The 134309-nt window shown below is 37.9% G+C and overlaps 1 protein-coding gene across 6 annotated transcripts; it reads left to right on the plus strand.

The window, feature by feature from the left end:
* Positions 1 to 5564: 5564 nt before the first annotated feature.
* ZBTB44 (zinc finger and BTB domain containing 44) lies at positions 5565 to 121110 on the plus strand. Of its 6 annotated transcripts, XM_027877671.1 has the most exons (9): positions 5565 to 5623; positions 43072 to 43201; positions 52727 to 52810; positions 53419 to 53667; positions 95281 to 96354; positions 106350 to 106434; positions 107697 to 107860; positions 109363 to 109663; positions 113170 to 121110. In XM_027877671.1, exons 5-9 carry the CDS (start codon positions 95337 to 95339, stop codon positions 113450 to 113452), a joined length of 1851 nt encoding a protein of 616 aa, XP_027733472.1. In that variant the 5' UTR covers positions 5565 to 5623; positions 43072 to 43201; positions 52727 to 52810; positions 53419 to 53667; positions 95281 to 95336; the 3' UTR covers positions 113453 to 121110. The 6 variants fall into 6 exon arrangements, with proteins under 6 accessions (XP_027733472.1, XP_027733471.1, XP_027733474.1 ...); XM_027877670.1 differs by lacking the exons at positions 5565 to 5623; positions 43072 to 43201; positions 52727 to 52810; positions 53419 to 53667 and adding an exon at positions 54754 to 54836; XM_027877673.1 differs by lacking the exons at positions 5565 to 5623; positions 43072 to 43201; positions 52727 to 52810; positions 53419 to 53667 and adding an exon at positions 54754 to 54836 and having other exon boundaries at positions 107748 to 107860.
* The last annotated feature ends 13199 nt before the right edge of the window (positions 121111 to 134309 follow it).

Genomic DNA, 134309 nt, shown 5'->3' on the forward strand with positions numbered 1-134309 from the left:
ATTCATATTCTTCCAGATGAAGAGCATCACTGATAACATTGCCTTTCTAAATAGGGCCCAGTTGGCCTCCGCTGTTATTAAACCTTCCCAACCCCACAAAATAACAGCATCAGAGCTTCTAATAGATATTGCTAACCATGTTTCTCTTTGGGGAAGAAAGTGAAAAAGAAAAGAGAAACAATATAAACCATAGCCAAGCATATACAATCTGGTACCAATGCAGGAAGGGTGAAGGAAACCCACAAATCCCTGAACTCCCCTCATCTTGAAGCTGTCACTCTTAAAATCTATTCTCCCTGCAGGCCCTGAGATCACTGAAATGAGACAGGAAGGTTCTAGCTATCCTTCCAGCACTCCTAGCCTGCCAAGTCTATCTCTGGCAAGTGCACAATTATCCCGGAAACAGAGTGTGCTGGGTTGAGCAGGGATTGTAGAGCAATGCTATAAAACCTCCTTAGACCTCAAGGGTTCCGCGTTCCAAACAACTCATAAGGCTCTGGAGGATCGGGAAGAGTTTACACTTAGCCAAACACAACTTCCTGCTTCTAAGAAAGGGAAGAAAAAAATAGTTAAAAGGCTTTTTGGACATCAGAGATTTCAAGTTAGAGTAAACAGAAATGAATCAGACACATGTGGAATGAATTTCTCCGGAAGTAAGGAAAGACACTGTGTGTTCCACATGTAGGACCAGAATGCAGGAAAAGGGGAGCTGAGATGAGGGGATGAGAGAGGAGAGAAAGAATGTGGAGACTTATATTGGAAATGAGTCAGAGGTGAGAGAGGGTTCAGGAGCTAGTACCATGTTTTGGGTGATTTTCAAAATAATAACAACTCGAACAAGAGGTGATCTAGAACATATTGAAAAACCACCAGCAGTGCTATTGATGCCAGGTAAGCGCTCCTGCTTCTGAGTTCTTTTGTACATGTCTGTAACGGGGAGGGTGGAAGGAGAAAGGGAACATTCCCAATGGGACTGAAGGCAGAACATTCTTGGAGGTTGTCTCAGATGTAGCTGAGCCTAAACCACATCTCTCAATCAAATATTCGGCAAACTCAATGGCAGGGGAACGTGAAGAGAGTTTCAGTGAAGCCTTAAGTCACCTTGGTTTTGGGGGCTGATACGAAAAGATTGCAGAAACAAGGGAAGACCTGGGGATATCAGGAAGAAGTGAGGGAAACAGGGTTGTTTAGTGAAAATAGTGATTAAGGGGCAGCTAGGTGGTGCAGTGGATAGAGCACCAGCTTTGAAGTCAGGAGGACCTGAGTTCAAATCCCAGACTCAGACACTTGACACTTACTAGCTTCTTGACCCTGGGCAAGTCACTTAATCCCAATTGCCTAAAAATAAAAAAATTTAAAAATGGGAAAAAAAGAAAATAGTGATTAAAATATACATATGTATATATAAACTAAAATATATAATGTAATATATAATATACACATATATATATAAAATTAATCCAGAATTGAGTCTCCAGTTTTGACACCCATTACCCTCACTGTCTATACATTAGAATCTCTTTCCATTCTGACAGCCGCCTTCAGGTCCTGGCTTTTCCCCCTGCAGCTGTTGACCTTTCCAGCATGGATGCTGCAATGTGCTTAACACACTCATCCTGATGGTCCCATCTTTCCATTATGCCTCTGGTGATATTTTTATAAGTCTGCCTGTGTGGTTGGGGAGGCTGGGACTAATGTCAAATTCCTATTCCATGGAAAGGGAACTGACCTTTCCACCCTCAGAACACATCTAAGCACACTGAGAAAGGCCACCCTAGATCATTTGGACTCCAGAAAGGTTAAGGTATGCCTGGTGATCATGCCAGATCTAACAAGAAACCAGACAAAAAGGAGTAGCACCATTTCCCAGGATGGGACCACCGCAGAACAGGAGCTAGTGGGATAATGCTCAGTGGCCTCCATAAGAACCAGAACGTCTCCTAAATTAAGACTCTTCCCTGGTAATATACCATGAGAAATTACAAGTCCCCAGAATCCCACCCTAAAATCCTATTCCCTGGAGGAGCAGTCCTATCTTACTAACACTAACACCATCAATACAAACATTTTAGTGAGTTAAGAAACTTTTACCATCTTCATACCTATGTCCACTCCATTTTCTACATCCGGCATCTTAAGCATTGGTAAGTCAGAGGGAGAACAGAAGTAGCCATAAGAAGCCTGGAAGGAGGTCACTATGAATGTGAAACATACCTCCAGGTAGATTAAGTATACCTACAGTGCCTTCCAGGTTGGAAGGTATGTTTCAAGGTTGTGAGGCATCCAGTCTAATTATGCCCCTACACGGTCTGCCAGAAATTCCAATTAGATCATATGCTTGGTATTTTTCTTCTCTGTCCTCTACAGCCCCTGTGAACCTCATTTATTTAGGCTTGGTGTTCCTGCTGATAAATTGAAAGCTTCAGTGGAAGCTGCTAGTGCTTCAGAGGACAGTTGGTGGCACAATAGATAAGAGTACCGGGCCTGGAGTCAGGAAGACCCTAATTCAAGTCCAGCCTCAGACACCAGCAGTGTGAACTTGGGCAAGTTACTTCATCCTGTTTGCCTCAGTTTCCTCATCTGTAAAATGAGCTGGAGAAGGAAATGGTAAACCACTCCAGTATCTTTGTCAAGAAAACCCCATAGGATGTCATGAAGAGTAGGACAGGACTGAAATGACTGAACAACAATGTGCTTCAGAAACATTCCATGCCTAACCAAATCCCCAATGTTAAGTATGTGTCTCAAAGGTTAAGTGTAACAGCTAAAAGGGACTTAAGAGGATAGAAGGTATTTATGATGTCACATAGAATCATAGATTTAGACCAAGAAAGGCCCTTATAGGTCATATAATGAAACTCCCTTCATGTTACAAATAAGGAAACTGAGGTCCAATGAGATAAGGTGTCTTACCTAAGTAAGATAGTAAACAGTAGAGGATTCAAACCCACAGCTCTTTCCACCATATCACACTTACTGGATCTGCACTTCACATACAAGTAAATGTCTGAGATTTATCCACCTCATTCTAATCCAAGTGGCTCCCACAGAATGTATGTGTGTGTGCATGTGCAGCCATTTTTGGCATTTTGTTTTTGTTTTGTTTCTTGGAATAAAGAAAAGGGATCAGCTGAGGCATTCAAGGTTAGGGAGTATGATAAGCAAAGGTTAGAACTGGAAATAGTTGACTGAATACTGAGTACCAGGGACTTAGTTCAACTGCAAGATGGGCAAAGAGATTGTACCAGAGAAATTGGTAGAGTAAAGATGGTGGAAAGATGGCTGAGATGTGTGGGCGGGAGGAGTGGGAAGGTAGGGAGGAAGATATAAAAGAAAAGGAGTTGGTGACAGAAAGATTATAGCAGGACAGAGGTGGAGGTGAGATTGTGCCAGGTGGTGGTGTGTGAGTGACAGTGTAGAGAGGTAAGAAAGTGCTATGGAGGCCTTTTCTCACATTTTTGGGTGGAGTCTCAATGTATAAATAGATGCCACTGAATAGGAAACCACATGGGACAGAAAAATAAAGAGTATTGAATCTTTATTAGTGGGTGATAAGTGAAGATGAAGCCACAGTGAGAGATATATAGACCTTCACCACAAACATCATTCAGTCCTCTTTGGGGGAACTGCCAGACTTCTCCCCCTCCCCTTTTCTTCCCACCTCCATTTGGAGTGATTTGATTTCATAGGATGTTCCAATGCTCTGTTTTGCATTTGGTCCTATGGAACAGCCACCCCTGGCCTTCCAGCTCCTGCTCAGGAACTGAAGTGCCAACTGCACAAAGAGAGAACAGGGCCTGGGCAAGATCACAAATGCCAAAGATTTTGCCACCAAGCCTCATCTACTAAGACTGCCAGGAGAATTTTGCAAACAGAATTAATCTGAATGTAGTTGATGAAAAACATCTGAACAAAAGAAGCCAGTACAAACAGAAGAGTTGAGTTAGTTTCCCACTGCAATTACCTCAAGTGAGTTTTCCAAAGTTTCTGTGATGGCAGCTTTTTCCCTTGTATCCCAGAGAGGGACACTGGTCTCCTAAGAGAAACCTTTCCTGATTATCCCTTTGACTGAGAAATATGTCCTTAAGTCTCTCTAGAACTTGGAATTATAGAATCTTAGCACAAAAGGGAACTTAGTGGTCATCTAATACAGCCCCAAACTGAGAGCATGAATTCCCCTTACAACATCCCTAATAAATCATGATTGCAGCCCCTACTTATAGACCTCTAGTAACAGGAAACTTGCCATGGCCCAAGGAGAGCTGGATTGTTTTTGAACAGCTCTAATTATCAGGAGGTTCTTCCTTCCTTGTATTGAGACTGAACCAGCTTGCTTATGACTTCTGCCTATCTGCCCAGGTTCTACTCTTACCTCTTCCATATGACACCACCAACAGGACAGATGGATTAGTATAACTAAAACAGCAAGGCACCCTGAGACAGACAGGAGGGTCAAACTACCACCACCACCTCAGCCACCATCTCCACTCAGACCCCAGCAAGTACAGCCGCATACCCTGAGCCCAAGAGCTCCCGGCACAGCAGTGCCCCTCAGATCAACAACCCTGCTTCCACACCAGTCCCTGCAGCCAATATTGAGAGGGGCAGCCCCTCTGCAGATGTGACTTAGCAAGAAAGTTCTTGCCCCCAAAGTCCTTAGCACTGTCAAATGATTCAATGTGAGACAGATATGGTTTTATCAATAGAACTGGCATTTAAAAATATACATTACTATATTCTGTAATATATCTAAGGATCATGGGGCCTTTTCATCTGACTTACAGCTGAAATGTCTTATACATGTTGTCTCCTCTCTTTTGGGAAGTAGATGTTATTATTCCCCTGGTTACAGTTGAGGAAACTGAGGCAAACAGAGATTTGAGTCACAGAGCTAGTAATAATAGTAATACTATTACTAATAGCAATATAAATAATAATAGCAATAAATAGTAATAAATAGCTAATAATAATAGCAATAAATAGCATTTATATGTGCTAGCTATTATTACCTTTATTACCTCTCTATGTAGTTGATTGTTTCACCTGTATATATTCCGTCTTGTTAGGGATGCTATACAGGGAATTCCTTCATCAAGCAAGGAGTGGAAATAGATGCCCCCTGACATAACTTTAAGTTCTGGAATATGCTTTGTTTCTTGCCCATTCTCCATGATGCTTTGTTCCAAATGGGCACAAAGTCATTGCTGACTGACTGAGAACTGAGAAGGCCTTGAGCTACCTTGTCCACTCAATGTGATGGCCCAAGCTGGGTGTACAGCAGCTGCCCTTGCTTCTCTGTTCTTTGGCAAAAACTTAGCTGTGTGTTACGCTGTGCATAAACAGTGTGCTGACCTTGATCCAGGAATCTAAACAGTGTCGCTAAATGTAAACACTGACAAATACTTTCTTGCTTAAGTCACCAGAGTTCAGGATAGGCTAGGGCAGCTTTTCTTCAATCCAGAAGTACATAGGGACACTTGTGCTTTTAAACGAGTCAGGTTTGCATTTCTTCTCTGGAGGAAGAGACAGTCCTCAAGATTGCTTGGCTTTTATATTACCAGCTTGCAAGGTGAAGGGAGCCCTCTGCTGATGACTCAGATAAAAGTTCACAGTTCCAGGCAAGGTAAGCTAGATAAAGATTTTGAAATTGTGGATTCTTAGAATTAAGGTCTAGCTCTAACTTGGTCTTTCCAGTTTCCAGAGATACCCTTAGAGTTTCATTAGGTGCTCATGTACTGAGTGCTCATATAATTTCTTCATCTTTTCCTTCAACCACTGGAACAGAAAGGCTCTTGAAAAGGTTCTCTCTGTATAAAATTGCTCAGGCATTCTTGAGCAATGGACTGCACACACTTATGCACTCCCACACATCCTGCAGTGGCAGTATCTTAGTCCATTGAATTCTATGCTGTGCGTGTGCATGAATATATATATATATATATACACACACACACATATACACATATGTATTTGTATATGTATATAAATATATATGTATATGTTTATATATGGATGAGTATACATGTACACACACACACACAAATAGAGAGAGAGAGAGAATCCCAGGACTGGAAGGAATATTTAGAGACCATCAGATCCACCTCCTGTATGTGTATCCAGATAAAGAACTCCTATGATGCCACAGCTTGAAAAAGGAATTCTTCCTAGCAGCTGGTGCCTTGATACTGGAGGTTAGCAGCTTAACACCAGGGTGTGGTGCCCAATTTTGAACTCCGAAAATTACTGCCGATAAGGGCAGGATGGCTGCCAAGGCCCGTGGTGTGAATCCCAGGAGAAGCACCCTCTATTTTAAGCACTGTCTCAATCCATTGCACTGTCATGTGTGTTCGCTCATGCTGTGCTCTTCCTCTCTGTCTGTTCTTCTCTGTCTCTTTTTCTCTCTCTCTTCTTTTTCCCTCCCTCTCTCTCTCTCCCTCACCCCCCACCCAATTCCTTCCCAGGTTTCAATTCGCTGCACAACGATGACAGCCAACTCTCTGACTGTCCTACTCTTAGAAATGTCTCACTCTGTAGTTATATACATGACATGCATCAAATAAGCCTGGAGGTCATTATGGTCCTAGAGGACATTACAAAGAACAAATTATATTATCATGGCATTCCTTTAAAAAAGATAGAAGAAATAGGAGGAAAAAATGGAGAAAAAGAAAATGTAGAGGAAGATTTTTCAAATGGTGCTATTTAAAGTACAAACTTGTGCATATGGTAGGGGAGATGAGTCCCTGGCGAGAGAAAGTCTTATTTTGGAGAAGGCTTCACAGGGAGATACAAATGAAACATTGTTCTTCATACAGTAGGACTGACACATCTACCAATTCACATGCTTTCTGCAGACAAAAAAACAAAAGCCCCTTTAGATTTACCTTTTAAGAATAAGAAAGATCAGAAGGAAAGGCAGCTCACTCTAAAGCCAGGAATGAACAAGACCATGTGGATGGGAACACAGGAGAATAAACAAGAACTTGGGACTTAGAGATCAACTAGTCCAACTATTCATTTTACAGAAAGAAACTGAGGTCCAGATACATGACTTGCCCAAGGTCATATTGCTAGTTAATAATAGAACTGGAAAGGTGGAACCAAGATGCCACAGTCCTCCAATACAACCACTTCACAAAGATCTAGAAAATGCACCGAAACAAGTCCTGATGGGGAAATCCAAGAAAAAGTCACAGTGAGTCATTTTTCCAGCCCAATCCAACATAAGGAGACAGAGATTTCTATGGACTTTAGAGATAGCCAGGGGTACAAAAGGGGAGGCCTACAGGGACTGAAAGAGGACTGAGGTCTCAGGGTATCGCAAGGATACAAGAACAGGTGCCAGTTGTAAGCTCTGTCATTCATTACTCAGTTCTGGGTTACTGAGGAAGGGACCTGAGCCTAGGGGTGGTGATTCAAAGTGAGAAGCAGTCACTACTGTTCACTGTTTTAGGAACAAATTCAGAAGCAAACAGTTTCTGTGTGGCAGATCTCAGGAGCAGAGCAGGGACTCAGTTCTAGCTTCCAGCATAGTCTGAAGCCTTCAGTGGAATAGTCAGGGCAGAAAGCCTTCAATTCTATCACTCTAAACCAGCAGAGTTTTCTAGCTAACTGATAGAAGCTGAGTTTGGGAGTAGTCTACTGGAACTTCTAACCAGGGATGAACCCACAGGAGTGTTCCTCAGACACAAACCTAAGGGAGAAACTTTCAGAGTTAGAACAGGAAGGTAGTACTCAGACTTCACCCTGGAACAGACCACTAGTGGAGCACTAGAAGCTTGCAGGTCCACAGCTTAAGCTGAACTTGAGATCCTGAAATGACACAACACTCAATACCCCAAGAAAGCAGCAGAAGGACCCACAAGGACAAATGCTCAGTTCAGACATTCCTCCCAAACTAACTTAAATTGCAAACTCCCTAACTTAATTAACTTAAATTACAAACTCTTTAACTTAAATTCCAAAGTCAAAAAGTAGGATGGAAGGATGAACAAAGAAAAAGAAAATAATTCCACCATAAAGAACTATTATGAGGATAAGGATGCTCAAGACACAAAGCAAGAAAAGAATGACTCCAAAAACATATACAAGCAAAACCTCAAAGTAAAACACAGCTTGGGAACAAGTCCAACCTCAATTCCTGGAAGAGATGAAGCAAGAGGTTTTTTTTTTTTAATAAGTAAAAATGATTTTTAAAACCAAATAAGAAGGCTGGTGGAAAAAATGGGGAAAAAATGAGAGCTGTGGAAGAAAGATTTGGAAAGAGAATTATCAGTTTTAGAACAAGAGGCACAAAACCTTACCCAAGAAAAAGACTTCCTAAAAGTTAGAATTGACCAAATAACAGCTAATTACTCCATGAGACAACAAGAAATATTAAAACAAAGTCAAAAGATAAAACAAAGTAGAAAACGTAAGCTATCTCATAGCAAAAACAACTGACCTGGAAAACAGATCAAGGAGAGAGATGATGTGAGAATCAATGGACTATCTGATAGCCATGACCAAAAGAAGAACCTAAACATCATATTTCAAGAAATGATAGAAGAAGGCTGCCAGATCTCTAAGAACCAGAGGACAAAGTAGAAATAGAAAGAATCCACCATCACTTTCTGAAAGAAAACCCAAAATGAAAACTCCCAGGACCATTCTAGCAGAAATCCAGAGCTTCCAGGTCAAAGAAAAAATACTTCAAATAGCCAAAAAGAAAGAATTCAAGTACCAAGGAGCTAGTCAGGATCACACAGATTTAGTAGCCACCACTAACAGGAGTAAAATGCTTGGAATATATTCCAAAAGGCAAAAGATATAGGCTTAGAACAAAGAATAACTTACCTAACAAAACTAAGTATAATCTTATGAGGGAAAAATGGATCTTTGACAAAATAGAAGACTCCTCATTATTCTTGATGAAAGAAGAGCTGCATAGCCACTCTGAAATAAAAACATAGGAGTCAAGAGATGCATGAAAAGTTAAACATGAGCAAGCCATCATAAGGCACTAAACAAGGATAAACTGTTTACATTCTTATAATAGGAGATAATACATGTAGGTAGGTATGTAATACATGTTATATATAATATGTATTCATGTGATAACATGTATTGTGCAATACATATAGAGATATATATCTCAGAACACTATCACCATCAGGGGACATAGAGGAGTGTAATCAGACAGGGGAAATGGGAGTGTTATGTTTTGATGATCTTAAAAAAAGAATGGAAAGGAAGGGGAAGAGAAATACACAGAGTAGTAAAGAGGAAAATGGGGAAAATTATCTCAAAATTAGTGTGCAACTAGAAATCTATACAAACAAAGAGAAAGGAGTGGGAGGTGGAGCAGCAACACTTCAACTGCACTCTCATCTGAACTGGTCAAAGGGGGAAAGAATGTACACACACACACACACACACACACACACACACACACACACACGAGTTCAGTATAAAAATACATTTTACCCAACCAGGAAACAGGAGTTAAAAGGGCAAAGGGAAAGAGAATAATAAAAAGAAGGGTAATTAAGGGAAGGATTAGTCTTGGGCAAAATAAACGAGTTAGCTGGAGGCATGGAACAAAGAGAAGGAAAAATATAAAAGAATACAATGGAGGAATACACAATAATTATAACTGTGACTGTGAATGAAATTAACTCATGCATAAAATGGAAAAGGCTAGTAGAATGGACTGGACAGGTGACTTCAAAAATATGTTGCTTACAAGAAACACACCTGAAACAGAAAGATGCACACAGAATTAAAATAAGATGCTGAAACAAAATCTATTATGCTTTAGGTAAAATGAAAAAGGCAGGAGTAGCAATTATGACCTCTGACAAAACAAATAGATATACTTAAAACAGATAAACAGTGAGAATGTGTTTTGCCAGAAGGCATCATAGTCAATGAATTAATATCAATATTAAATATACATACACTAAATGGTATAGCATCTAACTCTTAAAGGAAAAGTCAAATGAACTATAAGAAGAAATAGATTGTAAAACCATAATAGTGAAGCAATTTCAATTTACCTCTCTTAGATCCAGATAAATCTAACCAAAAAGTAAACAAAAAGTAAATAAAGGATCTGAATAAAATTTTGGAAAAGTTAGGTATAATAAAACTCTAGAGATTGTTGAATAAGACTTGAAGGAACTGTAAATATTTCTGAGCTATACACGGTACCTTCACAAAAACTGACAATGCAGAGTAGGCCTACACAACATATGGCCCATGGGCTGCTTGTGGCCCACTAAAGGATTTCAGGTGTCCCACAAAAAAATGTAGGGTTGCCAATTTGGGGCACTCTCCTGTTTGTCACATGACCCATGGCAACCAACCATCATTGGTCTGTTCCTAATCTAACCTATCTGTGGCCTGAAGAAGTTTAATCTATTTTAAGTTTGGCCCCTACCCATTGCCAAGTTGTGTAGGTCTGATGTAGAGCATAAAAATCTCACAGAAAATTGCAGAAAAACAGAAATATTAAGCACATCTTTTACACACCATTAAGGATTTGTAAAGAAAAGATTAAAAATTAAGTGGAGACTACATAACTTAATCCTAAAAAATGAGTGGCTCCAAGAACAAACCATAGAAACAATCCATAATTTCATTAAAGATAATGCAACAATGAGATATCATACCAAAATTTTGGGGATTAGCCAAAGTGGCCCTTACGTTATATCTCTAAATATTTTCATTAGTAAAAAAAAAAAAGAAAGAAAGAAAGAAAGAGTAAATCAATGAAATAGGCATGCATCTAAAAAGACTTGAAAAACCAACAAATTTTAAAACCCCAATTAAACACCAAAATGGAAGTCTTGAAGATCTAGGAAGAAATTAACAAAATGAAAAGCAAACAATTCTTTCAATTAATAAATAGAACTAGAAACTTTTTAAAAATCAATTAAATAGATAAACCATTAGCTAATTTGATATTAAAAAAGAAAGAAAACCAAATTACTAGTATCAAAAATTTAGAAGGTGAAATCTAAACTAATAAAAAAGAAATAAAGTAAATTATTAGGAATTCTTTCACCTAATTATATGCCAATAAAACTGACCATCTAAATGAAATAGATGAATATTTATAAAAATATTTAAAATGCCCAGATCAACAGAACAGGAAATAGAAAACTTACATAATCTAATCTTATTTAAAAAAAAAAAAAGATATTGAACAAACCGTAAATGAACTCCCAAAGAAAAAACTCTAGGACCAGATGGGTTTACAAGCAAATTCTATCAAACATTTCGGGAACAATTAACTGCATTACTACATAAACTGTTTGAAAAAATGGGAAAGAAAGAGATCCTGGCAAATTTCTTCTATGATACAAATGTGTCTTGATACTTAAACCAGAGAGAATCAAAGCAGAGAAAGAAAATTATAGACCAATATCCCTAATGAATATTAATGCAAATTTTTTAAACAAAATAGTAGCAAGAAGACTATAGCAATGTATCATAAGGATTATATACTATGGCCAGGCTAGATTTATCAAGTGAATTTATTACCAGTCCAGATTTATATCAAGAATGTAAGGCTGGTGAAATACTAGGAAAACCATAAATATAACTGAACATATTGAAAACTAAAATAACAAAAATCACATGATTATATCATAGATGCAGGAAAAGTTTTTGAGAAGATACAACAACATTCTTATTTAAAACAAAAAAACACTAGAAAGCACAGGAAAACAGATCCTTTCTTAATATGATAAATTGTATATACCTAAAATTAAGAGTTAGCATTATCTGCAATGGGGATAAACTAGAAAGCTTTCCAATAAGATCAGGGGTAAAGCAAGTATGTCCATTATAATCATTACCATTCAATATAATGCTAGAAATGCTAGCTATAGCAATAAGACAAGAAAAAGAAACTGAAGGAACAATAGACAAAATGACCACTTTTTGCAGATGATATGATAGCTTACTTAGAGAGCCTTAGAGAGTCTACTAAAATCTAATTGAAACAATTATCAACTTCAATAAAGTAACAGGATATAAGATAAAAACACACAAATCATTAGCATGCCTGTATATTATTTTAAAAAAAATCATCAGGAAGAGATAGAAAGAGAAATTCCATGTAAAATAACTACAGAATAATGGCTATGCTATTCCTTTCTTTTTCAATGAGTAGGGGAAAGGCTGGAGAGAGGAAGAGAATTTGGAACTTAAAATTTTAAAATGAATGTTAAAATAAATAGGTGAAATAAAGTAACTATAGAAAATATTGTCAAAAGACACACAAGACCTTTATGAACATAAGTACAAAACATTCTTTACATGTATAAAAACAGATCTAAACAATTAGAGAAATATTAATTGCTCATGTGTAGCATAAGCAAATAATGAAAATTACAATATTACCTAAACTAATGTACCTATTCAGTGCCACACCAAACTACCAAAAGATAACTTCATAGAGTCAGAAAAAATAATAACAAAATTCATCTGGAAAAATAAAAGGTCAATAATATCAAGGGAATTAATGGAGGCGGGAATAGGAAGGAAGGGGGCCTAGCAGTGCCAGATCTTAAACTATACTATAAAGCAGTGATAATTAAAATAACTTCATACTGAGCAAGAAACAGGTTAATCAGTGGAACAAATTAGGTACACTATATATAGAAACATACAAGTACAGTAGCCTAGAATCTGATAAATCCCCAAAACCCAACTATTGGGGCAAGAAATCACTATTTGATAAAAAAAAAAAAAACCATTGAGAAAACTAGAAAGAGGTATGGCAGGAACTAGATATAAACCAGCATCTTACACAGTATACCAAGACAAACTCCAAATGGGTAAATTGCTTAAACATAAAGGATGACATCATAAACAAATTAGAGGAGCAAGGAAGAAATTACCTGTCAGATCTATGAATAGAGGAAGAGTTCATGGTCAAACAAGAAATAAAGAAGACCATGGGCGGTACAGTGTACAATTTTGATAGTATAAAATTTGAAAGGCTTTGAACAAGCAAAAACACTGCATTTAAAATTAGAAAAGAAGTAGGAAACTGGTGGAGATGGAAGGGTAGATCTTTGCAGTAAGTTTCTCTTATAGAAATCTCATTTCTAAGATATATAGAGTACTAAGTCAAATTTATAAGAATAATATCCTTTCCCCAATTGATTTTACCAACAGCCTTTCCAGAATTTGTCATTTTCTTTTTTTGTGAACTTTGCCAATCTGATGGGTGTAAGGTTGTACCTCAGAGTTGTTTTAATTTGTATTTCTCTAATTATTATTGATTTAAAACATCTCATAGCATATGCCAAGATAAGCTCAAAATGGGCATATGATTTAGACATAAAGGGTAATATGCATAGATCTAACAGGTAATTTTTCCTATGACTCCTAATTTGCTTATGTTATCACTCTTCATGTCTAAACCATGTACTCATTTTGAATTTATCTTGGCATACAGTATGTGATGTTGGTCTATGCCTAGTTTCTACCAGACTACTTTCCATTTTTCCAACAGTTTTTGTTAAATAGTGAGTTCTTGCCTGAATAACTGGGATCTTTGTGTTTATCAAACACTAGGCTAACTACTGTGCTCATTTGCAATGTATATTGTGTACCAATGTATTCCACTGATCAACCACTCTATTTCTTAACCGAGACTAAATTGTTTTGATGATTACTGCTTTGTAACATAGTTTGAAATCTGGTACTGCTAGGCCCCCTTCCTTCACATTTTTTTTTTCATTGATTCACTTGATGGTCTTGACCTTCTGTTCCTCCAGATAAATTTTATAATTTTCTGTCTCTGTGCAGTAATTTTTGGGTAATTTATTTGGTATGGCACTTTTAGGTGGTATTGTCATTTTTATTATATTGGTTCAGCCTAACCATGAGCAATGAATATTTCTCCAATTATTTAGTTCTGTCTTTATTTGTGTAAAGAGTGTTTTGTAATTCTGTTCATATAGTTCCCATGCAAGTCTTGGCAAGTAGACTCCCAAGCATTTTATAGTGCTTGCAGTTATTTTAAATGGAATTACTCTTTCTATCTCTTCCTACTGAGTTTTTTGGTAATATCACCACAGTTTCTCTTGGGCAGGAACTGTCCTTCACAAATGACTCTCAAGAAATGAGGCTATTTTAATCAATCGGAACTTACACATCTAAGTGAGTCTTTAGCTTCCATGCATTTACCTTAAGCCATTATGAACTTCCTCCAAAATTACCTTTGCTCAAAATACTTATAGAATTCCTCTTTAGGAATTTGCCTTCAAAGCTAGTTTAGGAGCCATACCAGAAAATCAGTCATTACTTTACAGTTATACCTTGTTTTGTTTTTAATCCAATTCAATAAACAGTTATTAAAAGGCTACTATATAGGTGAGGCACCATGGTAAGTGTTGGAGTTATAAAAAGAAAACAAAATTTTTCCTTGCCTTTGTGGAGCCTGCATTCTGCTGGTAGATACATGTACATAACAGCAAATACAAAGTAATTTGAGAAGGGGTACTAACTAGGGTAGGGGTTCTTAATCCTGGGTCTGTGGATTGATTACAGAGGGTCCATGAAATTTAATGGACAAAAAAAATCTCTATTTTCACTAACATTTGGTTTCCTATATAATCCTCTGTATTTTATTTTATGCATTTAAAAATATTTGGAGGAAGGGTCCATAGGTTTCACTGCCAAAGTGGTCAGAAAAGGTTTATAACTTCTGAACTGGGGGATTAGAGGAGGCTTATTCAATAGGCGCCTCCTTCACAGCTGCACCTGAGTGGAGGTTTAAAGGAAACGAAGGATTCTAAGAGATGGAGGTGAGAGGGGAGTGCATTCCAGGCATAAGGGACAGACTGTGCAAAGGCAAAGACGGAAGATGGAATGCTGAGTTCAGGAAACAACAAGTGGGCCAGTTTGTCTGGAACATAGAGTAAATATAGGAAAATAACATGAAGTGAAGTCTGGAGAGGCAGACTGTCCCCAGATTATAAAGGGTTTCAGATGCCAAGCTGAGGAGTTTGTATTTTATTCCAAAAGCAATACAGAGATGCTGAAGAAACCAAAGATTTTTTAACAGACTTATAACATGGTAAGACCCATGCCTTGGAAAGATGATTTTGGCAGATCTGTGGACGATGGTTTGGAAAAGGAAAAGCCTGGAACCTGGGAGATTGTTTCACCAGTTCAGTCACAAAGTGATGAGGCCAATGTGAGTGGAGAGAAGGGAACTGATGTGAGAGATGCTAGAAAGGCAGAATCAACAAGATTTGGCAACTGATTATATGTGGAAGATGAGAAATGTAGATGTGAAGGATGACTCAAAGGTAGTAAACCAGGATGACAAGAAGGATGATAATGCCATCATTATTCATCAGAGATACATTAAAGGGCACTTAGCCCATATAACCCAACACCCTATCCCATGGTTGTACTCCTTCTACAACACCCTGCAAAAGTGGTTGATCAAATAATTCCTGTTCAAACATTCCCAGGAATGGGGAACTTATTATGTCACAAAGAAATGTATTGCACTTTTTTGGATAACTCAATTTATCCAGCTTGGTAATTCCATTTATTCATCTGAAATGACTCCAGGTTACTTTTTGGCTATATCCAAATATCACATCTACTTGAAACATTTGCTCTGACAGAGGTATGTAAAAGAATGAATAATTCCAAAAGAGAAACTCTAAAAATACATTGAGCAGTGGTAGCATCTTTGGAATAGGTATATAGCCTCCCAAGGCAACTACTTTGAAAGGGGAAACATTCATTTAGATGTGTTGGTTCTGGAACGCTTATTTAGAATCATTTACTCTGTGTTCATATCTTGGTAATATTATCATTCATTCATCCATTCATTCATGCACACGCATACGGTCTCTTAACAGTGTCAGAGAGGTGAGATCAAACAATCTCAGTGTTGGAAGGGAATTCATTATTGATCTCGTCCAGAGGTTCCCAAACTTATTTGGCCTACCACCTCCTTTTCAAAAAAAAATTACTCAATGTCCCCCTGGAAATGTACTTTCTTTAATCCTTTAACAGTTTTTTAAAATTTGTGTCATTTCGAAAAATACATAATTTTAATGATGCATCTTAAATTTAATAATTTATTGTAAATTTGTGAAGTTTTTTCCTACATTGAAAATTTTGATGACACAATATTACATCATTACCTGTGCAGTATTGTATTATAAACAAGTCATTACACGCACATATTCCAGCCAATGTATGCTGGACTTCCTGGCGGGTGACACACTGGCCTGCCAACACTTGCTTGTTAAGACCTGTGGGTGGACTTGACCACTGATCAGTTATAACTTGCATTCTGTGTGTTTATTTGGAAAATAATGTAATCACTATGACTTTAGCTCATTATATAATAAATGAAACATGTACAAACAGTTTTTCAAATTTTTCTTCTCTTCTTTCCTTATGCTTCTACCACCCCCTTATTTCTATTCAATACCCCCCAATTGCACCCAAACTAGTCCCACCTCCCTGGATCATTGCAGTGCCCTCCAGGGGGTGGTATCGCCCACTTTGGGAATCTATGACTAGCCCAACCCACACCTGACGTAGAAGGAACCCTATCACACCCACACTAAGTGTTCTTTGCTCAAAGATCTCAAAGAAAAGGCTCTCACTCGTTCTCCAATCAGACCATTCTTTTTTCTAAGTCCTAATTCTTAGTATTGTTTTCTCCTTATATCAAAATGAAAGCTTCCTTTTTCAAACTTCCCACCATTGTTCCTAGATCTGCCCTCTGGAGGCAAGCAGAACAAGTCTAACCCCTCTTCTATGCTGGTAGTACCGCAGATATAGTGCTGGACCTAGAAGCAGAAAGACCTGAGTTCAAATTCCATCTCAGACATTTATGATCTAGGCAAGTCACTTAATTTCTGTCTGCCTCAGTTTCTTCAACTGTAAAATAGGGATAATGATAGTACCTACCTTCCAGAATTATTGTGAGGATTAAATGAGCTAATATTTGTAACATGCTTAGCACAGGGACTGGCACATACTTAGGCACTTAATAAATGTTTGTTTCTTTCCTTCCTTCTACTTGACAATCATTCAAATGCCTTAAGACAGCTATTATGCTCCCCCAAAATCTTTTCTTCTCCAGTCTAACTATCACTAGTTCTTTCAACCAATCTTCCTATGGCATGATTTCAAGTCATCTATATATCCTGGTCTCTTTCCTCTGGAAAAGGTCTAATTTTTCAATTTCATTCCTAAAATATGGCACCCAGAAACTAAACACAGTAATCCATATATGTTCTAATTAAATGAAGAGTGCAACAAGACTATGGTCCCCTTTATCTGGAATACTACAGTTCCATTTATACAGACAAACTCTGCAAAGTTTTTGTCCAGAATGTTGTACTTTTGTCCATTCACTAAAATCCTCATGTCTCTTTCACATAAATTGCTGTATATCCAATACTTGTGCAGTTGATTTTTTTGAACCTGAGTAAAAAATGTTACACTTACTAAATTTTACTTTAATCTGGACCAATCTGCCTAGCCTGATGAGATCTTTTTAGATCCTGATTCTGTCATCTAATATACTAACTATTCCTCCCATTTTAATGTCATTATCACATTTGATATGTATGCCATCTATGTTTTCATCCAAATCAAACATAAAAAATGTTGAATAGCACCAGCCCAAGGATAAAGCACTCTGGCACTCCACATAGTAGAAGTTCAACAAATATTTACTGATTGACTACTTCAGGAGACAGGGGAGCAGTGCATAGAATAAAAAATAAGATAGCAATATTCATCAGACTCACATCAAAACCTAAAAATAACTTTAAGATGTTACCAAAACCTGATTGTTAACAGTACAACTTGTAGATCCAAGTAGTCTTACCCCATAACCCACTTGATCTCAATATCATTCCGGAGCTTAATGGAATGATATTCTCCAAGACAGACCTAGAGATTGTCCTTAACTATTTCTAAATATTTTCATGTTACAGAGCTAAACCAGAGAAAAATCTACCCTGACACTAGCATCTCTTCAAATCAGTTTTATCTCTCCTATCTTCTTCTCTTCACAGACAAACTTTCAGAATGAATACTTGCCCCCTTCACTTCCATACCATGTACTCCTTAACCCCTTGTAGTTTGGCTTCTGTCCTCACCACTCTACTGAAACTCCCCCTATTCCATGAGGCCTCTTTTTAAGTGCCAGATCTAATCATCTTTTTTCAGTCCTCATCCTCCTTCATTTTTCTTTAGCACTTGAAATGGTTGAACACCTCCCCCACAATACTCACTCTTCCACTGGTTTCTATGACACCAGTCTTTTCTGGTTCAATCTCTTAGGCTCAAACTCATCCTTCTCAATCTCTCTTTCTAGTTTCTCTTCTTTCGTCTTCATTCTTTAAATGTAAGCATCCCCCTAAAGCCCTGTTCTCAGCCCTCTTTTCTTCTCTCCCTATAATTTCTCCCATGACAGTAACATCTCCCATAGCATCAATTATTGATTGGAACATAGAAAGTACCTAATAAATAAATGCTCATTGATTGATTGGCCACTTCTATTTATATGATTTCCAAATATGTATCTCCATAGATGACTTCTCTCCTCAATTCTGATAGGGAAGAGGAAGGGGAGGAAGTAATTATTAATATAGTACCTTTTACCCCACACTTACCAGATTGGCTAATATGACCAAAAAGGAAAATGACCAATATCGAAGGGGATATAGAAAAATTGAGACACTAATGCACTGTTGGTGAAGTTGTATACTGATTCAACCATTCTACAAAACAATTTGGAACTATGCCCAAAGGCCTACGAAACCATGCATACGCTTTGACCCAGCAATATCACTACTAGATCCATATCCCAAACAAAAAGTAAAAGGACCTATATGCACAAAAAATATTTATAGCTGTTCTTTTAGTGGTGGCAAAGAATTGGAAATTGAGGGGATGCCCATCCATTGGGGAATGGCTGAACAAAGTGTTATATATGATTATGATGGAATACTATTGTGCTATAGGAAATGATGAGTAGGATGCTCTCAGAAAAACCTGGAAAGACTTACATGAACTGATGCAAAGTGAAATCAGCAGACCCAGGAGAATACTGTATACAGTAACAACAATATTGTCTGACAGTCAACTGTGACTAACTTAGCTATTCTCAGCAATACAATGATCCAAGATAATTCTGAAGGACTTATGAAAAAAATGCTCTCCATCTCTAGAGAAAGAACTGATGGAGTCTGAATGAAGATTAAAGCATGCTTTTTCTTTATTTTTCTTGGGATTTTTTTTTGCCTGTGTTTTCTTTCACAGCGTGACAAACATGGAAATGTTTTGCATGACTGTACATGTATAACCTATATCAAATTGCTTGCCTTCTCAATAAGAAGGGAAGGAAAGAAAGAATTTGGAACTCAAAATTTTTAATGAACGTTAAAAATTGCTTTTACATATAATTGGGGGAAAATAAGATTTTAATTTTTTTAAAAAATAAAGTACTAGTATCCCTTTAAAAAATATAGCACCTATTATGTACCAGGCACTTTATAAGCACTTTACAAATGTTATCCCATTTGATCCTCACAACAACCCAGCAAGGTAGTTGCTATTATTATCTCCATTTTATAGTTGAGGAAACTGAGGAAAACAAAGATTAAATGACTTGCCCAGGGTCACACAGCTAGGAAGTATGTGAGGCCAGATTTTAATTCAGGTCTTCTTGACTCAAGGCCCAGAGCCCTATTCACTTGTGCCATCAGCTGCACCTATGTGATACCGCATGTCCATTTGCCTACTGAATATAGTCATTTCTGATATAACAAATGTTTTGAAAATATGAATTTGTTCCAAAACTATGTTAGGGAAGAGCATATAACACAAATTTTGTATTATCTTATGTGAGATTTTATCCACAAGAAACAGAGAAAACACAGAAAACCATACCACTTTACAATAACAAATAAGCTGTAACCCTTCTGATACTCAGTTCCAAAAGCAAACTTCAAGTCTTTTTTTCAAAGTAAAGTGCCATATTTCTTGTCTATTTTCTAATGCAGTAGGAGCTGTGGGGTGAGGAGGGCTGGTCCATCCTTACCCTCTCCCCAACCTTCCACCATGGCTGAGACCCCAAGCCCCAGAGTTGTGGCCCACTGAAGCTGTCCTCTCACCAGCAGCAACTTGACTTTGCTATTCTAGGCCCTTTGGAGAAAAGCCACAAGCTAAACAGCAACCCAAGGCCACAGACGGTGTTATTATTGTAGTATTTGTTAACCATTTAACGTGGTTAAAATCATGCTATCATTTCTACTGGGTTCCTATCTTTTTTTAATGTGCTGCTGATGAAGTTTTTGAGTGTTGTACCCTTAACTCTACCCTATCAGCCCTGTGATTTTTATTGTACCATTTTGCATAGAGAGGTGATTTTTAGAAACACCTATGTTTCGAGCAGTTAGGTGGCACAGTGGGTAGAGCACCGGCCCTGGAGTCAGGAGGACCTCAGTTCAAATCCAGCCTCAGATACATAACACTTACTAGCTGTGTGACCCTGGGCAAGTCACTTAACCCCATTGCCTAGCAAAAAAAAAAAGAAAAGAAAAGAAACACCTATGTTTCTACAGCAGAACTGATTGCATCTGCACAAAAGTAACCTTAAAACTGATCTATTTTTTTTCTCCAAAACCTTCCCCTCTCCTAACTTCCCTATCCATTTCTGTTGATGGTAGCATCATTCTCCCAGACACCTAGCCTCAAAACATCAGAGTTGTTTATGACTCTTCCAGTCTCCTCATACCATCCAATCAGTTGCCAAGTCCCATTGACTCTATCTCTACAGTACCCCTTAAATCCATCCTCTCCTTTCTACTTCCCCTGCCACCACCCTAGTACAGGCCTTTATCACTTCTTTCTTGGACTATTTTAACAATCTCCTAATTTTTGGAGTCCTTTCTTCCTATGATCCATCTTTCCGATTGCTACCTAAATCCTAATGCAGAGGACTGATGCATGAACACTCCCTCTGCTCCTGTCTCCAGTGGCTCCTCATTGCCTACTAAATAAAACACAGACTCTTTAGTCTAACATTCAAGAGCCTCCACAATCTGACCCAATCTATCTTTCCAGCCTCATTTCATAATAATCGCCTTTGGACACTGCATGCTCCAATTAAATTGTTCCCTGATCTCATCTTTCCCTCTACCTTTCCTTCATATACATTATCCCTCCCTACCTGAAATGTTACCCCCACTAATTTCTAACTATTAAAATCCTTGCCCTCCTTCAAGGCCCAGATTAGATACTATCTCCTATGATGTCTTTTCTAATGATAATGCTAAAAATGATCACTCCTTCTTTGTCTAATCTCTCAGATCTCCCTTTTACCTCTTCTATGCATTTAATCATTTTCTAACTTACATTATAGTTAGAAATATAGTTAGAAATTTCCCATTTCCCTCCTGAAGGTCCTTGTAAGGTCCTTGAGAGGGAGTCTACACCATTTTTCATCTTTATATACTCAGTGTCTAGCACTGAGCCTTACAGATAGTAGGGGCTTAATGAATGTTGAATTTGATTTCTTTGGAAACTTCATTATGTACTTTCCAGTACTGACAACTATCCATTATTATTCTTTCATCCAACTTAGTATTGAGTACTTAAATGTATTGTTTTAGGTATTGTAAAAGTTACAAAGAAGATAATAGTGATTCTGTCCTCTAGGGGCTTACAATCTAGATAGAGACAAAACATACACAAAAGTGAAGTTAAATAATCATATGAGAGTTAAATAACAATATAAAACAAGAACACAAAAGATATCTTATAATAGTCTGTGATGTTAAATGAATAGTACAGAAAACATGTCCCATGAACTCCAAAACGGAGAGATCACTGAGGACTAGAGTAAGAATAGTTGAATTTTTTTAGTGGTGGGACTTGAGCTAGGTCTTGAAACACAGGCAGAATTTTTATGGTTAGAGAAGATGATGAGAAAGGGGAAGGAAGGGTGAGAGAAAGGGAGGCAGGTGTTTCCAGATCATAGGTTCATTTATAGATTTAGAGCTGGAAAGAACCTTAGAGGTTTCCAAATCCAACTCTTTCATTTTATAAATGAAGAAACTGAAATACAGAGAAGTTAGATGACTTGCATAGGGTCACACAGGCAAGATTCGAACCCAGTTCTTCCTGATTCAAGTTGAATGCCCTAACCATTATTCCATGCTGCCTCTCATGCATGAATGGAATGGTATAACAAAAAATACAGGATGTGTTTGAGCAATAGAACTGACTGATTGGAGTAGGATTTTCATATGGAACAGTGGGAAATAAGATTAACAAGTAGTCTGGAAATAGATTAAATGACATAATAAAGAGTGTGGACTTTATCCTATAGATAACTGGAAGCCATCAAAGGTAAGGAACTCTCTTCTGCTATACCCCTACAGGAGACATCAAAGGAGCTGACACATTCATTTAAGCCTGTTTTCTTTTGTTAAACTCTCTGGTCAAGGTTTAGTAAATTGGGGGAGTGGGGTGGGGAAGGAGTTAAAATTTTTGGCTTAAAGTGAGGGATTGGGGTTAACTGTACACCTCAGTTTCTATGTTCCCCCTGCCTCCTCTGACCATGGATAATCTATAATGGGTAGTAAAAGTAAGAAAAGCAGTTAGGACCTGGAGCTGCTGGTGGCAGGATGAGAAGGGATTGTACCTGGCATTGAAACCTACCTAAACTATGTCTGAGATAAGGCTCTGGGATTAGGTGACTGACTTGCTGGATCCACAGCAAAGTCTGTGGTGCCGTTGGAGACCTTTAATCAAAAGAGAGCAGTGGAGTACTTAGGGTTGGCTGTTTTATGTTCTGGATTTTAATGCAGGCTTACGTGTTCCTCTATTTATACATGCACCCTCGATGGCTGGGATGATTGACATTCCACTGAGGGGAGGTAAAATAAAACCCTTCCTTGTAGCACCCCCACTGAACACACCACACATTCCTGGAAGCAAGATAGGAGGCAAAGTCTGACCTCTCTCCACTAAGGAAAGGGAATTCTGTGAAGCAAACCACAGAATAGCCTAGCAAACAACACAGAGAAATCCAATCTCAGAGCACAGAAAGCCTAGAGAAGCTGGTCCTTTGAACTTGGGTTTAAGTTCTGCCCCTGATACATAATGGCTGTGTGGCCCTGAGCAAATGATTTAATTTTTCCATTCTCCAGGCAACCCTCTATGACTATCAATGATAGAAGAGTGCCTACCTGCTTTAGTAGAGCTTGTTTGTGACTGGAAGTTTTATATTGTAATGAAATCACATCAGGTAAAAATAATGTTAGTAATAATAAAAGGTTAGTACTTGATAATGATAGTTCTCTACGTACACTGAATGTTCAATTAATGTTGTTGACTATTTAGGGCTAAAAAGGACTGACTGCCAAGAAGAGACTTATTCTTCACCATAAAAGTAGGGGAACAATGAACAAAGTTGGCCAACCAACCTCAGTCATATTATGTAGAGGCAGTTAGGGTCCTGAAGAAAATGTGCTTCACTAGCAAGCATTAAAATGCCATGCAGGTCCAACTGAAATAAGTTGTCAACACATAAGAAAAGAAGTCTAAACATGTCATTCATTTCCAGTTCCACAACTTACGGTTCAGGGAATGGGGCAGATCGTTGAATTATAAATGTTCAAACAGGAAAAGATCTTAAGAGGTCATCTGGTCCAGCCCCTAGCTGTCATGCAAATACATTATTACTCCCACTTTAAAAATAAAATAACAAAGGTCCAGTCCTTTATCCTAAGGTTCATAGAATATTAGTTTAGAGCTTGAAGGGACCTTAGAAGTCATGTAGTGCAACCCCATTATTTTACTGTTGAGGAAACTAAAGCCTAGAGATATTAAGTTATTTACCCAAGGTCACAGAAGCAAGAAGCAGCAAAACTGAGAGGTGAACCCAGGTGATCTGACTCCAAAGTCAATGATCTTCTTACTGTTAGCACACTACCATACAATTCATGGGAGGATGGGCACTAGCACCATGTTTCTTGTCTCCTGGCATCGTGCTCTTTCTGTTCCATTCCCGTTTCTTTTCAGTCCATGGTATTGTGTTAATGTGACCACTTCCAATGGCGTTTGCAGAGGACACCTAATCACTATCCTTGTCTCCTGGTGAGTCCCATCTTATCTTCATAATGGAAGGTCTACTTTAACCTCCAAAAATGGATCATAGTCCCTCCCCACCCCAAAGCCAACTACCAGTAAGACAGAACTTTCCTAAGCACATAAACAAACAAAAACTCCCTCCAGGGTCAGGAATTCCCTGTAGACTGTAGGGAAAAACCAGAATTATCACCGGAAATAGCCCAGGTGTGGGGAGTGTGCTGCCCTGAGAAGATTCAATCAATTGCAGATCCCCAAACACTCCTATCTCCCCTAGGGCTGTCACCAGGATAGATAAGGGAGTCCATGAATACAGAATTTCCAAGGATAGGTTTGGCTCCCTTGCTGCTAGTAAACTGCCATGGAAACTTCCATGCCTCTCTGAAGAACTGTACCACCCTCTTAGGTCCCTGAAGAGGAGGAGGAAGCAGGACACCATCCACCACCCAAGCAGCTTCCAGGCATGGAAGGAATGCTGTGTTTGTGAATGGCCCCAATCCACAAGCAGCCCTGACCCCAGACAAACAGAATTACTGATACAACAGGAAGAGCTAAGCCTGCTCTAGGGAAATCACTGACAAATGTTCTCACAGTTTGATTTGTGAGAACAGCAGCTCCTGATAAAGGCTCTGAAAAAAGCCAGAAACTATTAGCACTTCTCAGTCTGTGTCTGTGGGAGGGGGGTCCGAGGCAGAGGAGGAGGCTGTGTCTGTGTGTGTGTGTGTGTGTAAAAAAGCATAGTTTGCCAGTTCTTCAGACTGAATGGAGGTGCAACAAGCAATCCTAGACATTTATGGGCAGGGCACAGATAGAATATTGACCTATGAATCTGGACATCAATTTTGCTGCCCAAAAAGAGGCCAAATTGTTTTGGTTGCCTCAGTTTCCCTTTCTGTAAAACAGGAGTGATCTTTTATATGGTTCTTGCGTTTGTAGCAAATGGTTGCTCCTCTACTCCTTTAGTAGAGATACCTGGGCTGAGCACCCTTGCTCTTCCACCCTGAGTTCCTTCTCCCTCTTTTCTCCCAGTACTTTCTCACAGCATTTCTTGGCAAATTTGCAACGGCCCAGTGAGCAATACCATGCATTACACTAAGCACTGAGGTCGCAAAGGAAAAAAAAATAATGATGCATTTATATGGTGTTTTTAAAAGGTTTAAGGGGCAGCTAGGTGGCACAGTGGATACAGCACCAGCCCTGGAGTCAGGAGGACCTGAGTTCAAATCTGGCCTTGGACACTTGACACTAGCTGTGTGAATCTAGGCAAGTCACTTAACCCCAATTGCCTCACCAAAAAAAAAAATAATAACAAAAACAATAAAAGGTTTATAATACACTTTACTCACAATTCTCCTATTAGTATTGTTGTCCCCATTTTATTTATGACTAAACTGAGGCTCATAGATGTCAAGTGATTTGTCAATGAGTCACTTAGTTATACACTATGTCGTGGGGTTAGGGTTCCAGGCTCTAAGTCCAGCCCTCTTTCATTTATACCACAAGGCCCACCTCTGCCCTTGAAAACCCTACAGTCTAGTGACGGTGAATAAGACATGTAAACAAGTAACAGTAATACAAGTAACACTTTAGGGAATTTTTTAAAAGGTCTAAATGGCATAGGAGTTTCAAGGTGGGAGAGCACGTAGCCCAGTACTTTGTCAACTGTAAGTGCTCGATAATTCTTGAATTGAATTGTTGAGGGAAAATGCTGAAACCTCATTCTCTTGGGATTATAGGACTCAAATCCTTTCACTCTAAGTGGATTCTTTTCTTTCAGTATTGGAAGGAAATTATATTGAGATAGAACTCCATTTCTCAAACTCCAGTTTTCTCAGAAAAGCTGGCATTAAGGGGCTTCGGGACAAGTGAAAGCTGTTGGATATGATCGTGACAAGCTTGGCTGGTATACTCACTGTGCAGCTGAAATGTTTATTCACAATTAATGGGCAAGCATCACACAATTGTCTCTTTCAAATACAGCATGCTGGTGTATAATACACAATCAGAGGGCATTGTATATTGGAATATAACTCATTAGCCACTTCCAACTCTGTACCTCCTAGAAACAAGAAAGTCTGTGGACTATTAAAGCTTTAACTTTGGTCTTTCAAAATCTGAGCTCCAGACCAGGTGGGAAATTTCAGATTTAGAAAAATGGAAAAGGAAATGAGAATGGGCTTCTGCTGAAATGAATTACAGTAGGAGAAACCAAAGACTTGATAGGATAGGGGAAGATGAGAGTAAGGTAGAAGAAAGCTTGTAGGTTGACCTCCTATGCCTCAAGCCAAGAGTCTCACTCAAGGACTTTAGGCAAATCTGGCAACAGCTGACCCTGTTGAAGGACAGCCCAGAATGGACTTGTCCCTATGTGACTGCACAGTGAATACCAAATGTCTTGTGTCATGCTTCTCAAACCTAGAGGATTTGGCTACCAAGGCACATGCTCTGAGGATGAACTCATTCACTTTGGGCCCCAAACAGCTGCCAAAGTCTGAGTAGCTCAGCAAGCAAGGGATAGGGGAGACCACAGGGCGGGAGATCTGAAAAATCAAAGGGAAAGGAATTGGATTACTGTCAAACCTGAGAGGGTGGGAGGCTCTGGGACAGATTGATAAGCTATTCTAATGGGTTTGGCAGTCAGGAGAGACCTGTCATTATTCACTTCGTTAAGCCAGCTGCCTCACATACATGTAGAGTGAAAGTAAATGGCCAGGAAGAAATCTTATATTGTAAAACCTAGTAGTAGATCTGTCCACCCAAACATACCAGAAAACAAAGCTCTCCTCCTGTAGCCTAATCCCTGCAAATACCTAACAGATGAAACCATAATGTCATCTTATGTCAGCATCCTTCCAGTCATTTAAAAAGACCCTCAAATACTCCTCCATGACACTCTTAGGTTGACCAGAGAAGAGCTAACAATTTTCTCTCACCCAGTTCAGTCTGAAGATGGAACTCCCAAGGCAATTCTATCTGAACTTCAACCAATGGTGAATTTATCCTTTCTTTAACTAAAACGTGCTTATTCTCAACCAGTAAATGTTGCAAATATCTTCTCTCAGTCACCAAGCTTTTATAAAGCACCTGCTATGTACCAGGCACTGTACTAAGTGCTAAGAATATATATACAAGCAGAAAAAAAGATCCTGTCCTCAGGGAGCTTACATTTTAGTGAGGGAAGACAACACATAAGAGGAACTGAAAAGGAGATTGAGGAGACATGAAGGTGCATGGCATGAGGCATGGTAGAGAAAGACTACTGAGTGAGAAATATAGCCTGGAGACACAGCTGGCCTGGACTTCTTCCTTAAAATGGAGGTTCTGGGAGAAATCAGCCAATCAGAGGGAAAGGCCCCAGAGGCCTTTCAGGAGTAGAGTGATCTTCCAGGGTAAAGAGTTTTCTGTGGCATAGTAGAGAAAGTCTGAAGTCAGGAATGAAGTTTGGAGATCTAGGTGGAGACTACACATAGATTTATTTTTTTGGTTGTCTTGTTGTCTATTTTGTTTAATTTGTTTGGATTAAAGCAGGATGCTTTAAAAAAAATGGAATGGGTCACAGATTCAATGAATAGAGCTAATTGGCTTCCTGGGGGGAGATTTTTTTTTTAACCTTCTAAGGTTAGAGGCCTAACCCCAGGGAAAGGAGAAAGGGAAAAAATATTTCTACAGCACCTACTATGTGCGAGGTACTAAGTTAAGTGTTTTGCAAATACTATCTCATTCGATCCTTATGACAATCCCAGGCACTTGTCTACCAAGAATCAAAAGAATCAATGCTCTGGATCAGGGAAGAAAGGAGTAAGTGGTGATAGAATGCTACCTTGTAATGGAGTTACATGAACATATACATGAATCCTTCCCTAATCTCCCCAGATACTAGTGTCTTTCCTCCCAAAAGTAACTTTGTACTTATTTTGTATGTAATAATACATGGACATTTGGTCTCCCCGAACAGAATGTAAGCTCTCTGAGGGCAGGGACTGTTTCATTTTTGTCTTTGTATCCTTAGCACTTGCCAGGCATGTAGTAGGTATTAAAAGAATACTTCTTGGTTGATATAAATCTATCTCTACTACCAGTAGGAAAAAAGGCCAGACCTGGAGTCAGGAGACCTGGGTTCATATTTGACACTTCAGTCTCCCCTCCAAAATGAGAATAACTCTACCCTCTCACGGGGCTACTGTTAGGAAAGCTTAAAATCTTAAAATGCTATAGAAAAGTCACAAATTATTGTCATCACCAAGAAGAAAAACCAGCCTATTAGAGTCCTATTGGTGGTAGCAATTTTACCAATTGCTAAAATAAATAAAAAGCAATTTTAAAGATACATCTTTGCCTTACATTTTGTAATCTCTAGAGCGGGGTTTGATTATATTTGTCTAGTTCTCTGTTACCCACTGAGCCAAATGCAATTAGGCACTTTCTGATGATGCCAATGATGTTTTGTTGCTGCTGCTTACGATGATGCCGACTATGACAATGATATTGATGCATGCTCCCCACTGGTTGCTCATTTTGTTCTACCCATCATTCTAGGTCCCATTTAATGAATAGTAGCTCTTCACCTCAGAGAGCAGCATCCCAGGGAAGCCTCTTTGCTAAAGGCTGAGAAGAAAGCTCAAGACTAAGGTTCAGGACTGCTAGGGATCTGCCTAGCAATGAAGAATTTAAATTAGATCTGCCCCATGACTGTGCACTAGCCTTTCCCCCAGCTCCAAAAGGGAAAATCTCTCTCTGTTGCTGCTTCTTCCATAAGCTCAAAGCCTCAGTCTTAGTCTCAGCTTTTCTGGCTAGGGCAGGGGTGGGGAAAGTTAGAGGAGATGACCATTCCGTGAAGTAACAGACCCACTTTTAGAATCTATCCTCTGTTGGGGGAATCGCCTCAAAGTCTCGTTTTGTTTTTCCCCCACTGGAAATGAAAGCCTCTTTTATAGCTCCTTTGCCTGCATCTTGGGTATCTCCCTTTGTCATTATCTAAATAACGGCTACAAACAGAAGACATTCTGACTTTGCATAGCATCCTACGTTACTAGTGAAACACAAAGTTTCTGAAACAGGAGATAAGTAGGGCACTGCTAACTGATAGCTCTTTGCTTAGCATTCAAGGCCCTCTAGGACAGCTGTCACCCCCTTTACAGCTTCATTTCATGTCATTCACCCCCCTCACATTATTCTCTGTTCCCAGAACATATCACTCTCTTTCCCACCTCCATACCTTTGCCTGACACATAGTAAGTGCTTAATAATTGCCAGTTGACTGACTGAATGATTGACACTATGCCTAGACTTACCCACTCTTTTCCTGTTGAATACTTATCCATCCTTTAAAGCCCAACTCAATTTCCACTTCTTCCAGGAAGCATTCCCTACTCACCACCCTGCCTGTATTTGGTTCCAACTTTTCCCTTCAAATACCAAGTAATGCTTTGTTTTGTTTCTTTCTAATGAACTCATTGTGTAATGTTGTGAATTATCATTACCTATGTTGTTGTTCAGTCATTTTCAGTCATGTCCAACTGTTCGTGACACCCATTTGGGATTTTCTTGGCAAAGATACTAGAGTACTTTGCCATTTCCTTCTCCAGCTTATTTTATGGATGAGGAAACTGAGGTAAGCAGGGTTAAGTGACTTGCCCAGGGTCACAGAGCTAGTAAGTGTCTGAGGTCTGATCTGAACTCAGGTCTTCCTGAGATAGAGCTCAGTGCTCTATCCGCTGCACCATCTAGCAGCCGCCATAATTAGGTTTTGACATTCAGTCTCAGCCTCCTTTAGCATTCATCTCCAGTGAGTTTTAGGAATGTTAGGCGATAATAGGGTCTGCCCAGGAAGGATGCCTATGGCCTTGGTCAGAGATACTGCCTGGATTTGTTAGACGGCAAAAATCCACACCTACGTCTTCATGTACATTTCTAAGCAAAGGCTCTGACATGGAATTATAACCAAGGCTCTGCCTAAAATGTAGACAGTGAGGCTCCCTGCCTGGGAGGAGCAGCTGGTTTGTATCACAGAGAACAGCAATGTGAGCCATGAATTTTAAGTGGGAGACAAGGAGCCAGGCAGCAGACTTGCTGTTGGAAGTCTCTCTCCCAGCTTGGTGCCTCTTGCAACATATCCTCTACGGTGGGCTCCACCCAAAGCCTGCCATGTACGAGCAATCACCCACATCCCAGGGTACAGTATTTAGAACTAGAAAAGAGCCTTAGAGAGAGAAAGCATCTAACCCAACGCCCTCATTTTACTCAAAAAGTAACTGAGGCCCAAACAGGCTAAATAACTCTCCTAAAGTCACACAGGGACTCAACAGCAGAACCAGGCTTGGAACCTGGGTCCTCTGCCTTCTCATCCACTGCTCTTTCTCCTGTATGATGCTGCCCCCCTCCCCCACATCTTAGCTCATCAAAGACTGAGTTCCCCTAGAAACAGCCTTAGGCCTGTTTTAATCGCCCTCCTTAGGAATAAAAATACCAATATCACCAGGGTCTTGCTTCCTACTTTAACCCCTATTTCCTTCCCAACCCTGAGAAAATGTTGAGAAGCCCTAGTGTACTACAATAGTCACATCAACCTCTTGTTCAAAAACCTTCAATGGCTTCCCATTGCCTTAGCCTGGTACTCAAGGCCCTTTGCAATCTGGCTCTACCCTACCTTTCTAGGCTTAATTCTCACTACTCCTAAAGAGATGGTTCCTACCTTCCAACCACAACTACTCGTGTTCTGAAAACATACTTCTTGGGGGTCTTCTTTGTTCAGACCACTACCTACACTTAGATGTTCCCCCACTTTTGCCCCTCTCCTCTACTCAGTGCCACAATGCCAGTGTCTTATCCACTAACCCAATTTGTAAACTCCATGAATATTAACTTTGTACTCCCCTCGGGCCTGGCACAGTTCCATTTTTGATAAATGGTTCCATTTTATAAATACTATTGAATTGACCCCTAAACAACAATTAAGTATAGTCAGTGAATGATTTAGGATTGACTTGTTTTGAAGGTTAAAAACAGTCAAGCCTGTCTTTACTCTGAAAGGTAAATCAATCTCACTTGAGCTTTTAGGGATTCTGCTGGTCACCTTTTCTGTCCCATCCTGAGGGATCTAAGAATTTGCTGACGGAAAAGAATGGAGTGAGGATCTAACAGAGTCAGGACTTTTAAGCACCAGTCCTAGTAACAGAAAGAAAGTCAGGAACTAAGAAAGATCAGGTATAACTACACTCATATGCCTAAGAAAAGCAGAGCTAATTATCTAGAAGCAAATTGACCTCATGGATAAAGTACAGGACCACAAAGTCCAAAGACCTGAGTTTGAATCCTGCATTAGATACTCAGTGTTACCATGGATAAGTCATTTAACCTCTCACTGCATCAGTTTTCTCATCTGTAAAGGGGGAATAATGATAATAATAATGATGATATTTGTACTACGTCCCTCATAGGGCTGCTGTGTGGAAGAAATGTAAGTAATTATCATTTCGTCTGGCACATGACAAACTGGTCATTACCAGATAGTAGTACATGCCAAAAGTTAAACACCTTTTGATTTTGAGGTTTAAATATGTCTTAGCAAGTTCAGGACAAAAGTAAGAAGTCAGGGAGCTTAGTATTACCTGTATTAAAACAATATTACAGAGTAACAATTATCAGAAATATCTGAAGATGAGACAGGCGTTTCACCTCAAATGAGAGAAGTAGTAGAACATAGATGCACAATGATGGTACACATTACCAAACAAGGCCAATGTTTTGCTTAACTATCCTGGGGTGTATAGTAGTGAGCTAGGGGTTCTCAACCTTTTCTCAGGGTTGGGAAGGAAATAGGGGTTAAGGCAAGAAACAAGACCCAGCCCCTGGTGATATTGGTATTTTTATTCCTAAAGAGGTCAATTAAAACAGGGCTAAGGCTATTTATAGGAAAACTTGGTCTTTGATGAGCTAAGATGGTGGGGTGGGGCAGCACTGCATTGGAGAAAGAGCAGTGGATGAGAAGGCAGAGGACCCAAGTTCCAAGCCTGGTTCTGTGGAAGAGGGGGCAGGGCCACACTTACTCTGGAGTTAGGGAAGTGACAGTTATTTTTTAAATAATATCAATAAATATTTAAATAATATCAATAAAACATTGTTTAAATAAATTGTTTGCTCCTAGATTTAAAAAAAAACACACAAAAGTATATCAGAGGAATCCAGCATTTCTTAAACTGTGGGTCGTGACCCCATCATGACCCACAGTTTAAGAAGCCCTGGACTAGATAAGCAAGGACTAGAAATAAATAAATAAGCATAATAGTCTGGTGTTTGACAAATCGGGGAAGAGACTCGATTTGATAAGAACTGCTAGAGAAACTGGAAAGCAAATTGTCAAAAATTCATTAGACCTACATCTTTTATCATATATCACCAAAAAAACTCCAAATAAGTAAATAATGATCTAAATATAAAAAGTCACATCACTGAAAAAAAACTAGGAGAATATAAGGTTATATCTTTTACGACTGTAGACAAAGGAAAAAATCATAACTAGATAAAGAATAGAAGAAATTACATAAAAGAATAGATGATTTCTATTATATAAAATTGAAAAGGTGCTGTACAAATAAAAATTCATCCAGAATGGGTGAGGGGGCCAGATATAAATGGGGGGGAAGTCACTTAACCCCAATTTCCTCACACGCACACGCACACACACAAAATAAATAAATAAATATATATATATATATGAAATTCACACAAATCTTATAAGATTAAAGGTCATTCCCCCAAATGATTAATGGATATGAACAAAGAGTTTTCAAAAAAAGAAATAGAAGCTATCAATTGTTAACTGAAAAAAATGTTCAAAATCACTAATAATCAGATAAATGTAAATTAAAACAATATTCAGGTATTACTTCATACCAAAAGATAGGAAAAGCTATCAAAGATGGGGAAAAAATTAGAAAACTAATTATTAGATGGGATGTGGGAAAACAAACAAGCATTCATTCCTGTTGAACCTATGAATTGATTCAACTATTCTAGAAAACAATTTGGAATTATGCAAGAAAAATTACTAAATTGCTCATATTCTTTGACACAGATATTCTACTACTGGGAATATACCCCAAGTAGGTTAAAACTACCAAGAAAATATCAACTTGTAAAAATAATATCCATAACTACCACATTATTTATGATAACAGAAATGGCGGGGAGCAGGGGGGAAGGGGGCTAGAGGGGAAAGGAGAGAGATGACTAAACTGTGCATATTCTTTGAGTCCCAGGGGTGGAAAACCTGCGGCCTTGAGGCCACATGTGGACCTCTAGGTCCTCACTTCATTTGGATTCAGTTAAAGGGCCTCACCTGAGGACCTAGAGGGCCACATGTAGCCTCAAGCCCACAGGTGCCCTGGACAGTTTAGTAAATTTGGAGGCATAGTTCCAAGTTGGCTAAGATTCCTGTACCATAAGACATTATGAAAGGGACAGTTTTAGAGAAACACAGGAGGACTTGTATGAACTGATACTGAGTGAAGTGAGCAAAACCAGGACGACAATTTACACAATACCGACAGTATAAAGACAAACGGCTTTGAAAGACATAGGAATTCTGTTCAATGCAATGACCAGCCATGATTCCAGAAGACTGATGAATAAACATATTACCCACTTCCCAAAAGAGATGTGATAGACTCAAGATGCAGAATGTGACATATTTTGGAATGTGGCCGATTCAGGAATTTATTTTGCTTGACTATGCTTATTTGTTACAAAGATTTTCTTTTTTCTTTTCTGTTTCTTTTCTGTTACAAGGGGTGGAGTGGCAGGGAGAAAAATAAATGCTTGGTAATAGAAAAAGATAAAATTATTTTTAAAAAAGAAAGAGAAGAAAAGAAAAATGTGTACCCAAAAATCTGGGAATAGCTGAACAATACAAATCAAAAAATGACATAATAAGGAATGACAAATATGAACAACTTGAAAAATGTAAGAAGACTTGTATGGAGTAACGCAGAGTGAGGAAAGCAGAATCAAAAGAACATACACAATAATTACAACAATGTAAGTAAAGTTCATACTGAGAGGTATTGGGGCAATTAGGTGGCTCAATGGATAGAGGACTGGGCCTGGAGTGAGGAAGACTGAAGGTCAGATCCCTCACCTGAAACTATCAAAGCTGAAAGATAAACTTTTTTTGTTACTGATTTTGGGGGGAAGGAATATACTTTCTAGGATTGAGGTTATTTAAATATTTCCTAGGCAGGGCTTGTTGTGTTTTTTAAATATATTTTAAGAAATTTTAAATAAAAAAAAAGTTAAGTTCAGAACACTTTTTCTCCCTTTGTCTCTTTATAAAATGAATCTCTCACCTCTCCCCCTGCCACCCATTCCTTTCAGTTGTGTCACAGTGAAAGTTTGAAGTTTAGGGAGATTCTATGGTGGCACAGTGGACCTGGAGTCAGGAAGATATTTACTAGCTGTGTGACCCTGGGCAAGTCACTTAACACTGTTTGCCTCAGTTTCCTCATCTGTAAAATGAGCTGGAGAAGGAAATGGCCCATCCGGGGAGGGGGGTTCCTAGGGGGGAGTGGGAGGTAGTAGCTTCAGGTGAAATTGAGGGGCATTGAATAAAAATAAGGGGATGGTTGAAAGATAAGGAGAGAAGATAAGAAAATTTTGAAAAACTGTTCATACATGTTTCATCTATTGTGTAACACAATTAAAGTTGTAGTAATTACATTATTTTCCAAATAAACACACAAAATGCAAGTCATAATCAATCAGTGGTCAAGTCTTCCCACAGGTCTTAACAAGCAAGTGTTGGCAGGCCAGTGTGTGCACATTGTCAGTAAGTCCAGCATGCATTGGCAGGAGTATGTGCATTTAATGACTTGTTTACAACATAATACTATAAGGATTATGATGCAATATTGCATCATCGAAATTTCAATGCAGGAAAAAACCCACAAGTTTATAATAAATTATTAAACTTAAGATGTCATTCAAAAAAAAATTTATATATTTTTGAAATGATGCAAATTCAAAAAAAAAACATTAAAGGGTTAGAAAGTAGACATCCAGAGGGGCACTGAGTAATTTTTTTTAAAAAGGGGGCAGTAGGCCAAATAAGTTTGGGAACCTCTGTTCTAGTCCATGGCTTCTGACCTACTCCAGTTCCTTTCCAGTACCCTATGGTTCTTCTCTAGTTGAGTATAAGGAGCAAAGTAAAGAACAAGATCACTAGGGGATATTGCAGCTGTTTTAGGCATAACAGATAGAGGTATGAAATGAATTGGGGAGCCTCTTTGGATATTATTAGAGACTTGGAGAACTCTGGTGCCAGTGAGCCCATGCTTCTCACTGATATACTCTTCTACCTGGCTATTCTGACTTTGTTCAAGACCCTGACAACAGCTGGAAATTATTCCCAAGTAAATAGCAAAAACAAGCCCCTTCCAGCATCTAAGTACAGCTATCCCATGATGTCAGGGACAGCTACTGATATAATTTACTACTTGGACTCAACCTCTTTTCATAACCTCATCTGTCTACTATCATCCAGCAGCTTCAGGGATTTCTGAGTTCCTCAATAATAGAATGTTATTCTTTCCAATCAAGTTAATTTAAAAATGGGACCAATCTCATAGCAATTTCTAGGTGCTTTATAGTGCGAAGTTATTTTGCTCCTGTGATTCTCCATCAATGGACAAATATCACTATTCAGTGCATATGCTAAGTTCTACAAACCCTTGTCTTCAGTGCCAAGCCCAGCCCAAACTGCAAACTAGGTGAAATTTGTCTTAAGTGCCCTTCATTTCTCCCTCTCAATGTCCATATTGTACCACACTACCCAGCTGCAGTTCAGTAACCTCATACTGACCCCCTGGCTGCCCAGAGCCCTTCACTATGGCACCAAAACCATTCTTTGTGATCTACCACCAATTCTCTACTTTGTTCCATCAGAGCCTACCCAAAGCTAACCATGGTTAGAAAAGACCAATAAAAGAGCTCACTATAAAACATTTATGTATTACTTATCCCTACTAGAGGGCTTGCACTGACTCAAAAGAATGTTTCCAGGTCTAAATCCATGGCCCTATGATCACCATAGAATTTCAGGCATCAGAAGCAGACCTGTGAAAGAAGCATTTTAGGGCAAAGCAGTCTTTCCTAATGCCCTACAAATCATACCACTCATGTGCCTATCTAAGAGTAATAACTTGTGCATACAGTAATTTATGGTTACTAAGTTTGTGACACATTTGATACTCATGGCCTGTAAGCAGTCCAAAGCAGCTGCTTCCCTTAAACCTAAAAAAAGACAATATGTCATTGTACTAATTTCTAGTAAGGGCGTACGTTATCTGAGTTACTCACCAGGCGGTACTCAACTTGAGCCACCAGCCCAGTAGTAAGCAGTGTCATCAGAGAGTGTGGGATGCATGTGTGGGATGACATTCCTGAACAAAAAAAAAAAAATGTAATATCCCCACTGGCCACCAGAGGACACTCAGCCTAAAGATGCCCAGACTGCTCACCCCACTACCGTGTCCTACACGTCTTATACTTCGGATTTAGAATTATGCTAAGGAAGAAAATGGATTATTCAGAATGTAAAGATATATAATCTATGGTCAAGAGATAGCTCTAGAGACCTCAAAGTCTCCTCTCTCTGGTCATGATTCCCCTCACATCTACTGAACTCAGATACTAGGCTGATTGGTTGGTTGTTGTCGTTTGCTTTCCAAGAGGACCAAAATGACATCACTGAGCTAGAGTCAAGTTTCAGTGTGTCCCACTGTGGCTGATCAGATCAATACGAGATCAGAATGTTCCACCACAGGTCAGGCACAAATAGTCCATGTTCACATTTTGGATAGACTCTCTAAATTTGCACATCTTGCATTTCTTTTGAGCTTCAATTCTGCTTTGCTCATACAGCACCTTTTCTGATGTGGGCACGCCACGCTGAGCAGCCCTGTGCCAGTGTCTCCCATGTCACACAATCAATTCCAAAGTTCTTAAGAGAGACCTTGAGAGTATCCTTGTATCACTTCTTCTGACCACCAGATGAATGCTTGCCCTGTGTGAGTTCTCCATAAAATAGTCTTTTTGGCAAGCATACATTTTGCATTTGAACAATGTGGCCATCCCATTGGAGTTTCGCTCTCTGAAATAAAGTTTGAATGGTTGGCAGATTAGTTCGAGAAAGGACCTCAGTGTCTGTTATCTTATCCTGCCAGGTGATCTTCAGAATCTTCCTAAAACAATTCAAATAGAAGCAATTTAGTTTCCTGGAATGGCTCTGGTATACTGTCCAGGTTTCACAGGCATACAACAATGAGGTCAGCACAACGGCTCTCATATAGTATATTGAGTATAACAAAAATAGAAAGAAAATAGGTTAAATGCTCCTATATGGAACCATCTTCCTATAACCATCTCATAAACCTCCTCCCACTTGCCCTCCTTGATCTCAGATGGCAGGATAAAATTCCCAAATCTTGTACCCACAGCTTATGGAAAGAAATAAGAGAGAACTTTGTGCACATCCAGATCCCATTTCTAGATAACAGACAATGGCAATGAAAATCAGGAGGGGATGAACATTGGAAATCAGTCTACCTAGAATCATAATAGCCAGCAGTCTTGGCATTCAGGATCCCCTCTTGCCCTAGCTTACACTTCCATACTAGCTCTAGGCTCAGAAGGAACCTCGTCGGCCCTGGTCTCCATCAGGCACAATCACCACATGATAGGTTGCAACAGTCAGTCTCTGTTGTCTGGTCTTTGTCATAGAATATAAGCAGTCCCGATCCAACAGCAGCTGCTGCTAGCCTACAGATATCCTCAGGGTTGTCAGAGAGTCCGACTAGCAGAATAAAGGAAAAGCAGCCAACCCTAAAGGCCAGGGCACAGATTTCATGCCCCTTTACCCTGTCTTATGGCTCCTTACCTGTCACAAGCTAGAAAGTAGATCCAAAAATAAGGGGGGGAGGGGTTGCAGGTTAGACTAATATCTCATACCATATGCCACAATAAATTTCAAATAATACTCTTTAAAGAAAGTCACATCACAAAAAAAAAAATCAAGGAAATGGAAGGCTATATTAGCACTTCCTGATACTCCTGGTGACAGAAGAAAAGAAGGGCAATCAGTTTCTCTTGCATGACAAGATTATTGGAAATTGCTTTGTCAATCTCTCCCCAAATCACCATTTCCCCAGTTGCAAAGGAATATAATAATTTAGGCAGATAAAATGACAAGGTTTGAGGGTAAGTTATAAGTACTTTTCATATACATGTCCAACCAATGACACATTTAGTCAGTCAATAAACAGTTATTAAATACCTACTATGTACCAGGCACTGTGCTAAGCACTGGTGATACAAAGAATGGCAAAAGATAGTCCCTGCCCTCAAGGAGCCTAAAATCTAATGGGAGAAGATAACACATAAAAAGAAACCAAAAAAAAAGGAGCGAAAGGGAGGGTAGCAGACAGGGACATGATGAAGTCCTACAGTCTAATGGAAAGATGCCCATTTACCACCCTGTCCAATCAGCAGGAGGGAGGGGCACTAGGGGCAGAGGATACCAAGGTGTGAGTTTCAGAGTTGATGTGATCTTGCAGGATGATGGGTTTCTGGAGATCATAACAAGTCCAGGAGAGCATTCAGTTGGGAAATGATGAGATAACTGTCTTCAGTGCCCTTCTTAATTGGCGGATCTGGGAGGAGCTCTCATTTATTAAAAGCCTTCCCTCTGACATTGCCACCACTCCAGTACAGGCCTTCATCACCTCATACCTTGATTACTGCAATAGCCTGGCACATAGACCCACTACTGGTGGATCTGCCTGCCTCAAGTCTCTCCCCATGCCAATCCATCTTCCATTCTGCTGCCATGGTGATTTTCCTAAAATGCAGGTCTAACCATGTCACCCTCCTATTCAATAAACTCCAGTGGCTCCCTATTGCCTCCAAGAGCAAATACAAAATGCCTTGTTTGGCATTCAAAGACCTTCATAAATATCCTAGCGCCCTCCTACCTGTCCAGTCCTCTAACACCTTACTCCCCAACACATACTCCTCCATCCAGTGATACTAGCCTCCTGGCTACTCCACAAATAAGACACCCTATCTCTTTGCTCCTAGCATTCTTTCTGGCATCCCCCCATACCTGAAACTCTCTCCCTGCTCCACTTGGACTACTGATCTCCCCAGCTTCTTTTAAGTCCTAAGCAAAATCCCACCTTCTACAGGAAGCCTTCTCTAACCCCTCTTAATGCCAGTGCTTTCCCCCCTTTTAATTATTTCTTATTTATCCTGTACATAGCTTGCTTTATATATATTTGTTGGTATGCTGCCTCCCCCATTAGATTGTAAGCTCCATGAGAGCAGTGACTGTCTTTTGCTTCTTTCTGTATCTCCAAAACTTATCACAGTGCCCAGCACATAGTAGGCACTTAATGTTTATTAAATTGAGTTGAATTTTCAAATGAGGAAAGAAAGGTTAAGAGACTTGATCAAGGTCACACAGATAGTGATACCAAATAAAATTCATAGATCGACTTCAGATCTTCTGACTCAAAGTCCATTGTTCTTTCTCAAGCATCACACTCCTCTCTGCCTACCATAAACTTAGCCCTGTTAGCTCTGTGGACTCGTGGTTCAACATGGCCACAATGAAAAGAATAGGCTTTCCTAATTGGTTTCATTTTATAGCAGAGAAAAGAATTCTTGGGTCTAGAGCTATTTTTCTCAGCTCTTTTTAGAAATTATTTCTCCTTCTTCAACCCTTTATTTTTGCCTTTTATGAAGTGTAATATTCAATTTTTGTTTCAGGGTATAGTGGAACATGTACTGTACTTGAAGCTAGAAGTTGCTGTTGTTACATTGTTTCAGCCACGTCCAACTCTTTGTGACCCTTTTTGGGATTTTCTTGGCAATGATACCAGAGTGGTTTGCCATTTTCTTCTCCAGTTCATTTGACAGATGAGATAACTGAGGCAAACAGGGTCAAGCAGGTGCCCACAGCTAGTAAGTGTCTGAGGCTGGATTTGAATTCAGGTCTTTCTGACTCCAGACCTGGTGCTGTATCTACTTTACCATCTAGCTGTCCTTGAAGCTAGAAGACATGGCTATAAAGTGAAACTCTTCTATTTATTTTGCAATCTTGGGAAAATCACTTCCCTTCTATGCCTTGGTTTCCTCAACTGTAAAATGGGAATGATAATACTTGTAGTACCTACTTTGAATAGCTGCTGTCAAGATCAAATAAGTTAATTGATTTAGTTTGATTATACTCATTTGTTATAGGGAGGGCTTTTATTTGGGCAGGGAAGTAGTAATAATGACATTTTTACAAAGGAGAAAAGTGTCAATGAAATACTTTTGAAATACAAAAAAAAAAATCAAAAAGCAGTTCAGAAGGGGAAACAAACATGTAAAGGCCATGTTAGCACTATGTTATTGAACTGAATACATACTTAAAAAGAAAGCTGTCCACATTAGAGATTCATAATTTAATTTATAATCTACTATGAGCAAGGCACATTGCTAGGAACCAAAGAGGTAAATACAAGGAAGGACACGATCCCTATAAAATGTCCTTGATTGTTGCTTGTTAAGTTCATAATAAAAAAAAAAGAAAAAATTTTTTAAAAGATCAAATACAATTATGTGTATGAAAGTGCTTTAAATTATAACATGCAATATAAAGGTCAACTATTGTTAGTTATATACTTAAGTACATATGTTATCTAACTACTAGACTACAGGCACCCCAAAAGCAGGACTGTGTCTTATTTACCCTGGTCATTCCTTCAGTGACTCTCATGCTGTGTATATATGTTGATATTTGGATGAATCCTCAATCTCACTGATATGTATATTCCCTTCAGCAATGCAGATCATAATCCTTCCACACTTTATCTTTCTGTACAATCTTTGCTCATGTCTTTGTTCATGTCATGTTCATGTCACCCAATTCCCAATCAAAGGTCGGGTTCGGCAAATTTCATTTAAATGGCAGGTGCTTGAAAATTATTTGATGAATCAATAAATTAATGTTAATTATTGCCTAATGCTCATTGTCCTTCCTATTGCTAAAGAAATTCATTAATCTGGTCTACTTTTACTCCTTATTTCTTCTTATTCTTGGATTAACGATTTCTTCTTACAATATAAAGTAGACTTTTCTCTCTCCTACCACTAATGACATGGATTCATTATTCTGGAAAGTTTGGCTCCATCTAGAGAGTCCCTAAGGTACTGGGTCAGATCATCTGAAGAAAAGGGAAAGTTAAGGGTCTAGTTGACTTATGGCATTCCCTCTCAGAACCTCAATAAAAGATGCTCAGTTGGTAATTTACTCCCACAACTAACCTCATATTTAGACTCCAGATCTTCTGATACCTTATTTGAAATGGATGTAAATATGGCTTCCTTTCAATAATCTAAATGAATAGAAATTCTTGGAGGGCAGGAACTGGTTTTTTGGGTTTTGTTTTTTTGGGAGGTTTTTTGGTCTTTATAACTTCAGTGCCCAGCACAGTGCTTACCACATAATAGGTGCTTAATAAATGCTTGCTGCTTGCTTAATTAAATTAATTGATTCAGTATTCAGACGATATGCATTTAAGTGCCTACTGTGAGCAATGCATTATGCTAAACACTAGAGGGTTTACAAAGATGAGTAAATTACTGGTTATATATTCCCTCAAGAAACCTATAATCTAGTAGAAGTGGTGATATACACAATAAATATAATACTGCTTCTCATAACACAAAATAGAGTATGATAACTAAATGAGAGGTATAAATAAACAATGCAAGAGGAAAAAGGAATGATGGATGGAGTAAGTTCCTAGAAAAGAAAAATCAAACCAAGGACGAAAGTGGAAAGCACTGGACATCTTCCCCTGTCATTGGAGGAAAGGAGGATAAGTGAAGGGGTAAAGAGAGACATTTCGGGGTGAGGAAGAGGGAAATTGAGAGAGCTTACAGCTTCTCAGTAAAGTTTCTGCCTTAGTGTGTAGGCAAAAAATATCTTGTTATTTCTTTCTAGATACACAAGTACCATACTTCCTTTTTCAGAAAGTTTTCCTTGAACCAACCCAACTCAACAAATCTTTATTAATAGCACCTACCTCATAGTGTTGTTGTGAGGATCAAACAAAGTAATATCTATAGAGTGCTCAGCACAGTGCCTGGCACATTGTAGGCACTCTTTAAATGCTTATTCCTGTCTCTTCCCTTCAAAAGAACTTACATCTACTAGAGAAATACAGCGTGTACACAGTAAGGACATATAGTGTAAGTTGGGGAGGTCAGAAGCACTAAGAGAATCAGCAAAGGTGTCTCTTAGGCAGCTATCCATGGGCAAAATAGCAGAAATTGTCCTTGGAACTTTCTGTCACCCAGGAACTGGTCCCTTCTTACCACAATCAGTCCCTTCTTTTTCTCTTTTCCGCTGGGTATTAGCTGATAATGATGAATGGTCCAGACAAATTGGACTAGTTTAGGGTCTACCTAAACTGGTCTTATTATTCCTCACACGTGACCCTCCATCACCTACCTCTGTAGTTTTTCACAAGTTATTCCCAACCCTGGTATGCATTCCCTTTTCACCTCTACCTCTTAGAATACCTAGTTTCCTTCAAGATTCAGCTCAAAAAACACTTTCTTCAGGAAGACTTTAGATATTATCATAGTTGCTGTATCTTCCTCAAAAATTAAAAAAAACAACCCACCTTCTCTCCATTTTATATACTTATATATGAACATATTGTCTCACATATGAACATATTAGGCACCAAAACAACACAGGCTTCTTGAAGGTAGGGTGGGTCACTTATGTCTTTGTATCTCCAATGCCTAGCCTACTGCCTAGCACATATAATGAACACTTACTAATTGATTGACTGAATGTCTCCTGCTTCCTAGGTGCATTTGTATTTCAGTGGGGACTCATGCACTGGAAAAGCTTTCCAAAATTAAAGAATGAGTTTCTGATGGAGGAATTTCAGACACAATGAGTGAATGATAACGAGTGGGGGAGATATATCAATGCAAGGTAAGTTTCCAGGCATTCCTCAGTAGCGTAGTGGAAAGAGGACTGAATTTGGAATAAAAGAACCTGAGTTCAAATTCAGACTCTGCTATATCCTTATTACCTGTGTAAGGCACTTAATGATAATTGATTGATATGACTTTGAGTACAATCAATAATGATAATCATCAATAAACATCTATTAAGCACCCACTATGTGCCAAGCATTGTGCTTGGGATGCAAAAGGGGAGGGGGGAGAGGGAATTCAAAAACCGTGAAGCCAGAGAAGCCAAGGCTGCTTCCAGCAGCCAAGTGAAAATGAGATGTGGTCTTGCCCCCTTCCTTAAATGGAGGTACAGGAGTTTATGGCTCCACCTTCCAATCAGAGCGTCAGAGAGCACTGATAAGGATCTGCAAGATGATCAGATTTTCCATTGGGGAACACCATTTAACTTCTTTGAATTTCAGTCTCCTTTGTCTTCGGGAGTTAGACCAGATGAGTAAGGCAGCTAGGTGGCACAGTGGCTAGAGTACAGGGCCTGGAGTTAGGAAGACTCATCTTTCTGAGTTCAAATAGCTGTGTGACCCTGGGCAAGTCACTTAACCCTGTTTGCTTCAACTTTCTCATCTGTAAAAATGAGCTGGAGAAGGAAATGTCAAACCACTCCAGTATCATTGCCAAGACATGACTGAAAAACAACTAAAAAAATAGGAGAAAGTACACCAGACCTGAAAATTAAGCTAGACTTGAATTGAAACATACCTCTGACACTAGCTGTGTGGCCCTAGGTAAGTCCCACTTCTCTGATCCTCAGTTTCCTCATTTATAAAACAGATATATTTCAACTACTCACACTTCACAAGGTTGTTTTGAGGGAAGTATTAAAGAAATATGAGCTTTACTATTAATGTTGTCCCTAATCAAAATGTACGGTTTTTTTCTATAGCTCCTTGCCTTTTCTGCTTAAATTTTGTCTGCCGAACAATTTTATCTTGTTCCTGTTCTAAAGCTGAAACAAAACTTCCTGCCTACAATCTGAATTACCCTTGGAATCATCCCCACTGAGTTAATAATTAAAGTTTCCATCATAGAGTCGCTATGGGAACATTTGCTTATTTTACCTATGTATTGGATTATAGTGACACAAAAGCCTTTGGGTACAGATAGTTAAGTGCCTGGCAAAGAAAGGCATATGTATTGTAATGGCCCAAAGACAGGTCACAACTAGTCTGTGAAGGAAGAGTTGAGGCAGGAGAAATGAAAGAAACTTACCCTGCCCCATGCCAAGTACAAACAAGACAAGCTCAAGGCTCACAGTCATTTGTCGTTATATCCCCCAGGCTACGGTGCTTTGCACATATTAAGGGCCCAACAAATATTGGTTGATTGCTTGACTAAGTTAGAAGTAGAGAATAGGAAGACCGGACTAAAGGGTAAGGGAGATAAATAGGAAATGCGTACTTTAAAATTGCAATGGGAAGAAAAGAAAGAATGTAGTAAAAGGATAATTAAGAAAGAAAAAGCCGGGAGGGGAGGAAGAGAGAACTACTCATTTTACCTTTATTTTTATTCGGGGTCACTGTTATCAGTCTTGAATTGTAAAATCTCTGGGAGTAAAGAAATTTTGTCTGCATTTCAATTAGCACAGTACAATGCATATAAATAATAAGTAGCATTTGTATAGTGCTTTACTGCATATTAAAAGTGAAGAAATCAAAATGGAAAGAGGTTAAGTGACCTGCCAGGATTACACAGCTAATAAGTGTCTTGGGAAGGATTTGAACTCAGGTCTTCCTGACTCTAATTCTATCACTCTACCCACTGCCACCTAGCTGCCCCTACAATTCAATTAAATTCACTTCAACAAATATTTACTGAGAACATAATAAGGATGGGATCTAGACTTCAAAAAGGAAAAACCCTGGACTTTCCCTTGTGGTCAAATCTCTGGCTGGGGGTCTGAGGCTATAATCTCATCAACTGGCCTTTTGTTATTGCCTTCACCCAACCTCCCAACTCTTTGTTACCCTTAACTTATCCTAGCCCTCCATTGTTTTACCTCCCTATGGCCCCAGGCCACTTCCCACCCTTAATCCCACTGCTCAGATTCTTACAATCTAGCTAATGCTCAGATTCTTAAAATCAAGCCAATAGCTCACTAATGTTCAGACTCCTTAAGAGTCTAAGGATCCATGCACTTATCAATATAGATATTCCCATCATTGATATAGATTAAAACTCATCCTATGCAAGTTTCATCCTATCTCTCCAGAGGCCCTCCTCTGGATTTCTTTATGTTTCATGGGTGGGGAGTACAATATATAGGCTGCCTGTCAGTTATCCCTCACTCTAGATACATGAGTAACCTACAACTCCTTTTCATTAATTAGATATTTCCTTGATCCAACTAAATCCAAGAAGGTACGGCCCTAAGTGCTGGGGTCCCAAAGCCAAACCCAAAAAAAAGTTGTCCTCAACCTCCGGGGAACTAAAGTTCTACTGGAGAGATGTGGTCTGTATACAGTAAATATAGTCAACAACTAGGAATCAGTGAAGGGGAGCTTCCTGCTTTCAAGTTATCCTTAGTAACATGAAATGGGCTATTTACACCCATCAGGGTCTCTTACAAAGATGTAAATGACAGTTGCCTTCTGCATGCCGCCTCCCTGGTGAGAAGACCTTAGATCACTCGGGAGGGCTTTGTGCCTTCCATCTCTGGCTAGGTATAGTGATTCTGTGCCCTGAGGGAAGGCTTCAAGAGGCGAGGTGAACTGTTTTCACTTCCTGTAGTTGCCTTATAACCAGTCTCTTCCTCAGGTGAGATGACCTCAGACTGCAGGGCAGGAGAGGGTCCTGTGCCTTCCACCTTCTGCTGGGCTCAGCATGTGTCCTGAGAGAAGACTATAATCTCCTCTTTCATGACTTTCACAGAATGGAGGGAAATACACAATTAAAGATCATAATTGTAAATGTGAATGGGATGAACTCACTCATAAAAAGAACAGGATATCATAAGGGATTAGAAAGCAGAATCTTACAATATCATACTTAGAAACAAATTTGAAATATAAAGATTTATGTAGGGTTAAAAATGAAGGGCTAAAGAAGAATCCATTATGTTTCAGGTGAACTCAAAAAGTCAGGGGCAGCAAATTATGATTTTAGGCAAGGCTACAGTAAAGGAAGTCATGATAAAAACTGATAAGCAGGGAAACCATTGAGGTTCAGGAGTGCTGGGACCCCAAAATCACAATACGCAGGTCCTGCCCAAAAAAATTCGACACAAGCCTTCTTTCAGTCAAAGACAAGGTTTATTAGAACATCCATCATTTTAGGCAGACTCTTAAGAACATTAGTGAGCTATTGGCTAGATTTTAGGAATCTGAGGATTTTAATGGAGACAAGATGGACCTTATATACAGAAAGACTAGGGGAGGGATCTAGAAGTGGCCAAGTAGTCTATGAGGTAATAGAACTCCAGGGGTGGTCAAAGGAGAATGGAGCCTAGATAGGATTAAGGGTGGGAAGTGGCTGGGGGACATAGGGAGCTCTAGGTAGGTTAAGGGTAACAGAGAATTGGGAGATTGGGTGTAGCCACAATGAAAGGCCAGTTGAAGGATTATAGCCTCAGGGGAATGCCAGAGATTTGGCCACTTGGAAAAGTCCAGGGTTTTTCCTTTTTGGGTTCTAGACCCCATCCTCATCAAAACCACATTATGTTTCAAGGCATCATAGATCAGTGGTATCAAACTCAAATAGAAACTGAGGACACTAATCCATGCTTTGAAGATCCCTGTAGGCTACATATTGATTTAGTTTTTAAATGTAATTATTATCTATGTTTTAATGTATTTTCATTTTTATTTATTTTGTTAAATATTTCTCAATTACATTTTAATCTGGTTTGGGCTATACTTAGGAGTATTGTAGACCCCATGCAGCCTGAGGGCCATGTGTTTAACACCCTTGCCATAGATATAAATCAACATCAATATTTTATATGTATGTACTAAAAAGCATAGCATCTAAATACTTAAAAGAAAAATGAATCAGATTTCAAGAAGAAATAGTCAGTTAAACTATAACAGTAGAAGACTTCTAGGCATGTCTTTCAGACTCACACATATCTAATAACAAAAAAGGTAGGGACCTAAATAGAACTTTTTTAAAATTAGAGATGATAAATCTCTAGGGATCACTAAATAGAAAGAAGTTTACATATTTCTCAGTCATGCATGATACCTTTGCAAAAACTGCCCATATATATTTGTGAGGTATAAAAACTTCATAAATAAATGCAGGAAAGCATAAATATTAAACATATCTTGTACTGACCACAACGCAATAAAAAATATCCTTAATAATGGGCCTTTGAAAAATGAATTGAAATTTAATTAAGGAGTAAATAGCTTAATACTAAAGAATTGCTAAGTCAAAGAATAAATTATAGAAACACTAAAAAATTTCATCAAAGAAAATGACTATGAGACAACATACCAACATAACAAAAATAGCAATACTACTTAAATTAATTTACTTATTCAGTGTCATACCAATCAAACTAGCAAAGATCCATTTTACGGAGGTGGCAAAAATAATAATGAAATTCACTTGGAGGAACAAAAGGTCAAGAATATCAAGGGAAATAATGGGAAAAAAAAGTGGAAAAAAAGACCTACAAGTATCAGATCTCAAATTATATTACAAAGCAGTAATCTTCATAATTATTTTGTATTGGCTAAAAAATAGAGCTTGATCTATTATCTGTCTATAATCTTGAACAGATTAGGCATACAACATACCAAAGCAAATAAAACTGGCAGCAAAGACCCTGGCTACTTGGGCTGGAATCCACGATTTGACAAAAATTACTGAAAAAACTGGAAAACATTCTGGCAGAAATGAAGTAGAGACCACCATCTCACACAATGTAGCAAGATTAGCTCCAAATGGATATGTGACTTTGTCATAAAGGAAACATTAAAAAAAATTTGAGGAGTAAGGAAGAAATTACCTTTCAGACTGTTGGATATGGGAAGAATTTGTGAGTAAATAAGGGGTAGAAAGAATCAGGACAAAATAGATAATTTTGGACATACAAAATTTAAATTTTTTGCACAAACAAAACCAAAGTAGTCCAAATTAGAAGGAAAACAAGTAACTGGAAGGGGGGAAAAAGTTTCTCATTTCCATGATTTATACATAACTGATTCAAATTTATAAGAATAAAAGCCATCCCTCAATTGATAAATTAGCAAAAGAAATGGACAGGTAGTTTTCTAAGAAAAAAATCAAAGCTATCAGTAACCATATGAAAAAATTTTCCAAATCACTAAGAATTAGAAAAATAAAAATTAAAGCAACTCTGAGGATCTACCTCACACTCATCAGATTTGCAAAGTGGACAAAAAACAGAAAATAATAAATGTTGGAAGAGCGTAAGGAAAACAGGCACATTAATACATTGTTGTGAATTGGTCCAACCATTCTGCAAAGTAATTTGAAGTTATACTCCAAAATTTACCAAAATGTGCATACCCTTTGACCAAACAATATATTACTAGGCATATATCTCAAATAAGTTAAAAAAAAGAGGAAAAAAATACCTGTGTATAAAAAATATTTGTAGCAGTTCTTTTTATGCTTGTAAAGAACTGGAAATTAAGGGGGTAGCCATCAATTGGGGAATGTCTAAAAATACCATGGTATATAAATGTAATGGGATACTACTGTGCTGTAAAACATGATGAAAGGGATCATTTCAGATTTCAAACATAAGGAGACTTACATGAACTGACATAAAATGATGTGAACAGAACTAGGAGAACAATTTATAGAATAACAATATTGTACAGGCATACCTCAGAGATATTGCAGGTTGGGTTCCAGACCACCACAATAAGTAAATATCTCAATAAAGCAAGTCATATGAATTTTTTGGTTTCCCAGTGTATATGAAAGTTATGTTTATACCACACAGTATTCTATTAAGTGCGCAACAATAGTTAAACAATAGCTAAAAAAGTATATACTTTCATTAAAAAAATACTTTACTCCTAATAAATGCTAACCATCATCTAAGCCTTCATCAAGTCATAATCTTTTTGCTGGTGGAAGGTCTTGCCTCAATACTGATGGCTGCTGAGAAAAAAAAGAAAAGAAAGAGAGTTATTGAGGTATCCATTTTTAGAATGCAGAGAAGAGAATAGATATAACATCAGAAAGAAGCATAGACAAGCAGGACAAATTTGAAAGCTATAGGTTGGATTTATAATATCTTGTCAGGTTGAAATTAATGTGGAGATAATCCTTTAAAATAATAGAGTTTAGGGGCAGCTAGATGGCACAGTGGATAGAATACCAGCCTTGGAGTCAGGAGGACCTGAGTTCAAATATGACCTCAGACATATAACACTTACTATCCATGAGACTGGGGGCAAGTCACTTAACCCCAATTACCTCACCAAAAATAATAATAATAATGATAAAATAAAATAATTGAGTTTAGAGGAAAATAGGAACTTCCAGAATACATATATACACATATAGGTAATCTGCTTAAGACTACAAAGGAGACACAGTATAACAGATTTTACCTAGTCAAGACTATTCATTTACCTTATACTATTCTAAATAAAGCTTGTAGAATCAGAGGAATTTATTGGCAATATCATTCATAACACAGAGAATAATAAGAATTTGTATATAACACCACTGAAGCTTGAAGAATAGTGGAAACTTGTACATCACCTGCAGAGTAATAGGAATTTATACACAATGTCCTTCCAAAGATGTACTTCATTCCCCCAAAATGTTTTCAGTATGTCTCCGAAAGTATTATGAATATTGTTAACCCTTTATCATGTTTCTCTCACAACTTAAAATTTAAAGCAAATTGCACATAATAGAGATCTGCAGTTTTATGTACAATCCTCTTTTTCTGTTCTACTATCTATATGGAAACACTCATTTTATTTGACATTTCTTTCCAATAAAAATAAAATTTTTAAAAATAAGCATCAATTAAGTGCTTACTATTGTACTGTGGACTCACAGGCAAAAATAGATGAACAGACTATGATGTTTTTAAGTACAAGGAATACATTTTGCATTTTGTATTAATATGCTCTCTCACAGCCTAATGTCTACAAAGTCAACTAATTTAAATTCAACATTTTACTAGGCACCTTTCTTATCATGTAATGTTCCTTTCCATCTACTTTATAACGTGTCTGGTTTGCACATATTTATTCACACATTGCCTCCTCAATTAAAATGTAAGTTTCTGGAGGGAGTCAAGTGAATGTTCTTTACCTTTCTTTATATTCCAACACTTAGCACAGTACCTGGCATATTAAACGCTTAATAAATACTTATAAATTGATATTCTTCTGGATTGAGACTCAAGGGAGGGGGTCTTGAGCAGTCAGTAACACATCACAAAACAGGAATTACTCAGATCAAGGAGCATAAAGAATGTGCTTAGAGAAATATATGATGGGGAAAAAAAGAAAGGTTGGTCACACAGCTCATCTTTTATTTTGTACATGCTGAGTCTGAGATACTGGCATGAAGATCTGATGCAAAGATTTGAGTCACCTGCCAATCTCTCTACTCACAGAGTTGGTCATTGAATTGATGAGACTACCAAGAGTAGAGTGATAAAAGAAAGCACTCAATATCACATAGGCACAAATCCTAGAGTTGAAAGGGACCTCGGTGTCCATCTAATCTAATCTAATATAAATGAAAGGAATCCCCATTGTAACACACCCAACAAGGAGCGGTCTTACATCTTCTTGAAGACCTCCAAGAACACAAAATCCACTGCCTTTTGGACGGCTCTAGACATCCATCTTTAACTGATCAGCTTTAATTTCCACCCCAGTGCTCCTGGTACAGCCCCCGAGGCCAAACAGAACACTTTAATGCCTCCTACACAGGGTAAGTCCTTTAAATACAGGAAGTAACTATCTTGTCCACCCTAGATCTTCTCCAGGCTAAACATCCCCTTTCCTTATGTGATGTGAACTCAAGGCCCTTTACCACCCTGGTGCTCCCTCCTGCTTATTCACTTGTGTCTTTATTTAATTGTGGCACCCAGGAACATAATACTCCAGATGAGGTCTGACAAGGATAGAATACAGAGAGGAACTTATCATCTCCTTATTCCTAGAAACTATGTTCCCCTTAATGCCACCCAAGATTATATTAACTATCTTGGTTGCTGCATCACACTGATGACTAGTACTCTGAGCTTCAGTGCACTGAAACCCTTAGGTTTGTTTTTTTTTGTTTTTTGTTTTTTCTAGAACTTCTATCTTACCATCTTATACTTGTGAAGTTTTTTTTTTGTCCAAGTGCATGGCTTTATATTTGTGCCTACAGAATTTCATCTTATTAGATTCAGCCCAAAGATATAGAATCAAGATCATTCTGGATCCTGACTGTCATTCCTTGTGTTCGTTAGCTATCCCTTCTAGCTTTGTGTTAAGCACTGGAGATACAAAAAGAGGCAAAAGGCATTTCCTACCCTCAAGGAGTTTACAATCTAATGGTGTCTTCTACATATTTGAAGTGCATACCATCTAAGTCTTTAAATTACTGATAAAAATATTAAATAGCACAGAGGTAAGCATAGATCCCTGGGATATTTCACTGGAGACCTTTGACCCAGGCAACTGAACTACTACTAACTACTCTTTTAGTCCTGACCATCCAACCGGTTCTGAATCCATAAGATTGTATATTTCTCTTCTTCTCCACAAGAACAATATAAGATACTTCATGAAAAGTTTTCCTACAATCTAGGTAAATTATATCACAGCACCTTCTAGTTTAGTCATTCTGTGGGAAAAGGAAGTGGTAAATATTAAGGACTGGTAAAAGTAGGCAACATTGCTGAGGCACACTTCCTCTTCCAAAGGAGGATTATTGAGAAGACAACAGATGGACAGGCTGTGATATTAAAAAGAACCAGAGGAAGTATCTCAGGTTGCTGAGATATCTTCTTTGGAGAATTTATGGGAAAAAATTGCCCAGGATAATAGGGATGTGGTTTGGGGTTGCTGGGAACCTCAAAATGTCAGGGTACAGGGCAGCATTCGCCTGGAATGAATTTACACACTCAAATCTTCTTCCAGTCAAGGGTAGTTTATTGTAAATGTCAATAGAAGTAAATGCCTACTGAACCTGTAACTTAACAGATGAGACTGATATTTATATACAAAAAGGACAGTGAAAGGATCTGGATGGGATTCAGCAGTGGTAAGTAGTCTGGGGTGGGCCAGATGCAATTGTGAAAGGACATCAAGTAAGCTAATTAGATGATCAAGATGGAAATAAAGAATGATCGATATTTGTTTGTAGTCTGGGGCAAGATAAGAACAACAATGAAAGAAATGTTAAGTAAGCTAATTAGGTGGTGGAAGTGAGCTGGGGTGGGCCAGTTGCCTGGGCCAGAGGCACCAGTGATCTGGGTTGCTGAAATGTATATGAAAATTCAGAGACTGGGTTGCTTTCAAAGATATGGTCTTATTCTTTTTAGGGGTCCAGGTCCCATTGCCCCATTAATAGTGGCTGGAAAGCTGCATGGAGAGGGAAGAAATCTGGGATCCACCAGACTGCCCAGGTAAATTTGCTAAATGCCTAGAGCAGTTAAGATCAGATGACCTGTGGGAGAATCAACCCAAATATTTTCAAGGTAAAGACACCAATTCACAGACACAAAGCCCTTTTGAGAAGCCAAACTCAGAGTAGGATGTAGACAGTACAGAAGAGCACCTGGGCCTCTCCCTGAACAATGGCAGCCAAAGATTTGTAGTTTAGGGAAAGAACACCAATCCCACCCCACTCTAAAACTAAGGTGTCCTTTCCAGTATCAGTTCAGGGGAAAGTTAAAACATGTTTAAAACAAATTTTTACTGTCATCTGATTTAAGTCGGGGGAAAAATGTTTATCTTCATTTCAAGGGAGCTATTAAACTAACTAGATTCAATTCAGTTTAACAAGCATTTATTGACAATCTGAGAGAGACAGACAGACAGACAGACAGAGAGAGAGAGAAAAGGAAGGTAGGAAGTCCCTACCCTTAATGAGCTTACAGAATAGTTTGTTTTTGTTTTTAATTCAAAGGCAGGCTCAGGGAATAAGTTCATAGGAGAATGGATGTGACCCTGGATCTGGAGGAGTGCAAACAAAAATTAAAGGTATAATTTCTCTTTTGTTATTTGGGAGCAGCACATCCTGCTAATTAACAGCAATGTCAAGCAAGAAAAAACGAAAGCTACGTTCGAGGAACTCAGGCAGCCCAGTACTGTAGACGTCTCTAGGACACCCCAGCAAAGTGCTAAGGCTTCCGGGCGTACTCCAGTGCAACCACCCTACCTCGAGACGCACTTGATATGCGAATAAGTGGATTGGGTCTTCAGACCACCAGAATCGTGCAGGGGCGCGGAAGACTACCGCGCTTGGCAGCTCCAAAGACCGGTAAGAAATATCTCTGTAGAAAATAGCTTCTTTTCGCTTGTAATGGAAAGTCAAGCTTGCATTTGGCCGCGGGAAATCCCTCCTTGGGACATCACAAAGTAAAAACCGGGTCTCCCTCCCGGTTGTGGGGCCAAGTTAGCGCATGTTTATGTGTGTAAATACATTCCCCGGGGTGCACATCAGTAAATACCTGGAAGCACACACACGTTCATCTACATAGAGCAATTGTAAGCGTGCTTCCCAGACGACTAAGCTGCGAGGTTCATTTCACGTGTTTGTCCCTATTTTACCAGTGAGGAGGCAGAGGCATGGAGAAGTTAACTAGCTTGCACAAGGTCATGCTAAAGTTAGCAAGCGTCAGAACCAGTCAGTCTAACTCCGGGCTCACGAGCCCAGTACTTGGCTGCTGAGAACAGGCGGGCAGCTCCACGCTCAAGCCGACTACAGACCAGCTTTCAGCCCCGGAGAGCGAGCGGACCCAAGAGTACGCCTGCGCGCTCCCTCCGCCCCGCCCTCCAGCGGGCTCCTCCCAACCCCTCCACTTCTACCACTCTTCCCCGGCCCAGTCTCCAGCGCAAGGCATTGTGGGACACAAACAAAGTGCCCCCAAACAGGCTGGAGTGAGCGGAGCAGCGACAGCGGCGGCGGCGCCCGGGCCCCGCACGCGCCGCGACCGCCTCCCCCCTCCCCCCAACCTCCCCCTCCCCCTCCCCTCATTCCCCCCCCCTTCCCCCTCCCCACCCCGCCGGGAGAACGCGAGCTGCCTACACGCTCCCCCAACCGCCAACCGCCCCCCAACGGCCGCCCGCGCGAGCGCGCCGCTCCCCTGCTCCCTCTCCCACCGCCCCTTGCTGCCGCCGCCGCCGCCGCCGTCGTGAGGGGGTGGCTCGCTCGCCGCCTTTCCGCCCACCTCCGAGACAGCTCGGCCGCCGCCGCCATGCCCGAGCCTCAGGCTCTCCACGGGCCTAGGCGCGGCGGCCCGAGATAGGGTCCCCTCCGCCGCCGCCCGGGGGAGGAGAGAGGGAGAGCGAGCCAACCGTGCGCTCCGCCCCCTCCCCCTGGGGCTGTCGCTGCCGCCGCCGCCGCCGCTTCCGTCGGGCGGGTAGGAGGAGGAGGTGGAGGACCAGGCCGCCGGGCCCCAGCACTGTCGTCGTCACCGTCTCCCACAGGTAACGGGGAGGCCGGGGGGAGGGGGCAGGGTAGCCGCAGCCCGAGCGGTGTAGGGGGGAGAGCGCGAGGACCCCACCACCGTCTCTCCGTCCCCCTCGAGGGACCAGGCAGCACCCCACCCCCTCGCGGGGCGCAGGAGGGAAGGAAACCCCATGCCCTCCCATCCCCGTCTGCCGGGCCGTCGCTGGGATTCCCACCCCCACCCCCATGACATCTAATCACGCATCGAGGTGAAGTCACGAGCCCTTTCCGTCCTGCAAAAATTCTCCCAATTTTTTTTTGTTTTTGGAGGTGGGGAGCATCCCATTCGTTTCCCTTTATAGCCAACATCTTTTTGGCATTGGGAGAGAAGGCGTCCCGTCTTACCTGGATCCGGGGGGACATGGACTGAAGGAGCTTCCCTCCCTTTTCCCTCTTTCTTACCTTTTTTTTTGGTGGTTCCTCAGCAGAGCAGAGGAACAGGATGGCACTTGTTAAAAACAAAAACAGAAAATGCCGAAAAGCCTTCTTCTGCTTTCCCCCTCTACTGAACGATCACAGGGTATCCGTTTTAATTTTAGTGCCGGGCCAGCTATCTAGAAGAAGCTACCTGAAAAAGTGAACGGCAGGTAGTTACGGTTAGAAACTGGTGAAAGAAAATTGAATCTGTGTGGAGGTCCCTCATGCTAGAGATAGATTTTAAGAAGTTGGTTAATTTTGTATTTTGTTTGTTGTGTGTGTGGAAATTAAAACAAGTAAACGATTTTATGCCCCTTTAGTCCTAAGTTGCTGTTAGAGTCAGGGAAGAATTCTATTCCACCTCCCCATGGTTTCTTAGTTTGTCATTCAGATGTTGGCTAACCACGTTCTAGCCACCCAACTTGATTTACACAGGAAATAAGTCTTATTAGTTTCTTCTTTGCAAACTTACTGCACTTATCCTAGAGTGTAGAATATAAGAAAGAGGTGTTTTCCGGGGGGTAGTTCTTGTTTATTATAGGTGGTTGTAAACTTTACAAACGAGGAAGCCGTTAAGGGCCACCCTCCTGAAGTCCCTTAGAGTTGAGACAGAGTAGAGATATATACTCTACCTTTTTTTTTTTAGATGAAGTATTCTGTACGTTTGCAGCTGTCTGTGCCTTCACTCATTTCTGTGGTATTTTTCACACATCTCAACTGCAGAAAGGTTTTTTCAGTGGATGGGGGTAGCTACTTTTATAGAGTAATAGGGAATTGCTTTTAAAAACTCTGCAATGGGCAGAGAGTGATCTCCCAGGGAGGTGGGGAAGAATGTAGATTTTACTAACTTTTGAAAATCAGAAGGTTTTTTTTTTAAATTTCATTAGGTTCAGAAAACTAGACATGCAAATTTAGTCTTCCAAGAAATATTTGTAGTGGTAAAGGTTTTGTGGATTTGTCTACTTATATCATATAAAACTGACAAATGTTTGTTCAGTACAAAAGAGTTGAGTTACATGATTGGTAAATACAGTACAGATGTTTTGATTGTTCAGAACTGAGAAGGAATTCATAAATATGTAGTTCCAGGTATTGCCTTGGATTTGGGTTTAAGAGGGAAATAAGCATTTATTAAGCACCTACTATGTGCCAAGCACTTTACAAATATTGTCTCATTTGATCTTCTCAACCTTGTGAGGTAGGTGCTTTATGTTCAAGGGAATAGAGGTTGACCAAAGCAAGCAAAGCCAGCTTAGGCAGTTCATCTGCCTTCAATTAGCTAGGTGCCAAGAGGCTAAAGGTGTGCCTGTATTCTCCCACTGCTGCTTTAGTTCCTTATATGATGGATGAGGTGCCACAACTTTTTTTGTTTCAGATCCAAAAGTTGCAGAGATAGGGTTGGAGAGAAGAAGCCAGTGAATTAAATACTTATAATTAATGATAGGAAAGCTATAGCAATGGTGGAGATTGTTGTCTACTAAGCTGTAGCTTAAACCCTATCATACCAGACTAAATACCCTAGTGTTGTGCCTTTCTTATGTGCTAGCCTGGAACTACATTTGTAATCATTATTAAGCAAAAGAACTACATTACCACTATCTGCCCATTATAGAATATTCTAATATGAAACTTTGAGGAGGTGCATTTTGCAAACCATAATTCAGATTTATCTTTGGCTTTCCTTGTCACCTGAGTTGTTTGGGAATTGAATGTTTATTTTAGAAGCTGACATACCAGTGCTTACCAAGCTAGGGCAGCTAGGTGGCACAGAGGATAGAGTGCTGGGACTGGAGTCAGGAAGAGTCATCTTCCTGAGTTCAAATCTGGTCTCAGACACTAGCTGTGTAATTGGCACCACTGAACAACAAAAAACAACAAACCAAGCCTATGGAGTCAAGTCTAGAATGTTATAAACATTCTTGTTACCAGCATTGTTTGTTTGTTTTTTCCTTAAAAACATATATCTATTTTGAAAGAAAAAAAAACTTGGAAATTTTGAAAATTTTGAACCATGTTTTAAATTACCTTTGTTGTTGTTTATTCCTTTTTTAGTCATGTCCCACTCTTTGTGGACCCCATTTGGGGTTTTCTTGGCAAAGATACTGGAGTAGTTTGCCATTTCCTTCTCCAGCTCATTTTAGAGATGAGGAAACTGAGGCAAACTGGTTGAGTGACTTGCCTGGGTTACATAGCTGATAAGTGTGTGAAGACAGATTTGTACTCAGGAAGATGAGTCTTCCTCCAGGCCCAGCACTCTATCCACTCCCGTGGCAACCAGCAGAGGGGGAAGCGGGAGGTGATGGCTTCTTCTTAGATAATTCTCAGTGGTTACCTAGAATGGGAAGATCAAACAAAATTTCAGACTTGTGACTTGTCACATCTGACTACTAAACTGGTTGAGAGCTAACTAATCTGCATGGAAATTCATTGGAAATTGGGGACATTTTGTAACAAGGTCACAGAAAGAAGAATGCACATTTGAATTTTTTTGAGACTTAATTTCTCTTATCCTTTATTTGGTTTCTGCCTTGTTATTAGGTAAAGCTGTTAACTGCCAAATGTGTGACGTGGCAAGTTTACTTGTATTGCATTCTTATTGAAAGCTAAGTCATGGGGCAGCTAGGTGTCTAAATGGATAGAATACTGACCCTGGAGTCAGGAGAACCCAGTTCAAATCCAGCCTCAAACATTTCCCAACTCTGTGATCCTAGGCAAGTCACTTAACCCTGATTGCTTCCAAAAGAAAAGAAAGCCAAGTCTTGTAGATTTATTTTACTAGTTGCAAAGTAATAAAAATTATTTTTCCATCATTTAGCACAAGAGTGGGGAACCTTTGGGCCTTGAGCCCACATGTATCCTGCTAGGTCCTAAAGTGCGACAGAATTATGAAGTTGGGATACAGTCAAAGGGCTGAACTTGAGGACGTAGAAGGCCACACTTCAGGACCTAGAGGGCCGCATATGGCCTCAAGGCCACAAGTTCCCCACCCCTGACTTAGCATATTAGAACTGAAAAGGCTCTTAGGTTAGTCCAGGCCTCTTCATTTTGCAGATGAAATTGAGGTCAAGAGAAGTTGAGTGATTTACCCAAGGTCACACAGACTGTGAACTCACATCATCTGACTAAATGCTGGGTGTCCCAAAAGTCTGACTTTTGTATCAGTTAATACTTGTTTGTTAGATGCTCAATGGTTAATGAGGTAGGAGCTTTAGGTGGAAGCTTGGTAAAATAGAGGACCTGGGATCAGAGTTAGCTCAGCTTCTTAATACTTGCCTAACCTTGGACTTGTCATTTAACTTTTCTGGGTTTCATTTCTTTATGTGTAAAATAAGGGGAACTGGATTAGATGATCTTGAGAGTACTTCCAACTCTCCTAAATCTGTGATCCTGATCCTTAGTTTGCAGAGTCAGATTTTGACTCAAGATAAGAAGAAACTTCCTAACAGAGTTATGGAAATGAAATGTGCTGCCTCTGGAAGTATCCTGGGGTCTCTAGAGTTCTTCACACAAAGACTGGATGAGGAGTTGCCAGGGATTGTTTTTTAGAGAAAATTCTTGTTAAAGGTATGGGGATGAGGGTGGGAAAGGGAGTCAGATCCATTGTCCTCTGAGGTTCCTTCCCATTCAGATTCTGTGATTATAGTTAAAGAAACTTGTGATTTGGAAACCTTATGTTCTTTTAAAAATTTCTCATAACTGTGGAAAAGTGGTATAGTTTTATGAAATACTGCAATAAAATTGGCTGTGCTCAAGCAAAACATGAATGGTAATAGATGTTAAATTGAATGGTTACCTGTCAGGAACATTGATAGAAGATACTCCTGCATTAAGTGTGTAAAGCAATACTCTTCCCAGATGAGGAAAAACTATTTTGCTTTTGAAATATTTTATTGATGCTTTTTCTCTTTTTACCTCATGTCACTTCCTACTTGCCCCTCCAATAGAACCCTCCTTTGTAACAATAATTGCAAATCATGCCACAAAAAATCTACACATTGGTTCTATTAGTAATCTCATTCCCACACTTCTAATCCACCACCTTTCTGCTGAAGCTTCAGACATACTTCACTGTGAATCCTCTAAAGTCATTGGATCCCAAACTTAAGATGGAAAGGACCATAGAGGTCATTCTAGTCCAGAACTCTCACTTCAGTGATGTGATTGATCCAAAGAGTTGCCTAGATCACACAGATATTAAGTAGCAGAGGCGAGATCTTTCTACTATGTGAAGCCACAAGCCACTGTGGTTTTTTTTTGTTTTGTTTTTTGCTGTTTTGTTACTGTGTAAATTGTTCTCATGGTCTTGTTTACTTTGATCTGCATCAGTTTCTCTAAATTCTTCATATTTGGCATTTATGGTGCAGTAATATTAAGGAACAATTTAGGCTGCTCATCCTGAAAGCCCTTAACTCAGAAAAACTTTGTGAAAGACTCTTCCAAAAGTCGTGGGCTGCTTCAAAAGATAATGGTATATTCTTTTTTTAATGATATCTTCAAACAGATTGGATGACCACTTGCCATTAGTAAATGAAATTTAATTTTTAGACATAAAATTGGATTAGATGACCTCATCACTCATAAGTTTTTTGTTTGCTTTTTGGTGAGACTGTCGGGGTTAAGTGACTTGCCCAGGGTCACACAGCTAGTAAGTGTCATGTGTCTGAGGCCGGATTTGAACTCAGGTCCTCCTGACTCCAAGGCCTGAGTTCTATCTACTGCCCCACCTGGCTACTCCTTTTTTTTTTTTTTTTCAATTACCTCCCAAGAAGGACCCTTTTTCCTGGGGGCAAGTGTAGCCTTATTCTTTATCTTAGTTTATAGAACAGATTTTCTTATTTGTCTCTGTGAAAGTTTTTTCCTCCCTTGGTTGAAAAAGTCTCTCACAGTGAGTGTTTCATTACAGAGAATGTCTGACCAATATATTCAAGTCTTATTTCCCATGTATCTTTCCTCTTCTCTGTTTGGTTTTAGTCTCAAGGGCCAAGCATTCAATGCACTCATATACATGAGTTTTGGCAAGTTTGCCTGTATCTATTGGAAACAGTTGATGGATACCCTGGGGGGAAGGGAAGGGAGAGAGAAGCTGCTTATTAAAATACTGACAGATACAAAAACAAAAAAAATAAAATTGCCACAACAAATAAAACATTGGAACTACCAAAAGATCTTTCTTGTTGGGAATTATTAATAACATTTTACAGCTTAACAAGAGACTACATTCATTTCTGTAACGCTGGAACTTTGGGGGGGGCACTCCCTCCTTGTATGTGATTATGATTGAACATTCATATGATCTACACTTTAGCTAACCAAGTACTATGCATCAAATTAAGTGCCCTTTCCCTTACCCTCTCACCCCAGTGATTTTCTGTTACAGTCTACCATTTTTAAAGTGCCGGCTATGTGCCAAGCACTATGCGGAGTTCAAGGGGCACAAAGACAAAATGTCCTTGCCTTTACAGGGTTTACATTCTAACAGGGAGAGATGTAAATCTGTAAACATGTATAGAATATATGCAAAATTAATACACAATAGTTTTGGGAGGAAAGGGACTAGGAGTTTTGGGGGATCTGGTAAGACTTCATGTGGAAGATGGTACTTGAACTCAGTTTTGAGGGAAACCAAATTCCAGAGGGTGGCAATGAGGAGAGAAAGCATTCTAGGCATGGAGGCAGGTGTGAGGCTGTGATGATAATAATAATAAGTAGTTTTTATAAAGTGCTTTAAGGTTCATGAAACACTTTTACATAGTTCTCATTTGATCCTCCCAATAATCCCGTGAGATAGAGTCTACTGATATCCCCATTTTACCGATGAGGAGAATGAGACTGCAAAGGTTAAATGATTTGCCCAGGTCATGCATTTACCAAAGTGTCTAAGGCAAGATCTGAACTCAGATCTTCACTCCAAGTGCAGCAGGCTATCTACTGTGACACCTACCTGCCTAGATGAGTACAGAGGGATTGAGAAGGGAGGTGGAGTGCTGTGTGTAAGGAAAAGCAAGTGTGCTAGGATGACTGGATAGAATAACATGTTGTTTGTTTGTTTTTTTTAATTGGAAAGGTAGGAAGGGGCTAGGTTAAGTGCCAGATGGGGGTTGATCCCATAAATAATATGGAGTCATTGGAATTTATTAAGTAGAAGAGATGGCATGGTCAGACCTGCACTTATGAAAAATCCCTGGTGACCTGTGCTTAGTGGAGATTCAAGGTCCAGAGACTAAATGGTCCAGCTGAGATGATTAGGACTTGAAGTAAGATAATAGCTATGTGATTAAAGAGGAGACAATATTGGGGAAATCTTGTGGAGAAAGAAATGAGATTTGGCAAAGATTGGAAATGTGGGGTAAGTGAGAATGAAGAACCTACGATCAATCAACAGGAAACCTGACCTCCTATATGTGAGGCACACTATGTTAGGCAATGGGAATACAAGTTCAAAAAATGAAACAATACTCAAAGTGAGTATAGGTCAGGAACCTGGGTGACTTGGAAGAATGGTGATACCCACAATAGAACTATAAGAGTTTGGAAGAGAGTTGGGACAAGACAAGTTCTGCCTAGCAATGTTGAATTTGAGATGCCTATATTACACATCTAGTTCAAAGTGTCCAGTGTTGGTGATCTGATACTGGACCAATTCAGGAGAAAGATTAGGACTGGATTTGTAAATCTGGAAGTCATCTACATAGAGATGATAATTGAATCAATGGAAGCCAATGAATTCATCAAGTGTGAGAGTGTTGAGAAGGTAGAGCTATGGAATATATCTGTATTGGGCATTTGTGACATGATACTTTAAGGATTGAGAAGGAGCAGTCAAGCAGGAAGAGTATCCAAAGAGTGTAGTATTTTGAAAATGTAGAGATGGGAGAGTTTCTAGGGTGAGAAGATGTTCAAACAGCATCAAATGCTTCTGGAGGTTCAAGGATGAGGATTGAGAAAAAGCCTTTGGAGAGAATAGTTTCAGTTAAGTGATGACTTTGGAAGCAAGTGAGGGGGGAATGCATTCAGAACTGTAAATTAAATTGAAATTTAAAAAAAAAAGTCAGGCAGTCCTTCATTGAACAATTTCTGCCCCATGTTACCCATTTAGAACTCAGAGAGGATCATTGGGCATAGAGAGTTCTCAAATATACTTCTAGTCAACTTCTATCCCTTTGGGGCTTCTAGTTAGTCATGTCTGGAAAAATTGGCTTCTCATTCGTCTGGTATTCTCTGACCAATCCACAACTTGTCTCTTCTTTCTCTATGGTGGTGGATTTTCTGGGGAATGTGTTCACACATTTTTTTTATTCCACCCTACCATCTCCCTTCTTTTACATTGTGTTTCTTTACCAGGTTACTGGGAACTTTTTCCATCTGGACTTTGATCTGAAATACATTTATTCCATTCCCCTACTCCTTTGGATGTTCCTTGCCCTTACCCTGGGCCCCACCACTGGTTGAAGTGTTCTGTCTTATCACCTTGTTCAGGTCATGGCTTTTTTGGTGTTTTTGGTATCTGTAAAGGTTGCCTCGCTGGTCTGTCCATTCTCTATTCCTTCTATTTGCAGAAGATGCAACTGTCTTGTGAATCCCTTTATCAATCACTTTGACAGTTATACCTTTGACAGGTCCCCACCCTTTAGGACCTCACAGATTTGCTACTATTTGATTAAATACTTAATATTGGTTTGGTCTTTTTTTAATACCTTCATTCCTTATTCTCCATGCCTAATTGTCTGGTTCTCCCTTAATATTACCGTGATTCCCACAAAACCTGGAGATAAATTTCACTATACTATTTTTCTCTTCAGAACTTCTCTTTGATGTGATCTTTCTCATGTCAGGCTTAGGACCTGTCATTCTTTTCTGGTTTAAAACTTGGTTATCCTTGTTGTTTCCCCAAGTACACTTTCTGTCCTGGGCGTACTTCCAGGACAGTACATTCAAATTATACCTTAGGGTTAAATTAGTCTTTGGTAACGAAACTTGGGGGCATCTAGGTGGTGCAGTGAGTATAGAGAGCTGAGCCTGGAGCCAGGAAGACTTATCTTCCTAAATTCAAATCTGGCCTCAAATACTTAGTAGCTGTGTGACCCTGGGCAAATCACTTAACCCTGTTTGCCTCATCGGTAGAATGGAGAAGGAAATGACAAACCACTTCATTATCTCTGCCAAGAAAACCCTAAGTGGGGTCACAAAGAGTCAGACACGACTGCAAAATGACTGAACAACCTAAACTTAAGAATTCTTCCTGTTTTTTAATTCATAGGTTTGTGCTGCTATCCATTGGTTTTATCCACAAGAGAGAGTTGCCCATTTTAGTTTTGTAGAATCTCAGTACTTTAAACATACAGTAACAATACAGAAACATTTGATTGCAAGGTTGACAATTGAATTAAGCACTCTAAAGTCTATTTTGACTTGTTAAAAGTGTTGGGGGGGTTTTCTGCTCATATCTTGGCATTCTGTAGACTTTTGAGTGTATGCTTTTCATAATTTGATAGGTTGTTATTCAGGACCAAGCATATTAAACAAGAATATTGCTAGCTCTATGAAATGTCACTTGACATTAAAAATAGCAGTAGCCTGCTCAGGTAGCCTGCTATGATATGGACTACCATTATCAGTAGTTCTGAACTTTATAAACCTGACGTGGACCTGAGAAAATGCAGCTAAAGCCACATCCGCCCTCTGGACTGCTTGTGTTTCTTCCATTTCTATCACAGTGCCTCCCCACCAAAAGAGTACCTCACTGAGAACTGTCTGACTTAACACTTTTTAAGTGATGAGCATGGTCACATTGAAATTTCCAGATTGTTGAATTGACTGTCAGGATACATCACCAATTTTTTTTCCTTCATGTCTTTGTCCTTGAACTCCTTGCCTTTGGCGTTCTAATGAGTTTTGTTTGATCTGAGCTGGAGAACTTGGGATGCCTCAACTTGTACTAAGTGTAGAGCCTGCATATCTAGTCAGAGTATTTTCTAGTCATCTTTGGTTTCTTTTTTGGTTTATTTTATTGATACTGTTTTTTAAATACCACTGTTACTTCCCAGTGATGCTTTATTTTTCACCTTTCTCCCCTATAACAAAAGTGCAATCAAGCAAAACAAATTTGCACATTTACCCATACTTAAAAATGTACACCTCCACATCTATTGCCCACCACTTTTTTTTTTTCTTTTTGGTGAGGCAATCGGAGTTAAGTGTCTTTGCCCAGGGTCACACAGCTAGTAAATATCAAGTGTCTGTGCCCACCACTTCTTTACCAGTAGGGATACTTCATGATCAAGTCTTTTTGAATTGATTTAAGTTCTGAAATTTTTCAATACTTTTTCCTTTACATTATTAATGTAAATTGCTCTTTGGTTCTGCTTATTTTTTTTTTCTGCATAAGTTGATGTAAATCTTCCTAAGTTTCTCGGAATTCTTCTTATTCATCACTTCTTGCCTAGTTCTTGACTATTATTAAAAAAGGCTATTAAATTTTAGATGGGATCTTTAAACTCTCTGACCTCCCGAAATGATAACACCAAAGTGATTGGTCTTTTGTCATTTTTGCCCTTTCCAACAGTGTAAAATTAATATGTATTTCTTGAGGTTTTTTTTTTCTTTTTAAGTGATTTGGAGTGTTCCTTTATATGATTGTTGAGAGCCTGAATTTCCTCTTTTGAAAACTGCATGTTCATTAGTCTTTGACCAAACTTACCCACTAGGAATTGTTTCTGTTCTTATATATTTGTGTCAATTGATTTTTGGAGATCAAAGTTTGTTAAAGAAATTTGCTACAAAAATATTTTCCCAGTGAAACTGGCTCTGTATCTGCATTTATTTTGTTCATGCACAGACTTCAATTTTATGTAATTAAAAGTGTCTGTTTCATCTTTTATATTCATTTATAGTTGTTTAGTTTATTCTTCACAGAGACATCGCTCTGTAAGTTATTTCCTTTAATTTTTTTGTTGTGTAATTTTAAAAAATATTTCGCTCATACAGCGTATCTGTTTGAAGTTTATTGTGGTATATGGAATATGATTGGTGGAAAATCTATCAAACTACTTTATAGTTTTTGTCAGATTAGAGAGTCCTTATTCAAGTTTCATAACTGCAAATAAATATTTCTTTGTTATTTATTGTTGTTCACTTGACTTCTTTTTCTTATCTTGATGATGTAATTTTTTTTCATCAGTGACTGTGTGGCAAAAGTGAAGGATGACAGGTGGACAGTCCGAGTGCCCTACTGTTATGCTTGTGATGTTAGGAGAAAACAAGCAAAGCCTCACTACATATTGGGTAGACCCCAGATCTCCTTTGTGAAACTTTTGGAAGAAACATGTACAAGAGGAAAGGGAATGAAGAAAGGAATGTAAGCATTTATGTAGTACCCAATATGTTCCAGATACTGTGCTAAGTTTTAGCTTTATAAATATTATCCATTTGATCCTCACAACAATCCTGGGAGATAGGTGCTGTTATCTTCATTTTACAGTTGAGGAAACTAAGGCAAATAGAGGTTAAGTGACTTGTCCAAGGTCACATAGCTAGTGTCTGAGTTCAGATTTGAACTCAGGTCTTCCTAACTCCAGGTCTAGTGCTGTCTTCATTGCACCACCTAGCTGCCTCTACATATCCCTATGCACAACTTGCACAGGATGGACAGGTATGGGTAGGTTACAGATTGTACCATTGGAGAGGAGAACTAAATCAGTAAGATCAGATGCATCTGAAAATTGTTTTTTCAGATAATCACAGTGACGGTGGACATCCTTGCTTTGACTCACATCTTTTTCATTACAAATAATTTCAGGTCTTGATTTAAGATAGACAATGATTGTCTTATTAAGGAAAGGTCTATTTATTCATATGCTTTTCAGTGTTTTTTTTAAAATGTGACTGAGTACTGTATTTTTGTCAAAAGTTTTCTTGTATCTGTTGATACAGTCATTTGACTCAGCATTTTTTGTTATTAATATGCTCTCAGGTTTATAATTTTTCTAATGTAGAGCCTGTCCTGCATTCCTGGTATAAATCCATCCTGGTCATAACTAATAATTTTCAAACGTTGCTGTCACCACTTTGCTAATATTTTATTTATCATTTATGCTTTAATATTCCTTAGTGATACTATTTTACAGTTTTTCTTTCTCTCCCTTTTATCTCCCTTAGTCCTTGATTCTTCAGACACTTTACTAGCTATGACAATGAGTAAGTTACTTAGTCTCCCAAAGCCCCAGCTTCCTTACATTTAAAATTTAGTACCTACATCAGGTAGTAATGAGGATCAGGTGGGATAATTTGTAAAGCACTTTGCAAATGCTGTGGAAACTGCATGATACACTGGAGAGAGAGTGCTACATTTGGAGTCAAAGGACTTGCTACCTGTGTGATGTTGCATAAGTCACTTTAGCTGCTGTCATTTATTCCTTGTCTCTAAAATGAGAAGATTGGACTAGATTAGATAATAATAATAATAATAATAATAAAATAATGACAACAAGAGACAAACATTTATATACGTGGCACTGTGCTAAGCACTTTATAATTATTATCTCATTTGGTCCTCCCAACAACCCTGGGAGATAGGTGCGGTTATCCCTATTTTACAAATGTGGAAACTGAGGCAAATAGAGGTTAAGAGACTTGCTCAGGGTCACACAGCTAGTAAGTGTCTGAGGCTAGATTTGAACTCAGGTCTTCCTGACTCCAGGCTGGGCACACTATCCGCTGCATCATCTAGCTGCCCTTAGTTGACTTTTAAGGTCCTTTACAGCTCCAAATCATTGGTTGTATAATCCTGTCATTTGAAAATTTCTCAAATTCACATTTTTCTTAATGACAGGAACACTTCAACTCATTGTAGCTAGAATAAATAAATGATGAATTGCTTGTTCTTTAGAGCTACTGGAAAAGTAAATCTAAAGTATCTTTTTATAGTCTTCAGTAGGAGATTAAACTTAATTGGCCTCTACCTTGAAAGAGCACTCTTGTTATTAATTCAGTTTTATTTAATCACAGATTTATAGTGCAGGAAAACAGCCTATTGGATTTTGATAATAGTTTGTTAACTGCCAGGTGTGGTCAGGAGGCTAGCTCATCTTTATATAAAGTGACCCTTTAATAAAGTACTGAGTTGTGTTACAACAGAAGTGTCATGTTTCACATTGGCTAACCTTGTATGGCTAGAGTAGAAATTGACAGACACTGGCTTTCTATTTTCCTATGAAAGCTGTATTGCATCTTCCTTGCACTGACATTAAAATCTTCAGTTTTCTCCTTTTTAATTGTTTTCTAACAAAGCTGTACTTTTTAAACTTTTTTTTTTTTGGCTAGGCTGTGGGGTTAAGTGACTTGCCCAGGGTGACACAGCTAGTAAGTGTTATGTATCTGAGGTGGCATTTGAACTCAGGTCCTCCAGAATCCAGGACCGGTGCTCTATCCACTGTGCCACCTACCTGCCCCTTAAACTTTTCCTCAGTAATCTTTTGACCCTATTTCCATAAAATAGGATTGTGAATGCCAATCCTTCTGAAGTTTTAGATGCATATTTTATATATAGATTGATAGAAACTTAAAATTTTATGTATAGCCATATGCTCTCCTTTCTGAAAGCATTTTTGTTTTTTGTTTTTTTGTTTTTAAGAAAAGTATTCTAAAATTGGTTAGAAACATGTTATGAGATCATTTGAGATAACCATAGGATGTTATAATAGCAAAATTGCAAGTTACAGAATGTCAGAATTGGAATGGGCATTATTGGCCATACAGTTCAACTCATCCTGAAAAAGGTCCCCTCCATAACTTACTGAACAAGTGTTCAATATTTACTTGAAGACTTCCAGTGAGGGGGAAACTACTACCCCTTGAGAAAGCTCTTTACATTTTTGAGTAGCTCTAATTGTCGTTATGTCTTTTTTAAAATAAAATTTGGTTGCCTCCTGGCAACTCCCACCCCTTGTTCCTAGTTTTACCTTCTGCCAAGAAGAAAGCCCTTTCAAAGTACCTTGAAGACAGCTCTCTTGTCTCCCCTGATATTTCTCTTCTTTGGCTAAACATCTCCAGTTCTTTTACAGAACCCCATTTGACCTAGATCTAGAAGCCCTTCACTGTTTTGTTTACCTTCCTCTGGACACACTCCCGGTCTTCCTAAAATGTGCCGAGAATACCAGGTGTGGTCTGACTAGGACAGAATGTAACTCCTTATACATGTCTTACTCTTGAGCTTGCAGTATACTGAAACTTCAGTTCCTTTTCACATAAACTACCATCTACCCATGTTTTTCCATCTTGTACTTGTAAAGTTGTTACTCAATTTTGCTCAGTGTTATAGCCCAATCCAGATTTTTTTTTTAGTCCTTTTATCCAAGGTTACCTAACTCTGTCTTTTGTGTCATCTATAAATTTTATAAATATGTCATCTATACATTTATCTAATCATTCATTTAAAATGTTAAAACAACATAGAACTTTGGGGCACTGCACTGGAGATTTCCTTCCAAGTCAACATCAAACCATTAATGATTATTATCTGAATCTCTCCTCCCCCACCATAAGGAGGAAAGAAGTGCTTTTCCTCATCCCATCTCCAAAACCAAGATTAGTCATTATTAACTCTTATGATTACTCAACATGCCAGTTTTTTAAATTGGGGGTGGAGGTGGGTCACTAGATAAAACCATTCCGATCCATCTTTTTGACTCTCCCTGAGTGTGTGACCTTGGCCAGACCATTTAACCTCTCTGGACCTGTTTACTCATCTGAAAAAATGAGGGGTTGGACTAGATGGCTTCTGAGATCTCTTCCAGTTTTAAATCTATGATATGATACTCATATTATTATTGTTTTTCTCATTCCCCTTCTAGCCCAACAGGCATGCTAACTTCAGGTAGTTCATTTGACTTGTTCTTTTTTGGGGGGAGGGGGGCTTTTTGGTGAGACAGACGGGGTCAAGTGACTTGCACAGGGTCACACAACTAGTAAGTGTCAATTTCCGAGGCCAGATTTGAACTTGTGTCCTCCTGACTCCAAGGCTAGATCTCTATCCACTGCACCACCTAGCTGCCCCTTGACTTGTCTTTAATGAACACTTATTCTTTTGATATGGAATTTTGTCAGGAACTGAAGTCAGACCCATTTACCTCTCCTGTGGCTTTTAAATAAGGTACTGAGCCATATTCCACTTATGAATCTTATTTCCATGAAGCTGCATGAAGTCAAATTTGACTCTGCATTATACCGTAGTTCATCTTCATAGCATTTTTTCCCAGTTGGCCATATTTTGTTCATTTGTTTACTGAAAGTTGAGGTCATGGGTTTTTTGACTGGCTCCTTCCTTGAATATAGTCCTTTTATTACTCCTTCACCTGATTGTCAAAACTGCACACAGCAGCTGTTTCAAAACTTTGTTCTCAAGCCTTCCATACTATTCCCTTATATATTCTTTTCTTCCTGAGCTTCCTTTTCTTCATATCCTGCTTCTCAAAACCCCCTAACTTCACCTTATTTTCTCTTTTACTTCAGTGTTTGGTGAAGAGGCACTCCTTCCCAAATCTAATCCTTCTACACGTACCCTTGATCCCCATCCCTTTCTCCCATAAATTTCCTCCACAATTCATCCCCTTTCTCTAATCCTTCTCTATCTGTTGGTCCTTTTCCTGATGCATACAAACACTCTTCATTCTTAAAAGTCCCTTATTAGATAGATTTACCGTCCTTCAAGCTGTCATTCTATATCCTTTTTACAGTCAAACTCCTTTAAAAAAAACTGTCGGCATTTATTGCCGGCACTTCTCTCAATTGCTTGACTCCCTGTTTGACTTCCATTCATAATGCCAACCTGAAAATGTTATCTCCCAAGTTACTAATAATTTCTTTTTTTAAAAAATTATTTATATATGTGTGTGTGTCTGTATATATGTGTGTATATATATATATATGTGGTTTTTTTTTTCTTAACAAAAATCCATTGATGGAGTGAGGTTTTTCCTCTGTGTGTGTGTGTGTGTGTGTGTGTGTGTGTGTGTGTGTGTGAGAGAGAGAGAGAGAGAGAGAGAGACGCACAAGTAGAAAATGGGGAACTAGTTAGTAGTTCATGTGAAAAAGAACTGAGGGTCTTAGTGCACTACAAACTCAAGAGTAAGATATGAGTAAGGAATTTCTCGTTCTGTCTTAGACTGCATTGGGAGCATTGTGTTTGATTATGAATGCACCCCAAAGTCCATCACCTCTCAAGAGATGGTTAACATGCTTCATCATGGTTGGTCATTGCATTGACCAAAATTCTTAAGACTTGCAAAGTTTTTTTTTTTAATCAGTGACTTCTTAAAGTACATTGCTTTGTTGAGGAAATGCTCAACTTTTGTTTACTGACTGACCTGACAAATAATCCAGTGAATTTTTCTCAACTTCGTCTTTCATTTGACACTCTTGACTACCCTCTCCTCCTAGGTTTATGTTTTCTTCTTCCGATCTCTCTCTCTCTCTCTCTCTCTCTCCTCGTTAAACCTAGTTCTCAATTCTGTATGACTATTTTCTTAGTCTCCTTTGCTGAATCATCCATGTATCCTGTCCCCTTAATAATGGGTGTGCTCCAAGGCTTTGCTTTGTTCTAGGTCTTCTTTCTACACTGTCTTTCAAGACTTCTCATCTCCAGTAGTTCAACTGTTATCTGTAGGTGCTGATCTATACATTTAACCCTAGTCCTCCATTTATCTCCAGTCTCACATCACCATCTGTCTGCTGGACATTTTCTACTAGATTTCCTGTAGGAATTACAAACTTGCTATCTCTGCCAAAAAAAAAAACAACAAACCCAACTCTTTTTTTCCTCCCCCCAAAATTCATCCCTCTTCTCAATTTCTTTTAAATGTCCAGGATATGACTATCCTTCCATTCACTCAAGTGAATCAGGACACTCTCTCACTCCACCTATCCAGTCAGTTGCCAAGAAACATAATTTTACAGCACAGATGTACTTAGTATTTGCTAGGCACTGTGCTGAGCATGGGGATAAAGAAAACCAAAACCCTGGTCTCTGCCCTCTAAGAGCTCACCTTCTAGTGGGGGAGATAACTATGGACAAACAACCATGTTCATACAAAATAAATACAGTGCAATTGGAAGATGATCTCAAAGAGAAGACACAGTATGTGTTTGGAGAGACCAGAACCAGAAAAGGACACCTGCAGAAGGTAGAGTTCAGTTTTGAAGGAAGTCAGGAGGCAGAGCTGAGGTGAGAGAGCATCCAAGGTATATGGGACAGCTGCTGCTGTCAGTTCTACCTGCAACAACATATTTCACATCCCACATCCAACAACTTCACTCACATAGCTATCACTGTAGTTCAAGCCTTCATCACCTCTCACCTAATATGAAAGCCTCCTGTTAGGTCTTCCAACCTCAAATCTCTACTTTCTCTATTATCAAAAATGATATTCTACAGCATGAGTCTGAACATGTCAGTCTCCCACTCAGTAAACTCCAGTGGTTCCCCATGTCCTCTGGGATCAAATACAAACTCCTGTTTGTTTTTTTAGAAGTTCATTTCATCTTTATTTTTCTAAAAATTAAATTTATTTGTTTGTTTTTAGTTTTCAACAGTCACTTTTATAAGATTTTTAGTTTAAAATTTTCCCCGTCCCTCTTTTCCCCCCTCCGCAAGACGGCATGCAGTCTGATATAAGGTATATATGTACAATCATATTAAACATATTTCCATATTAGTCATGTTGTGAAAGAAAAATCAGAACAAAAGGGAAAAACAAAACAAAAAAAAAATAGAAAACGTTATGCTTCAATCTGCATTCAGACTCCATAGTTCTTTCTCTGGATGTGGGTAGCATTTTCCACTATGAGTTGTCTTAGATCATTGCATTGCTGAGAAGAGTCTATCAAAGCTGGTCATTGCACAGTATTGCTTTTACTGTGCACAACGTTTTCCTGGTTTTGCTCACTTCACTCAGCATCAGTTCATGCAGGTCTTTCCAAGTTTTTCTGAAATCTGCCTGCTCATCATTTCTTATGGAACAAAAGTATTCCATTACATTCATATACCACAGCTTGTTCAATCATTCCCCAATTGAGGCCAATTCTTGTCCTCCACAAAAAGAGCTGTTATAAATATTTTTGTACATGTGGGTCCTTTTCTCTTTTTGATGATCTCTTTGGGATACCGACCTAGTATTGATATTTCTGGATCAAAAGGTATGCATAGTTTGATTGCCCTTTGGGCATAATTCCAAATTGCTCTCCGGAATGGTTAGATCACTTCACAACTCCACCAGCAATGCATTAGCATTCTGATTTTCCCACATCTTCTCCAACATTTATCATTTTCCTGTTTTGTCATGTTAGCCAATCTGATAGGTGTGATGTAGTACCTCAGAGTTCTCTGTTTTACATATATACATAGTACATACATACAGACATTACTGTGTATGCTGCTAAGTTGTTAGCAGCATGCTTGCCAACTACTCAGAATGGAACAGCTGTTAATAGATTCTTGTCCATTACAATCCACAAAAAGCTCCACAAAGATTGCTCTGGACACATGCTTGCCACCCCCTATCTCACTGAAGAAGGTTTTGAAGGAGTCATCATCACTCACCCAAGGTCCTTTTGCTGCCATTGGGTTGGATACTGTGCTCTGAGCAATATAATTTCCGGTAGGCATCGTACATCTGCTTTATAGCCTGGTGGACATGGATAGAGATAACATATACATATGTGTTGTGTACATATACATTCTGATGTGTAGAGATTGGGAGGGTGCTGTTGACTTCAGACAGGTTACAAGTCTGCCAACACAGCAAATCTAGTTTTCTTTTTATACATACTTACATTCATATACTTTATAACATATAAAAGCAAATCGCTTTACAATCTGTATCCAGCCTACCTCAGCTTTTTTTTCCCTCATTTAATTTTAAAAATTCTTACAGGGGGATGATTGGTCCTTCCATAACATTTGTATGCAGAAATTTGTTTAGCCATTCCCTACTCCCCAATGGAATTGTATTATCCTCCTTAGTTTCCAGTTTGGGGCTACCACACAAAGCTACATGAATGTTTGTTTATAGTGTATTTGGTTCAAAGGGTAAGCACAAAGAACCAGGAGAACATTGTACACAGTAATAGCAACATTGTGCAATGACTTAGCTCTTCTCAGCAATACAGTGATCCAAGACAACTCCAAAAAAATGATGGAAAATGCTGTTCACATCCAGAGAAAGAACTGTGGAGTCTGAATGCAGATTGATACGTGCTGTTTTCACTAGAAATAGAGGTGAAAGTTTATACATATATCTTAATGAGCTTTCTAAAGAGAGATACTTGATGAGGCAGTGAGTTGAAGATTAAGTCAGAAGGCATGTTGATGAACCCACACACAGTATCTTCATTTTGTGAGTAGTTTAGAATGAACTGATGCTGGCGAGGAAAGCTAAGAACAAAAGGGGTGGATTTTTTTCTTAGGTATTTCGGAGTAAAGAGAAGAGTCAAAGAAGGACTAATGACTTAGAGTAGCACCGTTCTTATTTTGCTTGTCGTTTCTCCTCTTAGAAGAATAATCTTTGGATTGGAAAGGATAATTCAAAAAATGGCTTATGGGGAATTGACACCTAAGATAAATAAGGGCATATAGTAAGAAAGCACCTATTGCAGTGAGCTCAAGTCATTTAAAAAGTTAATTCTTCCAGAGTATGGTCACTGAGACTGGTAAAATGACATCTGCATTTTAAGGTAGTGAATTTTATGGATAGATTTACATACATATATTAGGAGTTTATGCTCAGAAACTTTTACTGAAAAGGGGTTATCTATGGGAGAAAAAATTTGGAGGCCATTGGTATTTGTAGTTTGAATTTTTGTTTAGCAGTTTACTAGTCAACAATAGTATTTGGAGTATTAACTGGGTTGTTGCAAGGCTTATATGAGATGATATTATTCTTTTATTTGTTTTGTTATATTTTAAGTTATGAATTGTCTCCCTCCCTTCCCACCCCACACTAGAGAAGAACACAGATGTTATGTGTGTACACACACACATAACATGCCTGTAAAACCATAATATGCATACTTTTTATCAGTTCTTTCTCTAGAGGTGGATAGCATCTTCCTTCATAGGTTCTTTGTAGTTGATGTGAATATTTATAATACTCAAAATAGCTTAGACCTTCACAGTTACTCTTCAAACAATATTGCTATTATTTTATACAACATTTTCTTGATTATTTTATGTAAGCTTTCCCATGTTTTTTTCTAAAATCAACCTGCTCAGCATTTCTTGCATTAAACAGTAGTATTCCATCACAATATTGTTATTCTTAAGGTGACCATGGCCAAGCCAATGTCTCTTGGGATCTTGATGATATAATCTAACTTTAAAAGCTGTAACTCCAAACTTTGCGTCATCTGCATATTCAACCAGTGTTCCATCTTTGTCTTCAACTAATTAATGAAAATGTTGACCAGGATCCATGTCACTTCATTTTAACCACAGATAATACCCTGAAACTGCTTTGCCAAAATCTCAGAAATGCTGTTTAGTCTGGTGTATAACCTGTTTTTTATGAGTTCATCATTTAATGATCACTGCTGCTTTTTCTAAATGCTTACAAATCATGCCTTGTGTGTTCCAGGATTTGGCCAGGAATTGAGTTACGGTCCCATGTAGAAGTAGCAGATCAGTCAATCGACAAGCATTTATTAAGGGTCTACTCTGTTATAAGACACTTTGTTGCATTCTACTACTACCTCTTTTGGGCAGAGCAAAGAGAAACGGGACCAAAGTTAGGGAATGAAAATGATGTTTTGTTTGTTTGTTTTTGGTAAACAAGTAGATGAGACCTTTGAAATCATCTGGTCCAACCACTTCATTTTATAGTTGAGGTTAAGTGATTTCAGCCCGTGGTACACAAGTAGACAGTGGTAGAGCCACGTTTTGAAGGAGGGCCTCTGACTCCACATCCAACATTCTGAACCACACTACTTCACTGCTTCACTGAAAGCTGCCAAAGGAGAGGTAAGCCAGCCTAGGTCAGAAGTGGAGGTCAGAGCTCCTGTGCTGTTCAGAGTTGGCCTGTGGGATCTGATCCATCAGTAGCCTCTATACTTAAAGCCTAGGCAGGAAAGGCTTTTTTTCTTAATAACTCCTTTCCTTTGAGATTATTTCCAATGTATCGTGTATATAGGGATGTGCCAGTAAATGTTTAACATCTCACTAGGGGGTTGGGGGAGTGAGAGTGTATGATATGCTTTTAAGTTTAATCAGCATTAACATTTTCTCCATCACTTTCTCAAATATATACAGTCAACAAAACAATAAATCTAGTCCTGATTTGTAGTTTATTATTTTTGATATATAAAGGCATAAAATGGGCTAAGAGCTAGGTTGAGTAGGCTCCAACATACCCTACCTGCATTTATTTTGTTCATACGTAATTGTTTTCGTGTCATCATTCCCTTAAACTTGTGAGGTCCCAGAGAGCAGGGACTGGTGTTTTGTTTTGTTTTATTTTGCCTTTCTTTGTAACCTCAACACAGTACAGTGCTTGACACATAGTAGCCACTTAATAAATTGCTTGTTGACTGACCTACCTAACCTTTAAAATAAAAAAAATGAAATGTCTGGGAATGATATGGAATTTACTTTTCTGTTATTTATCAGTTTATCAGTCAAACAAATAAAGATTATGTATATTAATATTAAGTTAGCACCAACATTATGCTTTGTGTTAGCCATTCATTTTCACTGCTTTTTGATGTTACCTTTCTTTGCATAGTTGTAAACAAAGTACATACAGAGAGTTCTTACTTTACTAAGTGGACTGATCTGCAGACTAATACAAATCTCTACATAAAGAGGTTTTTGTGTAATTTGAATTTGCCCCTACCCACCCACTTCATGTAGCATATAACAAAGGCATATATAAAATAATACCTTTACAGAAGTCATAAAATATACAAACAGACGTAAAATATTTGTTGTCTTTCAGTCGTGTCCAACTCTTCTTAACCCCATTTGGGGTTTTCTTGGCCAGGATACTGGATTGGTTTGCCATTTTCTTCTCCAGCTCATTTTACAGATGAGGAACTGAGGCAGACAGGATTAAGTGACTTGCCCAGGATCAATTTGAACTCAGGAATATGAGTCTTTCCGACTTCAGACCTGACATTCTATCCACTGTGTCACCTAGATGTTCACACATAAAATATATGCAATCTTATTTGTTTAGTTTCTCTTCTTTGCCTTTTATATAAGTAGTTTCATTGTACTTAGTATAACAATGATATGAAAAGTATGTTTAGAGATATTTGATTAAAATTGATATCTGTAGTTCTAAAGCAAGAAGTGAAAAGAAATTGAAAAAGGAGAAAGGACATGCATATATTAATGACCTTTAAAATGCAGGTATATTGAATACTATATCACGATAAACAGAATTATGAATGATAAAAATGTTAAAAGTATATACAGTACTGTACAGTAAAGTTAACATGGGTGTGCAGTATGTTGCCCCCTTCTCTGCCCATTGCATGTAACCTTTATAATTGGTGGTTGGCTGCACAACTTTTTTTGTGAAGGTTGAGAAATGTGGGCAGAGGGGCTCTCTTTCCTCATATGTCTAACTATATATATATATATGTATGTATGTATGTATGTATGTATGTATAGCAAGCAATGTTATCCTCTACTAGTCTTTAAATTTTTAAAAATCTTGAAGTATTTGGAGCTGTCTTTTCAATACAAGAAAAAAATCCACTCAAATGATGAAATACTTCTACCAGTTGTTTCATTGTGAACCTCTTTGGTTTGACCTCAGGTTCCAAAGCTTTCCTTTTTTCTGCCATCTTTTCAACTAGCAGCTCAATCAAAACCGCTTTTGACAGTTCTTCACCATGAGACTCAGTCAACTCTATTTCATTCTCATCTACTTCTAGCTCCAGTTCTTGTGTTTATTTTACAGTCTTGTTCCTCACATCTTCAAATGGTTCATCTTTGTTATATGGGGAATGAACTACAGGCATATTTTTCCAAACTCTTCATACATGTTTCTATTACATCTTCCCATGCCTTAGCAGTACTCCAGATTACATGGTAAATATTATAGAATTTAAAATCTCTCAAAATTAGTCCTTATCTGCATCCAAAGCTGCAATTGCGGGGGCAAATGTAGTGTGTAAATAATATGCTTCACAATCACTCCCCCTGATCCACAAGTTGTAATAATTAGATAGTTTTTTTGTTTTTGCTTTTTGGTGAGGGAGTTGGGGTTAAGTGACTTGTCCAGGGTCACACAGCTAGTAAGTGCCAAGTGTCTGAGGCTGGATTTGAACTCAGGTCCTCCTGACTCCAAGGCCACAGCTCTACCCATTGTGCCACCTAGCCGCCCCTAATTATTAGGTAGTGTTAAAGGAGGCCACTTTTACATTTTCATTAAAGTCTTCATGGGGAAGGTGACCTCTGGGGCATTATCCAAAATAAATAGAATCTTGAAAGGAATGCAGTTATCATTACAAAACTTCTCAGGAATGAAGCCCAGTATAAACCATTGTTCGAAGATGATAAGGGTTATCCATGCCTTAAGGTTAGTGATGCTTTGCTGATTCCTTTCTGTGCTCTGGGATGACTGAGTGGTGCACAGATTTTAATTTGCAAGTCCCCGATGCATTCACTCTAAGCAGAAGAGTAACTATTTTTTTAAGCTTTTTGCCCCTGAATAGATTTTTCCTGCACCAAGGTGTATGTTGAAAATGGCATTTTTTGATAAAATAGGCCGGGTTTGTCTACATTAAAGATTTTCTCCAGCAAGTAGGGACCTTCATCTGGTTTTTTGGGTTTTGTTTTTTTTTCCCCAAGAACTTTGGGAACTTATTTGCTACTTCTGATCCGCACTAGCAGACCCTCATGACACTTGCACATCATGAAATCCAGCACGATTTTTAAATTGTGCAAACCTACCACGGCTTGCTGTAAATACCTGTATTCCTTCAGAGTACTTTACATTTAAATCTTCAAAGAGGCATGAACCTTGGCTTAAAATGTCATCAGGCTTCAAGGAATATTCTGAGTCTGATCTTCTAGCTACAGAGTTAATAGTTTCTCCATCTCTAGAATAGTACCTTCTCTATGTTTCAACAGTTAAGTCAACTTCACGCAGGACTGCATTTTGCATGCTACTTTATCAAGGCAGCATCCTTCACTATTGTGTTCACAGGCAACACCACAAGACTAAGTTTTCCTGTTATCAATGACAGTTTTTGCTTTCTTCATATTTTCTAATTATTTTCATTTACACTTACGAGATGGTTCACTTTTCCCCTCGAGCACATTTGCCACCAGCCATGGTGAAAATGTAAGAATCACTATTAAACACAGGGAGAGGGGCAAAGTATTCAATATCTGCAGACACAAGATGGGTCCTCCTGAATGCAGGGCCGGTGCTCTGTCCACTGCGCCACCTAGCTGCCCCTGAGTAAGGATTTTTAATTTTTTTTGGAATGCAGATTTCTTTCAGAATTCTGTATGTAAAGTTGAATTTGCATAAAACAAATTTATGTAAAGCAAGAATGTTTGTATAATTGTTTTGATTTTTTTCCCCCACTCTTTTTGTGTAGTGGGTAATACAGGAGTAGTTTGGTACAATTGAAAAAACATTTGTAGTTAGAGGACTTGGGTTTGAACGCCACTTACTGTGAGTGTGATACTGGGCAAGTCACTTAACCTCTCTGGACGTGTTTTATCATCTCCAAGATGAGGATATTAGACTAGATGACATTGGAGATTCATTCCAGCCCTAAATCTAGATTCCCATGCTTACAGCCATATTTTTAATATTTTAAATATGGCTTACAGCCATATTTTTAATCTTTTTAAGAAGATTATACACAGCAGTTTGCATAAAATGGTTTTGAAGGTAGGATAGAATAGAGATAAGGAGACTTGAGACTTTTGTGATTGTCCAGGCATAAGGTGCTGACCTAGTGCAGTGACAGGGAATGAAATGGAAAGGATATGAGAAACTTGGAGGAGGGAAAGGGAGAAGGAAGGAACTAGTATGGGAAATCTCTAGCTATAAAAACTCCCACTGTTGCCATTGAGAAGTTAAATGATTTCCCGTGGTCTTCAGTTCTGAGCTTCTGACAATGAAGATTCTGTCTTCATTCTCTTGTATGGTTGTTTGTGTATGCTTACATGGGGTGTGCTTGTCTAAGGTGTTTGTCACTGTCACTGAGATGGTCCAATTCATTCTTCAAATTGGGGGTGGGGGCGGGAGTTCCTAACAGATGATAGAATTCTCCAGATATTACTATTTGTGAATGACATTGTGTTGTTTTCATCAATTCCCAAAACATTGCTGAGCTTCCTGAGACCCATAGTCTATCAAAAGAGTTCGGCCTAACAATCTATACGAAAAATAAAGTAGATGAAGAATGCCTCTTCAAAATTAGGAAGTTACGTGCTCTCGCGCTCTCTCTCTCTCTCTCTCTCTCTCTCTCTCTCTTTCTCTCATTATGGAGACCTCTGGAGGTTTTTATCTTTTAAGAAATTTCTCCTTCTGTTTGAATTTTGCACTGGATTATCTCTATGATTAAGAGTTTTGCTCCACCAACTCAGATGCTATTATAATCAATAAACAGTGCACACAATGGGATCTTATATTCTTTGCACCTTTTAGTCTGCATCGCTATAAAAATATTGTCTTTTAATGAAAACATTGTTAAAAGTCTACCTTTTTTCTTCTCATGCCTTCATCAAAGTATAGTTTTTCATATTTGTGTAAACTATCTTCAGAAAGTTTTTTTAAGAAATTAGAAAATGAGCTTAACACTGTGAGGTTGGTCATTCAAGTATTATTTTGCTCATTTTATAGATTCATAAATTGTGGCCTGTACATGCCTAAGGCCTCACAGCTAGTAATTGGGGACAGGAACGTGGGGCCTTGAACTCAGAATTCCTGACTCCAAACTAAGTGTTCAAGCTACAAGTGTAGAGTTATGGGGGGTGTGGGTGGGTTTATTTGTTACCATTGGCTTCTCGTTTTAAAGTGTGATTTGCAATTTTTGTGATCATATGATATGTGATTTTCCCCCCAGCAGATAAAAAATGGGGGGAGAAACCATTTACTAAGCACTAGAGCACTTTACTTGGTATTAAGGAAGATAAAAAGTTCAGATGAGATGCCATACCTACCCTCATAGATCTCTTTGGCAAATACTTACTAAGCATCTTTTGTGTACTTGCCACAAGAACAAATTAGAAGGTTTAGATAAGGAACTCACTGGCACTTCCTAATCTAGTACAGGTATAAGACACATACTTACTAAGTACCCATGGTATGTAGAACTCTTTGTTAAATGCTGAAAGATAGACAAAGTCTAAATAAGCCCCATATTGTTTTTTCAGGGAATCTTAATAAACCTTATAGTCTAATATAAAGCAGATTCCTTTCTTGGTATAGACTTCCCTTTTTTGTTCTGTATGTGTGTTTGTTAGTTTGTTTTTAAGATGTGTTTTCTAAATACAAGAAGTTTTCTGGGTTTTGTTTTCTTATCCACTCTTTCAAAAATTTTACTGGATTGTTTAATGTGTTTATAGTTATAGGTTATGATTGTTAGGACTGTACTTTTCTCCATTTATTTCTTTGGCATTGATCTTTTAAATTTTTACTGATATATTTTGTTTTTATATCACTGTTATTTCCCAAATACATTCCAACTTACTCCTAAAAAATAGCAACAACTAACATTTATATAGTGCTTACTATGTGTCAAGCACTGTGCTAAGCTCTTTACAGTCATTATCTCATTTGATCTTCACAACAACCCTGCAAACTATTATTGTCCTCATTTTACATATGAGGAAACTGAGGCAAATAGAAATTAAATGACTTGCCTAGAGTCATTTTGCCCAAGGTCAAATTTGAACTCAGGTCTTCTGACTCCAAGCCTGATGCTATATACATTGAGCCACCTAGCCGTCAAGAAAAGCTCTACCCAGGAAGGTTTACCTTTTAACAATATTTTTAAGGGGCAGCTAGGTGGCACAGTGGATAGAGCACCAGCCCTGGAGTCAGGAGGACCCAAGTTCAAATGCAGCCTCAGACAAATAACACTTACTAGCTGTGTGACTCTGGGCAAGTCACTTAACCCTATTCCCTAGCCAAAAAAACCAAAACCAATATTTTTTAAATGCAAAGGAGAAAAACCTAGTTCAACAACGATATTAGTCATCTGACAGAATATGAAATATTCCATATTTCTCCCACCCCCCAATAGTTCCTTACTTACTCAAGGACCAGAAGGAAGAGCAAAACATGGGTGGCATTTAGAGGGGGTTTTTTTTTGGTGGTGGTTCTTTCCATTTCTGTTGTCATTGTGTGTATTATTTTTCTACTTTTGCATGCTGTAGTCTGCAATAGTTTATATAAGTCTTCCTGTGCTTCTGGGTTTTTCATGTTCATCATTACTTATGGCACAATAATACTTAAATCCATTCATGCACCACTGTTTTGTTTTGGTTTTTAGCCATTCATCAATTGATGGGTATTCATTGTTTCTACTTATTTCCTACCACGAAAAAGTGCTATGACTATACTGGCACTTTGATGTCTTTGGTGTGTATGTGCTACTACAGGCCCTTTTAATGTACCTACTATTGAACCATCCAACCTCCATTCAAGGAGAACTAATTCTAGAGACAGCCCATTGACTCCATGCACTAAACTAGTTAATAGTTTGAAAACAGAGAGAGAGAGAGCTTATTTTACTGTTGTCAGACAGTTTTCTCATTTTTTGTAATGTGTGGTGCTCCTCTTGTCTGGTACCTTCTGTCTCCTTGAAGAAAATGTATATAGGCATGATGCCTTTGAGTAGTTTACAGTCATATGTCATTTCATTCATCATTCTCAAATAATGTTTTTCAGCTTAACGTTCGTTTTCCTTCCTTGTTCTCACCTTTGCATTGAAGTCACCAAATAACAATGTACATGTCAACTTAGTTTGGAAGATCTTGTCAAGTTCTTAGAATTTCTCTACTTCATCATCTGCATCTAATGTTGGAGTATGTGTTATGAGTATCCTCATGGTGATCTCTTTATTTACAGTCATCATGAGCACTATAAAATGAAATGACCAAATGTTCTCTGAAATGTTTCTTGTTATTTGTGGTTTATATTATGAAACCAACTCTGCCAGTTCTTTTATTTGCCTCTATCTCTAAGGACCTCTGAGCTGACCTTCCATTCAGCTACAACTTACTTATGTTTTCTGGTTCATTAAAGGCACAAATCTCTATGGATATGATTCAGCTTCACCTTCATTGTTTGGTTTTTAGACAAAGAATATATGTATATACATACACTGGAATGTTTATAAAAGGTGCAAGATTTGTTATTCTCAGTGCTTTATTCTTGCTTTTCTGCAACCATCACTACAGAGAAGGCCTGTATAAGATTGAGGGTCTTTTTAAAATACTTGTAGTACTCTTTGATTAGTTGGTTTAAAAAAAAAAATGCATCATCTAGGAGCCAGCTTTCTGATGCAGCTGAGCATCTTTCTATTGAGTTAGATTGATCCTCAGCAGGCTCTTACTAGAAGCCTTTCCATCTTGGAATATAATCTACTTCAGTAAGGCCATGGAAGTATGATTTTTATGGATATTGTAAACTTTTTGATAATATGGAAAATGCTACAACTTTACATTTATACATACTGTTATCTCATAGGTTTCTATTATCTCAGACAGATGAGGAAACTGAGGCTTAGAGGTGAACAGACTTTCTCAGGGTCTCACAACTGGTAAGTGTCTAGAGGCACATTTCAACTCTGGTCTTTCCTGATTCCCATTTCCAGCATGCTTTCCTCCTTTGCCACACTCCTTTTGCTAGTAATGGTTTTGGTAATAGTGGGGTTTAATAAGAAGCTCTGGCAATGGTATTTTGTGGTGGTGTTGGGTTTTTTTTTCCCCCAAGACAGTAACATTAGATTATCCCTAGGTGTAACAAACAACAAAGCAGGGCTAAAAGCTAGCAGCATATCGAAGATGTGGAAGTCTGGATCAGCACTGTCAAAAAAGCAAAACAGGCAAGGGTAGGCTTAAGAATCTAATTCAAGAATCTAAGCAATTTGGATGACCAAACTCATCCTCTTTTCCCATTCCTTTCCCTAATACACACATATACATCACCTTTAATTTTCTCAATGTCTGTTGCTATGCAAAGCTTCCCTTTGTTGTTAGGATTTTCCACTTGACTTTCCACAGTTGAATTCCCAAGGGCAGAAGCTACATAACAGTGTGCCTGTAGCTGAGTTGAAACCATGATAATTAAGAATTGAAATGGAATTTAAATATAGGATGGTTCAATAGTAGGTACATTAGAAGGGCCTGTAGTAGCAGATCTGTAAGGAACATTTAGATTAATAGGATTTTTATGTGTATTACGTGTATTTTTTATTTACTAGAGTTTGAAAAGTTGTGGGGACATCACTTCATGTATGTCAGAATCATTTAAGTTTTTAATAGATTGGTATTTTTCATTGTCATTCTAGTTGTGCAGTTAATACTATTAAGACTTGGTTTTTAAAAATCTTAAGTTTTACAGCTATTTTGACTGTTTTACATCATTTTCTTGCAGGACTTTCCTGGCTTTTCATCATTTTGACAACTTAGAATGGTATTTACTATAACAAGTCAACTTTTTTTCATAGCAATCTGTTTCTTTTAGTTATATAAGAGGAGTTGTCACTTGTAGTTTACTAATTTGAACAGATTGCATGAAAGCTAGAAATATTGAAATTAGAAAAAATATTAGGAAAATTAGCATGACTGGAAATTTAATTATTTCTGCAGTATTATCAAATCTAGTTTTTAAAAAAATGCCTATTTGGAGATCAGGAAGATTTGGTCACAGTCTTGAACTCCCAAATTCATCCGATTTTGTACATATATAGAGGCATCGTAGTATAGTGGAAAGAACAGTAAGTAAATTTAAATAGAATCCTCATCCAAGATCTGCAACAGCTAACTTGGGTAAATCACTTATTAATCTTTAAAATGAGGTAGCTGAACTTAGTTAATCTCCTCCAGCTCAACAGTTTACTCTGTGCCTCAGTTTTTCAGTTAATGCTGAGGAGATATTTCCCTAATTGTCAACAGCATACAAGGTAACAAGTAAAAGACACCTTTGTCATTCCTGTTAATAATATGTGGAATAGTAGAATATCAGAGAGGGATGGGCCTTCATAGGTTATTAACATAATTCATACCCTATCTGGAACCTCATACACAATTTTTTGGACAAATCATCCACCCTCTTCTTGAGTATCTTCATTCACAGAATTGGTGGTGCTTCATATTTTTATGATGCTTTAAAGTTGAAAAAGCCCTTTCAATCACTTAATCTTCAGAATAGTTCTGTAAGTAGTGAGGAAAGGTATTATTATTCCTATTTTACACAGGAGGAAACCAAGTTTCGGCAGATTAAGCCCAAAGACACTTTGTTATTCTGTAACCTGTTGAGTGCTTAGATGCCATGCCCACCTTAAGGTGGGCCATGTTGGCATAATCAGCATATTCTCAAGGATAGAGTATCCATTGACTTTGGTTCCCTACTTCTTAAGAACAAAGGTTCATAGATTTCAAGCTAGCGGTGACCTTAAAGATCATCCCCCTTCGTTTTATAGATGAAGTATTTGAGATCAACAGAGGGAAAGTGCCTTAACCAAGGCAGAACCAAGATTTGGATCCTGTACTGAATCCAGATCCAGTGTTCTGTCCTCTGCATGACATTGCCTCACCTTCGCAGTATCTCTTCCAGGAGTACATAAAAGAGGAGGTTGGTATCACAGCTCTTCCTGATAATTCCTAAAGTGAAGGCATTCATAAAAGGTTCCCACCCTGGATCTCACATTCTCTTATTACCCAACTCAGCATAATATTCAGAATATCAACCCCCATCCCCCAAATACACTCATTCTGATCCCATTATTTCCTTTAAATGTCCCATACACTTAGTGGAAGTTCCCAGTACCCTTTGTGGAACAGTGGAGCGACTCAGTGCAGTAAATTGTGGAAACCTGACCTGTGCTCTTTTATCTCTAGTACCCATTGTGCCCCTCCTCCCCCCTTCCTCTCTCTCTTCTCCCCACTTTCACATAGGTTATAAAGTGATAAAACTAAAACTTGAACCCAGGACTTCTGGCTTAAATTGAGTTAAATTTGAATTCTTATGTTATGTACTACATTATACTTCCATTAGACACTTAGGTTTCAATGATCTTGACAGGATGAAAATTGTCAATTCTAGAAGACACAACCCTCGTACTTGACATGTTACCACTTTAGGCAGCCTTAGTACCATGGTGCTGATTAAACTCATTATTAGCTTATTTCATAAAATAACATTGTAGAAAAGCAGTTATACAATAAGTTTATATATTTGGCAATCAAAAAGAGATTGACGCTTGGAAATTGACATTGCAAAAGTTTAAGTACTAATATCTTTTATCACTAATCATGTTATGTCAGACTTTCCCATGGTATATTATTTTCCACATTTTACAGACATAGAAACTGAGACTCAAAGGTTAAATGACTACCTCAGGTTCACAGTTTACAAATGGTGGAGTCAGGACTTGAAGCCAGTTTTGTTTTGTTTTGTTTTGTTTTACCCTAAGTCTAGTATTCATTTTGCTGTTCTACACTTCCTTAGTAAACATTCATTAGTGCCTGTGCTGGTTCCTGGGCTGCTCTACAAAGCTCAGTCCTTCACTACCTTCAGTCCAGAGATCCCTTAGAAGAACTCCTTACCCAAGTTAGCATCTAAGAAGCCTTCTAGACTAGATCTGATTCTCATAAGAGCTTCAAGTAATATTAGATCTGTCTCAGTTCAGATCTGGGTTTGAGTCCCAGGACTATCTTATACTTAGGAGTAGTTAAAGATTGAGCACATTTGGAAATCTAAAGTGTGGCTTACGGTATATTATACTTAAATCATGGTCTGATGGTAAAGGTACCATGAAAATCCTTAGCATCATGTCTAATACATAGTATACAGTCTCAAGATTTTGAAGAATATATAATGACTTCCCAATGCTTAGCACATCAAATGCTCATTCTCACCTTAATTCCTTTCTTCACGTATCCCTTGTCTGGACTGTATTCCTTTCTCTTTTTAAGACCCTTCACAAGGCCTGCTGTCACAAGACTTAACCATCAGAATCTCACTCTCTTGAACTACTTATGGCACTGATTATGTATACCTTATGGCCTTTGACCATGGACTATCTTATGTTCTCTGATAATTTCATGACTGTATGCTTCCTGATGATAATATAAATTCCTGAGGGTACAGTGTCTTATAATATTCCTTAAAAGTCTAGTACATTAGCACAGTTTTTAGTTTGTATTAGGTGCTCAATTAATACTAGTTGAACTGAATTTAGTTGTGACTACCAAACCTTAAAACTTAAACCCTTAATTTCTTACAGGATCCAAATCTTGGTTCTGCCTTGGTTAAGGCACTTTCCCTCTGTTGATCTCAAATACTTCATCTATAAAACGAAGGGGGATGATCTTTAAGGTCACCGCTAGCTTGAAATCTATGAACCTTTGTTCTTAAGAAGTAGGGAACCAAAGTCAATGGATACTCTATCCTTGAGAATATGCTGATTATGCCAACATGGCCCACCCTAAGGTAGGCATGGCATCTAAGCACTCAAGAGGTTACAGAATAACAAAGTGTCTTTGGGCTTAATCTGCCGAAACTTGGTTTCCTCCTGTGTAAAATAGGAATAATAATACCTTTCCTCACTACTTACAGAACTATTCTGAAGATTAAGTGATTGAAAGGGCTTTTTCAACTTTAAAGCATCATAAAAATATGAAGCACCACCAATTCTGTGAATGAAGATACTCAAGAAGAGGGTGGATGATTTGTCCAAAAAATTGTGTATGAGGTTCCAGATAGGGTATGAATTATGTTAATAACCTATGAAGGCCCATCCCTCTCTGATATTCTACTATTCCACATATTATTATGTGGATCCATTATTAGAGGTATGCATTTAAAAGGGATTTATGCCCTCTGCATTATTAGGTAATTTTTTTTTCTTTGATTTGAATTGCAGTGTAGTTTTAATTCAATTATAGAATTTTATACATGTAAGCAAGATTTGTCTTTAAATCTTGTAATTTTAATCTCGCTGTGATCTTAGGAATATTAATAAGAATTATTACTAGGTTTGAGAGATAGAAATGTTGTACATATGATTTCATTGAATATTCCCCTTGAAAAATAACTATTAATGAAGATGGGTACCTTGCCTAACTCAAATTAAGGTTAAGTTGCCTGGGGTCACACAACCAGTATGTGTCAGAAGGGACATTCGAACACCAGGTCTTCCTGACTTCACGGTCAACTAACTGTTTACTGTGCCAGAGGTGAAACTATTTAATCATGAAAATTGACTCAATACAGTTTACATTTCATCTCTTCAGAGGTTTCAAGTTTGTATTCTGATGCCCTTATCCTGGCTTACCAAGTTAAACAACAAAAAGGCATAAAAGGCAAATAAGAATAAAATACCATGGGCTAGGGACTGGATCTGTGATTTTATTGAAGTTCAGAGCACCCAGTGAAACTTTTCTACCGATAAAGAGTGGCACCTTCTCTGCAATTTTTAAAAGTCAGTGCCTACAGCACTGAGAGGTTAAGTTATTTGCTCAAGGTCACACAGTCAGTATATGTCAGAGGTAGGGCTTGAACAAAGGTCTAAAGCCAACTCTATTCACTATGCCATGATGCTGCCAAAACAGCACCTTTGCCTTCTTACCAAACCCCTTGATTGTTTTTTCATCTGTTTGTGAATCTATATATATCATCTTTATTGATAATAGAACCCAGTGCATAAGGTATATCTTGAAAGATCACTCTACAGTAAAAATTTCTTCATTTAGTAGAAAGGTTAGTTATAGTTAATTCTTATATCACAACTGACACACAAGTGCAAGGTTGTTGGGTTTTTTTAAATGATTAAATCAGTTTCTCTTTTTAAAATTAGGAAAATTGCTAAATTGACAAAATTAATTGTGTATGTTAATATGTGGAGCAACTAGGTGGTGCAGTGCATAGAGCACTAGGCTTGGAATGAGAAAGACTCAATCTTCATGAGTTCAAATCCAGTTTCAGGCATTTACTTACAATGTGACACCCTGGGCGAATCACTTAACCTTGTTTGCCTTAGTTTTACTTATCTGTAAAATGAGCTGACAAAAGAAGTGGCAGTTCGCTCCAGTATCTTTGCTATGAAAACCCCAAATGAGATCACAAAGAGTCAGGCACAACTGAAACAAATGAACAGCCACAGCATGTTGGTATATACACTTGCAGTAATACATTAGTAATTTTGGAGGGAAAAAGCCAGGAAGTCTTTTTGATTAGTAAAAACATTGTTGAAATTGTAATAGATTGCATGGTTATATTTCAAATGCTGCATTATTAAAGATGTAACGAGTACCTTAAGGTGAGTTACTAGAGAGATTGTTATTTATAAAAGATTTGCAGATAAAGGATGTAGAATAAGTATCTCTTGAATTACTGCAAAGTATGAATTAGTAGGATCATAGATTTTGAGTTGGAAAGGACCTTAGCATCTATTTTGTCCATCCTCTTGAATTTACAGATGAATTAACTGAAATTCAGAAAGGTTAGGTGACTCAAATTAATGAGTTGCTGTATATATAAACGAATTTAACAGGATAATCCTTAGAAAGGTATATGAGTTATAGCTTCTGGGTTCTTTAAAGGCCCTTCCAACTCTCGAGCTGTGATCCTGTGGTTTTTGTTTTTGTTTTTGTTTTTTTAATCTGTAATTTCTGTACAGTTTTGTGTTTAACATGTTAGTTAAGCATGTTAGAAAGCAGCTAGTTGGCTTAGTGGAAAGAATGTTGTACCTGGATGACTTGAGTTAAATTCTGCCTCAAATATTTGTTATTTGTGTTATTGCTGAGCAAGTTACTCAACCTTATTTTCCTCATCTGCAAAATGAGAATAGCATCCTATCTCATTGGTGTGAAGATCAAATGAGGATAACATGTAAAATGCATTGCAAATCTTAAAGCACTATATAAATGTTAGATTTATTGTCTTGTGATTCCTTACTTTGCTGTTGTATGGTATATTGAAATATTTCATTGGACACCCTTCTCAGTATAGATGGGCCACTTACTCTTTCTCAAAAATCCTTCCATACTTTCTCATTCTATGTGAGTCTTTTCAGGGTTCTTCCATAGCATATATCCACCCAGTATGTCAGAAGCCTGATTCTTATAGGTCATTTTTACATTTTATGGGTCCAGTGGAGCTCTCTTGACTGTTATCTCTTGATCTGTATGGCCTTATAATTTTAAAACTGTTTAAGTGAGTAATACTCTCATGAAATCTTTATTTATTGCTTTTGATTTTAAGGACTTTTTGGTTTACTTTTTATTTTTAAACCATATTTAAAGTGGTAATTTGTGATTTCCTCCTGTCATTACAGTTTCTATAAAGTCTAAACATTCATTTTTTTTTCCCCTGTTAGAAACCAGTTGTAATATCAGTGGAGGGGGGGGGTGGCTAGGTGGTACAGTGGATAGAGCACTGGCCCTGGAGTCAGGAGGACCTGAGTTCAAATCCAGCCTTGGACACATAACACTCACTAGCTGTGTGACTCTGGGCAAGTCACTTAACCCCAGTTGCCTCACCAAAAAAATATATAATCAGTGGAAAGTCAGGCACAAGGTAAAAATCAGGATTAAAATAATACAGCGTAATTTTAATAGAAAAATATGATTCTGGAACTCTCTATTGTAATTGTTTTCCTAATCTAGTGTATTTTCATTATCAGGGTTAACATTAAGCATCATTAGTTTTCTATATGACACTTTGTATTCTTTTTTCCTATGCAGCCTATATACTCCTATTAGCATACTGAACTCTTATTTACCATGAAACTTCTGTTTAAAAGCCTACAGACTCCCTACACTTTTGTTAATTTTGAAATACTGGATACATAATAGGCACTCAGTAAAACTTGATACTTGAGCAATTATTCTGAACAACCCTCTGCAATATAAGTTGATACTGGAGCTTGGCTCAAAGAAATTGAACAGCAGGCAGCATTCTCAGGACCAAAGGTAAAAAAGTTGGCCACAAAAATTGCTGCTAAAAGAGCTAACAGAATTTAGGCCCATTAGTGTTAAGATTATAGAAAAATTATAGTACCAATCCGTGCTCCTAAAAATGTAGTTAGAATACTGTGTCACATTTTAAGAGAAACATTTACAGGCTATCATGTGACTAAAGGAAATGAGGGATCAAGAAAGTTGATTATACATGAGATTGTAGCTAGAAAAGAAAAGATCAAATTAGAAACTTTTGCAGATAGTGGAAGAACTGTCTGGCATATAGTAGGCACTTAATAAATGTGAATTGATTGACAATTGTTGCTGCAAAAGTCCAGTGGACAAAAAATTACAGGGAATCAGATTTTGGCTTACTATTAGAACCTTCTAAAAGACAGAACAGTATAGTAATGGAAGTGGTTGCTTCGTGAACTAATGAATTCTCTATTCTTAGAAGTATTAAAGTAGAAAAGGAATGGCTATTTATATGGGGGATGATATAGAAAGAATTTTTCTTTGTCCATGAGAAGCTTCCTTCTATAGAATTATGCAGTTCCATACAAGAAAATTTTTCTTTGCAGTTTCCATACAAGACCTGACTTTTCTAGAGACTGAGGTTGTTAAGAAAGCTAAACTTGAGCCTGAAGGATAAAAGACGGACTAGTGTTATAGTGAAACTTACAGTGAAAACAAGGAAACCTGGAAGACTGTTTATATTTAAATTACTGTTAAGCTAGTTGAATAACTTAACCTGGAGATTTATTCATACTATCATTATAATTTAGCTATACCACTTTGATTATATACTTTTATTTGACATAGTCTTACTGCTGGTTCCCAAATTCAGTGACTTCAGTATTGTGTCAAAGTTTTTCTCTCTATCCTAGTATCTGCCTGCCAGCCGTCATCCTCAGTCTTCATAATTTTAATCCCTTGAACATACTGTCCACATAATTCCTCAGCCTTTTCTCTTCTAACTTCTTCCCTTTACCACTTCAACTACACAGCAACATGGTACCTTTTATTGTATATTGTAGACCAGGCCTACAGGACAGCTAGGTGGTGCAGTGGATAGAGTGTTGAGCCTGGAGTCAGGAAGACTCATCTTCCTGAGTTCAAATCTGGTCTCAGACACTTATTAGCTCTGTGACCCTGGACAAGTCACTCCACCCTGTTTGCCTTAGTTTCTTAAATGGCAAATCACTTCAGTATCTTTGACCACAAAATCCCAAATGGGGTCACTAAGAGTCAGACGTGACTGAACAACAGCAAGTCCAGGCCTGTCTCAAGTTGATCTAGTGGTTCTGGTTCAGAATTGTACTGAAATAAATTACTCATAGTCCATCTTAACACTTAACAAAAGGAACTTTACTTAGCTATAACACGGAAAGGTATTTCAGCAAAGATACAGTATTGATTCAGTTGGGTGCAGTTTCTCTGCCCTTGTATGTGTCATTGTGGTATGCAGGGATCAAGGGAGTTGCTTCTGACTTCTCAAGTACTGCCTTTTGTACTTAGGCTACTAGGAAACTATACCAGTGGCATAGTCTCTGCTAGGCCAATTAAGTCTTAAGGATAGTTTCCTTACGTACCTTTGAAGAAAAAACTTACCTAGCCAGGGTGGAATAGACCCTTCACAAAATAAAGTGCAGCTTCTGTGGCAGGGGCCTTAGTAGGTATTGCTTCAACCAGTTGCACTTATTTTATGAAATTTACTGACATTATTTCCAGGATCTTTGAATTTTGAAATTCTCTGACCACAAACTTCTCTTCTTTCACAGTCTCCTGCCCTTCTCCTCCCTCCCTTTTCTCTCTTATAAATGTTCCTTTGCCACATTCTGATAACCATTTCTGTTATTCCTCTCAATTTATATTAGTAGACAGAATTTTCTCACCTAGGAGTTCCTTATACCAATAATCTCTGTCCTTTTTGTGCCCTACTCTGGCTTCACTCCCTTCTGTTCATAAGCCTGATCTTCTTGTTTGTCACTTTTAATAATTAAGTGGCTTCCACTCAAGAATGTGTCACACAGGAACTTTCACATCCCTGACTCTCTAATTTTTCACTGGATAATCACCCACTAGTAACTGATTACTCTAGTACTGTGTCTAGGCTGCTGAGCATCAACAAAATTAGTAATATAAATGGAGCTGATTCCACCTACTATTTATTTAGTTGTAAACCTCAACTAATTGCTGCTCAGCAGTTTTCTTATATACCCCTATTGAATTCCCATGTTGAGGAACTGTTGTGAAAAGATCTATATAGATATTCTTTCCTTAGTCCATCAATGATACTCTTACTTTTCACTCCTTCTTACAGGTATCTTGGAATACCCTAGTTAGTTCTAAAATGCTATTCTACTTTCGGACAGATGTGTAATTATTAGGAATTCTTCCCTTATATCTAGCCAAAAACTGTAGCTCTTAGATCTGTCCTTTCAAGCCAAGGGCGCATTCTTCGTGAGTTGCATGTCTTAGGACAAAGTTTTGTATGCCCTGCCAACATCATACAGTAAGTACTATTTTTAATAACATTGGTGTTAGTAATCTAGTAATTTCATTAATGTGAATTCTCCCAAAGATATAGATCACAGCATTTTAATAGTTTTTTTTAATATTTTTGTAACTATTTCAATATGATTGATTTCCTTTGGGATCCTACATGTTTATTTTATGCATTTAAAAAATATTATCCTGATAAGGCATACATAGGCTTTATCATACTACAAAAGGAGGTCCATGACAGAAAAACAGGTTAATCCTAGAGAATACTTTTCCTCTAGATCACTGATCATTTTGTGGCAGTATGGCAAAAATTAGGTCTAGACCATCTGCCCATACCCTATACCACAGTAAACATCAAAATGGATATAAGACCAAAATATTAAGAATCATGCTATAAAAATGAGAGAATTCAAATTAGGTACCTTTCACAGTTATGGCTAGGGAGTGAATTCTTAGCCAAATAAGAGAGGACAGTTACCAAAACTAAAATAATTTTCACTACATTGAACTAAAAATTTTTTGCATGAAGAAAATTAGTGCAACTTTGGCAAGAAGGGATATGATCAACTGGGGGAGATCTATCTAATGTTTCTGGAGAGTCTGATATTCAAGGCATGTAAGCATTTAATCTGTATAGAACCAAAAACCATTTCCTAACTGATAAATGGTCAGAGGATATGAACAGTTCTCAAAAGAAAAATTGCAAATCATTGGCAACCATATGAAAAAAATGCTCCAAAGCACTAATAAGAAGAGGAATATGAACCAAAACAACTTCTAAGGTTTCATCTCATTCTCAGCAAACTGGCAGTGAGAAGAGAAGGGAATAATCAGTGTTGGAAAGGTTATAGAAGGGTGGGTGCATTAATGCATTGTTAGTGGAACTGAATTAGTTCTGCCATTCTGGAAAAGTTTGGAATTATGGGAAGAAAGCGTCAAAAATGCTAACATGCATATACTTTAAGAAGGTCAGTGACAAAAAGAGAGACCTCATATATACCAAAGTACCTGTTCCAGCACTTTTTGTAGTAGCAAGGTACCAGAAGCAAAGTAGATGACCATTGATGGTGGGGAATGGCTAAACAAGTTGTGATATGTGAATGACACATACAGTAATATTGTAAGAAACAGTGAAATTGGGAAAACTTATATGAACTGAAACAAAGTAAAGTAAATGGAATTAGAAAAATGATGACTATAAACAATTTAAGTGGAGAGAACAACAAAAGAATTCAAACAATACTGAGAAGTTATAATGGCCAGTCTTCTCTAAGAAAAGAAGATAAACTCCCATGCTTTTCCTCTCTTTTTATTCTTTATCATAAGAGACAACCATCCAGGAGAAGAAAATGAAGGAAGTATACATTGGGCAATGTAGGAGATGTAAAAACAAAAGATTTTAAATAATTATTTTGTATTCGTCAGTGGAGCCCTTAGTATCTTTCTTCTCAGTAAACGATTGGTCTATTTTCTGAATAATGTCGTATACACGATCCCTTCAATGAAAGTATACATTGGTAATAAATTGTAGCCTTTATTTCTGACCAGCATTGATCTCTCTCTTGCCCTTGGAGTCACCACAATTTTGATTTAGAGATTGTATTTAAATTCAACACCATCAGCTTGGCTGAAAAAAATGTGTTGTAGGTTTAGTTTCTGGTGCCAAAAAAAAATTACGTAGCAGCAAACAAACAACTTGTTCATACTGGTGGTCTTTTTTTTTTTTAACTTCAGAAAATAAAATTTTATTACAGCAACTCTGTGTACTCATTTGAGTTAATACAGTGATTTATGTAAATCATTAAAAAAATAAACCTTATGCTGAATTGGGAAAATGTAATGTAGAAGCACAAGAATTTGAAATCTTTTTTTTTTTTAAGACTTTTGGTTCTTTGGATTTTTAGGAAATAAAACTTTTTAGTTAACTTAATTGGCATGTGAAATTTCTTATCTAAAGTAGATTAAGTTAGCTACTACCTATCTGTATTATCACATACTGCTTGCCAAGTATCATTTATTTTGCTAACCCTGTTTCCTGAGGATAGCCACTCAATAAGAATGTTCTTAACAAGAGTATTCTTCACCTTCTATGTAGCTGATTAAAAACTTATAGCTTATGGAGCCATTTTTCATGCCTCAGAAATTCCCAGAAGTTTCTTTCCTATCTGAATTGGTTCAGAAATAAAAAATGCCCAGTCCTATCTAGTCAGAATATCTTGATAATGCTCATGTCATCTTTGTTAGTAGCATAGACATCACATGAAAATGATCCAAATCACTTTGAATTTCACTTTTATAAATAACACAGTTTAAACTAGCAATTAATATTTTATTTGTATATCTTTTAGGACATTTCTGATTCATTTGCATCACTGAAGAGCATCTCTAGAAGAGGAAGGAAAAGATGGGTGTGAAAACATTTACTCATAGTTCCCCTTCCCACAGCCAGGAGATGCTTGGAAAGCTAAATATGCTTCGAAATGATGGACATTTCTGTGATATCACTATTCGTGTCCAGGACAAAATCTTTCGAGCACACAAGGTGGTACTGGCAGCTTGCAGTGATTTCTTTCGCACCAAACTTGTTGGCCAAGCAGAGGATGACAGCAAGAATGTATTGGATTTGCATCATGTGACAGTCACTGGATTTATACCCCTTTTGGAGTATGCTTATACAGCAACTCTGTCAATTAACACAGAAAATATTATTGATGTCTTGGCTGCAGCCAGCTATATGCAAATGTTTAGTGTTGCCAGCACCTGCTCAGAGTTCATGAAATCAAGCATTTTATGGAATACACCCAACAACCAACAAGAAAAGGGACTAGATGCTGGGCAAGAAAACAATTCTAACTGCAATTTTACCTCTCGAGATGGTAGTCTTTCTCCAGTGTCTTCAGAATGCAGTGTGGTAGAAAGGACCATTCCTGTCTGCCGAGAGTCCCGGAGAAAGCGTAAAAGCTACATAGTTATGTCTCCTGAAAGTCCACTTAAGTGTAGCACACAGACAAGTTCTCCCCAAGTGCTAAATTCTTCAGCTTCCTATTCAGAGCCTAGAAACCAACCAGTTGACTCTTCCTTAGCTTTTCCTTGGACTTTTCCATTTGGAATTGATCGAAGGCTTCAGTCAGAGAAGGTTAAACAGGTAGAAAATCCCAGGACTTTAGAACTACCGGGCCCATCTGAGGCAGCTAGAAGAATGACTGATTATGTGACATGTGAGAGTACAAAGGCTAATTTGCCTCTGGTTACTGAAGAGGATGTACGGGTCAAAGTGGAAAGGTTAAGTGATGAGGAAGTTCATGAGGAAGTGTCCCAGCCTGTCAGTGCATCTCAGAGTTCCCTGAGTGATCAGCAAACAGTGCCAGGAAGTGAGCAAGTTCAGGAGGATCTTCTAATTAGTCCCCAGTCTTCTTCTATAGGTATAATGTCTTTTGTATTTTTACATGTTGTAATACTATAGCTGTTGATAATGGCCGTTACTGTCATGCATTATTGGGAATATGTGGGATTTTTTCTTTTGTTGTTGACCAGTTCGCTACCAGTTGTATTTGTTACTAATTTGTTATTTTAAAAGAAAGTGCAAATGAGTGGATTTTTATGGAACAGTAGCAGAGAGTAGAAAGGAAGTAACAGTAAGGTTTCAAGCATGACTGAATACCATAATCATAGAGTGAAAAAAAATTCAGTAAGTCTTTAAGTGGGACATTTCTTCAAAAAAAAAATCCTTATGGATCATAGATTTAGACTTATGCAGTACTTTTGTGCTTATTTTGACTAGTTACTTCATTTTTCATATGAGGAAGTGTTAAGTAAATTTGCCCAAGGTCACCCAATTAGTAAATTACATAAATGAAGAATTTTAACACAGATCTTCTGTGTACCAGCATTCTGTTCACATTACCTTTGTCACTGGTATTTCAGATCGGTAATTGTTGAGTGACTATGTGCCAAGTACTTATCTAGAAGTTGTAGAGAATACAAAGTAATATAAGAAATAGTTCCTGCACTCAGGGAATTTACAGTCTTTTGGAGGATGCAAGTCATAGATATGTGAAAGACTAAATTTAACAGTACAAGCATTAAATACAAAAACTAAAACATTAGTCAGAAAACTATATGCTTACCAAGTAAATGAAATAGGGATAATGAGTGGAACAGATTGGCCAGAGCAGAGAGTTTTTTGTGGGGAGTAGTGTGAGATAAGGCTTAAAAGATAAGTTGTTGCTGTATTACAGAGGGCCTTATTACCAGACTCAGGAATTTGGACTTTTTTCTAGAACAGTAGAGAGCCTAATTGTTGATCTCCTTTTCCTCTCCCCCCCCTTTTTTTTTGCCCTTTGAAGCAAAAGAATGACACGTGAACATTGTTTAGAACCAGTTAGAAAGACAACAGTCCAGCTGTAAGATGGTAAAAGACTTGAACTAGAGTGGGAACAATATAATTAGAGAGGACAAGATGGATATATAACATTATAAAATAAGATTTCCTAAGACTTGTTGATTGGATATGCATAATAATGATAGTTCACTGGAGAAAGCTTAGAGGCAAAGAATTTAACTTTAGGGAGCATTTGAGGAGTGACAGAAACTAAATCAGCAAAGGAAACAAAAAAAGGAGTGAACCAGAAAAATTGAAGGAGAATTAGAATAACGTAATGTAATGGATGCCAAGAGTGATCAGTTTGAAAGAGAAAGTTGTTGGTCAACAGTCTTAAAAATTACAAGAGAGCCCAAGGAAAATGAGAACTAAGAAGTCATCGTTAATTTTAGTTTCTGGTATTTTCATTATCAGTCATCTTTTAACATCCTGCTTGGGAATTTGGCTCAAAATATCTGCTCAAGATGGCATAGTGGGAAGAGTGCTAGGCTTTGAGAAAAGAAGACCTGGCTTCAGATACCACCTCCCACATTCAACAAGCTAGGTGACACTGGTTGGGCAAGTCATAAAACCTCTGTGGGCCTCAGGCAACTTCCAAAGATTTTTCAACTCTTTGTAAACTGGTTGAAGTGTTTATTTGGGGAGGGTGTTCCCAAAATTGGGAATTTCATATGCTGAAATCATAGCTTATTTATGTATTTACCCAAGAATTTCTGGTCTTTCTTTTTTTTTAACTCCTCTGCCCAGGGCCTCACTTTCTCATTACCAGTATTGCTTTTGTCCCTACCACTACTAAAACATAACCAGTGACTTCTTTATTTCCACATCAGTTTGATGTCCTTTTCTCATGCTCATTTGACCTCTCTGCCTTTAAACTCTATTGACAATCATTGACAATCACATTGTCCATTGTGGTTTTCAAGATATACTTCTTACTTTTGTAATTATACTTCTTTCCTAGTTGTTCTTCTTGAAGAACACAAGAAAGATCCCTAACATTCTGTTCTTGGCCCTCTCTTTGCACTTTCCCATGACATCTCCACCATTTCCATATATTCTGTTGTCATATAGTTAACTCAGTTTAATTCAATACACAGTAATTGTTCACCCCCTTGCAGTATACTGCATTAGATTCCCATAACTGTATCTCTTGTCCAAATTTTTGACCTGATATCCAAACCAAGTTTCCTTGACTCAGTGAACTAACCTTAGTCCTTTACTGGTCAGCATTTTTTTTTAATTGGTGACTTGAATAAAGACATAGAGGGCATATTTGTCAGATTTGATGATGATACAAAACTGGGGGAAATAACATGGTGGTTAACGTTCAGGATTCACAAAGATCTCCAAAAATGAGATTAAGAGACTGAATCTAATTAAATAAATGTAATATGTTTAATACTTGGTTTTCAAAAATTCATTTCACAGGCATAGAAAGTACCACTGAACTTTGAAAAAGATTTAGGGATCTTAGTGGTCTACAAGTTACAAGTCACTGATATGAAATGATAGTCAAAAAAATCTAAAAAAATCTAATGCTCTTCTAATAGAGATATAGTATATAGAATGAAAGAGATGATAATTTCTTCATATATTCTGCCCTGATCATACCAAAGTAATAGTCTTTAGTTATGGGTGCCAGTTTTAAGAACTACTAGACATTATATCCGAAGAAGAAAACAGGATGATAGGCCTAAGTACAAAAATAATGCAGAAATCAGTTGAAAGAAATGGGGAAATTTTAACCTAAAGGAGAGAAAACCTGAGAATTGTCTTCAAATATTTGAAGGGCTGATATATGGAAGAGAAATTAAGCTTGCTTTTTGCCTCAGAGAGCAAAACTAGGAATAATGGGTTGAAGTTGCAAAGAGACAAATTTAAGCAGGTATAAGTGAAAGATTCTGTATTAAAACTATCCAAAAGTGGAATGGAATCCAAAAGTAGAAAGTTGTATTTCACTGTTCAACCATAGAGTAGGTAATTGCTTATTTGGCATGTTGCAGCAGATATTCTTGTTTAGTTGTTGTTTGGATAAATGGACTTTAGGCCTCCTCATCTCCCACCTTCTTAAAGGAACTATGTCAGAGGTGCCACTATTTTCATTGCTTGAGGTTTTTGATGTTTGGCTTTTTATACCATAGATATTTTACTATATATTACAAAGCACCAACATTTCCCCTTTCTGCCCCTCCCCCCCCCCCCCCCCCCCCCCCCCCCCCCACACACACACACACACACACACACACACACACACACACACGCGCGCGCGCGCATATTCTTTAACTTGTCTTCCCCACAGACTCCTTCTTTGTCACAAATCTGTTCTCTGAAATCAGTATTGGTTGTTGCCTGTAGTCTAAGTTCAACTGCCTTTGGATTTGGAGTCAGGAAGACCTGAATTCAAATCCTGTCTCACACTAACAGTGTGACTTCAGGCAAGTCATTTACTCTCTCTCATCCTCTCAGTTTCCTTATCTGTAAAATAAGAATAATAGGACAGTTAGGTGGTGTGTGGATAGAGCACTGGGACTGGAGTTAGGAAGACTCATCTTCCTGAGTTCAAATCTGGCCTCAGATAACTTACTAGCTGTGTGACCTGGGCAAGTCACTTAACCCTGTTTGCCTCAGTTTTTTCATCTGTCAAATGAGCTGGAGAAGGAAATGGCAAACCACTCCAGAATCTTTGCCGCTGGAATCACGAGGAGTCAGACGCAACTGAACAACAACAGTTAGCATCTACTTTTCAGGGTTGTTGTGAGGATAAAATGAGGTATTTTTTAAATGCTTTGCAAATTGTGAAAGTGCTATGTAAATGCTAGTTATCATCATCATCAATTTGCATTATTTTTGTCATTGTATATATTCTTCTAATTCATCTTTCTTCACTCCAAACCACTTCATATAAGATTTCCCATGCTTCCCTGAATCCCTTATCTTGATTATTTCTTGGTAATATTCCATTCAATTCATTTTATATGCAACATTTTATTCAACCATTTCATAAATGATGGGTAACCACTTTCTTTCCAGTGTTTTACTAAAAGTGCCATTATGGCTATTTTGTCATATGTAGCTTCTAATTCTTTCTGTGACCCCTTTGGAGAATATAGCACTATCATTTTTTCTGTTACTTTTGTTCAAAATCTTGGTATTGTTTTTCACTCTTCTCTGTCCTTCACCCTCCAAGTCACATTGATTTGGTCTCACATTTCTCCTGCATCTTTCATATCTTCTGTTCCCACTCCCCCTAGTCTAATATGAGCCCTTATTCTCATTCACCTAAATTGTAAATTCCTTTAGAACAGGTACAGTTCATTTTTGTTGTTATCCCCAGGACCTAGCACATTACCTTGCAACACATAATTGATACTTAATAAGTGCTTGTTGAATTTGTCCTTTTTTAAAATGCCTTTTATTTTGATACAGTAGACAAGCAACCTCCTTTACAAATTACGTTCTCCCCAGTTAGTATATGACTGTTAATACAAGGAAAAGATGTGTCCTCTAGCTTTAATGGTATGATACTAATGTTGACCATTGTATTTGACCATTATTTTTTTTTGCTTTTCATTGTCTTCATAGTTCTTCATAGTTCATCATGCCTTAAAGTATAATAATTTTCTATTGTATTCATAGTTCATTCAGCCATTCCCTAATTGTTGGACATGTTTTTGTCTCCAGCTTTTTGTTACAGATAATGCTACTGTGAATATTTTTGCATATATGAATTTTTCTTGCTCTCATTAATCTCCTCTGGGGTATTGTCCCAGATTGTGGAATCTCTAGGTCAAAGGGTATGAACAATTTAATATCCGTTCTTATATAATTTCAAGTTATTTTCTAGAGTAGTTGAACCAAGTTACAGTTCCAGAATTGGTAAACTCATATGCTTTTCTTCCCACAAACCTTCTAATAATGGCTTTTCCTGCCTTTTTTACAGGAAGCTAGGTGGCACAGTGGATACAGTGCTGGGCCTGGGGTCAGGAAGACCTGAGTTCAAATCCAGCCTCAGACACTAGCTTAAATCTGAACAAGGTTAACTTCAGTTTGCTTCAGTGATAATGGGAGTGATAATAACAGCATCTACCTGGCTGGGTTGTTGAAATAATATTTATAAAAATGCTAGCACAGTACCTGGCACATAGAAGTCATTATATAAATGTTTATTGCCTCTTGTCCTCTTTGCTCATTTGATTGTGAGGTGATTTGGGATTCTTTGTCATCCACTCTGTGCTTGTTCCAGTTTGTCCTCCTCAGTGCTGCCAGATTTTCCATATATAAGGACCTAATAATGTTACTCCCATTCAAAAATCATTTAATGGCTTCCTATTGCCTACCAAATGAAGTTCAAAATTAAGCCTGGTGTTCAATGTACTTCACAATCTGAATAATTTTTTTGTATTTCCCTTAGCACATGGCAGAACAGCCATGTAGTACATGCTTAATAAATGTTTTTTTGAAGTGCAGTAACCTCAAACACAAAGTATTTGTTTATGTTTACCTAGGATATTCAGAAGGTTAGAATCGTATCTTTTTTGTTTGGTTGGTTGGTCGGTTTTTTGTTTTGTTTTGTTTTTTGGCTAGGCAATGGGGTTAAGTGACTTGCCCAGGGTCACACAGCTAGTAAGTGTCAAGTGTCTGAGGTCAGATCAGGGAAAGGGAAAGGGGAGAACAAAAAGATTCTTTTGACCTGAAGATACCTTTGGGACCTCCAGAAAAAAACTACATCATGAATACTTATTTCAGTACTTTTAAGGATCATTAGTTTTGAAACCATTGGATATTAGTATTCCTTCCATCATGGATACAGCTTAGTAGATAATAAATTATCACCCTGTAGCCACCCTGTTGATGAATGTTTAAACCTAGATATGCTTGTCCTTATATGACAGACATACAGTCCATAACAGAATCCACACCCAAAGCCTTTTCAGCTTATTTTTCAGAGATTATCAGTCTTCATTTTGGTGGTATAGCCATCATAAAACCCAAGATAAGTTATGCAATGAACTATAAGAAATTCTCTTAATTAGGTTTGATCCTTTTAGAACTGGGGAAAAAAATTCTTAACAGCATACAAAAGTTGAATATCTTTCTAAATAATGGTGTGAAATGTCATTTTTTTCTGGCATTTCACTGAAACTCAGAGCAAATGTTTCAAGTTCTTCTTGAAATAATTAAGCAGAGTTGATAGATATAAGTAAATATAGGTGATACCCCATTATAGTAAATACCATTAAAAGAATATATTCTAATTAAAATAATTTGCCCTACCCCATCTCATAGTTACATCATTGTTTTATGCTAACGAGACAAGGAAATCTTTAGAGCAAATAATAAAGTGTGTAAGAAATGCTTTTTCTGCTTTCATTTTCTCTTCTTACCTCATTCACACCACTTGCCACCACCATCACCAACAACAAAAAAACCCTGCCTTAACTACCTTAACAGTATTCAAACCTAAATATTTAACAGTATACAAAGATTTCCAGGAGCTTAGAAGAGGAAAGAAGTTGGGATCACGTGTATATCACACTTTTTATTTATGTTCAGAGTACTTCATTTCAACTAAATAATGTATGCTAGGCCCTAGGGATACAAAGACTAGGAAAACAGTATGTACATATATAAGCATATACTGAATAAATGAAAAGTAATTTGGGAGCAGCAGGGGAGCCCTAATAATTGGAGGATCAGGAAGGAGGGCCTTCTTTAGGAAGTGGCGCTTGAGCTATTATTTAAAGAAAGCTACAAATTCTACAGGCATAGAGGGAGAGCATTCCAAGCATGAGTGACAACCAATGCAAAGACAAAGAGGCAGGAGATGGAATGTCATACAGAGGAAAGTTTGGGCTGTAGAGTTTGTTTGGGGAGTAATATGAGATCAGCATGGAAAAGAATAGATTATATCCAGATTTTGAAGGTTTTAGAAGCAATTGAGAGACATTAAAGCTTCTTGAGCAGGTCAGGGGCAAAGTCAGATATTTTGGAAATATCAATTCCTGTGGCTGTGTAGAGGATGAATTGGAAAAGTCAGGGAAGACATGAGATCAAGAACCTAATTGGAAAGTTTTTTTGGAGGTTCAGTTGAAAGGTGATAAGGTCCTGAACATAAGGTATGTCTGTATGAGTGGACAAAACAGGGTACATGTCTTGGATATAGAATCAATACGATTTACCAATTCATTGGATACGGAAGATATAGGAGAAGGTAATGTGTGAGGTAATAAATTTAAACAACCAATTGATGGTGTCATTGGTAGAAATATAGGATTTAGGAAGACGATGGAGGTAGAGTTTTGGGGGTGCAAAGGTAGTGAGCTCTTTTTTTGTTGAATTTGAGATGATGGTAACCGTATAATGACACTACACAGGTAGGTAGTTGGTGATGTAGGGTTGCAGCTTTGAGGAGAGAAAGAAGCTGATGTGTAGATTTGGGAGTCATTTATATAGATGATAATTGAACATATGGGAGCTAATGAGTTCAAGAATGGAAAGACCAGAGAAAGAAGACCCAAGACACAGCCCTGGGGACACTTTGAAAAGGGGATAGAGAGGGAAAAGGATCCAACAAAGTATACTGAAAAGTTATGTTTAAGTATAGAGGAAGAGAGCCAGAAAAATGTACTGTTAAGAAAACTCAAAGAGGAGGTTGTAATCAAAAAAGGAGGACTGAGCAGAGGTCATTAGATTTAGCCTTAAAACTCCCTAGAGAAAATATTGCTGGGAATCACCTTTTGTATCCAGTTCCTTGGTGACTGAATACAAGGAAAATGCTGAATATGAAGAGAGAAGTCAAGGAGGGCTCTTAGAGATATTGAGCTCGAGGGATTAGAATTGTGGTACTGTAAAAGTAATTTCTAACAAAGTATTCATTATCTGAAATTCCAATACAATGCAACAATTTGATTATCTATGGAATTCATTATGATGATAACCTTAACTTCTGTGTTAAACCATGATAATTTTTCTTCCCCTTTGCTTCCTGTAAGGATACCTTTAAAGCCAAAGTATCTCCTGGCCTGGGATAGGAAAAGAAAAATTAAATTTGACATGTTTTGAAGTCTCAGACCATTAGACTTAGCACATATAGATATTCAGTCAGAAGATAAGTAGGAGAGGACATTAGAGTTAAGAAGACCTGTGTTCGGATCCCACTTCTGACGTTTAATAATTGTATATGACCATGGGCAAATCCCTTCATATCATTAAGCCTTAGTTTCCTCAATTGTAAAATACGTACAGTCCTTCACAGGCCTGTTGTGAGGGTTGAATAAGATAATATATGCAAAGCATTTGCAATTATGAAATGCTAACTGCTGTTATTGAGTATAAATCATTTTTGTATAATAGTGGTTAAGAAAAAAAGCAGAGGTAATAATGTGAAGATGAGATTAGTCTACAGAAGACCATTTTACATTTCATTAGCATCAGCTATGAGTCAGATTGGTGAGGGTAGGTAACAAGGTTGTGGTAAAAAGAAGCTGGAGCTTCCCTAGGGCACAATCTAGAGACATTTCTAGCACTGCCTTCTGTCAGAGTAAGAAAGGTATATGAGAAACAAAATAATCATAAAACCAGGAAATGAAGATTAGCCTAACCCAGATTACCTGACCACACATGTTTTTTGAGCTAGGAGATTCCAGCCTACTGCACTTGTAAAGCAAGTTGTCTTCCCTAACCCAGCTTACTTGTTTCACAAGAAGAAAGACAGTTGTCAAAATTCCACTCAAAATTCCACTCCCTATTTTTAGCAGCAGACTCCTTTGAGTAATCTAGAAAATTTTTGTTTTGATATTTTATCAAAATGCTATTTCATTAAAGTGTTATCTTCTGATCTAATAAAGTTCTGTTGAATTAAAATTGAATTATAAGCCTGACTAATGTGGTCCTTTTTTTTTTTTATCATCTCAGTTTGCTCTGTGATGAGAGTATGTATAACATCTGTTGTGTGGTTAAGGTTTGACAGATACCCTGATTTTATGTTGGGTTTTCTTTTTCTAAACTAAATTGGTTCAGAATGGTTTCTTTCTGGCTTCTGGTATATTTAATATGGATATGCATGTAAAAACAGAATGCATCTACTTTTTGACCACTCACCATCTCAGCTATATTTATAGGAAATACATAAGGGCCAAGAATTGGACAAGAAAGGATATATAGTAAGGGGAATAGTTCAAAATGATGCAATATTTGACCTCTCTTTTCAGTAAAATTAGACATGCTGATTCTGATAGCTAATTCACGTCTAAAAACATGACTAAGTTAATTCATATCTAAAAGAACTTGCTAGAATGTATTTGGCTCTTCTTCCTTGCAAGCATCATAACAAGCCTACCCTGATTCTCTGCCCAGGAACAGAAGCAGTTGTAGCAGTGCCTAAGAAATTTGTGAGCTAAAACTTTACATTACTTAGTTTTGCCTATTTGCAAAATCAAATATTATAGCACTTCATTTATGCAAGGATTACTTAACTGATGATCCCAACTAATTGGAACACAGCCAAAACCCAGGAAGTGTCTGAGCAATCAAATTAGATGTCATTTTCTATACTAAAGTTCATGAACTCTTTGTATAGGAGAGCTTTTCAGGCCCTCAAGCCTGTTTGTACATGTTTTAAACACAACTTTGGTAATCCTGGTTTTCTGTTTCTCAGTCCATAGCGAATTAGAAGCCAAATGGGGAGTTGGTATAGAGGAACATACTGGCAGCAGCAAGAAATGCTAGCTTAGTGAGGGAAAAGGTAAAACAGCTTCTAAAAACAGACATAACTCATAAACATTAGCAGTCTGCCATTGCATTTTAAGTGCAAAAATTTTTCTTTTACTGAGTCCATCACTGTATGAAAGCACCATAAGAGTGTCAGTTGTTACTAATTTGCGCCTTGCACTTAGTAGACATATTAATAAATGTTTTATTTCATTGACTTATGGCCTATTACACACTAAGAAATCTCTTACAAGTAACCCAATTAATTTTTCTTACTTTAAACATCTGATTGCGTATCTGATGGGCATTAACTTTTCTTCTTTACAGGCTCAGTAGATGAAGGAGTCACTGAAGGACTACCTACACTTCAAAACACCTCCAGCACTAATACTCACGCAGACGATGAAGATCGGTAAGGACAAACTTATTAGGATGCATAATCTTCCACTTCTACTCATTGGAGTTGCTACTGATCTCTGCCCATCCATACTTTCTGATCCTGTGCAGTTCTTGTTCATATAAGATCCTTTTAGATACTTGGGTATACATGCATCCATAAATTATGATAAGTTCTGCTCCATAACAGATGGTGCTAACAGTTTCATTGTATTTGTTTGTAAATTTAGTATTAGCCCAGTATAGGGAATTAATTATACTTCCTAGTACAGAATGTAATGCTAATTGGAAATGGTGAGCATAAAATAGTGGAGTTGTAGGGAAAGGTGTCAGGTAGCAGTCTCCAGGGCAGGAAATGTAAGTACTTAGGTAGGAGGACTTGTTATAGGTACTCTTGAATAATTTTTCCGCTTGAACCCAAGGATTTGTTTGAAGAGCACTATTTCTTTTCATAATGTTCTTTATCAAACATGGTTGTGGTTCCTGAAACATAATATTAAAAACTTTTTTGTTGGTGTTTATAAAATGGATCTTATTAGTTGACATAGAATTCAGTAGTGTTCCATTTTATTGGAAGAACATAGAGTAGATAAGAAAAATGTTAATTTATGTAAAATACTTAATCTTTTCAAAATTACACATTGAGTTATCTTTCTTGAAATTGTACTGTTTTCTGTGTGTGAGGGAGTAACACAGGAACTGAGCAGATAAAATATTCATTCATCAATTTAGCAAGCATTTATTAAGTGCTTACTTTTTGCCAGGCATTGTGTTAAGCACCAGGAATACAGAGGGAAAAAACAAATACTTCCTGCCCTCAAGAAACTTTTAGATTCTAATGAAGGAAACAAAATGTAAATCCATAAACATTGAAGAATTTAGCTGAATTTTATCATGGCATTTGGGAGTTAGCAGCTATAAAACTTCAGTAAGATAAATGCTAATATTCATCTGAGAAGCATCTGGTTCAAGGAGAAACTTATTAAAATTAAAGGAATGAAAAGGTCAAGCCTTTTATATATATATGTCCCTGTGATTTTAGATCCAAGTTTAATTCTGGACATTCTTTGTTCCTAATTTAGAGAGGTTTTTTTGTTTTTCATAATGCTTCAGATACTGGCTTTCTAATCCATCAATCATGAAAATAAGTTTGGAAAAGTCATTTAAAATTTATTTGGCTTGCTTAAAATAATTCAGTTATATATTTGCCTAGCCTTAAAATGAAAATATGGATGCCTTTTGTGGTTCTTGGTTTTTGTTTGTTTGTTTGTTTTTTAGATTGGAAAATGTTCAGTATCCCTACCAACTCTACATTGCTCCTTCTACCAGCAGCACAGAACGACCAAGTCCAAATGGTCCAGATAGGCCTTTTCAGTGTCCAACTTGTGGGGTCCGATTCACCCGCATTCAGAACCTTAAGCAGCACATGCTTATCCACTCAGGTAATGTTAGCTTCTCTGTAGTGGTTTAAATTATGATGATTCTTAAAATTTGGGTGCAGGATTCTAGTCAAAATGTATTTGATTATACAGAAGCTGGGTTGTTTCTGGGCTTGACCTAAAGCTTTCTAGGGAGACAAAATCCCAGAGCTGGAAGGGATCCAGAGATAATCCAGACCAGTTCATACCTGAAGCATTATGCCATAGATAGCATCCCTAACAATTTCCACTTGAAGACGTCCAGTTGATGGGAAATGAATTACTTCCTAAGGCAGTGCATTACCACCACCCCCCCTTTTTTTTAAGTAACTCTGATCATTTGGGTTTTTTTCTTATTTGGAGACAAAATTTTCCTTTTCTGAAGCTTCTCCCCAAAGCTATTTGTGGCTTTCTCTTTGAGGGTCGAGCTAAATAGATGATAATCCCTCTTCCACAAGAGTCACCATTGCCACCAGACTACCATCTAACCCAAGGACTTTCTAAGACTTTATTCTTCTCCAAGCTAAGCACTCCCAGTTCTTTCGATCAGACCTTGTGTAGCATATTTTAAAGTCTCATCATCAGCCTGGGCCTTTCCCTTAGGATTTACATCAACTTCCTTTCTAAAATGTAGGACTAGAACTGAATGCAGTACAAGGACAAATATGTGACAGGATTATCACCTCCCTTGTTTTGTGGACACTATTTATGCAGGGGTTTGGTTTTATTTTTTTGTTGTTGTTTACTTTTGTAAAGAAAACATCATAGGGGCAGCTGGGTGGCACAATGGATAGAGCTCTGACCTGAATTCAAATCTGGCCTTGGACATTTGACACTTACTAGCTGTGTGACCTTGGACAAGTTACTTAACCCCTATTGCCTCATCAAAAAGAAAGAAAGAAAAAGAAAACAATGTAATCTTAGAGATCTTAAGTGTGAGTCATTTATTATTGTTGCTATTAACCCTCAGGTTTTGTTTTTTGTTTTACATGAACTATTATGTAGCTTCCTCTCTGTCACCCAGTGCTTATATAATTGAAACTTTTAAATCAAATTGGGAACTTTACATTTATCCTAGTTCATCTCATAGATTTGACTCAATAGTATATTGGAAAAATGTTTTGGGATTTTGTTTCTATCATCCATTATTAGTTATTTCTACTGGCTTTGTATTATCTGTAAATTTAGTAAGTTTGTCATTTATCCTTTTAAGTCATTAATAAAAAATTTGAACATGACCATATGATTTACCATGTCCCCTCATTGAAGCTTGTTCTTTGAAGTCTCATAGCAATAATCATTTGGTTTTACGATGACCAGCAATAGTGGCACACATCAATATTCTGTCTCCTGTTTCTGAAGTATTCTAGAGAATGTTTTTTGATAATAATTTTGCTAATAATTTCAAGTTGCACATGGCAACAAAATTGCATTTTAAAAATCTGTTTCTATGAAATTAAGATCTATTTGATTTAGGCCCTCCAAATTGTCTCTTTCATAGAAGCAGTATTCTTTCTTCCCCACAGGCATTAAACCATTTCAGTGTGACCGCTGTGGGAAAAAGTTCACCCGGGCTTACTCGCTAAAGATGCATCGCCTAAAGCACGAAGGTAAACGCTGTTTCCGGTGCCAGATATGTAGTGCCACTTTCACTTCCTTCGGGGAATATAAACACCACATGCGGGTTTCCCGGCACATTATCCGCAAGCCTCGGATTTACGAGTGCAAAACTTGTGGCGCCATGTTCACCAACTCTGGAAATTTAATCGTTCACCTGAGGAGTCTGAACCATGAAGCGTCAGAGCTAGCAAACTACTTCCAGAGCAGGTGAGGTGCACAACAAAAATCTAACCAGGGAAACTGCTTTTCTAAACTCTCTCTTCCTACTTTCAGGGCAGCCTGCTGTGCTTTTTATCAGGTTTGCCAGCTAACTGCAGTCACATTCACTTTTAACCTCCACTCCACTATCCATACTCTGATCACTTCTTAGTTGTATACATTTTATATGCTCACTATTAAGATTTTTTACAGTAATCAGAACACTTTTAAATGTTATTTTTTAAGTAATAATAAGCTAACAAAATCATTCTATAATATTAATGTTATTTGCACAGTGGACTACAATACAATTAACCATATCATAATATTTGGCTATAATGAATTATTTCAGACACTTTGGGGGTAAGAATAGATTTTTGACCATTTCTTTTTCTTTTAAGCTCTGTGAGAATATTTTTATCAAATGGAGTATTTTTATAGAGGAACTTTGGAGTAAACTATAATAGATCAATTGCATTTATTTCCTTTTTACCCTTTTGAACAAGATCAGTGAAATATCCTTTCTTCCTTTTATCTTTCTCCTTAGGTAGACTGCTATCAATAATAATTTTCAGAAGAGTTACATTTCTATTTTCCCCCAATTTTTTTTAGTACTTATTGAAAACTGCCTGTGTCTTGAGCTCATAAACACTGTAACATTCTTAACTTTAAAGGTAACATTTATAAAAGCATTTTGTTTATTGGCAGTGTTCTATTTGTTACCAAAGTTCTTTTTTTCCCGAAAGCAAAACATTCTCATTTTAGGGGCAAAATTTGCTTAGTATATTTAGTTCCTGCTTCCCAAATATTGGTCTCCCTTTGGTTTTTAAAGAAATTTTTCATTATTTGCTTGGCACAGTGACCAAGTTTTAACCATCCTTTCATTGGTAAACTGAATTTTTTATATCTTTGTGATTCTCGTACTATAGAACTTTAACTGTATATGTACAGTTTTCTCTAAGCTAGAAGATTCTAATTGACTGTGTGAACCAACTAAGCTTATTTAGGCTTTGAAGAGTAAATGAATGTGGTTCTTTTGTTTTTTATATATAGTCTCGTTTCTAACATCATCTTAAGATTTTGTCAAAATTTGTACATTGGGTATATGTTTGGGCCCATGCAAATTTTCATTGTACTTTCTTTGATTCATGCTAAATAATCTGATGGTAAAATGTCCAGTCATGACAAAAGTTATGCCCTAACAGTGAAATTTTCTTAACTCAGACATGATGAAAGACTTAGTTAATCAAAATTGATAAAATATTTAAAGCAATTAGAGATGTTGAAGCAATAATTTTTTAGAGGTCAAAATATATCCCTTTTGTAGTGAAATTTGCATACAAACAGCTACATGGTGCTGTGGATAGAGCATTGGACCTGAGTTCGAATCCTGCCTGTATACTTAGTAACTAATTCTGGTCAAGTCTCTTAACTTTTGTTTGACTCAGTTTCTTCTTCTGTAAAATAGCACCTTCCTCCCAACGTTGGTTTTTGTGAGGAATAAAATGGGATAATATTTGTAAAGGGCTTTGTAAACCTTAAATCACTGTTCAAATGCTAGCTGTTATTACTACCACTGCTATTATTGCTTAAAATTGGCATTGGAATCTGAATGAAAATCTTTTTTTGGAGAATTAATTCATAAGTATTTCTTATATCTTCACCTCAGTGTCTGAAAATGACTTGATTTTTTAATTTTTCTACTAGGTAAAATATTCCCAAATCCAAGTATGCAGAAGGGTTTAGCTCCCTAAATTTATTGTCTAGTACATAGGTGCGGAACCTGCAGCCTCGAGATTACATGTGGCCATCTAGGTCCTCAAGTGTGGCGCTTTGACTGAATCTAAACTTCACAGAACAAATCCCCTTAAGAAAAGGATTTATTCAGTAGAAGTTGGACTCAATCAAAAAGCTGCACCTGAGGGCCTAGCAGGCCACGTGTGGCCTTGAGGCTGCAAGTTCCCCACCCCTGGTCTAGTGTCTTTTTGAAGTTGGATTTGTATATAGTTTACCCAGCAGGGTAAGAAACTGAGATAGATATTGACATTTCATTCAGAAGATATGCTTGTTTCAATGGATATGGTGATAGGATCAGTTTTGTATTTTCATAAAATGTAAGATATAGATTGTCTCTCCAAATGCAAAATATTTTTAAAATACTCCCATAAGTATAGTGTTTTTATGTTGCTAAGATAGATATCTGTAAAAATTGGAAAATAACATCTTCCTTTAAAATAATTTACTATTCATATTTAAAAGCACCATTGTTTTTTTTAGTGTGAGAATGTATTTTACTGACTCCTGTTAGTATTTAGAAACAATTTTCATATCCTTAAGCACTAGGACAAGTGCCTTTTATGTTTGTGACACTTTTTTATAAAATCACTAAGATGGTAGTATTCTTTTTTTTACAGATTCCTTAATTCTCTGTTTGAGTACTACTAACAGAAGAAATGTTTTATGGTTTTTTGTTTTTTGTTTTTTGTTTGTTAACATTCTTTGCTAGGTAAAAATGTCCAAAATCCCTGCTCTCCACGAATAGTTTTAAAAATCAACATATAGAATAGTTAATACTTCTTCTTATGTTTATGCAGTTAGGCATTCTTCCCTTAATTTGCCCATTAAGCAGATATTTTTCTGTCAATGAATTTTTGACAGTATTTTTCAGATGCAAATGTTGAGCTAAAGGATGACAGGCCCATTCCATTCTTAAGCACTTTTAGATAGCATATTGCTGTTTGCAGCTTTTTAGGTACTTTGATGATTAGATACACCCTGTTGACATATACCCTCTAATAGCTGTGTTTTCTTTTTTCTTTAGAGAAGAATTTAAATGTTTTGATATTTAATATGTTAGTGTAGTGTTCTTGGGTTTTACCAGTTAAACGGGGAGGCACATCTCAAATAAAAGGTTGTGGTAATTGCTCCAAATATCAGTTATATAACCTTTATTTTTCCAGTATGTGGACATAGTTTTGAAAGCATTCTTCAGCCGCTTTACACATTTTAACATATTTATAAGCATATTTATATCCCCTCATAGAACATCTCCTCTCCCTCCCCCTCAAATCCAGTAATATTTTCACTATCTCTACACACTGTAATCTTGAAATATATGCATGCCTACTAGCATTTCATTTTTATTTCAGAAATAATGTAGGAATTCATATTCCCAGTTTAACATTTTCATAACTTTTATTTGAGTGTAGAAATACCCTGAAGATCATTTTCTTAGCTGAAAAGAAATGTGATGTGATTAGGATAAGAAACTTGAGAGAGGACAGTAAACTAGAATGTAAAGCTGCTGTAGCATTATAAGCAATACAAAATACCACATGTTTGGTCTCCTTTATTTTAATTTTACTCAGGAGCAGTGCTATAAGAAATACTTATGTTGTGAATCAAATTTTCTTTTCCTTTAAGTTTTAGTAATAATTTGGTTGGGCAAGGACTTTACTGCATTTCGTGCTGCTTTGAAAAGTAACTTTGTGTTTTGTCCTTTGCCCCTCATTTAGTGATTTCCTAGTACCGGACTACTTAAACCAGGAGCAGGAAGAGACCCTAGTTCAGTACGAGCTTGGAGAACACAGTTTTGAAAGCAATTCGTCTGTCCAAATGCCCGTCATTTCACAGGTCTCATCAACTCAGAATTGTGAAAGCACTTTTCCCTTGGGGTCTCTTGGTGGTCTGACAGAAAAGGAGGAAGAAATGCCAGAGCAGCCAAAGACCAGTGCCAGTACTGAGACAATTAGAGATGACCCCCCAAAATTGGAGCTATCTTCTATTACTATTGAATAATTTCATGTTTTGGCGTTGTTTTTGTTATGTTTTGTTTTGTTTTAGAAAGTGCCTGTGCTTGGTTCTGTACATTTTTTAATTTAATTTTTTAAAGAAGAAAGGGTGTACTGGGGGGAACATCCTTTTTACTTTGTAGCTATGCTTTAAACAGAAAATTGCAACAGGTGTCATTTTTCATGACAAAGAGGTCACTCTAAAACTGAGTGGTACAGTAAGATCATGTCAAATCAAAATAGAAGCTGTGATACACTTAAGGAAAACTGACTCAAAACACTTAGTAATTTCTTCTTCCACCATTACTGTAGGTTGCCTCTTATCTGCAAGCCATTGGGGAAAGAAGAGAGCGGAAGACTTTTAATCTGACTAAAATGCAAATATATGCCAGAAATATATTACCATACAGACCAATATACTAAGTAGATACTTATCACTCTACTTAGGACCTTGAACAATATTTTGTAGAGCCTGCTGTTTTCTTGAACTGTTTACAAGTAAAGTTTTTGTTTGGAAATTATTATGGTAAATATTTCTGAAACTTAACAAAATTGCCTTTTTGAAGCTTTGTCATTCTTTTTTTATGATACTCCATCCTTTAATGTTTCACACTTCTCCAGATGCATATTTCTTGCTTATGTGGAGGTCTGCAAGAAACTATGATTTTTCTTTTAAGTCTAGTTGTACATTTAGAAATTGAGAGATAAGGAAGGAGAATAATATACATCCTGTCCTAAAAGAAACTAGTCTACACATCTTCATGCCATAATTTTTGGCTGAAAGCTTGTTTACCTGACCTATGACCGTTGATGTTTGGTTTATTAAGTGGTTTATTGTCCAATCCGTTTTCTTCCTACCCCATCTTCAGTTGTATTTTATTTTTCAAATACTGGCCCAGCAGCAAATTTATTGAAGGTAAAATATTGGAGTCTTTTGTGTTTATACATATGTATGTATACTGTTGGTGATTTTTATTATTCTGTTTGGGATAAAACAAGGAATTCTCTGTAGAGGCCAAGTTCTTAAACCCAACAGGGGGCTGTTTACAGAAAGTCTGATAAATTATCTTTTTTCCAAAATATTTTAAACTATTGCCAGGTTTGTTAAAGGCAGCAGTTACTAGAGCTTATACAGACACTTAAAGCAATAAAGTAAGAAGTTTGTGGTTCCATTTTTTTTTTCTAGCTTTAAAAAAGTCTCAATTGGAACTGATGGTCTTATATTCATGAAGGCATCTACAAAGATCTGACAAGTGTAGTTAGAGTAACAGTAACATTAGAGCATTAGATTTGTGGGTATTCCTCATGCTGCTGTGGTATTCGACTCTCCCTGAGTCAGAATTGAAGCTTTTGTGATGCTAGTGATTAATCTAGTGCCATTAAAGCATCACTGGTCTTGAGCCTCCAAAGAAAATGTATATTGATTTCCCAGGGTTATGAAATTTGAAGTAATCCTTTGTTTCTGCATATGGTTACCGAAAATAAATTATAAAATCACTTGTGTAGAATATGAAAAGGAAATGCAGAAACAATACCCTGTTTAAAAAGTAAAATATCTGCATTGTTGTCAGGTGCTGGGCAGTAAATGTAGAATTATTTTTCATAGAAATATGCTAATTTCATTGGACTAGTTTCCATTTCAAAAATTGGCTAATTCAGTGTCTAAATTTAATCATATTTTGAGTTGTTTCTCTTTCATGGCTTTCTTTATGAAGGTAGAAATGCTATAAGATTATACATTATATTCCTTTATAACAGTCAGAACTTACATAATTTCTTCTGAAAGAGTTTAACATTAAGTATTTTCTAGTTTTTACAAACACAAAGATAGGCAAAGTTAAATCATGCAGTTTTTTCTTAGAATAAAGGTACTTGCTCAACCTTCTTCAAAGTGTTTTTACCTCATCTTCCAATCTTGCTTCCTGCTCCCTACCTTGCTTCCATGAAGCCAATTTTGTTCCCAATTATAGGGCTTACCTTTGAACTTTTTAGGAAGATAAGTTAAATAGTATACCGCTAGTTACGCTTTTTGCTGACTGGGTTGAGTTACTTTTTGCAACAGTTTGTCATCTTTTTGAAACAGTACTACATCCATACTAAAGAAAATAGGCTTTTAAAATTTCTTTTAATGTATTGTCCTATCTTTTTCTGTTACATAATAAGTGAAACTTAGTTTCTTTTTAAATCAAAGGCAAAAAGTGAACCTCCCCCTTCTTCCCCACCAAAAAATCAAGGAGTTAATAGTGTTCCATTTTTTTGAATGGGGAAAAGTGATAAAGTGTCTACAGTGAATATGAAGCATTCATTTCTACCTTCTTTTGACATTTTAGTATCTCTTCCTTTTTTATTTAATGTCTATGCACAGCTACAGAGGGAAAAAGTAGTGTTTAGGGTAGAAGGAAGAAGTAGGTGGAATTCAATAATTCTGTCCAAGCTTCCTATCCTCCTGTCCCAAGAACTGAGCAATAAGGTAAGAGAGCTCTACACAGTAGTTGCTCTCAAGGCAGGCTGGCTATATTCTCCATGTGAGATAAGCAACACTGGATACTCTGTACAATTGGAAATTTCAGATGTCCAGATTTCCAGGTTTGTGTAAATTTTAACAACAGCCTCTTAAACTTCACTAATTCCCTACTACTTCCATTGCCCTCTCTTCCCCACCTCACCAAAAAAACAACTTATACTAGGTATTTAGCAGATATTTTGTATGAGAACATTTAAATGAAATCTTTGGTTTTTGAGGGGAAAGGTAGATAATGTCACTGAAATACATTTGGTACAAGGATATTTGGCTTTTAGAAAATTAAGCTATAGAATTATTGCAGATATCATTATGTTTATTTCTAGTTTTCTTAATTTCTCTAAAAAAGGCCTGGAAGCAATTTTTATCATTAATTTGTAGGAGAGTATACACGTGGGTGAAAATACCAGTGCTTGTTTTGTTTTTCCACAGAAATTACCACCACAATACTTAAGCATCGGAATGTTTTCATTTAGATTATTTAATATAGCTATCTTTTTTATGTCCCCCCAATAGTGCTATGTTTTAATGGGCTTAAAGTTTTAGGGTGTATCATAAAATGTCTTTTTTTAAACTAAGGGTTTTATATAAGAAAAGCTTTTCAATCTACTAAATAAGTCTAGTGTACATTAGAAATGAGCAAAGGTGCTCATTACTAACCCCTTGATGCCAGGTGTCACAGCTACATTAGCTCATTTTGTCTTAATTCTGTTCTTTCCATTAGCGTTGGTGAAAGTTCAATGTATGCCATTATGCATAATATGTCTTGGTCAGCCCTTTAGCCCTAGTCCACAGAAAGCGTTACAGTCATTTTAACATCATCAGTGTTGTTCTTTCCAGTATTTAAGTTGTAAATCCATGTAGGAAAGGGGGATGTATCCAATCTTGGGGCTAGGGGGCAGAGAAGAATTGGTATTCTGTTCCTGTGTTTTACGTTTTAATTTTTCTATAAGAGGTTGTAGATGGGGAGTCTTAAATGTTATCAATTATTATGATGACACAATTTCAAAAAAATTTAATAAGTTGTTGGACTACTCTTAATTTGAATTTTAAATAATAAGACATATTTAATCAATCCACTTAAAGTTCTCAAGTGCAAGTTGACTTAAGGGGGTAAAAATGTTTGGGTGGTTAACCAAAGTTTGTTTAGTCTTATACTTTATTATGCAAAAATATTTCAAATTCAATTCTGGATCACAGTAAACATAGCTCCATATGTGTCCTTTAATTCTTTGAAACAAACCAAAATCTGCTATCTGCTAAAATATTTTCAGTAGGTTAAATCTAATAGAATGTTTAGCAAGCTTAATTTACTGTTAATTACTCAATGAAATTATGCCTCCTGAGCCAAATTCTTACAGTACATACATTCTTGACTAAGAGGAACTTCTTAGAAACTAATTTAGCTTTTTCAGTCTCTAGGGTTAAACTATTATTGATCTTATTGGCCTAAGAGTTAGTGCAGTAACCAAAGCTATAGAAGGATCTTGTTTACTGGTTCTCATTGTGAAGATTATTTTGTAATGCTTTGGTCTTTGTGATTTATTGTAACCAGCCCCTCCCCCAAAGTATTTACCATTTACAACATAATGCAGTAGCCTTTCTGCAGTTGTGGTAGTACATAAAGAAGTTTATCTTTAACTAAAGTGTTTTTTGGTTTAACTGAGGAATTTAGGATGTGGTTAAAAATCAACTTATTGACATCTCTGTCATGCTTTAAAAAGACTGTCTCATGTGAGTGTAGTTAAATAATTTTTCAAATAATTACATGGATATGAAAGTATTACCATTATGAAGTAGATAACTGAAAGAAATTATCAAAATGACATCTCCTTTTCATTTATGATTGACTTAAAATACTCAAATACTAACTTAGTTTCCCTTCCTTAAGCAGTAAAACAAAATTACAAAGATATGAAAAAAATGTTATTTTGGAATATATACTTTGAGAAGTTTATAATGCTATGAATAGGTCCCATAGGCTTCTTAAATAAGTTATCAAATTTTTAAAACATTAAATTGGGTCTCTATTAGTCCATACCTGATTCCCCCTTTTGTTTTCAAAGTTGTTTGACAATGTAGCTTTTTATTTGTACTTTCTTAGGAATCCCCCAGTTAACCTAACCATATTTAGTAGGCAATAAAGATTCCAGGTAAAAGACATTACTTTGAATTAACTATTCACTGGACCAGTGTCAGATTCAATGAAGAGAAGCATCTCTGACATTATCATTTTACAAAATGTTCAATACAACTAAGGCCCTAACTTATTTGAGGCTATAGCAGTTTGTGGGAGAATTGTTAATGGAAGTCTTACTTTCTTTTTCAGAAGAAAACTTTGTATGTTTAACCTTCCGATTCCTTTTTACACTCAAGCTAGTCACTGCATTTTTCTGTTTTATAATAAACTGATGCTCTTAGACACATTTATTACATAATGAATATAGTTTTTGTGGTAGAAAAAAAGTCCAAAAGGATTGAGTTTGTGAAAGTGAGATTCTTAAAACAGAAAAACTTTTACTAACTTACACACTAAATTCTCCTGAGATAACATTTCTATGTTTGTACAAGTAGTAATATATTCATAGCCTTCATCCATATAATGCTGCTGAGGTACATAATTTGAGATTGTCATAACAAAGTTCATTTCGTGCCTCAGTAACTAAGTTCCCCTCTGTAGGTTCCAAGTGGTATCTACCTTATGCCAAATTTCACTCTATAGCAAATACTGTTATATTGAAGTTCTAGTGTACATAATAATAGTTTATAAAGAGCTTAGGAATTCAGATAACTGTATTCATACTTTTGAAAAATAATTTTTTGGTCATTTAATTTTGAAGTGCCTGATTTAAAACAATTTTTTCAGTTGCTAGCTCTCTCTTTTCAATTGACTGCATTTATTGGTTAGGCTTCTAGTCTAGATTTTAAGTATGATCTTTTGACATACTATCACTTTGTTCATTCAGATTTTAGTTTTGTGATTCTTAAAATTCCTTGGTTCTACACACACACACACACCAATTTCTAACCATAGCTGAATTTCATGATGCAGTTTAAGGAAACCCTCTCCTTTTATGCTGGACAAGTTAAAAATCTCATTGATGAATGCTCACATACCAAAGTACATCTGATGAGGGAGAAATGTTTCTTCCCTGCTTTGAGGGAACACTAATCATCTCCCTCTTGATGTACATTAAGTTCCTGTTAGCATTACTAGAAGCTGTTCATTTTAGGAGAAGCAGTCTGTCTCTAGGCCCATAGGAGCAGATACTTATAGCAAAAATCTCTGTTGTAAAATTATAGATGTTGTGTTTCCTTAGGCGGCTTATTCTGATTATCAATTTAATTCTCGTGTTGACATGCTATCTTAAAGTCTCTCATACTGAGAGAATAGCAAAGTTTGAAAATTGCACTGCTTTTCAACTTTCAGGTGCCTGATATGAAAGGAATAAGACCACGAACTTTGTTCATTTTTTTTTTCCTAACAAGTAATGGCTTCCAATGCTTATTATTACAAGAGATTTTAAAACATTGTTTTAAACTTCAAAAAAAAAACCAACCCTATGATCCCCCAAAACCAAGTTTTGGTCTAAGTTTCCAAGACTATTTAATTTCACTGATTTCTGGTGCCTCGTGGTGCATCAGATATTGCCTGCCTCTTTTTAGGGCATCTTTGTGGCACCTTATATCCAACCTGGAGGATAGTATATGTCTCAATTGTACATATACCATCTTTTCAAAAGCCATTTTATAAAAGTCCTAGTATTTTAATATTTAAATATATATATTTGTGAAAGATACTTTTAGAATGGACCCCTTTTTTTTAAAATTTAAAATTCTCATTTTTTTAGAATAAAATGAACTTTCCAAGACTCTAATTGTCTTTCTCTATAGCAACATAAAAAGATAGTCAAATTGAGATCAAAGGCCATAATCTGACTATCATAGAAGAAATCGGTGGTGGTTAATGCAAAACATTATGAAAAGCAATGACCCTTAAAGAGACACATGAAAACGATTCATGATTTTAATGCAAGAGAACTAGATTTTTATATAAAAGTGTGCTGCTTTTTTTTTTTTAATGATTTCATATTAGCTGCCATAGTAGCTCAGTGTTTTACAGAGCTAACAGGTCTGGCCCCACCAAAAAAAAATAAAAACTAGATTAAAAACTATACCCCACTGTCTTCCAGATGGGTGACTGTTTTGTTTAACTGATGCATGCTTTAATATTTTGCCTATATCCCTGGCAACAAGGAAATTTGGGGGTGGTTTTCTTAACCCTGCCATTTTATGACTTTCTGGGCACTGGCAGTTTGTGAAACCCTTGAAATATAGGGTATTGCTGGAGGGAAAATGTGAATTAAATTATGTAGGTGGGTGGTGTTGTGTATTCTCCCACTTCTTCCCTCTCCTCCCCCCCAGCTCCTAGCAACAGTAAAACTTTTAACTGTGCCAGTCCCCAATCACCAGCTGTATGTCCAATTGTCATCTCATTCAAATATAGCTTCTTTTGGTGACAGTGGCCACAACTAAGTTACTTGGCATGTTTGACTTTCAACAACAGAAATAGTTTTTGTTTTGCTTTTGTTTAATGTGTACAATGTTTAAAAATTCACATTTTATATACTAGTATCTGGCTATTAGTATTTTTCAGGAACCATAGTTCTTGGTGGCTATATATGTGTATATATACATATATATATATATATATTTTTGTGACTTTTTTTGTAAACTAAGTGCCGTTTGAACGTTACAATCATTTTTAGAGTTGTTGTAATCAATGTGAATATCATGTTTTTTCAAATCTGTTCTGAGCCTGTAGTGTTTGCTTTGTGATCCTACGTGTACTGTATATATTCTGTATAATAACATTGTACCGAAATACTAGCTTGTTTGATATAAGGAGAGTTATGTATTGAGTACTTTTTTTGCTAGCCTGGTTGTTTAATCTTTAAAAAAAAAAAAAGTTTTGAAATACAAAAAGAAAAAAATTTCTCCAAACTGGTCCTTATTGAGGTCCAAAATTGAGGTGCAGTTGGGCAAAAAGGGCAGGGAAACACTAGTTTTTGAGTGTCTTTGGATAGAAACATGAGGCTAAGATTTTTTCATTAAAATATATTATTAATGTTTTATGGAGTAAACTTTTTCTATTTGTTGTTATTTAACCATATATTTCTCACCTCTAGCTAAACAGTTAAGTGGTGAATGGTATCTGAGGGCAGAGGAAACGATATAAGCATTTTTTCTAACTTGTCTCTCTAAAAAGGAAGAGGACTTTGCTTGAGGAGACATTTGTTGAGCACCTACTACATAAAAGCACTATGCTAGATGCTGTGCCTCAGTTTCTTCAATAAATGTGCAGAGGATTGAACAATTCTTCATAGTATTTTACACACCCTCAGCAATAGAAAAGACCCTGTGAGGGAGGCTGACTCTGGAACTATCAGATTTTCCTTTACCTGAAGTAATCCATTTGAATGTAGCATCTTATCTCCCCCCCCCCCCCCCCCCCCCTCCCCCCTCCCCCCTCCCTCTTTCTCTCCCCCCCCCCCCCCCGTATGGGTATACACACACACACACACACACAATTTCCTTTCTGCAGCAGCAATTTGCTGAGTAGCCCCAAGGAGACTGAAAAAATTAATGCATCTTCTAAGGGCATGTTACCTTTACAACCAGAGAGCATTAACTTTAACATCAAGAAAATCTGTTTCATTGTGTACTTAAAAATAAGTAGTGGAAACCTGAAAAGAATTGAGCTTCTCTAGGTTTGAGATCTAGGTTGGTGGAAATTTAAAGTAGCAAATACAAATTCACATTGTAGCCTGTTTGATCTTGTTTGAGGAATGGGTGTAAAAGGAAATTATTTTGATAATATTAAGCTACTAATCTACTGCTATTAGAAGCCACAAGTCACACAGTATTGCCATCCTGCAGTAATTTCGTTTCTTTGGGGAAAAGATACCTCCATATAGCTTATGCTTTAGAAATCTATCCTTTTGCTATTTTTTTTTCATTTCACCTGGCATTCCTCTGTTCGTCCTCCCAGCCACCCCAGCTTGTTTGTCTTGGCATGAGCAAGAAGTCCCAGAAGATCCAATTATTTAACTCTGATTAACTACATGCATCCACTTCAACCCATGCAAATACTTGATTTAAGTACATGCCCGTTTTGCAGATCTTTCCCTTACAACGTGGATTCCTATCTGTATTGGGAGCTCCAGCTGTGTAACTTTGGAAAAGTCACTTACCCTCTTGGCCTCATTTTCCTCATGCAAAATAAGGGGATTGAGCCTAAACACAATTTGAGGATCAGAGGATGGGCACAGTGACTCCATTCAAAAGGTGGAACTGGCATTAAAAGTTTTTGGTTCCTGTTAGAGTAATACTTTGATATATGTATCTCTGAGTCACCCCTGACACCCTGCTGCTACCGTTCAAATCTTATTTCCTGCTAGTTAATTGAGTTAACATCTACAAACAGTTAACATTAATGATTGTCTTTGGCTAGAAGGACCAAAAAAGCAAGTTAGAGGTAAAATTTAGCCCCCAGACAGGTTCAGATCCTAAATAAAATTGCCTCTTAAAGGGAAGAGTAAAGACCTCAGAAAAGTTACAGTGGGTTATCTTAGGACTTAAAGATCAAACCAAATAAAAATATTTTGAAACCAAACTTCATACAAAAACAGATGTTAGCTCTGAAAGGCCACTTTGATAATTGACTTGTAAGAAGAAGCTACAAAAGATAGTTACACTTGGATGACAGAATCAGGATCTAAAAAGTCAGTAAGCATTAAGCATCACTATGTCCCAGGTACTGTGCTAAGCATACAATTCCCAGAACTGAAAGATGGAACATCTTGTTTGTGGAACAGTCAAGAGGGCAAGTGTCACTCGATCAAAGCATGTGGTGGGGGTGGGGTATAAAAAGACCAAAAAGAGAAGGGGGCTAGATTATGAGGAGCTTTGAATGCTAAACAGAACATTTTGTATAAGTTCCTGAAAGCAATGGGGAACTACTAGAGTTTATTTCAGGCCATCGAGACATTGACCAAATTGAGTGTGTTCAGATTAGGATAAATACGATACCAGCTTTACAAGTACAAGATGGAGGAGAAAGATGTCACTGAAAGAGATTATGGGAGTTTGGGTATGTTTGAGTCAACACTGTCACATTAGGAAGGACGCTGATGAGCTAGAGAGCAATAAGAAGGCAACCAGGACAGTGAAGGAATTAAAAAATCATAACATGAGGATTAGCTGAAGGAACTAGGAATGTTTTAGCCCATTAGGGGGTAGGAGGAAATGAAGGTGGAGGGAATGGGCATGATAGCTGCCTTTGAGTATTTGAAGGACTATCATGGAAGAGAAGAATTAAGATTAATTCTTCCCTTCGGGGCCAAGTATGAGAGCAATGGATGTAAATTTTAGTTTGATACAAGAAAAAACTTCCTAACAGCTACACAAAAGCAGGAGAGGATGTATTGGGATAGTGGGTTTCTTCTCCCTGGAGGTCTTCATTGTTGCGCTGTAGTGGTGATTCTTGTTCAGCCCTTTCTAACTCTGAGATTCTGTCATTCCACTTAGTTTTTTTGGAACAAAATTCACTCCCAGCCACAAGTTTCTACTCATAAGATTGAATTGCTGTAAGGTGCACATAAATGGTGAGATTCTTTTTTTTTTAAAGGCAATTGGGATTAAGTGACTTGCACAGGGTCACACAGCTAGTAAGTGTCAGGTGTTTGGTCTGAGGCCGGATTTGAACTCAGGTCCTCCTGATTTCAGGCCGGTGCTCTATCCGCTGTGCCACCTAGCTGCCACTGAGCTTCTTTTCCCACAGTGCAATTACCCAAGTAGACAAAAAAAAAAAATAATGGGACAGAAGAAGCAGAGTAAGAATACACTGTGATAAAACTCTAGTGATTTGTTTTGCCAGAGCTCTGGTGGTCTGAATCTTAATAATAAAACAAAAAACCATGAGGTTTAGAATGAGCAATGTTTGCTTAATTGCTCCAACTCTGGTACAAAGACAGCATAGTTGGAGAGAAGGAATAGGCCTGCATCCATTATATTATTTTCAGGACTCTCTTTCTTAGGAGAAGCCATGGAAAAATCAGAGTTGAGGGGGCAGAGGGGGTATTTCAGATTTGGAATATTTTATTTCTAAAAACTCTGCCTTTGAACTTCTTCTTGAGCTGTATTGGGGAAGGTGGGGGATTGAGTTTTTAATTCTTTAGTCATATCTAGCCAGTAATATCATTATCAATAGGTTTGCTTCTTCACCCCTATTTTATGGATCACTCTGTTCATAGAAAATCCTACCTCTGAGACTTAATGCAGTATGACCAAGAAATGTGTCACAAATCCGCATATCAGAATTTTTGCAGCAAATCGCTAGGGGAGGCAAGAGCAGAAGAATTTTCACCATCACTATAGTTTGCTCTCAACACTTCACTTTTCACATAATATATAACATATATACAATGAGGAATTAGTGAAAAGATGAGGCCTTCTGCAATGTTGAAAAAATCAACCTGTAAGCAAATAGCTGAAAACAAACCAATAAAGCATATGCAGCTGGGTTACTATCCAGACAACATATCTCATTCTTTTCTTCCACCATCCCCAGAAGTGTCTACCTAAGGCTGAGGCAGGGTCAGAGATTGGACTAGGTTCTAAAGAGCTGTGGGAGCAGATCTAAAGGAACAAATTTGAAAGATGTCTGGTAAAGCAAGACTCAGAATCAACCTGGAGTCTAGGAACACCACATCCCAAGAAAAGGAAGTAAATTGGAAATTAATAAAATGTGAACAGGAAAATAGACAAAGAAGTCAGGGTCAAGTTTTAAATGGAAGATTTTGATACATGTCCAGAATGGCAAAAGACAAGTATATCTAAATTGCTGCACTCAAAGATTAGAGGGCAGTAAGAGGATAGGATTCCTAGACCTTTCTATTAAATGTCATCCTGCAGAGAAAGTTCTACTTACCTTGCCTAAAATCTAATCTTCAAATACTTGACTACAGAAAGGAAAACTGGATCAAGTCCTAACAGACAATGCCCCATTATCAGCTTTATGGGGGGGAGACAATGGTAGGTATGGAATCAAGGCCGAAAGTGGAAACTGAAAACTAAAAGGACATTTTCCTCATTTTCCCATTGAAGACGAAGGATGCAGAAGAGCAAAATTGATTTGGGAAGTGAACACCTAAAAAGATAGTATCTGGAAGGAACAAAAAGTGGGGTTTCTAGACCACAACTTAAAATACAGGGATTACAAACTCTTGGCCAGGGATGGAATATACCTAACAAAGGGTCAGTAAGAATGCATTTGCTTAGTGTTTTAAAAATGTAGTCAGAAGACCTTTAAAATGAAAAGCATGAGGGAAGAATGACTTTATCCACCAATAGAAGGTAACTACAGTGAGAGGATAGTAGTCAAGATACTCTGAAGTACCAAGGAGACAGTGCAAAGAAAAGAGCCAATAGTAAAATCCGTGGCCTCATTTCTATACACAAATACCAAAGGCTAAACTGACAAGCAAGAAGAATTAGAGATCCTAATGCAAGTCAAGAAGGAGTGATGTGAAATTCCAGGATGAGGAGACAATGTGGCATGCTAGAATCAGGAATTGAGCCTGTCGAGGAAGCAGATTTGACTTTGCATAGGATGGATAAAAAGAGTGACAACAGAAGATAGAATCAAGATAAGGAAAGAGATTGTATGATAACACCTAGTTGCCCTTGATGAATTTGAGTTGCCTGGCTTAGGTAAAATATATCCTGAAAGAACTATTAGATATTACTGCACCACCATCAATTATGTTTGAAAAACAGTGGAAAACAATTGCCCTAGCACTAGAGAAGACAAATGTCCCAGTTTTCAAAAGGAATGAAATTGAGCCTACGGAATTTGAAGTGAGTTTGACTTTGATTCCTGTGAAAATTCTAAAATGCATCATTCAAGTGAAGATTGGTGAAGATATAGAAAGGTAAGCAGTAATTAAAAAGAGCATGGTCCACTAAGAAAAGGTCATGCCAGATAGCCATATTTCCTTTTTGACAGGGTTACTAAACTGATCATTGGAATGCAATATAGTTTACCCAGTTCCCTAAAAAGCAAAGCATTTGACAGTATCTTATTATAGGTGGAAAGATATGGGGCAGATTATATGAAATCAGCTGGTTGAGTGGCCAGATTAGCCATTAGTGATTTGATACCAGCTTGGCATGAGGTCTTTCCTCGTGTAGTTTTCCAAAGAACCATGCTTGGCCTATGCTGTTTAACATTGTCATAGGTAACATTAAATTTGTACATGGCACAAAGTTGGTAAGAATAGCTAGCACACTGGATCACAAGTTGGGATCCAAAAAGAATTTAACAGATAACATTAGAACAAATATAACAAAATGAAATTAATTAGAATTGAAGAATAGCTTAAAATTTGCACAGTGCTTTATATAAGTATTCTCATTTGATAAATGTAAACTTTAAAAAATGCAAAAGATGACTTTCACAAGTACAAGATGGTAGACATATTAGCAGTTTGGAAAAAGAAGTGAAGATTTTATGAACTGCAATCTCAATGAAGCCAAAAGCATAGTGTGACAGCCGAAAAATCCAATGTGATCTTGGGCTGCATTGAGAAGCACAGCTTCCAGGAACAAAAAGATAGTAGTCATGTTGTTTTGTGCTCTGGTCAGACCACATTTGAAATACCATATTTCTGGGCCACTGGCCCAGAAGAGGGCAGCCACAATGGTGTAGGGCCTTCAATTAATGTCATATGTGTGGTTGAAGTGAATGGGTGTACTTAACCTGGAAAAGAGAAAACAGTGTGGGTGGGGAGAGGGCATGATTCAAAGGGCTGTTGTGGGGAAAACTTATTAAGTTTACCCTGTTTGGCCCCACACAGAAGAAGTTGAAAGTTGTTAAGGGAAAATTTATGCTTGAGGTCAGGAACAACTTAATAGAACCCTCCAAAAGTGGAATGAGCTACCTAGGTAGAGTAGTGGCTTCTCTCTCATTGGAGGTCTTCAAGCAAAGGCTGGATGTCTGCTTATTGGGTATGCTATGGTGGATAGGTTGGATCAATTAACCACTGAGGCCCCTTCCACTTCAAAAATTCTTCGAATCTGTCTGTCCCCTTACCCCCCACCCCCCCCACCCTCACCTGCTCACCAAAAATATTAAGATCTGTTCTTCCACAGACTGGCTCCACTTGTTTTCTCTTGTAATCTGGTTGATAAAACTGAAGTTCTCACTTGAGTCTCTACTCTTAACAAGTTAGCACTTGGGGTCTAGTTATCAGGGTACAGTTACAGCAGGATGAGGTAAATGTGTTGCTGTAGGTGGTGCTGAAGTTTGGTTTTGGAGAGCTAGCCCAGAGGTCTCTGGAGTAGAGGCTAAGATATAACAGACCATGACCAAAAAAAATTTTTTTTAAATAAATACCTAACAATAAAGAAATCCAACACCAAAATGTTTCCAGGTCTAATAAGAGTTCACTGCTGGATAAATATGTAGGAAGCATAATTCCCCAGCACAAGCCAAACAGCCTGACAAACCATCATCACTGAGGGCCCTTAGAAAGTCTCAGGCCAAATGCTGGCAGCAGCTATGGATTTTTATTTAAAAAAAAAATGGAAAAAAAAAACTTGGCAAAACATGGTTCATTCTCTGCAACCAAAGTTTTACCTTTTATAGACTTTGAGTAATTTAATCATTAAATTTGTTTCTTGTGCCTTCACCTCTTATCCATGAACATAACGAGTTCAGACATGTACTACCTACACACACACACACACACACACCTCATTCAGGGACTTCACATAGATTTCTACTTCTACTTTCTATAGTCATTAACACTACACCAAAAAAAAAAAAAAAGAATTTATCTGTTCTTGTACACAATGCATGTACATATTCAATAAATATCTAAGGATCTACTGTTATTAGATGATATTTTTTCAGTGTACTGTGTATCACGTCAACATGCATTTAGCACCTACTATATGCCAGGTACTGTACTAAGTGCTGCAGATAGAAAAAAGCAAAAGACAGCCCCTGCTCTCAAGGAGTTCACAGTCTGATTGGGGTGACAACATGCAAGCAAATATGTACAAGCAAGATGTATACAGGATAAATTGAAGATAATCAACAGAGGGAAAGCATTAGCAGTAAAAGGGATCTGAAAAAGCTTCTTGCAGGCAAGACTAGCTGTAGATTGAAAGAAACCAGGGTAGCCAAGAGGAGTTGAGCAGAGAGAGAATTCAAAGCATGTGGGAATGCTTGGTGAAAATGCCTAGAGTCTGAGAGATGGAAAGTCTTGTTTGAGGAACAAGGCAGCCAGTGTCACCGGATCACAGGCTATATAAAAGGAAAGTCAAGTATAAGAAGACTGGAGAAATTAGAAGGGGTTTGAATACCAAACAGCAGGGGCACTGCAGTTGATTGAATAGGGAAGTCACATTTGACAGTCGAGTAGAGGATGAACTGGAGTGGGAAGAGATTTAAGACAAGGGGAACCAAACAGCAGTTTATTACAATGATCCAGGCATGAGATAATGAGAGCCTGCAGCATATGGTGGCAGTGTGAAGGGGCATATGTAGAAGATTAAGAAGGTAGAGTCAATCAACAGGCTTTGGCAGTAGATTGGCTGTATGAGTTGAATGAGAAGTCAAGACGTAATCCCTGCCCTCAAAAAGCTTAACAAGCTATGTACACAGGTAGTGTGCAAGAGATTCTATGTTAAGTGCTGCAGAAGTGATGGATAAATGCTACCTCATTTGGGAGACTACCTCAGCCTGGTTTTGTATAGGAAGGTCTTACTGAGATACAATCAAGCTGAATTTTAGAATTTCAATAAAATAAAAAGAGATGAATCACAGATTTTTAGAGCTAAAGAGATCTTAAGAGATCTTAATCTAATCTCTTCATATAAGGAAACAGACCCGGAAAGGAAAAATAATTTGCCTGAAGTCCTCTACATAGAGAATAACAATTAGAACTAGTTTAATAAGTCCTTTACCCTTTCTACTACCGCCATACTGTCTCTCCAGATGGATGTTCCCATGCCATATAAGCATACTAACCCAAATGCTTATAGACGATATCTAGGCTTTATACTAGTCACATGTAGACATAGCCTGCACGTGTTACACAAACAGGTATGTTCCAAGTCACACCTCCACAGATATCTGCACAGGTACAGACCTTTAGCCAGCACAAGACAGGTTTCTTATGCAAGGGAAATGAGCCAGCATAGTTTGGTCACTTATTGTGGAATTTTAAAGATAATCAGCAAGATACCTGAGAAATTGTCAGCACTTACATGCTTATTGATTGGTATGTAAGTATAATTTTATTCAAATAGAAAAGTGTTGAAAAGTACTAAACCATCGTTTGGATTTGGCCTTTGCTTCATACTAACGAGGAAGAGTAACAGTGAGACAGAAATAGGCTTTATACTAGATTAATCACCTCAAGACAACAAATAAGTTGAATCGGGGAGGCCAATTTGCATTCCTGTTCTAGTAGTGACTGTAGGAGAAGAGGCTTCCCTGTTGGGGATGCTGTAGAGGGGATTCTTGGTAGGGTAAGGGTTGGAGGGCCCTTTCAAGTGAGTTTCTCTGACTTCTCTCAAATGCCTACGCCTTGATACACTCATCTTTGGAATTAAGTGGACCTTAGTAAATGCCACACCTTTTTTTTTTTTTTGGCTAGGCAGTAGGGTTAAGTGACTCGCCCAAAGTCACACAGCTAGTAAGTGTCAAGTGTCTGAGGTTGCATTTGAACTCAGGTCCTCCTGACTCCAGGGCTGGTGCTCTATACACTGCGCCATCTAGCAGCCGCAATCCTATACTTTTCTAATGGGCTACTGTTATCATTCATGATCTCCAAGTCTTAGAACTGCTGTCAGACCACCGTGGGACTGAGGCTCCCACAGAGGCCCCAACCTTTCTCCTTGTTGCCCCTCCATCAAATCAAAGAACAAAATGTCCTCACCCTCCTCCTTTGTCCCCTAGAAACTCAACAGGCACCCAGCTGGGTTGAATATACCCTCCTTACAGGCTTTCTTGCCCATGCCCTTTTTTCTTATTAGTCATTGAGCCTAAGTGTCCCCACTTCCACCCCTTCCCCCCAAAAAAGTATTACTTTCTTTGTGTGCCACTGGCTATTTGGAAAGTTGCCTCTACTAGCCAAGGCCAACACAGATCTAGGTCCAGAATTGGGAAATGAGGAGATCCTGTTCCCACTTTCTCAGCTTTCTTTCCCTTTTCCACCTGGAGCCTTTCTCCCCCCACACACTCTGGTTTATTCCAGCTCCTGTATGAGTCAGTGGATTTTCCAGTTCTCTCCCACTGTAAAGTGTATGTTGGGGGTGGGGGAGGTGGAGGGGCTGCAGCAGAGCCAAGAGCAGAGGAAAAAGTGACTCCTAGCTTAGTTCAAGCCGGCAACCCCCCCCCCCAACTCCAATGGGAACCAGATGCCTCATCTGGGTCTTTGTTTCCTGGCCAGCACAGCACAGTTCTGAGCACCAATGTGGCCAAAGCCTTGGGGGGGGGGGGGATGTCCCCATTCCCATTCTCCAGGGTCACTCCTAGGTATATGGAAAATGGGTCACAGCCTATGCAGTATGTTATCATTTGGAGGTAACATTTTGTTCTTGCACCCCAATGGTTATCCTATACTGTCCACAAATAATCTAGAGATACGAAATTAGGAATGATTCACAAAGTCCAAGGGCAACTAAAGATAACTAGGGAGGGTCATAATGGACCACAAGTTAAACATAAGTTCAAGTGGAGTGCTACTATTAAGGTGATATGAATTGTGGTAGCCAGAAGCTTACTTTTGAGCTGTACATCCTATGGCAAAGCACTTACTAAAAAGCTACATTTAATTCTGATTTCCCTATTTTGGAAAGAATACAAGTAAAATCCCGTTACAACAAATACTAGTATGATGGAAAATATAAAACGCCATATCCTTTAAGACGTGGAAACGTATGTGGGTGTATACAGCTAAGTATATGTGTGATTTGTGGAGGGAAGAGTGAGTATTAACAGCTAAGGATATCAGAAGATTCCCTTCTATTTAGAGGTGACAACATGAGCTGAGATTTGAGGAGTGTGAGGAGAGTGAGGGCAGGCATGAGAGATGTGCTGTGATAGCAGGAGATGGAGTACTGAGTTCTGGGAAGAGCAAGGAGCCTTATTTTCTTGGAATATGGAGTATGTGAAGGGGAGGAGAAAGCTGCTCAGGAGCTTGGAGAAAATGGAGTGAGGGGGAAAAGTGTGCCGACAATACCTACCTCACGCCCTGTTGTCAGTACATTTATATATTTCAAGTTCTCTGTGGAAAAAGAGGCCGGGCTTTTTTTTTTTTTTTAATCTCTAGCCTCTGCAGACTGAAAATGTGATTGCTACCAGGGTGCCACAGTGAAATTTCCCTACAAAGAAAAAATTAGATGCCCCTTGAATCATTGAAATTTGTGCTAGTAGAATCTGATCAGCCCTTTGTAGAGAATGGAAGAGGCTCAAAGGAGGAAAATTAAAATTATATTGACAGTGTCATTTAATTTAAATGAAATCTATAAAGGCAAAACCAGTATGCTGTGAATGGAGGGAGAAACAGTTTGAAACTTTGAAAATTACTTATTTTAAACTACCTTAGGACCTGAGAAAGAAAGGATCAATTTTATTCTCACACTACTTCCCTATGAAATGGTTAATAAAATTTCAAATATGCCATGTAACATCACATTACTAAATGTATTCTCATGAATTGGCTAATTTGCAGTTACTTGATGCTGAAAGTAAAAGTGTTAGTGGACAGAGAACAGGTCGATAGAGACATTTGATAATAAGGTCTAGGAAAGGAAAACTAAGATCTGAAGCCCATACGTGTATTCCTCTGATACTAAGTATTAGCTTAATAACTTCTGGGGACTTCTTTGCCGATAGTCATATAGATTTTTTAAAAAGGCACTATATTTAAAGGAAAAAAAGCTAAAAGAAGACATAAACTTTCTTAAGGTATCTGAGAGAGTATTTTCCTAGTAGCTCTCCTCAAGAATAGAAGAAAATGAGTAATTCCAGGGATGGATTGTGCCACTGAAAAGGCTCCGAGCCCTGATTTTGCAGCCATAACCCTGAATCCTGTTAGACCTATCAAGGTCTTGCCAAGGACTCAGGAAATTACCCTTCTCCCATAAACACACCCTCTGGGCCCCATAAAGGTTCAGAGTTGAAGTTCCAAGGCCAGGAATTGAAGTTGGCCATCAAGTTCAGAAATAAAAGTAAATACTTCTTGAAATGAAAATGGCATCCAGTTTCTCCAAGCTGTGGTGAGTGGATCACTTCTGAACTGAGAACAGTTGTCCATTTGCCACATAACATGGTGGGTAGGGGGTAGGGTTGGGAGGAAATATGCCCTTTGGAGAGTAATGGGCACAGCAGTGGCTCGAGCCCTCCTTTTTCATGGAGGTCATCCAAACTTACCTTTAACCCTGCAGCAAACACACTGGCCTTTTGCTTTTTTACCACATCTGGAAAATTGTATTGAGTTCTCAGAACCTAGGCTTTGGTAGTGGCTTTTGCAGAAAGACATGAAATGTAGTATGTGCTGCAACATGATCATCATCATTGTGCCCCAGATCCATGTATATATGTTGGCAGGAAGAGGGCAAGGACAGTCTGTTTCAAGTTTTTGCTTTCATAGTCTTCATTTCTCTGGGAGATATTTAAAGACAGTGCATGAGCGCCCCCTACTGTTCTTACTAAATAAAAGGTCTTGGGCGATGGGGGGGGGGTCTTGATGTGGGGCAAACCTCAAGGAATCACATTTGTTGGCTAAGTCCCACACCAAAGACATCATTTTTAACAGATTCAAAGGACTTTCAAGGACACATGCACACAAACTCACATTCACTCTATTGAGCCAGTTCAAACTGGTACCCACACTTGTGTGTTTTACAAAGTTTTTGAAGAGCAAGAAAATCAAACTGATATGGTTCATTTAATTGAAAACCTAATTCACATCACTTTTGGCCCTAGCCCCCAGATTACCTTAGGTTCTTGTCTAAATGTATTTCACTTTCATCCCTGCAACATGCCTAGGTCGACCTGTTCAGTATGAAGGATTGTATTGGCATCATGGGTTCCAGTGGAAACTTGATTCTGTTCAAGTCCCTGGCAGAGGCCCTTGTATCCTAGCAGCTAAGACAAGAGTCTGGAAGACCCTTTCCTGCTTTGGGCTAGCAAACCACAGCTCAGGAGACTATTCTGAATTATTCCATGGCTCCAAACCAGAGCCTCCCCCAACTCTTCTCCTCCCACACATTGCTCCGGGTGGAGGTTTTCCCCATAGAATTTGGCCTCTGCACTCCTCTCTCTGGCTCCTTTCTCCAAGGCAAAGTAGCATCTGGAGAGGTGAGCCTTCTGGGAAGCAGGATGAAGGGGGCAGAGACTGGTCCTTCTGAATCAGTGGAGGGAACATGATGTCCTGCTGGCCTAGACTGAAGCAGCAAGGAAACCTTTGTCTCCTTCCACTCAGCACTGGCCCAGGCAGAGAAATAAAAGGAAGCAGATGTCCTGGCCACCCTGTGAGGGAAACAGGCAGAGGACTGCTAGGGTGGTGGAGGAATTACCAAGTCCCAACTGGGGGAAGAGAATAACCCCAGGTCATTGGGAAAGAAGTGTCAGGAATAATTTCTTTTTAAAGAAAGCATTTCAGTGCCCAGCTGACCCCTTAAACACAAGTCTGAACCAATAAGCAGCCTACCTGGCATGAGAATCGCAGGTGAGAAGACCCTCACTCAGGGCCATGAGTGTGCTTGTGTACCTGTGACCTCTCCCAGCACGTTCTCCCCTTCCCTTCTCCTATATGTGCCCTCTTAAATGCTTTTCTTTTGAGCTCACAAGGGGGAGGAAAATCTCTGCACACATTTTTCAAAAGTCCAGGCCCAGAGCTAGCCCTTGGGTAAGTCACTAACCTTCTCTAGGCTTCAGTTTCCTCAAGTGGTATGGGTCAAATGACCAGCAAGATTCTTTCTAACCAGTACAAACATCCTCTGACATTGTTCTGTACTTCAGTAAGTGACTCTGGTCAGATGGCCTCACCACCACTTGGGAATCAAGACACCTGAGTTCTGTTCTCAAATGGCAATGGGCATCGTTTATGACTCATTTTTAAAAAGCAAGTTCTTGCTTCTTGGCACTAATCCCACTTTTTAAAATATACTATATGTAAAACATTTTGTAACTACAAAGAGTTACTTAAATTTGAGTTGTTATGGTTAAGCAGCCCTCAAGTTTGGATCAACTGGTCTTTTA

The sequence above is a fragment of the Vombatus ursinus genome, unplaced genomic scaffold (genome assembly GCF_900497805.2).
Source record: "Vombatus ursinus unplaced genomic scaffold, bare-nosed wombat genome assembly UNPS02014813.1, whole genome shotgun sequence".
Lineage (NCBI taxonomy): Eukaryota > Metazoa > Chordata > Mammalia > Diprotodontia > Vombatidae > Vombatus > Vombatus ursinus.

Excerpts from the sequence above, each read along its gene's own strand:
- ZBTB44 (XM_027877671.1), top strand. The coding sequence starts at position 95,337 with ATGGGTGTGAAAACATTTACTCATAGTTCCCCTTCCCACAGCCAGGAG. Across the intron at positions 96,355-106,349 it reads TCCCCAGTCTTCTTCTATAG|GCTCAGTAGATGAAGGAGTC; the intron begins GTATAATGTCTT and ends TCTTCTTTACAG. Across the intron at positions 109,664-113,169 it reads GCAAACTACTTCCAGAGCAG|TGATTTCCTAGTACCGGACT; the intron begins GTGAGGTGCACA and ends CCCCTCATTTAG.